The sequence below is a fragment of the Culex pipiens genome, chromosome 1 (assembly GCF_016801865.2).
Source record: "Culex pipiens pallens isolate TS chromosome 1, TS_CPP_V2, whole genome shotgun sequence".
Lineage (NCBI taxonomy): Eukaryota > Metazoa > Arthropoda > Insecta > Diptera > Culicidae > Culex > Culex pipiens.
In genome coordinates, this window is record NC_068937.1 from 113,629,580 (window position 1) to 113,761,496 (window position 131,917).

General features: G+C 36.5%; 12 protein-coding genes and 1 long non-coding RNA gene across 20 annotated transcripts in view; 7 read left to right on the forward strand and 6 right to left on the reverse strand.

The window, feature by feature from the left end:
- Positions 1–2,741: 2,741 nt before the first annotated feature.
- LOC120430265 (uncharacterized) lies at positions 2,742–3,407 on the reverse strand. Its single transcript, XR_005607579.2, has 3 exons — positions 3,252–3,407; positions 3,108–3,183; positions 2,742–3,047 (listed from the first exon to the last, which is right to left on the reverse strand). It is a non-coding gene; the product is annotated as an uncharacterized LOC120430265 (long non-coding RNA).
- Positions 3,408–14,231: 10,824 nt separating this feature from the next.
- Positions 14,232–51,008, forward strand: LOC120430272 (translin-associated protein X). 2 transcript variants are annotated; one of them, XM_039595359.2, is made up of 3 exons: positions 14,232–14,622; positions 50,145–50,888; positions 50,951–51,008. In XM_039595359.2, the coding sequence occupies exons 1-2, from the start codon at positions 14,360–14,362 to the stop codon at positions 50,881–50,883; spliced, it is 1,002 nt and encodes a 333-aa protein (XP_039451293.1). In that variant the 5' UTR covers positions 14,232–14,359; the 3' UTR covers positions 50,884–50,888; positions 50,951–51,008. The 2 variants fall into 2 exon arrangements, with proteins under 2 accessions (XP_039451293.1, XP_039451292.1); XM_039595358.2 differs by having other exon boundaries at positions 50,145–51,008.
- Positions 32,553–45,330, reverse strand: LOC120430269 (calcium permeable stress-gated cation channel 1). Of its 2 annotated transcripts, none has more exons than XM_039595356.2 (2): positions 44,966–45,330; positions 32,553–35,301 (listed from the first exon to the last, which is right to left on the reverse strand). In XM_039595356.2, the coding sequence occupies exon 2, from the start codon at positions 35,247–35,249 to the stop codon at positions 33,015–33,017; it is 2,235 nt and encodes a 744-aa protein (XP_039451290.1). In that variant the 5' UTR covers positions 35,250–35,301; positions 44,966–45,330; the 3' UTR covers positions 32,553–33,014. The 2 variants fall into 2 exon arrangements, with proteins under 2 accessions (XP_039451290.1, XP_039451291.1); XM_039595357.2 differs by lacking the exon at positions 44,966–45,330 and adding an exon at positions 38,925–39,055.
- Position 51,009: 1 nt separating the features above from the next.
- Positions 51,010–52,805, reverse strand: LOC120430275 (ADP-ribosylation factor-related protein 1). The gene is made up of 3 exons (XM_039595367.2): positions 52,603–52,805; positions 52,102–52,526; positions 51,010–51,126 (listed from the first exon to the last, which is right to left on the reverse strand). The coding sequence occupies exons 1-3, from the start codon at positions 52,693–52,695 to the stop codon at positions 51,039–51,041; spliced, it is 606 nt and encodes a 201-aa protein (XP_039451301.2). The 5' UTR covers positions 52,696–52,805; the 3' UTR covers positions 51,010–51,038.
- Positions 52,806–57,115: 4,310 nt separating this feature from the next.
- On the reverse strand, positions 57,116–58,189 carry LOC120430273 (uncharacterized). The gene is made up of 3 exons (XM_039595360.2): positions 58,008–58,189; positions 57,826–57,943; positions 57,116–57,760 (listed from the first exon to the last, which is right to left on the reverse strand). Exons 1-3 carry the CDS (start codon positions 58,101–58,103, stop codon positions 57,138–57,140), a joined length of 837 nt encoding a protein of 278 aa, XP_039451294.1. The 5' UTR covers positions 58,104–58,189; the 3' UTR covers positions 57,116–57,137.
- Positions 58,190–58,924: 735 nt separating this feature from the next.
- LOC120430274 (uncharacterized) lies at positions 58,925–66,295 on the reverse strand. 4 transcript variants are annotated; one of them, XM_039595366.2, is made up of 3 exons: positions 65,940–66,295; positions 65,018–65,349; positions 58,925–59,753 (listed from the first exon to the last, which is right to left on the reverse strand). In XM_039595366.2, exons 2-3 carry the CDS (start codon positions 65,232–65,234, stop codon positions 59,290–59,292), a joined length of 681 nt encoding a protein of 226 aa, XP_039451300.1. In that variant the 5' UTR covers positions 65,235–65,349; positions 65,940–66,295; the 3' UTR covers positions 58,925–59,289. The 4 variants fall into 4 exon arrangements, with proteins under 4 accessions (XP_039451300.1, XP_039451299.1, XP_039451297.1 ...); XM_039595365.2 differs by having other exon boundaries at positions 65,018–65,346; positions 65,940–66,294; XM_039595363.2 differs by lacking the exon at positions 65,940–66,295 and adding an exon at positions 65,556–65,933 and having other exon boundaries at positions 65,018–65,346.
- A 2,828-nt stretch (positions 66,296–69,123) lies between these two features.
- LOC120430266 (TBC1 domain family member 5) lies at positions 69,124–72,129 on the forward strand. Its single transcript, XM_039595351.2, has 6 exons — positions 69,124–69,515; positions 69,576–70,106; positions 70,163–70,213; positions 70,264–70,685; positions 70,752–70,858; positions 70,917–72,129. Exons 1-6 carry the CDS (start codon positions 69,451–69,453, stop codon positions 71,841–71,843), a joined length of 2,103 nt encoding a protein of 700 aa, XP_039451285.1. The 5' UTR covers positions 69,124–69,450; the 3' UTR covers positions 71,844–72,129.
- A 5,593-nt stretch (positions 72,130–77,722) lies between these two features.
- Positions 77,723–103,697, forward strand: LOC120430267 (acyl-CoA Delta-9 desaturase). 3 transcript variants are annotated; one of them, XM_039595354.2, is made up of 6 exons: positions 77,723–78,052; positions 91,553–91,716; positions 91,804–91,981; positions 102,352–102,688; positions 102,753–102,938; positions 102,995–103,697. In XM_039595354.2, exons 2-6 carry the CDS (start codon positions 91,570–91,572, stop codon positions 103,380–103,382), a joined length of 1,236 nt encoding a protein of 411 aa, XP_039451288.1. In that variant the 5' UTR covers positions 77,723–78,052; positions 91,553–91,569; the 3' UTR covers positions 103,383–103,697. The 3 variants fall into 3 exon arrangements, with proteins under 3 accessions (XP_039451288.1, XP_039451287.1, XP_039451286.1); XM_039595353.2 differs by lacking the exon at positions 77,723–78,052 and adding an exon at positions 91,227–91,370; XM_039595352.2 differs by lacking the exon at positions 77,723–78,052 and adding an exon at positions 91,348–91,381.
- A 3,264-nt stretch (positions 103,698–106,961) lies between these two features.
- On the reverse strand, positions 106,962–108,374 carry LOC120430268 (uncharacterized). Its single transcript, XM_039595355.2, has one exon. It carries the CDS (start codon positions 107,963–107,965, stop codon positions 106,997–106,999), a length of 969 nt encoding a protein of 322 aa, XP_039451289.1. The 5' UTR covers positions 107,966–108,374; the 3' UTR covers positions 106,962–106,996.
- Positions 108,375–116,833: 8,459 nt separating this feature from the next.
- LOC120430262 (protein apnoia) lies at positions 116,834–118,577 on the forward strand. The gene is made up of 3 exons (XM_039595347.2): positions 116,834–117,004; positions 118,007–118,140; positions 118,204–118,577. The coding sequence occupies exons 1-3, from the start codon at positions 116,899–116,901 to the stop codon at positions 118,333–118,335; spliced, it is 372 nt and encodes a 123-aa protein (XP_039451281.1). The 5' UTR covers positions 116,834–116,898; the 3' UTR covers positions 118,336–118,577.
- Positions 118,578–123,695: 5,118 nt separating this feature from the next.
- LOC120430263 (uncharacterized) lies at positions 123,696–125,190 on the forward strand. The gene is made up of 2 exons (XM_039595348.1): positions 123,696–124,536; positions 124,601–125,190. The coding sequence occupies exons 1-2, from the start codon at positions 123,816–123,818 to the stop codon at positions 124,915–124,917; spliced, it is 1,038 nt and encodes a 345-aa protein (XP_039451282.1). The 5' UTR covers positions 123,696–123,815; the 3' UTR covers positions 124,918–125,190.
- A 3,197-nt stretch (positions 125,191–128,387) lies between these two features.
- On the forward strand, positions 128,388–129,487 carry LOC120430276 (protein Wnt-8). The gene is made up of 2 exons (XM_039595368.2): positions 128,388–129,067; positions 129,131–129,487. The coding sequence occupies exons 1-2, from the start codon at positions 128,389–128,391 to the stop codon at positions 129,391–129,393; spliced, it is 942 nt and encodes a 313-aa protein (XP_039451302.2). The 5' UTR covers position 128,388; the 3' UTR covers positions 129,394–129,487.
- A 1,311-nt stretch (positions 129,488–130,798) lies between these two features.
- The window catches only part of LOC120424342 (aminopeptidase A), a 22,957-nt gene continuing 21,838 nt past the window's right edge, over positions 130,799–131,917 (forward strand). The window contains exons 1-3 of the mRNA XM_052706066.1: positions 130,799–130,953; positions 131,204–131,682; positions 131,738–131,904. Of these exons, the coding sequence (XP_052562026.1) occupies positions 130,932–130,953; positions 131,204–131,682; positions 131,738–131,904 (668 nt within the window). The 5' untranslated portion in view covers positions 130,799–130,931. The remainder of the gene's footprint in view (positions 130,954–131,203; positions 131,683–131,737; positions 131,905–131,917) is intronic.

A 131,917-nucleotide genomic window follows, 5' to 3' on the forward strand; every position in this document is an offset into this window, starting at 1 on the left:
TAAACTCAATCATAAAAAATAGAAACAGTTTGTACTCTATTATCCGACGACCTCTTCAAAATTTATAATCTCTAAATCTTCTAAATATGCGTTTCTAACCTAGAATATGACTCCAAAATATGTGTATTTTTTATGATTCAAGATGGCGGCATCTGAGAATTTAAGAATTTAAGAATTTAAGAATTTAAGAATTTAAGAATTTAAGAATTTAAGAATTTAAGAATTTAAGAATTTAAGAATTTAAGAATTTAAGAATTTAAGAATTTAAGAATTTAAGAATTTAAGAATTTAAGAATTTAAGAATTTAAGAATTTAAGAATTTAAGAATTTAAGAATTTAAGAATTTAAGAATTTAAAAATTTAAGAATTTAAGAATTTAAGAATTTAAGAATTTAAAAATTTAAGAATTTAAGAATTTAAGAATTTAAGAATTTAAGAATTTAAGAATTTAAGAATTTAAGAATTTAAGAATTTAAGAATTTAAGAATTTAAGAATTTAAGAATTTAAGAATTTAAGAATTTAAGAATTTAAGAATTTAAGAATTTAAGAATTTAAGAATTTAAGAATTTAAGAATTTAAGAATTTAAAAATTTAAGAATTTAAGAATTTAAGAATTTAAGAATTTAAGAATTTAAGAATTTAAGAATTTAAGAATTTAACAATTTAAGAATTTAAGAATTTAAGAATTTAAGAATTTAAGAATTTAAGAATTTAAGAATTTAAGAATTTAAGAATTTAAGAATTTAAGAATTTAAGAATTTAAGAATTTAAGAATTTAAGAATTTAAGAATTTAAGAATTTAAGAATTTAAGAATTTAAGAATTTAAGAATTTAAGAATTTAAGAATTTAAGAATTTAAGAATTTAAGAATTTAAGAATTTAAGAATTTAAGAATTTAAGAATTTAAGAATTTAAGAATTTAAGAATTTAAGAATTTAAGAATTTAAGAATTTAAGAATTTAAGAATTTAAGAATTTAAGAATTTAAGAATTTAAGAATTTAAGAATTTAAGAATTTAAGAATTTAAGAATTTAAGAATTTAAGAATTTAAGAATTTAAGAATTTAAGAATTTAAGAATTTAAGAATTTAAGAATTTAAGAATTTAAGAATTTAAGAATTGTGGTGTAGAGTATACCGTATAATTTTTAATAAAATTTATATAAATTTTTAATAATATAATATATGATATGTAAACAACGTAACTTATGTTTCAGCAAAAAAAAATATGGTCATCAATTATATTGTTTATATTTATTATTTGTTTGGTATAGTCTAATACCTTTTTTATGATTCCTTCATTGAAAGTTTAACAAAATACATTTAATATTTTGGTTCATATAAGAATACAAATTGGTAGCACCGTCACAGGTACAATTTATTATTTACCAATTAAATTTACCTATTATTTTAACACACATATTTAGTTTGTTCAAAAACAATTGAAATGTGTTTTTTTTTAAGTTTTTAAAAACAATTTGTTTTTATGATACAAAATGTTTGTTGGGTTATTAGCCGTGCTGTAATACTGAATTTACTGATCAACTTGTGATCAGGTTAAAATATTAACACTAAACAAATAATAAATTCGCTATACCATTACATTCACGAACTAAGCTAGAAATGGGTAACATAAAATATCGTACTAAATAAAACCAGACATTAAAAAATACCCCAAAAACCATCAATTCTAAATACACAAACGTCCCTTCAAAAAGACTACTTAAATTTAGTAATAATAATACATCAAATTTATTACAACTACTTAACAATAAAATGCTTGATTTAACCCAACTTGCAAATTTTATGTAAGCGTGTACTCACACCAACTTGCAGTTACTTTTCTACACGAAAGAGAAGAGAGAGCTTGCAGAAAAGTACGGGAACGGTTTTGCTGCAACTTCTACCTCTCTCATTGCAGAAGTTCTGCCTGAGAGAAAAGTTACTTTTGTTGCAGAAAAGTACGGGAACGCTTTGCTGCCAATTTCGTGCAGAATTGCAGAATTCTGCAGTACGGGAATAGACCTAATGATCGAGCTCGAGCTGTCACAGCCCTGCGAAGTATGTTAGCTGACATATCGGGCGGTTAGTCAAAAAAACCAGCTAGAAGTCGCCTGACAAAAAACTTTTGCTAGAAAGAGATAGGAAACCTGATGCAAACAAACGTCCAGCTGCCATGTAAACATACTTTGAATGTGTTGGTAAATTTCCGACTAGAAAGCCTTATGAGAAAAAGTACACTACCTTGATGCGACCTTTGAAACAAACCGAGCAAAATCTACAAAAATATCTGCAAGAACAGTAACTACACAGAGTGGTAAATATATAACTGTTTTATTTTATAAATTGATTTTCTAATTTCTTCAATCTTTTATGAGATTATGAAAAATGTGATTATTTAAAGCTAAAAAATAGAAAATCTTTTTAAAAATCCTTCTACACTGAAATAAAAAAAAAGTACAAAATTCCTTTATTCTAGGAATTTTGCCTCCTTTCCTTATTTAGTAATTTGGCTTCCTTCTTCGCAAGAAGTAACCAAATTCCTAAATTTGACAGCATGCTTTGCCAGCTAAATTTAACTGGTGGCGCCAACTACATTTCAATTGTTGTACTTGAAAAAAGCTCTGGATAAGCTTGAAAGCACTGAAAGCGACATCTACCGGCCGGTAAGCTAAGCTTGTGATATGTGGCATTATTTTTAACCAAAAACTTCTGATTTTAATGATTTTTTAACATAAAAGCGACAAAAAATAATAAACTTTATTTACCATATTGCTTGTTATTACATGTCAACAAATTTCAACAATAACACACTAACACAAGTTTCTCAAAAAGTTAGCAATTCGCACGAAAACGTTTCAAAAGGCCTGCCGGAACTGGAATCTGCCACAAGCGCTTAGACGTGTCCGGATTGTGGGGCTGGGACGTCGGTCGGTTTCAAGAAGCGGCCCCCGGTGTCTGGAGGTAGGTGAGCAGCCGCCGGAACCGATTTCAGCTTGCATCTTTAACGGCCCACTTGTTCAACCCGCTGTATCTTTTCAGCTCTGCCTGCGGGGAAAAATGAAAATCCTTATTTCTTTTTCCGATTAGTTTCCACAGTTTCCTTACCGCAGGTCCGGTTCCAACAGATCACCGACGTTGACCGCGCCTCTGCTCTGTCACGAAAACATCCCGGATTTGTGATCTGGAACAAATCGTGCATTTTCTATCAAAAAACACTTAAATTCAGCCTGTTTTTTTCAGACAACTTACCAGAAAACACAATACGGAACGCCCGATGACCGGTTCAACAACGGGTTCGCAAAATGGTCCATTCCGGTTAGGAATTCTGCAACAATTTGCGGACACCTTGGCTACACGTTTTGAACTGTTTTCGGGTTTGCTTGTTGTGTCAACTGAGAGCTTTCAATCGACGGGTCATTCAGAAATAACGAACATCAAAGGGTCATACAAATATTACGTATTTTGATCTTAATACAAGTTTTTTCACTAAGCAAATCAAAATGGAGATTTTGAAATGAGTATTTTCCATTTTTATAATGGACAATCAATTTAAAAAATTTCAAGAATTTAAAAATATTATAATGATAAAAACATTTCAAAGTTTTAAAAAAAATATTAATTTTGAAATTGATTATTCGATTCTAGATTCGATTTCTAAAGAAAACTACTAATTTCAAAATCATCATAAAACAGTTCAGACTCGATTACCCGAAGCCTCGATTATCCGAAGATCGATTATCCGAAGGTTTGTATGGGACTTTGGATAAGCGAATCATGAACAAAAAAAAATCCGTTTTTTCAATGTCTTATTTTTAACATCAAATTTGAGTTCTGTGCTGTGACCCCATTTTAGTCAAATTTGAATGATTGATTGCAAATTAAATAAAAAATGCATTTATTCTATACTTCATCACCGCTATTTTGTCCGCCATCTTAAATTATGGGAGTTTAGGTGTTAAGCTTGACAATCAATAAAAGACAATGAAAAACATTTTTTTTCTGATTCGGATATCCGAAGTTTCGATTATCCGAAGTGCAATTTTGCCAAGGCCTTCGGATAATCAAGTCTGGACTGTAATTTGTTTCATGGAATAGCTGAAATTTATTTGAATCAAAAGCTCCAAAATTAAAAAAAAAAACAATAATATTAAAAACTTCAAAAAATTTCAAAATGAAAAATTTAAAAAAGAACAGAAAATTTTCAAAAAAAGTTAAAAATTTAAAAATGTTTCAAAGATTCTAAAATTTTCAAAGATTTCCTAATTTAATTCATAATAATATTTTCTAGCTATTTTTGTTTATTTTAACATAATTGTATGCTTCTATGATTTAGTACCATCGCACAAATTCCTCAATTTAATTCAAAATGATATTTTCTTGTATTTTTTTCTATTTTAACATATTTCTATACTTCTATGATTTGGTGTCATCGCAAAAGTGCCCAAAATTAATTAAAAGTAATATGTTCTTGTTATTTTTGTTACTTTAAACATAATTTTATTATTCTTTGATTTAGTGCCATCGCACAATTACCCCAATCGGATTTAAAAATATGTTTAATTGATATGTTTGACTATTTTCAAATCTTTCCATGCAAGAATGATCAAGTGCCATTGCACAAGTGCCCTAAATTAATTCAAATAGAATGGACAAACATTGCATGAAAATATTATTTTGAATTCGATTGGATAATCGCGCAGATCATTGAAGCTCAGAAAAATGTTTAAAAATACAAAAATAGCAATAAAATGATATTTTAATTCCGATTGCGATGGCACTAAATCATTAAAGCATAAAAATGTGATAAAATGTTCATGAAATACGAGAAAATATTATTTTGAATTAAATTGGGACACTTGTGCGAAGGCACTGAATTATAGAAGCATAGAAATATTAGAAAATGGTTAAAAATTACAAGCAATATACTATGAATTAAAATATTTAAAACACTTAAAAATACTTTAAATAATTGATTTACTTTAAAAACTTTAAATACTTTAAATACTTTAAATACTTTACATACTTTAGAAACTCTAAATACTTTAAATATTTGAGCATGAGCATGAGCATGAGCATGAGAGACCACCCATGGTTGTCCTTCTCCGTTGCTGAACAGGACCGTAATATCCTATCAATACAACCGACCATACGCTTGAACGATCTAATGGTGTTTCCCTTATCAACAGCATGTATGAATGCGCTGAAAAGATAAAACATCAAGATCATTAAAACTAGATCTGGAGCAAATAGGTAACAGTCGTTGGCCACCAACGGCGCCCGCCATGTCAGTTTGTAGATCTCGGGGGATTGGGACGGGAATGTTAGTTAGCACAGGTTGCTACAAAGGGTGGGTTCTATACGATATCCACACCCCCACGTGTGCCGGAAAACTACTTCTACTTGGGATTTTGTTAGTGGGTAAGGGTAATGGCCAGGATTCAACATAGAGGATGATGATGCGACCCAATAATCAATAAATTTTGTTTAATGGTGTGATGTATTATGCATTCTCAAGGCAAACAGTCTGAGGATGCGGATGAGATTATTCCGGGTTATTTGGTGTTGAGTTTAGCATAAATGATTCAATCTTAGACAGCCGGCTGTGGAAAGATAAAACCAAATAAAATGCGAAAACGCGAAACCGCCCGGACCGAAATACACACACAATCGGGGGAAAAACAAAGACGGAAACGGCAACGAAAATCCGGCGTGTTGACCGCGACGCGCAACGTTCAAATTCTCCAAAGCAACTGTCAACATCGCGGAATCGTCCGGGTCGAAATACACACACAGTCGGGGGGAAAACAAAGACGGAAACGGCAACGAAAATCCGGCGTGTTGACCGCGACGCGCAACGTTCAAATTCTCCAAAGCAACTGTCAACATCGCGGAATCGTCCGGGTCGAAATACACACACAATCGGGGGAAAAACAAAGACGGAAACGGCAACGAAAATCCGGCGTGTTGACCGCGACGCGCAACGTTCAAATTCTCCAAAGCAACTGTCAACATCGCGGAATCGTCCGGGTCGAAATACACACACAATCGGGGGAAAAACAAAGACGGAAACGGCAACGAAAATCCGGCGTGTTGACCGCGACGAGCACCGTTCAAATTCTCCAAAGCAACTGTCAACATCGCGGAATCGTCCGGGTCGAAATACACACACAGTCGGGGGGAAAACAAAGACGGAAACGGCAACGAAAATCCGGCGTGTTATCCGCGACGAGCACCGTTCAAATTCTCCAAAGCAACTGTCAACATCGCGGAATCGTCCGGGTCGAAATACACACACAGTCGGGGGGGAAACAAAGACGGAAACGGCAACGAAAATCCGGCGTGTTATCCGCGACGAGCACCGTTCAAATTCTCCAAAGCAACTGTCCTCTAAATACTTTAAATATTTTAATAACTTAAATACTTTAAATAGTTTGAATACTTTAAATACTTGCAATATTTAAAAAAAATTAAAAACTTAAAATACTTAAAATATTATAAAATCTTTAAATACTTGAAATACTTAAAATACTTAAAATACTTAAAATACTTAAAATACTTAAAATACTTAAAATACTTAAAATACTTAAAATACTTAAAATACTTAAAATACTTAAAATACTTAAAATACTTAAATACTTAAAATACTTAAAATACTTAAAATACTTAAAATACTTAAAATACTTAAAATACTTAAAATACTTAAAATACTTAAAATACTTTCATTACTTTAAAATGTTTAATAACTTAAAATATTTTAAAATCTTTAAATTCTTAAAATACATAAAATACTTTAAATACTTTAAATGCATTAAATACTTTAATTACTTAAATACTTAAAATAGTTTGAATAATTTAAATACATTAAATACTTAAAATACTTAAATACTTTAAATAGTTTGAATACTTTAAATACTTTAAATACTTTAAATACTTTAAATACTTTAAATACTTTAAATACTTTAAATACTTTAAATACTTTAAATACTTTAAATACTTTAAATACTTTAAATACTTTAAATACTTTAAATACTTTAAATACTTTAAATACTTTAAATACTTTAAATACTTTAAATACTTTAAATACTTTAAATACTTTAAATACTTTAAATACTTTAAATACTTTAAATACTTTAAATACTTTAAATACTTTAAATACTTTAAATACTTTAAATACTTTAAATACTTTAAATACTTTAAATACTTTAAATACTTTAAATACTTTAAATACTTTAAATACTTAAATTAATTAAAATACTTAAAATACATAAAATGCTTAAAATACTTAAAATACTTAAAATACTTAAAATACTTAAAAGTCATAAAAAACTTTAAATACTTTGAATACTTTAAATACTTTAAAAACTTTAAATACTATTAAATACTTTAAATACTTTAAATACTTTAAATACTTTAAATACTTTAAATACTTTAAATACTTTAAATACTTTAAATACTTTAAGTACTTCAAATACTTTAAATACTTTAAATACTTGAAATTCTTTAAATACTTAAAATAATTAAAATACTTAAAATACTTTAAAAACATTAAATACTTTAAATACTTTAAATACTTTAAATACTTTAAATACTTTAAATACTTTAAATACTTTAAATACTTTAAATACTTGAAATACTTTAAAACCTAGAAATACTTTTTATACTTTTTATACTTTTATACTTTTAATACTTTTTATACTTTTTATACTTTTAATACTTTTAATACTTTGAATACTTTTTATACTTTTTATGCTTTTTATTCTTTAAATACTTTTAATACTTTTTATACTTTTTATACTTTTTTTTCTTTTTATACTTTTTTTTCTTTTTATACTTTTAATACTTTTAATACTTTTAATACTTTTAATACTTTTTATACTTTTTATACTTTTTATACTTTTTATACTTTTTATACTTTTTATACTTTTTATACTTTTTATTCTTTTTATACTTTTTATTACTTTTTTTACTTTTTATATTTTTTTTACTTTTTGTACTTTTTATACTTTTTATTTGAGCGAATTATTAAATTTTCATTATCTGAAAATATTTGTAAATGAAAAAGTTTTATTCTGGCATTTATGTGGATCGATCATCAGAATCCTGTCGAAACAAGTCAAGCTTGAGCAGCTTCTCTCGAGAACAAAAGAAAGAGGAAAGTTCAGGCTGTTAAGCTCTGAAGAATAATTCCGAGTTTCAATATCAGATGGCGCAGTTGCGCAAGAGAAGCTTTGCTGTCAGTTTAAGCTCATTTTTCCAAAGAAGTATCAGAATCAGGGATGCCAGATTTGCAGATTTCTCTGCAAATTTGAAGATTTCCGAAATTTGTTGCAGACAACTTTTTTGTTGCAGATTTTTGCAGATATTTTACCGGTGAGGTATGCAAAAAAAACTTTAATCCTTCTGTGACTGTTTCTTTGAATAAGATGAGTAACCCAACTGTACATAGCATTTTACAAATTTAGAAATAATGTTCTTAGACCTACATCAAGTTTGATTACTGTCAAAATATGCAAGTATTTTACCAACTATTCTTTTTAATCACTTAAGAATTGTCGCAAAAATATTACAAATCAGATTGTGCGCTCTACAACATGGCTTTGGTATACTCTACTGCAAGATTCCTACTCAAAGCTAGGTGTTCAAAAGGTTGAAGTTGCTTGTTTACCAAGATTTTGGCTATTGTTTAAAAAACGCTGTCCCTTATTCCACATATGAGCTCATTCTGACCACCGGAACCCCTCCCTGGTATGAAGTTTGTATGGGAGAAATCGTCAAAATGTATAGGGACCATCCACAAACCACGTGGACACTTTTTTGGAAATCTCAACCCCCCCCCCCCTCTCGTGGACAATTGTCCATCCAAAAGAAAACTTTTTTATATGGAGCGTGGACAATCGCCATACCCCCCCCCCCCTAAAGTGTCCACGTGGTTTATGGATGGTCCCATAGAGAATGGCAACTGTTTCACTTTTTTACCCGTGGAGGGCGCAATAGTTATCCGATTCTAACCATTTCTCAGATGTAGAACTTTCATTAATTTTAGAAAAACTTCCCTCAAGACACCATATTTTTAGGAACCCGTGGTAAGAATGAGCTCAAATTTGGAATATATCCATGTGTCAATCTTTGATTTCAGGGGGTAGTTCCGAAGAAGCTCGAATTTGAATTACCCTAGGAAACATAAATAAATTTTATTTGATTTCTGGCATTTTTCATATTAATTTCTTCATGTTTTGAAATAATTAAGTACTAATTAAGTATTAAGTCTACCTCTGTTTATTTTTAAAAACAAAAAAATATATGGAAGTGCGAAGTTATATAAGCTTTTCAATGTGGTTCTCAGTAGTAAAACGTTGGTCTCGGTCTTAGTTGTTGTTAGGCCGTTAAGTCATTCCGTAGGAGTTGTTCTCCTGGTATATTGTTATTATAAGATAAAAGAATAATTTTCAATGGAAATTCCTAAATAAGACATTTAATTTTAATTAAGATTCAATGATTCAAATATGATTTTCATTAGTTTTTTATTTAAGTCGCTAAAAATATTGACCAAAACACTTAACGAGTCATGCAAAAACTCAAATTTTAACCAATTCGTTCAATGCGAAAAAGTCATACAGGCTAAACTATAGCGATTATGTATACACAGATAAAAAGGTCACTTTTACTAATGAATTTGTAGCACTTTCTTCATTACTGTTTGTATTACATTACATATCTAGAATTTTTTTTCGAAAAGGTCCTATAAACATATGAAAGACAATAGCTTATAGGACCTTTTTAAAGAAAAACTCTAGATTTAAAAGAAAAAAATCTTGTATGATTTTGTCTGATGTATAGATAACTTAAGGCGTTCACATATAAAGAATGAACGACTATTACAATTTTTCTTAAAAATTTGGCAGCACAAAAATGATTTAAAAAAAATAATAAGAATTAGTTTTTAATGCAATAGATATTTAAAAAGAAATGTTTGCTCACAGAAGAATCCAATGAAGATAAACTTAAAAACAGAAAAAAAATCAAAGCGTTTCTAGTTGTCATTAGTTTTGATTATTTTTTTAAATATTTAACATGAAATGGCAAAATCGCTATAGAAGTAAAATAATTCAATTTATATACAACATAAAATCTTCATTTCATACTTTTTTCAATACCATTTCATCATCAAATCTTTTTAATTAATGGTCTATTAATGGTACACAAAAATATCAAATCTGGAGGAATTTCTTGTAATAAAGTTCAACTGTTAACAAAATAAATCCAGAATATGCTGGAAAAAAAATACATAGAAAATAAATTGTAGGTATTGGAGGATGAATTAAAGTCACAAAAAATGGAACTATAGGACTATAGGCTAGAGGCATACATAACATTAAAACATTAATTGCAATTTAAGTGCTTTTCAATTCAGTTTTGATTAAAATATACATAAAATTAAAACATGAAACTTTTAAATAAAAAAACACATTGGCAATATTAATATGAAGTTTAATATCTAACATATTTTTATTTATTTTAATATGCAACAATTGTCTCTCCATGCATTTAAATTTATGGGACCGTTTAGGGAAAGATTGAGAGAAAATATCAAACAAAAGATTAATCGATTTTGCAAGAAGATTAGAGTATGGATTCATCACTGTTCACTGCATTTTTTTTGTTTATCGAGTTTATCGAGGAGAAAAACGACAATAAAGTGTTAACTTTTACATGTTAACAAAAAAATTCATTATATTTATGATAACCAATACAGCCGAAACTCAACTGATCCAAGTTTTACTTTTATGAAGTTCTACAGATTTACTTGTGATAAGCAAATAAACAAACACAATATTTTCAAAAAAATCATTTTATCATCTTTTTTTTAAGATTTTTAAGAATTCATCTTTTTACTAACTTATTGTTACGCAATTTTCAGCATGAGTTACTTTACAAAATTTAGAGTTAGGTTTAAAGTTTTTTTTTATGTTTCTGAACATAATGTTTGAAATGCCTAAAGGGTACATATTTATAAACATTCTTACACACGTTACATTTTTCCAGATCACTTCGGATGATTTTGGGGCATAAATGAGCTCAACGACTTAAATTATTTTTAACGTGATTTGATTTTCCATAATAAGCAAATTGCGGAGGCTTAGGAGATTTTGGTGTGGACCGTATTTTACAGTTTTAAATGTTTACATTACAGATTTGTTAAACATTTAAATATCACTTGGGTTTTTATTATTCAATAATTTCCATATCTTGGCTCAAGCTAAACCAATTTTAGTTCTTTTGGGTTCGTTCGCTCAGTAATTTAACACCGAACACGATGCCTCAAAACCTAGATTCCGGTTTCCTGGCCGGAGATATTCTGGATTCTCCAGGGCCAGATTTGAGCTAGCCTGGTGATTTTTCTGATCACAAAATCATTCAAAAAATTTATTAGTGATGAACTATTGAAATATTTTACCATCGACAATATTATCTTTTTGTTAACTGTTTCATTATATTATTTTTTAATTAGGCCGTTGCAAATATTTTTTTGAAGTTTATGTCTCTCGACTCTGACCAAAGTCGGGGGGGGGGGGGAGCAAAAAATAAAAAAAAGATTAAAAATTGAATTTACGAGCCATGGTTTAAATATTTGAATAAAAAAAAGTGTTTTAAAATGCATTATACACCTGTCCAGTTGTTTTGTAATCATTAGTTTCCAAAATATCTAAGTATTGACGAAAATTTCATTTTTCGCGAAAAAAAAAAATTCATATAAATTCAAAATATTTTTAATTCAGCCCTAACATGCTAAATATGATTATCAATGCAGAAAAATGCATTTTAGATTGTTTTCAGTTGATTTATTTTCTATTTTCATTGAAATGATTTATCCCATGATTTTTTTTTGACAAATTTTGAAGGGGGCGACATAAACTTTGAAAAATATTTGCAACGGCTTTACAAGAAAATTAAAAATGTAAAACATTGATTTATTTCGTTAACCCTCTAACGCCCAGAGCTGTTTGCTTATCGTAAACAAAATTTTGGTACAATAATGCAGGAAATACTTTACTTTAACCCATAAACATCGAATTGGTGCACCCAGAGCACCATCAGGAAGATGAGCAACTTTTTTCTAAATCACAAAAATTGATCTATTGGTTCATTTGTTTGAAAATGCATCGAAATTTGTTTAAAACTACTTATTCTTTTCTGTAAGACCATATTTCTGAAGTATGAAATACAATTTCTAAAATCTCTGCACTTTCAGATTTTTTTGATTGGCTCATTCAAAACTCACAAACACTCATTTTTATCAAAATGAAGGAAGATAATAAAACCATCGGTCTAAGAACAATGTTTTGTCTTGTTTTTGAATAGTCATAACGTTTAGAAACTTTTGTTTTGATTGAAATGTTATTTTTTTTGTAATTTGGGAAAAGTGCTCCTGAATATTTAGTTGCTTATATGCTCTGGTGCACCTAACGGAAAAGGTTGAAAAACACTCGGTCCAAATTCACAATGTTATTCACACGGGTTCTTGTCCAAGGTTCAAATGATAGCAAACATTTTTTTGTTTCATAAAATGTTGCGTTTGGTCATTTTTACGGGCTTTCGGAAACAGGTATTATTTATTCCCCTGAAATTGGCCCATTTTTGTTTACATTTCACACTGTAACTTTGCCTGTGCTAAACCAAATTTGATTAAATTTGGAGAGATGTTAGCATACATTCTACATGAACAACTGCAACTGGAAGCACCATGAAAAGTTGAGTTAGTATGTTTAACTTAGTTATTGAAATTAGTTTTAAAATTATAAACAATTTTTATAAAAGTTTTTGTGATATTTTTGAACTGGATCTTTATAAATCACAAAACGTTTTTTTCGATTGAATTGTTTTAGTTTAGCATTTCCATTCCCATTTATTTTCTTTTTTATCGTGAATAGTAAACAATAAATTTTTGTATGAATGAATTATAATTCAGAGACTTATAAATATTTGAAAGAAATAATAATTTTCGTGTCAATTTAGAAAATTATCGTATATGTATTTTAACTGCGAGATGCAACAAAAACTCCTTTCCACTTATAATAAATAAAATAATTTTGAAGTTTATGTTAATAACTGACATGACCATACAAATAGTACACATTTCATGTAAAGTGGTGCAAGAAGAATAAGCCATTAAAAAAGCTATTAAAAAATTGGACTTATCTGAAAATATGCTACATGGACTTTAGAGATTCAAAAAAATATTTATAATGACGTGAAATCTGCCTAAACCGTTGAAACAATAATTTCCTTAGATACAATACTGCACGAAATAAGACTATCGCTAATTTTATTTTAACTTTTTGTTAAGTTATTCAAAAGTATCACAAAACTAAGAACCGTGCCCTAATTATTTATTTATAATTATTTTAAATGGCAGTTAATTTTTTGTAAAATTTTTGTTTTCGAAACACATTGGAAAACCCCCTGAAAAGTATTTTTATATTAGCCTAACCTTGAAATAGAAAAACACATTGAGAAGTAAAATACAAAAAGTATCTTGATAAAAATGTTTTAATTTTAAAAATCTTGACTTTTTTTTGATAAGGTCCTATAAACAAATGTAAACAATGAATGTATCCCGCTTACTCCGATGGACTTTGACATAAGGTGTGAAAGGGATACACTCAATGTTTACATTTGTTTATAGGACCTTATCAAAAAAAAGTCAAGAAATATTGTTTGTATAGTTCCTGTTTTTTTTTATCCAAAAGGGAATCTACATTTTATTACGTTTTTTTCAAATAATTGAATTTATTGCAAATAATTGTAGCTAAATAATATGTTTTCACACAGATTTAAGGACATAAAACATACATTTAACGTTGTTTAAGTTAAACATCATAATTTAGTTAAACAGAATTGTAGGATACGAATCCATGAACCTAGTTTTACGTGTATTTAAGTTTGCAGATTTTTGCAGATATTTGAAAAACAAATTTGCAGATAACTCAAAATTTCATCTGGCATCCCTGATCAGAATTCCTAAATTGGGCCAGCAAATTTAGGAATTGGGTGACTTCTCTGGCAGAAGTTGGCAAATTCCTAAATTTTAGGAATTGGATTACTTCTTTTTATTTTCAGTGTAATTACTTATTTTTGGGTAAAACTATGTATAAATTGATCCCAGAGTAGTTCCCATTGAGCGTATCGAATAATAATTCATTAACAAATTTGGCAACCCTGACTTGCTTTGTTTTTGTTTTCATTGGACTGAATCAAACCGCATTCTGCCGGAAGATTTTCGCGTCGTCTGCAACCGAGTATCGAGAGTTTCGAGTGTTTTGTCCTCCTTTTATCGTCGTTAGTTTCGTACCGTCAACATGAGTTACCATCGGGGTGGACAACGTCGGGGAAATAACTTTAACCGCGGCGGAGGCGGTAATCGTCACGGAGGCGGCGGTGGAAAACGCCACTCGGATGCCGGTCCGGTCGACGAGAATAATCCGGTGGTGTTGCAGTTCCGGGAGTACGCTCGGGAGCTGGATGAGAAGCACGACCGGTACGAACGGATTGTGAAGTGCAGCCGGGACATTACGATCGAGAGCAAGCGGATTATCTTTCTGCTGCACACGGTGGATTCCAAGTAAGTTTTGTTAACATTGAGTAAAAGAAAACTAGTTTTTTTTCGGGGTATGTACCAAAACTTCTTAGCATGGTACTCCCAACAAATATCAAAACTCGTAACGCATGGTGGTGTGTCCCCACGCTTCTGCCTCCCCAGTAGATTCAGAATTGTGTTGTTGTTTGAACACTCCGTGCTCAAACTCAACCCACTTCACCGAATCATCTCTGAGGTAAACTTTACGCAGTAGGCCTGGCCGCCTTCATGTTTGTAATGTTTCAATTATTAAGAGCGAGTCCACGAGCATACCCAACTCGCATCGACCTCACCAATCTTCCTTTTCAGGGGTTGTTTGTACATATAAAACTAGCATCTGGTCAAAATATGACCACTCTAAGTCAACGGAAAGTGGGACAAATCGGGATGCAACAAAATGCAGGGAGAAGCACCCCAATTGGTTAAATTTAAAGGGAGTTATTGGCATTTTAGTGAAAAAATAGCATAATTTTCAAACTCAATTAAAAAGGTGTTCCATCCAGATATCAACTCGGTTCGACCTGCAGCTTGTAGGGGACATCTGGGACTACCATCTGAGACTGAGAACGCTTTGGGTAAGGCAGTTTAACATATTAAATTTTTCTTTTTCTTTTAGTGATTTTTTATTATTGTAAATTTTTGCTCGGGGACCCTTAGACCAAATTTTCCGGTGATAGTTTTATCATATTCGAATTTCTGAGACAATTTCATAATAGAAACATGCATACAAATATTTGTTTTGATCCATTTAAACCCTTTAAAAAATTCAAGTTTAAAAAAATCTTCGAATCAAATTTATTGAAAATCATGTTCGTTCCCAAGAATACTAGATGTCTCCAGAAAAAGGCAGCTTCTTATTTTTTTTTTTAATATCATTTTTTTTTCTAAATAATCCTCCTACAATTATGGCGAAGACACCAAACCGATCAGAAAATTCTTTCAAAAGATATAGATTTTCTAATACTTACGTACCATTTCGTATGGACAGCTGCCAAAATTGTATGGAGTCTTGTATGACTGAATCAATGACACAAAATGGCTTCTTTGGTCATTGGGAAGGCCCTACATTTTTGAGCGAATTCATAACATATAAATACAATCCATTTCCGGTTTTGATGGAAAATTGCTCTACTGCCAAAAATCTTTTTCACAAATTATATCTCTTTTAACCTAAAAGTTTTAGGTGTATACAATTTAAAAACAAAAATGGGATTTTTGTTTGTGTTAAATTTAATCTTTTATCTGAGTAGTTTTAATTTAATGATTTTTTTTTTTATTTTAGACGAAAAATTACATTTTTCACTCAATGTTTACATTTGAGCAACTCTCTACGAAATCGGCCGATTTCGAACATTTTTATTTTTTGTATTCTGTAATTTTTGGCCTTCCCTATGACTAGGCTTAGTGATTTTTCACGCTCAAAAATTGTAAATTTCACGGGGACCCTAATTTCAAAACACCAAATTTCACGGAAATTTCGCGGATCGTGATTTTTTTTAAAATAACCCTGAAAATGTGCAGAAACTACTTTTTTGCAATTCCGTCGTGAAACTACTTACTTTTCCTGTCATTCTTGAACGACGAAATAGCCTACTTTTCTGTACCGAAAATAACAGAATCGAATAGAAACACTTTTCAAAATAAATGCTGAAAAGTTCTACTTTTCAACACTGAAATGGGTGCTGAAAAGTCGAACTTTTCAGCACTTGTTTCGAAAAGTAACACTTTTCAACAATTTTTTGATTTAAACAATTTATTGACAAAATACATGAAAATTCGACTTAAAATTTCACTGAATGGGTGTTTTTCGAAATTGCAAAAAATGTTGTATGGAACTCGTTGCAAAACTTGATTTTTTCAGCACTCGTCGTGTTTATCCAACTTGGTGAACCTCGTTGGATAAATGTACGACTCGTGCTGAAAAAATCCTCTTTTTGCAACTTGTTGCGTAAACTACTATTTATGCTTAATTATAATATTTTTTTTCAAAAAGCTAATAAAAATTCTTAACTAAATTATAACGTGACACAAAAAAAAACTTTTATTAATTAAAAAAAATCCATTGATTCATAACTGGGATGGGCTCTATAAATATTTTTAAATTAAATGTGGGACATGCGTATTCTCTGTTATTGAAAGACTTTTTTTTAATATTCGACTAATGTAGTTAAAAAGTTTGCGCTAATTTGCTTCTATTTTATCTAAAACTAAAATAAAAATCCAAAAACCAAAAATAATTTAATCTGTAACGAAATCTTCAAAATCAGAACAGCGCAAACAAAAAAAAAGTGATTTTTTTTTTAATTTCCGAGGAAACTATTCACTTAAATAATAAATATCGTGAAAATTAAACAAGACTCAGCAAAAATCTGAAATGTTTTTTAAAGATCAAAAATACTATTCATTTAATCTTTTAGAAGATTTCTAAAAATAAATCAATTTAATTTAATTAAAACTGCGCGATCTTTTAAAAACTAATCACAAAATACTTGTTAAGTCAATTTTAACAAGTTTTGGTTAAAAAAGCATTTGTAAAAATTTTAACTTTTTGGTATTAAAATAACTGCAATCAAATGATTGTTGATATCATCCTTGTGATAACTTGATGATTACTTTAATATTTTTAATTCTTTGAATGATTTTTGTTAGCATCATTTAAGTATTCGTAGTATTCACTTCTCAGTAAAAGTTGTAACAATTTTATGTTAATGTATGTTTGGCTAACAATTGTTCAAAAAAAATTTTCAATTGAAAACTAATAAAATTTACTTAAAAAGTCTTCGTTGATGAAATATTTATTATGTTGTTATTTCTAAACAATGATTTGAGAAATTGATAAATTTCACGGGATTTCACGGAAATCTTCAAATTTCACGAATTTTACGCTGTCCGCGAAATCGTGAAAATTCACTAACCCTACCTATGACCAAATAAGCTATTTTGCGTCATTGGTTCACCCATACAAGTCTCCATACAATTTTTGCTGCTGTCCATACAAAAATGGTATGTAAATATTCAAACAGCTGTAACTTTTGAGTGAATTTTCTGTTCAATTTGGTGTCTTCGGCAAAGTTTTAGGTATTGTTGAGGACTTATGAGAAAAAAATAGGTACACGGAAAAAAAATTGCAGATTTTTTAATCAACTTTTTTTTTCACGAAAACTCAATTTCCCAAAATTTTTCAAAAAATCTGTAACTTTTGAATGAATGAAACTAGCATTTTAAATGGGCGTAATATTCAATGTTTGGCCCTTTTAAAATGTTAGTCTTGATTTAAAAATTATCAAAATATTTTTTTCGAAGAGATCGGAAAATTTCACGAATGTTTCATGTATTAACATTGAAAATCGGACCATTAATTGCTGAGATATCGTCATTAGAAAATGGTGGGCTGTTTGGGTGAGACTTAGAAAACTTCAATTTGTGTTTCTTTTTCTTTAAGCCGCTGTATCTCAGCAACCAGAGGTCCAATCTTCAATGTCTCTTAGACAATTTTATAGCAAATTTTCTGAACTTTTCAAAAAAAAATATTTTTAGAAATGGTCACTCATGGACACTATTTTTAAAAATTGAAAAACTGCAAATATTTCGCTAAAATCAAAATTTCGGTGGCTAAATCTTGAAAACGGAGCCCTTTATCAAAAAATCTGTAAAGTACTTTTCGATTGGAAATTCAATTTTACATTAAAAAATTACGTCAAATTTGTTTTTGCATGAAATTTCGATTTTTTACAAATATCATTATTTTTTCAAAAAATCATAACTCGGCGGCAGATTTTTTGACCATGTTTCTCAATGGCTCAAAAGTTGCGGGTTTTTGTCCCCTCTTTTTTTTATGGAGCGTGGACAATCGCTTAACCCCCCACCCCCCTAAAGTGTCCACGTGGTTTATGGATGGTCCCATATCAAAAAATCTCGAAAATCAAAAAATACGTATTTTGGGAAATTGAGTTTTTGTGAAAAAAATGTTAATTAAAAAATCGGCAATTTTTTTTCCGTGTATCTATTTTTTTCTCAATAGTCCTCAACAATACCCACAACTTTGCCGAAGACGCCAAATTGATCAGAAAATTCATTCAAAAGTTACAGATTTTCGAAAATTTAAATACCGTTTTTGTATGGACAGCTGCCAAAATTGTATGGAGACTTGTATGGGTGAACCAATGACACAAAATAGCTTATTTGGTCATAGGGAAGGCCCCCACAAAGTTTGAGCCAAATAAAAAAACACAAATAAAATCCATTTCCGGTTTTGGTAGAGAATTGCTCATTTGTAATAGGACCCAATAATAAAAAGCCTAGAATTAGGTTTTATCAAATTGCAGGTGAAAATTTCCAAAAATAGGGTCCAAAGCCCTATGTAAATTTTGATGTACAACGATTAAAAACACACTTAAAACCATTTCTGAATACTATTTGAATGCAAAAAAAAAAGTTGCAAGACAACTTTGATCAACTATGGTTCTTTTGGAAAGAGCTGTCAAGTTGGACTTTTCTGTCAAGAAGGGCTACAAAGTTATTTTTTTTTTTAAATTCGCAATCGCAATTCGCAATTTTCAGTGTAAGAACGGGCCTTGACCGATCTTATGCACCAGGTTCCCGACGAACACGCACTGCCCTTACACCTACATCTCACCCTTGCTCTGAGTCAGTACGAGCAGCACGCTAGAACACGATTTGAGTGTTCGTGCCAGGCATGCACACCTTCTTTTCCGGTTACGCATTTTAACTCGGCCGGGGGTGGTACATTACGTAGGGTTTGATGTAAGTATAAGCGCCTAACCATTTAAAGTGTGCCTATCAACTTTTATTAAAGCAAAAACTGTTTTATTTTTTAGTTTGAATTCAAAAACTAGTTGTTATTTTGCTGTGAATTTTTTTCTCCTGAAATCTTTCCTAGTGTTGAGTCGTGTTTATATGTTGCTATTTCTTTTGTCGCGGTGTTTTGTTACAATTTTTGGTCCTAAGCATGTTATAAAAGTTTACCAAAAATACAATAGTAATATTTGTGTTAATCCTTTAACCATTCCATATATTGAGTAAGGGCTCAAACCTCACTTGTTTGAAAAAAGGGTGAAGATTGAAAACAATAGACAGTAAAAGAGAATTTATTTTATAAAAATCAAGTATCAATTGTAAGAGAATGATGATCGTATTTTAAAGAATAAAAATGAGAAGCTAGATGTATTAGATGTAAAATTAGACAATAGTTATTAAATAGAGATCAAAACAAGCTTAGATTATAGTAATGATAATTTATAGGACAGATAAAGAATTATTCAAATAAATAAATTCGCAATAAAATCAAAAAAGATTAGGCGAATGATAAATAGACTTGATATTACTAGTACATTAAGGAAAAGTATATTTTTAAGGAAAAAACAAAGTTTGTTACAGCAGTATCAATTGGTAAAAAAGAGTGGAAAAGCTTTGAGAGATAAGAGAATCAAAAGTTAGTAAAATCAAAATCAAATGATGGATATTAAATAGAAGAATCAGTGAAGAATTGAGAATCAGTAGAGCAAAATAAAAATAGGAGATAGGTGGTAGCTGATAATGAAAAGAAGAGAAACCCCGTGCGATGTTTCAGGTACATCCACCGCAGTTGACTCAACATACTGCGAATCGAAACAATACCGTCTACAATCACAAATTACTTCCCTTTCCCACATTGTCGCGCCCCTTTCTTTTAGCCGTCTCGACTCTGACCCGCGGTGGTCAAAGGTTTACGATCCGTTTCCACAGGCCACCAGCTAGGTCATCATGAAAACCAAGCCAACGTGAAGGTAAGAAAATAGGACACTCGCAAGGAACCAGAGCAGGCCCGTAGCCAGGGGGGGGGGCTACCGGGCTGTAGCCCCCCCCGAAATTTTTCCCGTATTTTTTTTATTATGTGCTATCGAAAAAAAAAAATCTTAAATCGATGATTGTGTGTTCTTTTTCATTCTCCCAGAAATAGATTGTTAGATATAGAGAATCTAGAATACATTGATCAAACTATGTCATTTTTGCGTCCATTGCCGGGCAAAAACTTTGTGGAATATATATCCAATATTTAACAATTGAGCTGCATATTTGAACATCGTTTTACTTTGGTGCAAAATCTATCCTACACTGAGACGTTGGGCTATCTTTCAAAGAAGAAAGAAGAAAAAGTGTCTAAAAGAGAGCCTAGGTCAAATAAAGTTCAGCCCAGCCTCAATTTCCCGCAGACCTTGCAATTATTTGACTTCAAAAAATCGAATCACGAAAAAAAGTGTGTTATTTTTAATTTTCGAGCTTAAGTACGGCACTTTTCTAAAGTGATTTTAAGGAAGCGGTCATAATGGCGGTGATGGAATATTGAATTTGACTGAAATGAGGTGAAAGAAGCCGAATTTGATTTTAAAATCAAGTAAATAAAAATACTTTTATTTTTTTTATTTTTTCATGTTTCATGTTTTAGCATTGAAAATCGTACCATTAGTTGCTGAGATATCGACATTAGAAAATGGTGGGTTGTTTTGGTGAGACTTAGAAAACTTCAATTTCCTGATTCTTTTTCTTAAAGCCGCATTATCTCAGCAACCAGATGTCCAATCTTCAATGTCTCTTAGACAATTTCATTGCAAATTTTCTGAACTTTTCAAAAAAAAATATTTTTGGAGATGGTCACTCATGGTCACTATTTTAAAAAAATATAATAATATAAATATAAATAATATAATATAAAATATTTCGCCAAAATCAAACTTTCGGTGGCTATATCTTGAAAACGGAGCTTTTTATCAAAAAATCTGTCAAGTACTTTTCGATTGCAAATTCAATTTTGCATTAAAAAATAATGTCAAACTTGTTTTTGCATAAAACTTCGATTTTTTCCAAAAATTACTATTTTTTCAAAAAATCATAACTCAGCGGCAGATTTTTTGACCATGTTTCTCTATAGCTCAAAAGTTGCGGATTTTTGTCCCCCAAAACATATCAAAAAATCTCGAAAATCAAAAAATACGTATTTTGGGAAATTGAGTTTTAGTGAAAAAAAGTTTATTAAAAAATCTGCAATTTTTTTCCGTGTACCTATTTTTTTATCAAAAGTCCTCAACAATACCTACAACTTTGCCGAAGACACCAAATCGATCAGAAAATTCACTCAAAAGTTACAGCTGTTTGAATATTTACGTACCATTTTTATATGGACAGCATCCAAAATTGTATGGAGACTTGTAGGGGTGAACCAATGACACAAAATAGCTTATTTGTTCATAGGAAAGGCCCCCACAAAGTTTGAGCCAAATCAAAAAATACAAAAAATAAAAATTGCCGAAACTGGCCGATTTCGCAGAGAGTTGCTCAAATGAAAAAAATCCTTAAATTAAAACTAAAAATTCCCAACATATTTTTTCTATTAGTTTGAATATTTATTGATTTTTTTTTAAATTCTTTAATTTATTATGGAGTTTATATTTGGAGTGTTTTTCAAGTGATTTTTGAATTTTCTCATTATATTTTATTTTTATACTTTTCTGTTTTCAAACTTCAAACTTTCTGATTTATTGAATTTCCAGCATCTTTAGATTTAGAATTTCAGAGTTTTAATTTTTTAATAATAAAAAATTCTAAATATATTTTTTTTAATTTCATATTTCTGCCTCTCCTGCAACTCGTCCGAAAATTCGAAGGACAAATAAAACATTTGTTTCAAATAACATCACACCATTATGTAGAAAACAAATCGAAGTGCATTTTCTTGCGTCAATAATACGGCATTTTTTGCCTCGCTGAAAATATTTTAATTTTTTCTAAAATTTCGATGTACAGTACAGAAAAAAAGTTTTCGTCACTAGCCGGATATTTTGAAAACATAGGATGCCAAACAACTGTTACAAAATGCAGCTCAAACACATTTAAAATTATAAAACCATGTTTTATAATTTAATTTTTTAATATATTTTTAATTTGCTTTTGCTCCGCCTCCTCGACCTTGGTCAGAATCGAGAGACATAAATTAAAAAAAATATTCTCAGCGGCCTAATTTTAAATTAAAAAATTTCACAATTTTACTAATTTTAGATTTAATTTCCTTTATTTCAATGTGTTTTTACTTTGTAATTTGGAATATTTGAATTTAGAAATTCTTAAATTACTGAATTTTGGAATGCTCAATTTTATTTTTGTTAAATCCTCTAAATTTGAAATTTTCTATTTTGTAAAATTTTGCGTTTTTTTTATTGTTTTTGGTTTTAGAATTACCTTATTCTAAAAATTTTGAATTCCTAAATATTTGAAATGGACTAATATTTTTATTATTGAATTCTACAATTTGTAAATTGTTGAGTTTTTCAGTTTTTTTCCCGAAAGTTAAATGATTATTGTAATGGCTTTCTCTAATTTTTAACTTCACTCTCAGTTAAAAGCAAACTCTATCCTTTAAATGTTCGACTCTGCGTTTTTAGGAAATAATGGATTTTTAATATTTTTTTAGCATATTCAACATTTTTCAAATTTTCTAATTTTCAGTCGCATTCAAATAAACAAACTCAAGTTATTTGATTTTTTTCATCAAAAAATATTGCAAACAGTTAGCGCGCGAAGAAACGTCAAACGCCACTTTTTAATTCTGTTCTCTTTCAGCTGCTTACCGCCTGACAAAATATTTTCGTGACCCTTTCGTTGTCCAATGCTTGAGCGTTTTTTTATGGAATTTTACGTTCTTTCCGCGCTCCTTACTAGCATGATAGGGCAATTTTTTTAATTTCCTTTTGAATGTTAAATATGGTTCTAGTAGCAAAATGCCAGACGTAGATTAGATTTACAGGAAAAGCCTCATTGTTTTAATCATTCTTATGTAAAGTTTTCTTGACTTTTCATTGAACCAGATTTCGTAAATAAAAAGTTTCTAAATCCTAAAATTTGTAGGATTTCGTTTCCAGTGTCACGATATTGCTTGAATATAAAAACCTATATAATTTTACATCATTTTTATTAGTCAAATCAGGGAAATGAAAAAAATATTGTTATATATTTTTTATTTTGCTAAAAAAGATTAAGAGAGCATTAGACGTTCCTAGAACCAACACAGCCATGTTTACCAACAGTTTAGTGAAACATTCATTTTTCTCCTATTTTCATGTACACTCATATTTTCTATCAAAACTCATTTCAGATTAAAATACAGTTCGGACAGCAATAAAGTTAATTGAAGATTTCAATGTGTTAATCGTGTTTATATGTATTTATATTTTTCATCGCACAATCTTATTTTAAATTTCAAGAAGCTGTGTCTCAGGAACGAGTAGACAAATCTTTAACGGTTCTTCATGGTTTGAAAACAAATTCTCATTTGAGAACTTTGCTAAATTGTTTGTACACTATTTTTAATACATTTGATAGTGTTTATTTTTTTTTAATGAATAGTGCTCTTTGAAGATTACTGTGAATTTAGGATTTTTAGTCGAAAATCGGAAAAGACATTTTTTTTTTGAAAAATAAATGTTTTTTATGAATTCATTTTGACTCTAGCATACCTATAATAATGTTTATAAGCATTTTGTGATACTCTTTGCTGGATTTTTTCAATTTGGAATTGAACTGTTTGTTCAGTCATATTAACATTCCAACGCCCAAGGCTCCAAACAAGTTGAAAAGGTAACTTCAACTCGCTGGTTTTCGGGCGTAACTCACCCAATCAAGACCATTCTTTTTTCTAGTGATTTGTTAGGATGTCTAGATGATCCTAGAACTTAGCAGAACTCAATTTGATCAAATCTGTAATTTTTGCGATCGAAAACATCGTTCCAACTTTTTTTTTCGCATGTAAAAAAAAACGCCGAAAATTCCGCGGAGGCTGTTGTTATAAAAAAGTTGGAACGATGTTTTCGATCGCAAAAATTACAGATTTGATCAAATTGAGTTCTACAAAGTTCTAGGATCATCTAGACATTCTTACAAATTTCTGGTAACAAGAATCGTCCCGATTGGTTGAGTTATGCCCGAGAACCAGCGAGTTGAAGTTACCGTTCCAACTTTTTTGGGTGGCTTGGGCGTCCGTGTAAGTTGGACATGTGTTGAACTATATTTATTCGAAGATAAAATTTTGACAGCACTCAACCATATATTATTTGCTATAAAAAAAAACTTTTAGAAATAAGGATCTGATTTAAATTTTTTTCAACGATTTGCATAATTTCATTAATACTCAAAATTCTGAAGCAATTTTTCAGCAATTTTTTTGTTTGGTTTTATCGGGAAAAATCAAACTATGATTTAAGCTTGCTTTAAATAAATGCATTTTTTCAGTAAATATTGCGGCGTTTTTTATTTAACATTTCTTATTATCTCTTTATACATTAAAATTCAGTAAAAAACGGAATTCAATATAACCAGTACTTAAACTTTATTTTAGTTGGGAGAGGATGCACTAGATTTAGAAAATAAGCAATAGCTTCAATAGCCTTAAAACAATTTAAATAAAACAGTGTTAATGATTTTTTCAAAGAAAATTTCAAGAAAAGTTATGTTATGAGTTTTATATTGTTTAAAAATCGTGCAACAATTTTTTTCAGTTCATAGTTTTTAATTATCAAATTTGCCATCAAAATATAAACACAGCTAAAAATTTCAATCTAAACGGTTTTAAATTAGATAGTAGAAATGTATTTTTTTTTATTTGGTCATAAGTTTTTCATCCAGATTTGTTGATAAACGAAATTATACATAAGTGAGATAAATTAACATTCTTCGGGCATTTTTTTTGATTAAAAATTTATTTAGGGTATATTTTAAATTTAACGATAATTTGCTAGCGGACAGTTTTTCATGAAATTCGTTTAAATTTCAACAATCCAAGAAAACGTAAGAAAATCACTTTCTTTTCAAATCCTTATATATAAACATGGTATATGAAAAAGTGGATTTTTGATGAAGCATTTTCTTCAATTTATTTTTTTTTAACATAGGATGAAGCTTTTTTAAATCTGTTTTGCATACATTATTTTACAGTTTTATAATTCGTCTCAATAATCTTACCGTTAGCCAGGTGAATTTAAACAAATGGAATTTCTGATTTACTGATTTCCATAACCTTTGAATTTTTGAACCCAAGCCCCCCCCGAACAAAAATCCTGGCTACGGCCCTGAACCAGAGCTATACTGTTCTGATCAAGATAATTCGGATGATCTAACAGAACTACGGATGTAGTTAGTTACGCTCCTTCCAGGATGTTCCTTACGTGGACGTCAACCGAAGAGCACGCAACAAGGTCAGTGCCATTGCATGCTCTTAGGTATCAATCCTTGGCCTGCAAAGTTATTTTTTTTAAATTGATTATAAAATCCTTTTTAAACTCAAAGGGTCATTGCACTCAGAAAAATAAGCTTTATCGCTGTAAACAATAATATCAGCAATCTAAGCTTCACTTTAGGACCCAATTGAAAATCTCAAAAAATTATATTTTCCTTAAATTCCATTTTCATGTAAAAATGGGTTATTTTTATTCAGAGCATTCTGGTTGCCGCCTAACTACTTAAAATTTGACTAATTTAAAAGTTGGGTTCAGTGTCACTCGAAATTCAGTGTTGCGTTCCTCACGCGCTCACGCGCTCGTGAGCGCTCACTTTTCGCTCATTCGTGAGGAGGAGCGCAGCGTGAGCTAGCTCACGTTTGCCCGCGCTCACGTTTGCTCCGATTTTTTCAGCTCGCGTTTGCCCCACGCTCGCGCTCGCGCTCATATTTCGCTCACGGAGCGCTCATTTTGGAAGTATCGCTTATCGTTTTACGTTTTTGATAGAGTATTTTTTTTCAATTTTAATTGGATTTTTGCTTAGGGATTAGCAGGGCAATGGAAACATCACTTAGTGATTTTTTTTGATTAATTGGAATAGCTTATTTTCATTAACTATGTTTTGAATAAAAGGTTGGATTTGCAAGGGTCAAATCTTTTTGCAGACCTACAGTCAGAGTTGAAAGTATAAATATTTTCCAATGAACAGGCTTTATTTTATTGAGATAAGCGGAGACAGGTATGGAAGGATAGGTTTGGGCCACCTAATTAAAAGGGCGTTTAACTTTGAGACTATCCGTAAACCGCGTGGATAATTTCCCATACAAAAAAAAATATGGAACGTGGACAATTGCCAACCCTCTCCTTTTAAATGGTTTATGAATGCTCCCCTTACTTACTCACAAAACAATGAATTGATTGAAGAGGATTTCTGTTTTGGTAAGTTCGATTCAATGTTATGTGCTTGGTTGATTAACAAATAACATTAAACCACAGACAAACAGACGGGACACTCGAGTGCCGAACCATCGTCCTTCAAAAAGGGCTATTTCAAATGCAATTTTGTTTCGGCATCCACTCACCCGGCACTGATGGCGCTGCTGTCGTGACAGCTCGCCCGTCTTTTCTCAGTGTGTGTTGCGTGTTTTTTGTTGTTTTTAAGTTGAGCGTGAGCACGTGTGAGGCAGCAAATGAAAACAAAAAAATATTATGAAATTCAGAAACTCCAACGGTGATCCACTATCCAGACTTTGCGGGTCAAATTTGGAGAAGTTTCGGCCAGAGTCAGATGAGCGTCTGACTAGTTTTTTTTTTTGCCTGCTTTACTGCCTGCCGAAGTCGAGGCTGCTGCTGAGGCGCCCGCTTCTGCGGAGGAAGCCGGATCCTGTGGTGGAGTCATCTCCTTCGGATCAACCTGCTTATCTTTCGTGGACTGCTGCTCAGATTGCTGCTGCTGGTCGTCCTTTTGGCATTTTGACGATGTTGTGTCGATCGTGAGCGCCACTCTTCGCGACTTTTTTCGTCTCATTCGGCCCTTTTGGTTTTGTTGGCTGGCAACATAATTGCGCCGTGGACACGTTCCCCGCAGATGTTTCCAAACGCCCATCGTGGGGATCAATTCCGTTAGTTTTGAATTGGATTTTCCTATTCCGGCGGCCACTACTGGTGTTTTCGTGACCGGGATATCTTGTGGATGATTGTGTTTTCGGTGGAGGAATCTTAGACGAAACATGCAAGCAATGGGGAGGACCAGTGGTATGGTCTCTGTCATTGTGTTTGTCTTGCATCGCTGCAGGTGCTGCCGCATGATTTGCCTCATGAGGTTCTGCCATTGGAAACGGAACCGACCCACCGTCATTTTCGGCCGTCGATCTTGATTTATTTATTTTGATTTTGTTACTGATGGTCAGCAACAACAAAAATATTTTGAATCAGCTGTTAATGTTTACAATCGTTAAGGCTTGATTGTCTCACGCATACACTGACATGACACATGACAGTAATGGGTTTGTATTGGTGTGTTTGGGCTGCGCTTCGGCATAAGCTCACCAGGCAGCGCTGGCGTCGCCGTGATTTGGTGGTTTGATGAGGGACGATGGATTTCAAAAATAATTTGTATGGAGAGTCACGTCTGTTTGTCTGTGATTAAACTATTTTATGTACCTAAACACTTTTTTGACTACCTTTCCAGAGTGCGGGTCAGAATAAGCTATTATTTAAAATAAAAAATAAATCGTTAAATCGTTCAATGATTGGAAATGGCTGATCATTTTTATAAAGCTAGTCTTCCTCTGAACAAACAATCTAGTAAATTTAGTAAAGTTGTTGAATAAGTTCTATTTTATCAAATAAGTTTTAAAATGATGTGGGTTGACTGTAACTCTTTCATAGTTTTTTTTTTTAAACTCAATATAAAACTAAATTTGTCAATAAATTCAATGTTTTATACGTATCAAGCAACACAATTCAATAGTTCCAATGTGAATTTGTATACATACAGTGCATCTCTTGAATGGTTCCATTAACCTTTCGGAAGTCTTGTCTTTTGGCCTCCCTTATAAACATCCTTACAAACGATGCACAAAGTATACAAACGCGACCGCCGAAAGTTTAAGAATTAGTAGGGTCTTTGTTTACAAGTCCGAGTTTTGCTTTATGTTGCGTAAAATACAGTGAATTTAATCTTATTTTAAAATGTGGTGCTGTCGTCGATGTCTCTTATAAGTTCTTTGTGTTAAAATGTATTTAAAAATTCATTTAAAGCTTATAATCAGTCACAGTTCGTCGCTTTTTAGTTTGACTTTGTCGAACCAACAGGGTACTAACTAAAAAAGTTTCAAATGAAAAAGAGACCAACCAACGGGTGATGAGTGTAGTTTTTAGAGAAAAGTAAATCAACCGCTGTATTTTTTTTTTTATTATTTAATTGTCATTTTTTTATTGAATAGTCATTAGAGGAAAGTGAACCAATCATGTTTCAGAACGCTGACTCCAGCAATTCTCGATTCAAACGGATTATCATTAGATTGTCAACGGTCTCGCTGGACATATTACTCCTTGACGCAGTAAGCTCGTGTACTAATCCAGAAAAAGCTCTTTCTACTGGCACTGAGGTTGGCGCTGCACAAAGGGCAACTTTAGAAATTTCATACAGTAATGGTTTTTTATTCCTCGACACTGTAGAACATCTGAATCAACCAGCTGTCTAGGCTTAGTACACAGGCCATGAAGGTCTTGTTGAAGTTTTGCCTCAGTAACAGGAGGAGCAGTTGATTCTTGCTGACAATCTTCAAGAATGAATTTGTCCATATCTGACAAATTCGGTTGGTCTAAGACCCTCTCGTTGTTCGAGTCATGAGCTTTGTTGAGCTGCATTATTCTCCAAGTTGCGAGCAAGTGATCCTGTGGGTACATTATTGTTTTTAACTCATTTGATTAAAATTTTGTATATGTTTACTTACGATTGCTTGTTGCTTTTGTGCCGTTGTAAAGTACGGCGTATTTAAAAAATTAAAGCGTGGATCCATAAATAATCCGGCGACAAATGCATTGTTTTCAAATAGCTTGTCCTTACGCTCTTTGAGAGCTACTAGTAATGCGGCAGCAACTCGGTTTTCTTTGGCGATCGAATTTAGAGCGCGGCGAGTTTCGATCCAATAATAGTTAAACATATCTCCGACAGTTAACTGGGGTTTCTGGAGGTTCTTCAAAAGTACCGTAATAGGTTTGAATGCTTCAGAATAATTTTTTGCGAAATCGATTAAATTTCTGTCCACAATAAAAGAACGATCTACGGCGTGCAGCTCTGGTTCTAGTTCTAGCAAGCAAATTACAGATTCTAACATAGTAGCCGTCGTGCCCCACCTTGTGTCGCAATCCAACACCGGCAATGGGATCGAATTAAGTTTGAAGATTGGGCGAAACACGACCGCTTTGGTTTTTCGAACTAATGCTCGAATTAGTTTAAGTTCTGCTTCGCAATTGAGCCGTTTAACTGCATCCTTTATGGCTAGATTGACGGTGTGCGCAGAGCACCGCATGACTTGTAAACAGCTATTAGGAATTGGCTGATTGATCAGATTTTCATCGATTTCTGCCTCCTTTTCTCCTAAAAGATTGTTTTATTTTGTTATTTTTTTATTGAACTTTAAATGAAACTTTCTAACTTACCATAACCGGCAAGCATTATATCGGCTTCCTCAATCTCGCCGTTGTTAGATATATTCAAATCTTGAATGAGCTTGCGTAACTGATCTTTTTGATGATCTGTTAGAAGTTCCCCAGCGTTTACTATATTGTTCGCGTTGTCAATGCCAAGTGTGTATATTTGAAAAATGTCACGATCGTATACAGCGAGAACTAGGCTAATTTCGTCAGCGATATTGATCGCAGTATGACGATTTGTCAATGGAACCATTCCAAGTACACGATGAATCATTTTACCGTTGTCGATAAACTGAGCTGTGACTCCAAGTATACTATGCCCGAACCGGCTGGCCAGGTCTGCTGATATCGTAAACATTCGTCCTCTTAGCTCAGATGATATCGTTCCACGAATAAAAGAAGCTGCCTCGTCGATCCAGTCGACAACATTAGATCTGTTTGCAGTTACACTGGCTTGAACTTGTGAACCCAACTGCATTCTACGAAATCCAGAGCCTTCGAAGAAGCGAAACGAAACTCCGTCAAGAGCCATCATCTCTACTCATGAAAGTTTGTACTCTTCATTCCGGCTTCTTTTTCTTGATGAAATGGCTTCGGAAACACGCTTCTGGGCAGAGGGTGCCTTGTTCGCCTTTTTAGAATCAGTATCTGGGATTTTGTATTTGTCCGCAAGCTCTTTATGTATTCCTGTACAGACAAACAAAACTTAACTATTATAATATTACTCCAAGAGTAAGATTAAAGAACAAACTTACTTATGATATGCCGTTCCTTGTTATACTTTTTGTTGCCCAATAAAACTTTTTTGCACATTTTGCACTGCGCGTTTTTATTATTCACAACGATGAAAAAGGTGTTCACGTTGAATAAGGGTTTAGGATCATTAAAAGATGTCGTCATTTTATAATACCACAATATGATAACTAATGCAAGAAAATAAGGAGGATGTACTGCTATGTCAACTGTGCCAATTCTATAACTCAAATCAAGCACTTAGAACGGTGGTTCCCAAGCTATAGCTGATTAGTTTCCAAGTAATATTTACAATCTTAAAAGTATTTGTTTCAATCTTTTCTGGAAATTTTCTTTATAAGAAGCAATATACTTAAATTAAATATTATCGATAAATATCCTTCTTTGCCTTTGCAGAATATACACATTTAGTTTTTTGAATTTCTTATTCGAAAAATGTTCATATTTAAATAAAACGTAAATTTCGATTCGCCGACCAAATCCATTATATACGATCGGTGCCTTCGTAAACCTTTCAAGTTTTTATCTTTAAACATACTTTACAAACTTATTGATGTCCACAAATCGATGGCCGTGTGATCTATTGTCTTTTGTTCTTCTGTTTGTTTTTGCGAAAAAGTTCCAGTTAAAAAAATAAATGTAATTTTTTTATTCAATATTTTGTTAATTAGTGTATAACACTACTTTTGGATTTAAATTAATTTCGAAGCAAAATCCATAATTTAGCTATCACCATAAAACATTTTGGAACCACTGTTTATAGATCTGTTTGCTGCAATAAAATCGGCGTGTTCGAGATGGTCCAACAATTGTCTTAAGCAAGCTACGTCGATGCTGTCAAGAAGAGCCGAACAAAAAGGTACTGTTAACTGGCGTGATATTGATAACACGGGGTAACTTAACTGAGTTTGCAACAACCGCCAAACTCAAAGTTCGGTATTATAAATACTAAATTGCTATTTTTTGGCATATTTTGCGAGTGAGCATCAATTGCTAATTTGTTAATCTACAACATTAAAAAAATATCATTTTATATCATGCAGCAAACGTAGTGGCCAACTTTCTTTCAAGATAACCCCGGGCTTTCAATGTCACCTTAATTTACGATAGACGGATTACTTTTGTTTGTTTGACCACTTCCTTATTTGTTTTCGCTGCCTGAAACTTCATTTCAAACGCGTAGCTGCAACAACACGAAAAACAACTACCTACTTTTGCTCACTAGCTCACGTGAGCGCAAAATGCTCCGGTGAGCGTGAGCGAGCACGAGCTACCTGATAAAAACTCACGCTCCAGCTGGAGCGAGCGCACCTTCCGTGAGCGCTCGCTCATTCGCAACCCTGCTCGAAATTTAAAATTATTTTTCCCGTACCAACTTCCGACTTTTCTTCCGAAAAATAATAATAAATAAAACAGCGTTTTAGTTGCTTGCCAAAAATATATATTGATTTGCTTATTCAATTATCATAGTTTTCCAAAGGATAAAACATCTCTCAAGATGCGATCTCTCGCAGCCCCTTAAATTTTGTGTAAGTTTTTTTTATTAATAGCAATTTTCTTCACAGCAGCATGTTTTCCTACCTTCGTTTGAGTGAGGCGCACTTTCTCTCATTATTTTGTAATTAGTGATTACTTATTAGTATTTCTAGTAGGGAATTTGAGTTTTCTATGTTGTTACAATATTCGTTACACCTGAGCTTCATCAGCATCAGAGGGTTCTCACACTTTTCTTTTAGGGTTAATGTTACGTGTTTTAAGAAAAGGATTTTTGTTTTGCTAAATAATACAGGGTGTCGTTTAATCTACATTGCTAAGCTTCCTATCTGCCAGGTGTGTTATTAATTACGGAAATTAACACGTGAATGTGTGGTATTTTTTTTATTCAGAAATATACAGCTTTATTCCACTACGAACCTTTGGAAATCTCCTATTGTTTATAATACCATCCTTCTCTTGCCCTTGAAGACTCGATCCACCCAATTAACACAGCTAATTGCTTTCTTTTGGTGATGCACTCGCTAAATGTTACGTAAAATTAGGACGAATAATTTAAACTTGTCGCGTCGTAGCCGCTACATGATAAAAATTGTTTAATCATAGTATAAAAAAAAACAAAATAGAAAATCACATTGTTCGACACAACAAAAACGGGCGCGCTCAGAATGTAAAAAAAACAGAGAGAGAGAGAGTTGAAGAAGCTTACGCCGTGACACTCCGGCCGGCATCGTTCATCACAATGTCCATGGTGGTGTCGGAGCCGTAGCTCAGATGGGACGGACTGTCGGACACGATCCGCCGGTTGATGAGCACGTCGGCCACGTAGATCGGGGCGGCCCCCTCGGTCTCTACGATGCTCAGCGGCTTCGTGGTGCACTTTTTGATGGGGGACATGAAGGTGAACATGACGAGCGTTACGACGAGGGCCGTAATGAGGACCACCGCGCGGACGTTGAGTCTTCCCTCGCGGACACCGGCCAGGGCGGCCATAATCGAGAGCAGCAGGATGACGGAGAACTTGGTCATAGTGACGGCGGTGCTGTGGATCTTGCCGCCGCTGCCCTGGCTTATCATGTTGGACGGTGCGAACGCGAAGAACAGGTTGTGTTTGTCTACAAAATGCTTCAGCAGGATGTATGTCATCGCGAAGGGCATGATGAGCGGACAGGCCAGACTGTAGACGGTGCTCATGGTGAAGACCATCACCATCCAGGCGTAGTGGATTCCGAACGGGAACGTGATCAGGATCGACTTGCGAATGTGGGGCGTTTCGGCGCGTGACTTGGCCGTCGCCAGCTTCCAGATGTAGCAGATGAGGTCGGGGAATCGGATCAGCTCCAGCGCGGTACCGATGAACGCCGCCGTGATGATGTAATTGACGAAGAAGGCTCCCTTGTCCGGCAGAAAGATGCACTGCCATCGGTACGTTTCGTTGTTGTTCTTGATGGTCCACTCGAGGAACGCCTCGGCGCTGGTGAGTCCGAGCGAGGGCAGAATCAAGATCATAAACAGCAAATAGCCGAACGTTTTGGTCATGATGACGTAGTTCTGGCGCGATCGTGTCCAGTGGGACAGCCACGTGTCCGAGTACGCCACGATCACGGGCATCAGCGCCGACAGGGACCACAGCAGCAGCGTTGGCAGGAACTCCGACACCAGCGGACTAATCTTGCTGATCTGGGACGTGGTGTTCTTGGTTAGCGAAAAGGTATCCAACATGTTGACGATAATCACCGGCGTCGTGAGGAAAAACAGGAACAAAAACAGCACCAAATTGACGGTGATCCACTTGCAGTACCACTGGGCCGTGTCCACGCTCAGGTGTTCCCAGAAAATATCGGACGGAGCGGGTGCGAACGACAGGTCCCAGTCGCGGTACGTGCCCGGCTTAAAGTGCAGAATCACGTGCTGTGCCTCGTGGGCCGAATTCAGCGTGATAAAGGCAATGCCCAGCGGTTCGTTCAACGCCGATGCTCGCAGCCGCGAAACTTGACCCGCAAGTCGCGCTTCCTCGTCCTTGTAGTACTCCAGTGCGTCCACAGTTTCACAGCTCCAGCACGAAAGCTTAGCCTGCAGCGGTTCCCGGTCCCGGTTCCGGTGCACCTCGCAGTAAATCCGCGCATCCACGATCCGCTCGTACTCCTCGGCGGCCTTGATCAAACTGTTGATATTGTACGCCAGCTGGATGTCGTCGATGCCCACGTCCGGAAACAGCTGCTGCACGTACGTCCGGATCGCATTCTTGTCGCAATCCGGCTGGGCCACATTCGTAGCCATCACCGTCCGCGTCGGGGCCGTCTTGAACGCGTTCCTCCCCGAGGCCCTCCTCATTATCAGCACCACCATCGGCACGTAAGCAATCGCAAAGAACACGTGCACCCACATCACTCCCCCGTCCGGCTCCAGGTTCGAAATGGTCGTGTGTCCAAACGAATTCCTGTCCCCGATCAACTCCCCGGAAAAATTGATCGGCAAAATGATCACAATCGAAATAAACGTCATGATCGACATCACCAGCATCAGATGCCGCTGAAACGACAGATAGTGGACCGCGTCCGGACCGCTGTGCGTCAGAATCTGCTCCCTCGTAAGCCTCCAGGTGGCCAAAATCCACGAAAAGAACCCACGGTCGATGCTCAAACTGGCGTCGCTCGACTCCGCCCCCAGCTGCCCTCCCACATTCCCGTGGGCGTAAAACAGCTGCGTCCAGCGTTTATTTTCCCCATGACTGTTAACCAGCGCCAACCGGCCGTAATCCCAGGCCTGCTGCCGGAGCAACGTAAACAGCATGATCAGAAAGAACCACGAAATCACGTTCAGCAGCAGCGTCTCCGGGATGCCTTCGTACAGATTTAGCAGCAGTTTGGTTTTGTTGACCACGTTGCACGTGTCCCGGTCTGGGACCAGCAGCCCGGCGAAGGTGTCGTTCATGTCCATGGTGTGGAAGTTGGGACAGCTGCTACACGGAGATCATACGAGGTGGAGTGTCCTGTAAGCATAAGAAGGGAAGAGAAAACAAAGTTGAATTAAATTTTATAAGATCCCAATTATAAGCTTGAGTTGTTGTGATAGAACCTGTCGCTCTTGATTTGAAATTTGAATTAGATTCAACCTGCAATATTTGTGCTTTTTGGTTCTTGCCATTGTTGAACCCCTCGAGGATTTTATGATTTTTCAAACTACTCATCAGATTTAATTCAATTGTAGGGAAAATTCTCGTACGTTTGACAGGTTAAGCACTCGCTCCTAACTCCATCCAATTTGCTGATTTTCACTATTTAAACAACTAATTTTGCAAAACTTTTGATAGAAACTTGCTTGCTCACTTCTTATTGAGCTATTTATCACTCGATTTCAGCTGAAAACGCTTTTAATGAGCTGTAATTGAATGTCAAAGTGAGCAATTCTCTACCAAAACCGGAAATGGATTTTATTTGTATTTTTTGATTTGGCTCAAACTTTGTGGGGGCCATCCCTATGACCAAATAAGCTCTTTTGTGTCATTGGTTCACCCATACAAGTCTCCATACAATTTTGGCTGCTGTCCATACAAAAATGGTATGTAAATATTCAAACAGCTGTAACTTTTGAGTGAATTTACTGATCCATTTGGTGTCTTCGGCAAAGTTGTAGGTATTGTTGAGGACTTTTGAGAAAAAATAGGTACACGGAAAAAAAAAATGCAGATTTTTTAATCAACTTTTTTTTTCACGAAAACTCAATTTCCCAAAATACGTATTTTTTGATTTTCGAGATTTTTTTATATGTTTTAGGGGACAAAAATCCGCAACTTTTGAGCCATAGAGAAACATGGTCAAAAATCTGCCGCCGAGTTATGAATTTTTGAAAAAAATGTGATTTTTGGAAAAAATCGAAGTTTTATGCAAAAACAAGTTTGACATTATTTTTTAATGCAAAATTGAATATGCAATCGAAAAGTTTGTTATTTGCAGTTGTACGATTTTTAAAAATAGTGACCATGAGTGACCATTTCTAAAAATATAAGCTTAGAAAATTTGCTATAAAATTGTCTAAGAGACATTGAAGATTGGACCTCGGGTTGCTGAGATAGAGCCGCTTTAAGAAAAAAATAATGTCAAACTTGTTTTTGCAGATTTTTTGACCATGTTTCTCTATAGCTCAAAAGTTGCGGATTTTTATCCCCTAAAACATATCAAAAAATCTCGAAAATCAAAAAATACTTATTTTGGGAAATTGAGTTTTAGTGAAAAAAAAGTTGATTAAAAAACCTGCAATTTTTTTTCGGTGTGCCTATTTTTTCTCAAAGGTTCTCAACAATACCCACAACTTTGCCCAAGATACCAAATTGATCAGAAAATTCACTCAAAAGTTACAGCTGTTTGAATATTTACATACCATTTTTGTATGGACAGCAGCCAAAATTGTATGGAGACTTGTATGGGTGAACCAATGACGCAAAATAGCTTATTTGGTCATAGGGAAGGCCCCCACAAAGTTTGAGTCAAATAAAAAAAAAACAAAAAAAAAATGGTCGGAATCGGCCGATTTCGTAGAGAGTTGCTCAAGTGCTGATATGGTAACATTAGAGGCACGATAGAATTAGATGCTTTTCCCCTAGTTCGTGTTTCAATACAGTCCAGCCTCGATCATCTGATGGATTGTATGGGACCTTAGATAATCGAATCATGAACAAATTTAAACCCAATTTTAATTTTTGCTTTTTGGGTGTTTTAAGAACCGCCTTGAGTCAGGGGTAGTCAAAAAAACACAAAAAGCAAAAAATTAAAATTTGTTTTATAGGACCTTTTCAAAAAAACTCTGGAAATGCATGTTTTAAATATTTCATCACCGCCATTTTGGCCATCATCTTTTAAAATACGTCACGCAGTTTGGGGGTGTGGGGAGTCGATGTCTGTGATACATTCCATTTTTTTTTTAAATGTGTATGGAAGTTTTGTTAGGAGGGGCGGTGGGGGGCAAAAATAAAAATAACATTTTTTGCGTTACGTAATAAAAGAACGCTCCCTAAGGGTTTCATAATGAGGCTCGACAATCAAAAATAAGACAAAGAATTAAAAATCCGTTATTAGATTATCCGAAATATTTTCTTCCGAGTAAAACAATCGGATAATCGAGTCTGGATTGGACAGCGATTGTCTAGTTGACAAAATAGTTAAATTTAGGTAAATTTGATTAAAATTAGTTGAATTTGCTTGAATTTACTTAATTGTTGTTAATTTTAGTAAAATTTTGTTTTTGGATAAATTTAGCAAAATTTTAAAAAAATGAGTAAAATTTAAATAAATTTAATTAAATTTAGTAAAATTTTAATAAATTTAGTCAAATTATTTATTTTTGAATTTAGTTAAATGTTGGTACACAGAAAAAAATGATGGTAATATTCATCAGGAAATGGTGACAGATTTTGTGTCAAAAAAAAAATGATTAATTTTACCCCAGAAAATGATGAATTTTCATCAGTTTTTGATGAATATTAATCAGGTTCAAATTTTTACATATTTTTTATGTAATATTACTCAAAAAAAAGAGGTAATATTCAACCTACCAAATTTTAACATTCCAAAATTCAATTTTTTTTTCTGTGTAATTTTAGTAAAATTTTGTTTGTGGATAAATTTAACATAATTTAAAAAAAAAATAGTAAAATTTTAATGATTTGAGTTAAATTTGGTGAAATTTTATTAAATTTAGTTAAATTAGGTAAATTTTGTTACATTTAGTTAAACTTGGTGAAACTTATTTAAATTTAACTAAATTTAGTTGAATTTAGCTGAATTTAGTTAAATTTAGTTAAATTTAGTTGACATTAGTCTAGGAGGGGGGGTCTGAGATTTCTGAAAAAGTGTTCACGAGGCTTATGGATGGTACCTTATTTGCATTGAGAAAATTATGAAACATAGAGAATGTTAAAATAATTTTAATAACCAACATTTTCATGATTACATCAAATTAACTTTTCTTAATTTAAAAAATTTGAAGAAACCTTTTTTTAAGGTGCTTTGAACACTTCGCTATTACAATGGGTTGATTTTTATTGCTCTTAAAGTTCTGAAAATCACTGAAAAATATCTACGGCACATCCTGAAATGAAGCTTGTAACTTCGAGAGAACCAGATAACAGAAATAATCCGTGAAAAATAAATATATCTCATGCAACAAATTTTTATGGAAAACTTATTCCACAAAATGTTTGATAATCCAGAAAAAAATTAATTGAGTTATGTTCTGTGATAGAGCAAAATATTTTCGCGGATTTTTATTTATTTTTTATTTTCTGATAACAAGCTGCGCTTGTGTGGCATCGTGTCCCATTCGAGATAACAGTAATTTTTGTGAGTGCGATATCAGAAAAAGTTAACTCATTTTTAACACAAACTTTCTACACCAAACAAATCTTCGGGATCGGTTTTCCACAAGTTTTCCCTTGCTAATTCGTCGACTGCAATGATGATGGAACCTGGGCCAATTCCAAACATTGATCCATTAGAGGAAACACCGATAAATAATGCAAACCAAGCAGCATATCGTATTCCCTCGTGGCACCGCACAACCTAAATCACAACCCTTTGGCTAGTCTGAGGAATTTTATTCACACAAATCATCACTCACAGCGTTCAATCGTCGTCACCCTATTGTTTCCGGGTCAAGGTTCAACCGCAAACAAAAACATATCCCTCACGCAATAAAAATCGCACCACTTCCGCTCGATCCAAAACTTCAAATTTCTTCGCGTTTCAAATTTCGAGAGCCAAATTGATAACGCGCGAAAGCGCTGCAGCCGACTCGTGTATCGCGCACAGGTGGGAGACCGCGATGATGACTCACAATCTTCTTTTCTTTGCCTCTTTTACTACAAACAGCCAACGTTGGCAGTCGATGACGTCACCGTGTGTTGGAATTGTGAGTGGTTTTTTTGGAGCCAAGAGTACTTAGCGCTAAAATTTGAACTTAGTTAACACCTTCATAACACTACAAACTAAAAGATCAGAACAAAAACTAAACTTTCCTTTCACTCAAGTGAGATCGTATTGTTTGATGGCGAAAGGTCGTCACCGTATTTGTCCTCGTCTTGTCTTGTTGTCCAGACTTTGCCGCCATACAAATACTTGGTAAAATTATGTGCGCCATCGGCATCAGAGCCGCGACGGACATGCCTGCTTGATTTGATTTACCTCAAATTGAATTGAGTCTAATCTCGCGTTTACTGTATACACACACACACACGCGCAGCATTACAAAGAGTTGAGTTGTAGGACATACTGTTCTGATTAGAGTGTTTTTTTGTGTGTTTTAAATCTTATTTTTGCTTGAAAATTTACAAAAAAAGAGCACTTGTTCAACTTCGGCATCTCTTGGAAAGACTTTTTTCGTCTATTGCCACAACGGTGTGCCTTCCGAGCTGCAATGCTTCGAAAATGACTTTACGTTACGTGAATTGTTAAGACGGCCTAGTCAAAACTAAACATGATTGTTAGATTCAGTCGATTTGGATTCCAAATTTTGCATTTTTTTTTCGAATTTGAAGTCAGTCAATTTGACTTTTTGGATATACCTCTGATGTTCATTACTACAAGTTGCACAAGTGTACAAAAATAGTTTTTATACCGAATATGATAAACAGTAAGCCCAATGCACAGTGGTTCAGATCGCAAAATTAAGTGGAAAATGGATTTTCCGAAAAATGGTGCAGTTCTGGTGTCTTCAGAAGAGTTGTTGCAAATAGGAAGGGGCAAGTTTTTACTTGGTTGAAAATAAAGGTTGTTCTCGATTAGGGTGTTTTCGAAAATTTTACTTTTCAGAAATATTTTATGGTTTTTTTTGTCTTCTTAAAACGTTGTTAGGATTGCAAGTCCAAGCAACTTTGTCGAAGCCAGCAAAATTTTATCGCGCTATCTACGCCTTCTACGACAAAATTTAGAGAAAGCACAAGGGGAAAACCACTCTGCTCATTGCCCTCGAGTAGGCTGTGCCCTAAAGTTGCCCAAACGTGCCCGAAGGTGCCCGATTGAGCCGAGGTCAAGAAATAAACAGGACGGTACATAGCAACCGTATTCCAATGTTTGTTTATGAGAGTTTCAATCCTGTCAGTTTTCAGTCTACGGTTTTGCAGAGAGGATATTAATTTCCCCCTTTTAGTCTACTGGAACGATCCTAGTATTGCACAGTTTTATAATTTGATGTTGGTAAGAAGCATTTTATGAACTATAGAATGACAATTGATCAGATACTTTGCCCTTTTAGGAAAAAAAGAATGAAAACAATACCTATGGAAAATTTTCTTATCCCAGTCCGAACTGACGAAACTCAACGTCTCAAGGAAGTTGGATATGCCACTAAGGACGGGTCCCATCCAGCTCACCCTGTTGACAAATATCTCAGTGATGACCCGAAGCTGGTTCAAGAGCTGTTCCGCGTGGCCGAAAAGCACGCCCTGTTTATCATCTCATTGATTTTTTACCATTAATAAAAAAACTCGTTTCCATGAAACATAAAAAAATGAAGTTTTGCTTGAAACAAAGGGTTCCAATAATGTAATCTTTTAATTTTCACTAAATCGAAATGAAAACTTGGTGCAATCAATTTGATCAGTTTGATGCGTTTGAATGCACATAAATCGAAGATCTTCTAATTCAAAATTTTAAGTCGATATGTCAACAAATGCTAAACAATGAAACAATTCTAAGCGACAATTGAAATACATTACAAAATATTGGCAAATTCAAAAATGAAGGTCTCTCAAAGCCGAGATTGAAAATTTTCAAATTTGGTTTCAACAGAACTAATTATCCTAAACGTCATGGATTGAAAAATAACTATTCTTTGGTATCAACATAGTTTATGAACTGAATGTTCAAATTTATAATAAATTAAGATTTTTCACTGCTGATGAGTCAATGTTGTCATTTTACACGATCTACACAACGCCAACAAAAAAAATCACGACAAAGTTATTTTTTTTAGCTGCAAAATCAATTTTATTAAACAATAATTGACAATCGAACTTGCAACCTGAAATAAATGTTTGTGAAAATTTGAATAGTTCGGGACGGAATCCTGATTACTTTAATATTTTGAATTTACTTATCCAATTGTTAAATTAGAGAATTGTCAGAGTGAAAGGTGCCCGAGCTCGTGCCTGAAGGTGCCCGAGACGTGCCCGATGGTGCCTGAGACGTGCCCGATGGTGCCTGAGACGTGCCCGATGGTGCCCAGGGCTCTTTGATGAGAGTGGTTTTCCCCTTGAGAAAGCATCTAAAAAAACTTCAGTGTTAAGTTTTAGAAAAAAAATATGATTTTCGAGGCACATTTACTGCCGTTTTACGCATAATTGTCCCATGTTCAAAATAAGGCAACTGAGAAAAACGCGAATGAAATTTTTCGACCATGTTTTGTGTTTCTACGCATAATTGTCCCGTATACTGCCGTTCTACGCATAATTGTCCCATGTTCAAAAAAGTGCAACAGAGAAAAACGCGATTGAAATTTTTGGATCGATTTCTGTATTTCTACGCATAATTGTCCCGTGGGTTCTTATTCGTCCTATGTGTCTCCAATCGCCCCAGATAGTAGGTTATCACTCTTATTTATGATCCTCTTGCTATACAGTATGTAAACAAGACTCAATGCTTCGTATAACTAATGATTCCGTGAAAGAAAATACTTGGGGGACAATTATGCGTAGAAGTGTAACGATGGGACAAACAGTTTCGTGTAGACTTGTAGACCTGTGTAGTGACTGCCAAAAATGTAATGAAAATTACATGAACGAAAAATTAATGCAAAATTGTCATAGCCAGAAAAGGGTCCTCATCTTGCCAATACAAAATCAAAATGTTTCGAGGAAGTTAAAAATTTAAATTTATTCAAAAACATTTGAGAACTTGTCTTGTCTTGAGCTTGTCCACACGGGGGAGGGAGCGGATCTATTTCTGAGGAAAAAGTGTCCACATGGTTTATGCACGGAGAAAAATCAGTTCCCGAAATCGTGAACAAGCGTTAAGGGGTTACATACATGTAAATCGACAAAAAATCAGAGGTTGGTGTGAGCACACACTTAATTTTATTTAAAATCTGTTTTCAGGGCATTAAAATATACATTTTCATCTATTTTCAAAACAAATTTGAAGACATTTGGTTGTATCATTGCCAGCTATTTGAAGTTAGCTGTTTCAAAAAACGGGTGCCACGATATCTTAACACTGCCTTGACCAAATCGGCTCAAAATTTTGGTGAAGCCTCGTTAAACTGCTCCTGTGTGCATGACGAAGGCCGATTTTCAAAAAACTTATTTAAAAAAAAAGATAAAAATATTTTTGTGTTTTTCATATTAAAAATCGTCCGTTTTTGATTGTTGTATTTTTTTTAAAAAGCAGCATTTCAAAATCGGGCTTCGTCATGCACACGGGATATGTCTTGAGAGTCTTCACCCCGAATTTCAGCCAATTTGGTCCATCCCATCTCGAGATATCGTGGCACCCGTAAATCAACTTGGTGTTTCGAGAAAAACGCTCAGAAAGTTTGACAGTCCGCTTTGCGCACGGCAAAATGTTGAGCTTAAAATCGTCTCTAACCCAGTTTAATCATGTAATATCTTCATGAAACTTTCAGGAGTGATTAAAAATCATCTTTTTTGTGGATTCAATAAATTTTCTGTAATATGAAATTTGGTGATTTTCTACATGTATGTAACCCCTTAAGGAAATTCGGAACCACGAACAAAGTGTTCAAATTGCATGGTACGTTTTTTTTAAAAAACGTTTGTCACTTAACAAAACAAACATTTTTGAAAATAGTGTAAATAAGTCGAAATAAGACACTATTTTTACAAATAAGCGTCAAAACAATTAAAAAATCATCTAATGTTGCATTAAACGTGATTTGTGAAGCTACCAGGAGTGAAATAATCCATATAGCTCAAATTTCACAACTTTTGATTGTTTTTATTAGGCAGGAAAAGGGTGGTCCATTCTGCCCCCAAGTGGACTCTAAACGATTTGAAGGTTCTGTTGTTGTTTGATTACCTTTGTTATAGCTCCTGATACATTATAAACATTGAACAAACTTTTTCAAACAATCTAACTTTCGAGAAAGCTTATTTAAGAACCTCGAAATAAACAACATACATTTGCGTGGTTTTTCAATGGATTTACATTCGAAAAATACAATGAATTCAAACGTCGTTTTCGGTATGGTGATGTTGTTTGACGTCTTTTATAAGACCCTTGCCTTACAGTTGGTCTAAATCCATTCTAATGCCCAACACCAAGGGTGGCTCATTCTGCCCCCATGGTCCATTCTGCCCTCACTGCCCCTATAATGACAGTTAAATAGTTTGTTTTTTTTTTTGCAATTTTGTTGTGAAACTAAAACTTTTCCTGTCATTCTCGAGTGACGAAACGGCCCCCTTTTCTCTGCCAAAAAAATGAAACTAGAACAAAACTGGCATCCAGGAAACGAGAAAAATAAGCAAAAACAATTACCAACAGTCCTGGCTAACGATACCATCTTGAGTAATTGTAACAAGTTTTTAGACCAGAAATAATGTCTACATGTTATCAAATTATCTAGTAGGTATTTTTTGTTCAATGATAAAATGGCTAGCTGTTTAGAAACAAGTGTGTACAATTTAAATAGAAGAGTACTGATTTGGAAATAAATAATTGCTATTCCCCAATCTACAAGGAAGTAACATATTTTTTTATTTCCTTTTACTTAAAACAATTAATTGAACAAGACGTCACAAAGCCACACAGCGAGACCATGTTTTTTTTTCAATTTTTATATTTGAATCATCGAACCGGTTCTACTTTATACCACAACAAACGATGATGTGATGCAAGACACCGCTGAAGCCTTCCAAGTTGATAAGGATTCCCTCCGCGTAAGACAAGAAACCTCAATAAAGAACGCGCGTTCGTTCCACCGACTTGGTTTAATCTAAGCAACGAATTTATAATTTTTCTTCTTTTCACGACATTGCCGATTTTGATTATCATCCTCTTGCTCGGAATAGGTTTACTGTTTGATTACATTTTTGCGAAAACCTCTCTTCATCGATCCGCGCTAGCTGCAGCGACGTCATTGTCTATTACGACTGCATAAAATATAACATAAAAGCATTGCCTGCACACAAATACACGTGTGCAGCGCAGTGAGGATAGATGTAATATACCTCACCTCCCCCCCTCGAAGTGTCCACGCGCCAAGTTTAAGGGGGGTTGTTGGCACCCCCTACAACAAAAACAACATTGGAGTTTTTTTTTTGGTTGAGCGGCTTCAAAAAAACCACCGACCGACTCGGAGATTCGAGGTAAAATCGAATCAAACGTGATAAACTCTTCCAAAAATTGAAGAGGTGAGGCGGGCCAATTTTCTGCCGACTCGACGCGAAAGAAAAAGTGTTGTCCGAAGCACACACACACGATGAATTGGCCGAAAAAATATCGTGCGGAATATGCTCTACAAAAGCAGTACTTTGAACCTTAACAATCTCTCTAAGTGGTTGAAGAATGTACTAACTTGGAGAGACACTCAAGGAAGTATGCATCACTAAACCTTCAAAAGCTGATAATCCTAACAAATTTCCCTCCGTGCCGCGGTGCAAAACGACGACAATGCTATTCCGTCATAACTTCCCATCCGGAACCTACCTCCTTGGTTGTACTGCCTGCTTCGCTAAGCCGCTCTTATAGTGTGGTCCCTCCCCCAGGGGGACAATCCGTGTCCACAACTCCAGTAGCACCACCAGCACCAGCAATTATTGCGAAATTTTTCCAAAACCAAGCAGATCTCACTCTTTCTATTTTGCTTTGTGTGTCACGACGACGACAGTCTGCAAAAATAGCAACAACAACAACCAACCGCGAGCGCGTTCCGTGGACACCGAACCGTACCGTCGAAGCGATTGTAATGTTTTGATCGTGCGAATAACTGGAGTTGGAATGTTTTGCCCGGAGAGCGCCTGCTGTGCAGCTGTGCAAGTTTCGATGGGTGAGGTGACGTTCAGACTGGCACTGACAGACTTTTTTTTGTTGGGTGGAAATGTCAGAGGAGAATGGTTTGGTGGTGTGTGTGATGGGGTGGTACAGGGATTGGTCAATTTTATGAACTTTTGCTGCATTTATGCTTTTTTTTGCATTTTTTTTTAATTTTGTTTATGAGTTTGATTTCTTAATTTTTATTGTATTTTTCATAGAAATGCGTAGCAGATTTTACTTGATACATCCGGCCAATTGCCCGAACAATCGCAATAATCCAGTAGCTTAGGATCATGTCATAGAGTACTCTGTGATCATGTCATCTTAGGAAGTGTCAAGTTTGGCGGAAAATGATTGTTAGTTGCAGTGAATGGCCCTTGAAAACTAGAAGATTTAAAAAAAAGCTCCTTTTCTGAAGAGTTCATGTTTTTGGTGAGAGCTTGCCCTGATATACAGTGTAAACTCACAGGATATCGTTTCAATAAAATTACAATTACAATTACAATTATTATCTTCAAAAGATTCCTTATTTTGACGTTTCATTTTATTAATGTAGTGTAGTGTGTTGAGAGATGAGTCTTATTTTCTAATTTATGGTTTTCAGCGCTTTTCTACCAGTTTGTGAGGGGAAACTGAGCTTAATTTGCTCTTCATCCGCATTTACTATTTTATATCCTGATTTTTTGTTCTTCCTTTGCTCTTCCTACCGTCTGTCTCCTTTATGTCCTTGTGATGGAAATTTTCGTTACGTCCGCATTCATCTTTATTCACATTTTTCATTTTGCCTCAGTGAGGTGTGTGTGTGTGTGTGTGTGTGTGTGTGTGTGTGTGTGTGTGTGTGTGTGTGTGTGTGTGTGCAACCAACCAAACGGAACCACGCGGTCGCTTCTTACAAATTGAGTTGTTTCCATATATTTTAGATTTCCATTCTATACATGCAAATAACTCGCATAGGCATTTGGTGGGTGTTAGCTCTGCCGAGCTTCGGTGACCCATTTCTACGTAGGCTAGCCGTACGCGAGGTACCTCAGCTTGAACCGACAAGCCCCGCTCTAAAGAACGTTTGCATCAATCGGATACAAACGTTATTAAGAACTTCCGATTTCTTATCTGTGGACAAGAAATCAGCGCGTATTTAGTAAGCATATTTTTTATATATATGTTTGTTTTGGATGGATGTCTTGATTGGTGTGAGCGAATGTTAGAATATTAGTGAGAGGGTTTTTTTTGTTTTATAAAAGGAACGGGCTCACCGAATAATGATATCTTCAAGACCAGCTTCATTTAAATTTCTGGAGTTGCCCGATTTGTTGTTAAACTTGCGAACCGCTGAACCTCCATCGATAAACTTGAAACAGCCAACCTTATCCCGATTTGTAGCTGTGATTGATGACGTTTCCAACGGGCCCATCCATTGTCCGGAAGTGTAGTGTACCGGATGAAGATCGTCATCTGCTGATAAGTTGCTGCTGCTGGATAATCCTGACCGTGATGATTTCCCCCGTTGGAATCCGGGAATCAGCTTTGATTTCTGCAACAGGCTCGAGCTGACACCATACTCCTTTTTCGAAAATCCAGAAGGTTGTGCTCCTAATTTTCTGCTGGAAATCACTTTGCCTTGACCGTTTTACTTTGACCACCAACTTTTCCACCGGATATCACCATAATTTCAATTTTTGGAAGAAAATTCACCGATTCTTTGAATACGAGAAAAAACGTGGAGTGAAATTTACAAACGTCAACACGCGCGCACGGCTTGCTTCGATCTCCCTTTGCCTTCCTCACTGAGGTAAGGCTATAATCCTGCTCTTAAAATGAACTTTTCGCATAAAGCTCGTAGACCCACCTTCACGTATACATAACGACTCAAAGTCAAACACTGATCAAATGTATGTCTGTCTGTGTGTACCAAAATTGTCGTTTTCTTAACACTTGGTGAACCGATTTAGGCAAAACCGGTTGCATTCAACTAGGTTATATGGTCCGATAGATCGAGCTAAGTGAAATTGAATAACTCCATCACTAAGTGAATTCCCGCCACAATGTAATGAATTAAAAGGCACGTGCCTTATATTACATGAATAAATAAACAAATAATAATAATAATAAAAAAAAATCAATTTCGATAAGTAGTTCAATTTTTGATTTTTGGGTATAGCGATTGTCCACGAGGGGGGGGGGGGGGGTAACAGAATCCCAAAAAAGTGTCCACGTGGTTTATGGATGGTCCCTACAAATGTGTTTTCGCATATATCCGGATCAGGAGTGTAGCCAGAATTTTGGGTTGGGGGGGGGGGGGTCTGGAAGAAGAAATTTTCTTCTTTTTTTCTTCTTCCCTCTCTCCGAAAATTTCGGGGGGGGGGGGCCACCCCCCTGGCTACGGGCCTCATCCGGATGTTAGATAAATGGCTAGGAATCATATCAAATATCATCATGTTATATATCGTTTGATAGGTAATCAAAATACTTTTAAAACGAGTCCAAAAGATCTAAGATATGGCAACCCTGCCTCAAGTTATAACCACTTAGGTAATGTTTATGTACTTTTTTGAAGCCGCAACTGACTAATCTGTATGATAGATATGCCCGGCGGATCCATCTTCTGATTTATCATTGAATAGGTAATTAAAAATAATTTTCAAGCGAGTCCAAATGACCGAAGATCTGGCAACCCTGTCTCAAGTAATGACCAATTAAATGATATTTATGTCCATTTTTGAAGCCAGATCTCACTTATCTTTACCAAAACTATGTTCGGATCCACCAAAATTGCATGAAGACTTGTAGGGGCAATCCAAATATGCAAAAATGAGCTTCGGTCATAGGGAAGGCTCCCAAATTTTTTAAGTAAAATATTTAATACATAGGTAAAATCCTTTTCTGGTTTTCGAAGAGGATTTCTTATAAGTTATAGGCAAAAAGACAAACATTTTTTTTAGTAAAATGATCGGTAAAACGGCTCCGAGCAGTTCCGAGCAAATCTTTTGACTGGCTTTTACACAGCAAAACCTGTTCTTTCAAACCCATTAAGAATTTAAGGGGTTCGAATTTTGCGCATATTTGCGCCTTTTTTTTAGTACCGTTGTTTCCAAAATTACCATATTTGCAATGTTTTTTACCATAATTTATAAAATAAGACATCAAAACTTGTTGAGATTTGGCAGAAACTTCTAAAGTGCTGTAACTTTTTACCCCTTTAATGTTCTGCAAAGTTGTTCAGAGACCCTCTTGTAAAACGTTAGATTTCAGCGCCACCTATGCGGTGAAGTTCGGAACTCAAAATTGATGCCAAAAGATGCGCACCTTTAATACGAGCAACTTTGTCGAAGACACCAACATTCCCAAAAATATTCCCGAGAAGTTATTCATTTATTGCGTAAAATTTCGATTACTCTCCTCTGTGCGGTGGGTGGGCCGAAAAATCGGGGGTTTTTTAGCTATTTTAACCAGTTTCAATAATATTTGGAATTTCGTGTATTTTCAATGTAAAGTACCACATTTTTCTTTTTTATTGAATTTTTAACACATGCGCCACATTACTACTTCAGATTTTTGCCTTCCTCACCTTACTGAGGAAAGGCTATAAAATCACTCGGAAAATGAAATTTTTAATTAGACCTCCTAGACCTACCTTCATTTGTACATATCGACTCAGAATCACCAGGTGAGCAAATGTCTGTGTGTTTGGCTGTACTGCCCATAATTGAAAATTCGGCTATTATGCCAAATCAAGTATTCCGAGAAAAACGCGTTTTAGTGTTTGTCACCAAATCTCCGTCAAGGCAGTTTCCCATAAGAGTGGCATATTAGCCGTTTGGTTTTTCGCATCGGCAGCCAAATCTAAACACTATTTTAGTGAAATTAAAGTTGCAGAAGATGCGTTGGAACATCCTCTACCACCTGGTGCTAATATCTCGTTTTTGCCAAAAGTGGATATTAGCCGTTTTTTCAATGGTGGGCAGTGTATGTAGACATGTGTACCAAATCAGTGTCACTGGAATATCTCGTCACAGGCTCAACCGATTTTGGCCGGAATGGTTTTAATCGATCCGTCTTAACGTCCCCAAAGTTGCTATTAAAATTCATGCAGTTTAATCATGTATTTAAAAATTTATGTTAAAAAAACTGTTTCATATTAAATAAAAATTATGGTAAAAAGGGTGGTTTTTTCATGAAACCCTCACATTTTATATATTTTTAGAAAGCATATGAGAAGACCTTTTAGGTGGAGTAAGAGTTTTCAAGATCTGACTTACCTATCTTAAATTACAAGCAGTTTAAAAAATGGTCTGAATTTACATAACCTCAAATGGGTCCTTGTAGAGGGATGCCATTTTCTTGAAAGGCGGTGTCTGTATAATCTTGACAAAAAGTCTGTAGGTAGTCTGTTTTTTAACTCATCACTTATTTTTATTAGGACCTCTTAGGTGCTGCGAACGTTAGGGGAGATCCATAAACATGTGGACACTTTAGGGGGGTTGGAATCACTATAAATGAGAGGAAGGCACCAACCACCTAAAGGTGGATTAAGTAACGTTTTGGATTTCTTTTTGATGACCAAAAATGCCATCTTTTGTAAGAATCGACGCAAATGTAAATGGAGTGGGGCCAAACATAGGCTAGCTAATTATGAAAGTTATATTTTATTTATTTTCGATTAATTTCAAGTTTCTAAAGCTATCGCCGGAGAGTGCTTAAATTACGGTGAATAGAGTTTTATCTAGAAACTCGCAATGTATTTTAAATAGGGGATCATCCACAAACCACGTTGACACCTAAGAATGGTTAAAATAAAGAATGCAATAAGTTTTCACTAACTCATACACCACGCTTCACCTTCTCTCTCTTGTAGGAAAAACAACCAGGCTCAGGTGTGCGAGGAAGCGAAGAATCGCCTCCATACGCTGTGCCGCACGCACTTTGCCACGATCGCCAAGGAGCTGCACGGGCTGGATCCGTACCAGTTCACGCGCGCTTACACGGCTGGCATGCAGGAGTTTATCGAGGCGTACACCTTCTACGAGTACGCCCAGTCCCAGAACATTTCCCACTGGAAGGGCCTGCAGGAGAGGCTCCGTTACAAGATTCCCGAGCCGAAGAAGGGCGCTCCGGTTGCTCCGGCTGGCGAAAAGGTCGAGGAAGAGCAGCCTGATGCTGAAGCTGGTGGGGAAACGATGGAGACGGATGATCCTCCAGTGGAACTAGCTTCACCGCAGAAGGAGATCGAGATCAGCTGTCTACTTTCGCCGATGGACTTCGTTCTCGGCGTGGGCGATTTAAGCGGTGAAATCATGCGCAAGTGCATCAACTCGCTGGGATCGGGCGACGTCGAGAGTTGCTTCGAGCACTGCCGGTTCATGCAGGAGCTGTACAAGGGCTTCGTGTCCGTTGGGAATCCGCGCAGTCGTGACTTTAACCAGAAGTTGTTTACGCTTCGCCAGAGTCTGCTCAAGAGCGAGAACGTGTGCTACAACGTGAAGGTCCGCGGCGGAGAGGCGGCCAAGTGGGGCAGCACTGACGACGGCGGTGCGGCTTCGTTCGGAGGTATGGCCAGGGAGAACCAGGACGAGGATGAGGGAGTTTTCTTCTAGAGAAGGTAGAGTGGATTTTGTGATTTTTCAGAAAAGAACATTCATTTATTGAGGACTGTTAATTAAGGTTCTCGCCCCCACATATGGAAATGGAATAAATTAGAGGCATTCTAAAACAGAACAAACACAGGAAGTATGGGTCCGTTGCAAAGTCATCAGGTGTCTTCCGTTTTGGGTGGTCGGGTGAACGAGTTGCGTTTGATCGATTCCACGAGCCATTTGATGCCTTCGTCTACGCCTTCGCTGTAATGATTAGACACAACACGTGTTTAGCTTTGATGGAAAATTTGAGAAAGCCATGCAATAACCAATACTGTTTATTTCAATTTAAAAACTTTACAGTTCAATGTGTTGAGCTTCCAAAGTTTGGATGTAAATTTATAAAATATTATTCAAATATTTTAAAGCACAACAATATAAAAAAAAACACTCGTTGCTGAAATCGAACAACTACTGTCCATCGCAAGGGTATTAAGGGGTTACATACATGTAGAAAATCACAAAATTTCATATTACAGAAAATTTATTGAATCCACTAAAATGATGATTTTTAATCACTCCTGAAACTTTCATGAAGATATTACATGATTAAACTGAGTTAGAGACGATTTTCAGCTCAACATTTTGCCGTGCGCAAAGCGGACTGTCAAACTTTCTGAGCGTTTTTCTCGAAACACCGAGTTGATTTACGGGTGCCACGATATCTCGAGATGGGATGGGCCAAATTGGCTGAAAATCGGGGTGAAGACTCTCAAGAACTATCCCGTGTGCATGACGAAGCCCAATTTTGAAATTTTGCTTTTTAAAAAAATACAAAAATCAAAAACTGACGATTTTTTATATGAAAAACACAAAAATATTTTTATCTTTTTTTAAAATAAGTTTTTTGAAAATCGGCCTTCGTCATGCACACAGGACCGATTTAAAGAGTCTTCACCAAAATTTTGAGCCGATTTGGTCAAGGCAGGGTTGAGATATCGTGGCACCCGTTTTTTGAAACTGCTAACTTCAAATAGCTATATCTCGGCAATGATACAACCAAATGTCTTCAAAATTGTTTTGATAATAGATGAAAATGTATATTTTAATTCCCTGAAAACAGATTTTAAATAAAATTAAGTTTGTGCTCACACCAGCCTCAGACTTTTCTGTCGATTTACATGTATGTAACCCCTTAAAAAGACTCATAGCTTTTAGAGTTGAAACTCAGTAACTCACCCCGTCAGCGCCGAAACCGGCATCACCAAACAGTCGCGCCGCCCAATCAAATGGCCCGCCTCCTGGAACACTGGCTTGATCTCCCGCACGCCCATACAATCAGGCAAGTCCTGCTTGTTGGCCAGCACCAGCAGCGGCACCCCGGACAGGTACTCGTTCGCGATCATTCGGTCAAACACCTCCTTCGTCTCGTGCATCCGCTCGCGGTCGTTCGAGTCCACCACGTAAATCACGGCGTGCGATTCCGAGTAATACTTGTCCCACAGCGATTGCAGCTCCTGCTGGCCACCCAAGTCCCAAAAGCTCATCCGAATGCCGTGCAGGTCAATCTGGCCAATGTTCAGTCCGACTGTGGTGGTTATCTTGCTCGGGTTCATGCCGCGGTAGTTCTTTGTGAATTTGGTCTTGGCCGCCTCCAGGTAGGTCTGTAAAACAGCAAGAATTAGTCACGCCCGGACGGTTCCAGAGCCGTCGTAGTGAAGTGCCACGCAAGATACCTACCGTTTTGCCTGCATTGTCCAGCCCTAGAATGAGTATGCAATATTCGTCCTTTTGTGTGAGATATTTGTAGAAACCGCTGAGCAGTGTGTACATTTTTGTTACGACCTGAAACTTTACAAATTTTTACATTAAAAAATTACACCACTTGCTGTGTGGTCTGATGGTGATTTTTGCTGCAAACTCGGCGGAGAAAATATTTTGTTTTGGTCTTGAAATGTCAAAGCTTGAAAACAAACGAAACGTCACACAACGGTGTTGAAATTGACCAGCAGTTTTATTTCAGTGCGTTGTAGGACATTTGGGGTGGAATGGAAAACACAATTTTTTCAAGTGGTTTTTGGTGTTTTTTGTTTTCATTTCCAGAATTTTTTTTTTAAAAGGACCAATAAACTATTGCCTTTCATATGTTTATAGGACCTAATAAAAAAAAAAACTCTGGATTTAAATGTTGTAAATCTATTTTTCTATCACTACTTAAGGGGTTACAACATGTACACTAGGGTGTTTCAGCCGAACAAAAAAGTTCTCAGATTACGGCAAACAGAGGTTCCCCTTGTAGAGGATACCCATAGGGACTCTCATGCCAAATATCAGCCCATTTGGTTGAGAATTGGCCTGTCCCCAGCGAGTTGAAATTTACATGGAAATTCCTATGGGATTTTTGTGTTTTTCGTTCAATCGTTCCTACAGGTCTGGGGACAACATGGATTCACTCGGAATAAAGACAGGTGTGTAGGGGATGGTCCAATGAACACATTCCAGAAGGAATTTGGGTTGTCCATTCTGTCCCCAAGGTGCGCATTGGATCGACGTCCGGTGTCTCCAAAACCAACGATTCAACCTTCAAAAGCATCGCATTTCCTTAGTATGCTATGACGGCTAGGTAAAAAACCACGACGCCTAATATCAGACGGTGAACACGTGGAGAGGCATCGATTGCATTATTATTACAAAATCATCATGCATTCGCATTCGCATTCGCATTCGCATGGAGATGGTGATCTTAGCGGGTTGCAGACTGGATTTCGTCATGTATGTGTGATAATTGTCCAGCCCAGGTTGCTTAGAAATTGATTAGAGGGAATTAAAACCAATTCTACCAGAACAGGACAGGTAGCACCATGAAAGCCATCCATTGCCGGCCGCTCCCATCTCCACCATTCACCGGGAGAGGAATAAGGATTTGGAGCACGGGAAGTGTTGATGCTGAACTTACTTAGAAAAAGGTAGCGAAACCGCAGGCTCTTTTTCCCAACCTTATTGTGGAACTCGATCAAACTGATCATTTGATCAAATTTAATTGAATTTAAACAACAAGGATGCGTAAATGTCGCGTGGAGTTGGTTGTTGTGATGGGTAAAGGTCTGGGATTCGCCCTAAGCAAGCAATACGACCATTGGCATAAATGGAGTTAACTGTTAGATTTTTATTCTCAAGGCAAGCAATCGGATGCTGCTGTTGAGAAAATTCCCGTTTAGATTAAGTAAAGTTTATTATTTTAACAGGATTGAAAATTTATTCTCAAAGCAAACAGTCGGATGCTGCTGCTGAGAAAGTGTTATTATTATTTCAGTGTATTTTATATTTTAATCCCGACGCGAATATTTGTTTGAGATCTAATCTTAGACAGCCGGCTGTGGAAAGATAAGATCCATGCGCCCAAATTTCATTTATTCCAATACGATTCATTTTTACGTGTACGGAAGCGATGAAGTTATGAATACAAAACATAAAAATTAAATAAAATTTAAGTCGTCAATAAGAAGAATGCGCAAACATTATATTCAATAAACGTGACGCGTGTCGTGTTAAGTATTTTAACAATAATAATTGATCAATTCTACTAACTCTTATTTGCAATTGCAGTGAGTGAAAGAACAAGCATTTCGGTTAAACGACCTACAAAATATATCAGATTCGAGTGAGATACGCGTCCTTTTGTATATCAATTGCAGATTTTTTCCTGAGTTTGTAAAAATTTGAACTATTGTATAACACAATCACACCATTCCTCATACATTAATAAATTATTTTTAAAACTAATTTTGTTTTTGCTAAAGCTTTCCATTTGCGTTACATAATTTCAGCATTGGAATTTAACTAAATCACCTGATTTTAAAAATCATGATCATTTATTTTACCTGTCCACATTAAAGTAAAATGTTGTATGCAAGTTTTGAACCAAGCCAACCTTGCCACAACGAAAAAAAAAAACCATCATCCAATCAAGTGACAGTAAAGGTTCAACCAAGCACACTCTCTCACTCTCATATTCGCATTCATATTACACATAAAAACCAACACCAACACAAAATCAGAACGAGCTCACCGAGTTCCTGATGCGCCGTCCAAATCCATTGCCTTCGAGGTGCTAGTAGGTTGCGCCGTTGGAGGGACGAGCACCCACACCCCAGCCAGCAACGCAGCACGGCATTGTCGAAGAAGCCGGCCAATGACGTCACTTGAATGACAGCCACGTCACCGCACCGCAACATGGAACAGCACCTAAAACCTCGCGTTTCTCCCAGCACACACACACACCTTCAGTATGCAAAACACTCTCCTCCTCACCCACGACTATGTGCGGCATCAACACTCTCCCACACACAATCCCTCTCACCCTCTCCCTCGCACATACGCAACGGCAACGATCCGTCATCGTTACTACTGTATTCCTGTGAGCACCGTGCACCAACTCTCTCCACGAACACAACCGCCTTGCACAAACCGGAACACAAATCGCGGAAAATCTTCAAAATAGATCGAGAAGGAACACTACATCACTCCTTGCTACCCCAACCATCTTCTGTCACAATGCACATGTTACACACACAAAACAACATTCTGGCAGCTCCAACACCACCGAATCTATTATTACAAAATCATCATGCTACGTTATTTAGTAGAGTTGAAATCCTTACAGGAACATCATTAATTATAATTTTATTACTTTAAAGAATGTTTCTGAGCCAAAACTTTAGTGTATGCTCTGCCACGTGTTCACCGTCTGATATGGGGCGTCGTGGTTTTCACCTAGCCGTCATAGCATACTAAGGAAATGCGATGCTTTTGAAGGTTGAATCGTTGGTTTTGGAGACACCGGACGTCGATCCAATGCGCACCTTGGGGACAGAATGGACAACCCAAATTCCTTCTGGAATGTGTTCATTGGACCATCCCCTACACACCTGTCTTTATTCCGAGTGAATCCATGTTGTCCCCAGACCTGTAGGAACGATTGAACGAAAAACACAAAAATCTCATAGGAATTTCCATATAAATTTCAACTCGCTGGGGACAGGCCAATTCTCAACCAAATGGGCTGATATTTGGCATGAGAGTCCCTATGGGTATCCTCTACAAGGGGAACCTCTGTTTGCCGTAATCTGAGAACTTTTTTGTTTTGCTGAAACACCCTAATGTACACCCTTACCAAAAATCATGATTTTTTGAGTTCCAAATCCCACTTTTCATACGATTTTTTCAGTTAAACCCATATAACCATTTTTATGGTTGTAGTACCTGAACTCAAAAAATCGTATGAAAAGTGGGATTTGGAATCAAAAAATCATGATTTTTGGTAAGGGTGTAGAAAATCTGAAAATACAGTGGACTCTCTCGTTGTCGATATTGAAGGGACCGTCGGGAGCGGGAGTTATCAAATTATAGAACGAAAAATCAAAGCAATCTATTTGAAGGGACTAAAAAATGTATTGACAACTGGAGCAATATTGATACATATCGAGAAGATCGACAGCCAGAGAGTCCACTGTTTAATCGGCCTTTGTCATGCATATGGGGCTTAACGATTTTTTTTTATCAAAATGTTCAGTCGATTTGGTCAAAGCAGTATTGAGATATCTTGGCACTCGTTTTTTGAAAGGCCTTTTTCTTAGCCTTTCACTTCGGATAATCGAATCACGAAAAAATGTTTTTTTCGCTGTTCTGCGACAAAATTTTACCCAAACCCCTCGGACAACGCTAAGACGAGAAAAGACGAGACGACAACGAGAACGAAGACATCAGCCTGTGGAGAACCCAGGAATTTATGTGTAGTTTTTCTTTCTATTGTATTTTTAAACAAACAATGACACCGGAGGTAGCAGTTTAAAAAGGCGTAAGCCTTACGCTGCTGAATAAAATAAACAAAAAAACAAACAAACAAATTTAAATAGCCTATTGAATTTCAGAATGCATTTCATTTTTTTTTATCTCCGCCATTTTGGCCGTCATCTTTGATTAAAAAATACTAAATCATTTTAGCGTAGTTTAGAGGTCATATTTGAGCTTGAAAATCAATTATCCGTAGTGGTTTTTTTTCCAAGGCCTCCCAGTAATCGAGTCTGGACTGTAGGAGTCATGTTGTCGACCGAAAGAAAAATATATTTTTTTTTAAATCCTATTTTTTGTTCTGCTGTTTGTAGAGTTATTTTTGAACTCGCTTTTCCCAAAGAGTTTTGAAGATCCATGCAAAGGGAAATTTCGAATAATTCAGATTAAAAGCAAATTTCAATCAGTTGGCCCTTATTTTTGTTTTAATACATACAAATGGTAAGATCGGACTTGTCCACGTTGATCGTGGTGGGCGGCGGTTCCCGATTGATCTCGTACTGCCTCCAAAGCAACAGCCCAATGTTACTTCCGTGCAGCAGCAGGGGCAAAAACAGTATCCAGTAGCTGGCCCCCAGTGCGGCCATTCCCGCCGAGTTGTACGGCGCCTCTGGGGTCAGGGTGTCCGTAATGCCGACGTTAATACTGAGGTATGTTCCGAACAGCGTGCCCCAGAGGATCATTACGAGCAGGGTTGCTCCGATGACGACTCCGTTCCAGATGTACAGGCCAAACACGCTGAAGACGGGTTCCACCGGGTTGAACAGTACGTTTATGATGGAAAAACTAGCGGACGCGCCGGCGAAGGCCGTCGCCAAGCCGAGGAAAATTACGGTGGTTAGCCAGAGGCCGGCGTTGATGAACTCTTCCCGGGGGATTGCTCGACCGGTTGGGTATGTGGTGGTGTCAACTGTTGCGAGACGTCCCGTGGCCAGGGGGCATTCCTCTGGCTTCTCTCCGGCCATCATGGCGAGGAGTTCGGATTCGCGCAGGGCTTCCTCCTTTTGGCAGCTGTAGGCACAAACATTATGCTCGTACAGGCAGATAACTGGGGAAATGTTGCTGGTGATATCATTTTGCGATAAGAACTGTGCAAATTTGCCCGATACTTACGCGTTAGATCGTAGAAAACGGGCGTCGCGAGGACATTCCTGGTGAGAGATCCCGCAAACAGTCCGTACTGAATTTCACTGTTCTTGTAGGCAGTTTGTTCGGACGCCTGGGCGGTAACCTGTTGAATGCGATCGAATCAATACCGGAAGCTCTGAATTCGTTGAATCATTCAAATCACTCACCCAATAAGGAGTGCAGAACGAGACGATCAACGCGGCCAACGACAGGCAGGACAGCACAAACGTTGCGAAAAGAATATTCCATTTCGTTTTGGCCATGGTTCTGGTTTTCTCCTACACCATTGTAAACGTTAGTTTCAGGTATTCCGTTCTCCCGGAAGGTCGCATCAATACTGATGATATCTTTGCCTTTTTCGATTTGACTCATTCATGGCCGTTTGAATAGCCCTCCAAGTGCGATAAGGGGGCCAGTAGGTATTGTACCTACAGATGCATCGCGCTGAAGTGGAGAACGACATTGCCTATCACAGTGATAAGATTAGTCACGACGCACGGGAATTGACTGGGGTACCTGTCGTAGTGGTTTTATGCTTTGACTTGATTGTATTAAAGTGAACATGACTTAATAATAAATAAATAAATTTAAATAACTTACACTTTAACCTCACTTATGTCAATGGTTGTATCGCTTGCTTAGAGCGAATCCCAGACCTTTACCTTTCACAACTACCAACTCCACGCGATGCTTACGCAGCTCTGTTGTTTAAATTCAATCAAATTTGATCAAACGATCAGTTTGATCGAGTTCCACAATAGGGTTGGGAAAAAGAGCCTGCGGTTTCACTACCTTTTTCTAAGTAAGTTCAGCATCAACACTTCCCGTGCTCCTAATCCTTATTCCTGCTCCGGTGAATGGTGGAGATGGGAGCGGCCGGCAATGGATGGCTTTCATGGTGCTGGCTGTCCTGTCCTGGTAGAATTGGTCTTAATTCCTTTTTATCAATTTCTAAGCAACCTGGGCTGGATAATCATCACACATACATGACGAAATCCAGTCTGCAACCCGCTAAGATCACCATCACCATGCGAGTGCGAATGCGAATAAATAAATTTAAATATATTGACAGAAGGAAATCAAATATGGTTTTGTTTAAAAGAAATAGCGTTTATTTCGTTTTCAAGTAGCTAGAGTGTAAATTCTTCTTTGAACAAAGAATTAGTTCAATTTATGACAAGCAATTTTCCGCAAATTGTTCTTTTCCTAATCCTAATCGATAAGTTTAATTTCTTCGTTAAAAATATACTTCTTTTTCATATCTTTAGTTCCAACGTATGGCTAACTTAGGTTATTTTCCGCAACGAGATTCACTGATTAAAAATAAAAATCTTTAAAAGCTCTAGCGCTAAAATAAAAACTGTAAAATTGGACCGTAAAAGTTCCATTTGAGTTGGTGTATGGTATTCTTTCGTTTGAGGTGATGTCTCACTCCCCTCCTCCTCCTCCTCAATAAAGCATAATGGCGCCTTGTGTCTTCTCGTCCGTCGGAACGTCCAGCACCTGGGTCCGTTCGCGTTTCTCCATTCGCGTGGCCACGGTCAGCAGAATCAGATTGATCACAACCACCACAAATCCGGCCACCACAAAGTAAAAGCTCGTCCCGAGTGACGCTAACCCGACGCTGTACCAGTTGTTCTTCCGATCGTCGACGACCAGCACGTTGTGCTGCAGGTATTGCACGAACTGGACGAGCCAGCAGGCAAACGACACCACCTGCGAGATTCCGGACAGAAAGTTGCTCACGAACAGCACCATCAGCGTGCCGGTTTTCTTCGAGGCGGACGACGACTTGAGGACCGAAGCGATGGCACCGATAGCACCGCCGAGGGCACCCAGGCCCGCTCCGATGGCCGTGCCCAGCCACAGCCAGTAGCTCATCACGTCCGGTTCGTCGCGGATGACGGCGAGGACTGTTGAGGGAGGTGAAAAGAGATTAGTTGAACTTAGTTTTGAATTTAAAAAATGTTTCAATATATATTCACGGAATGGGGATCAACAGACAAATCAGCAGGGACATTTTTATGGTTTGATTTAGCTGATATTTGCGATCAGAAAAGCTGATTCAGATAATTTTAATCAACGCCATCTAGTACGCTTTATTTACATTGTTTACGTTTCAAAATCTGTGCAAAACTTTCACAAAATTCCTCCAAAGATACTGCTGACTCAGCAAACAATTCCATCCAATCAGTTGATTTTTCTGCAAACAACTTTGCAGAACAAGCAACTTCCAAGAAAATAAATAAATAAAATACTGATCTAGCAAAATAAACTGCTGGACCAAGTGATTGTTTGCCAAAACCAGCATAGAAATTATTTTCTTGATTTTAGAACCTGGCAGGTTTTCTCGATTTTGCAAAACAAAAAACTGGTTCTAGTGATAACGGAAATCTAGCAAAACAATGCAAAAGACCGTAGTTGGTTTTTAAAGAATGTTTTCAAATTCCCGACTTTTCCAGAACCTCAAATAATAGGAATTTCTTCGCTTAGGCCCTAAGCCTTAGGGCCAATACGCACCTCTAAAGAAAAAGGGCCAAGAAATGAAGAACGAAAGAGAGGAAACGATTTATTGGGACTTTCCTTCACCCTCTCTGATTTGCTTGCGTTGCCGCTGCTGCCCATATGAAATGTTTCATGACTGGTTTAATACCAAGTGCGTATACCGCTTTATGAATGAATTCTAACCATGAAAAAACTCTCTATTAAAAAATTAATACCAAAATTAACTTATTAATTTGGCCTCATAGACCCACATTCACGTATACATATCGACTCAGAATCAAATTCTGAGCAAATGTCTGTGTGGGGTGTTAACTGATGTGGACAAACAATTGACGCTCGATTATCTCCGGACTCGCTGAACGGATTTGAACCGTTATGGTCTAATTCGATTCGTCTTAACGTCTTTCCATCTATTCAAAATCAGGATGTTTAGTTAAGTACTTCAAAAGTTACACAAAATAATTATTTTGACTAAGTTCCCGAAGATTGTAAAAAGGGTGGTTTTCGTAAGAATTCAAATAATTTCAAAATATCTACGAATTCGTTAAATAAGGGTGTTTACCAAGTTCCCTTTTAATTTTGTAAATTCTGATAACTTATTTGTTGAATCAATGTGGATTTATCGAAATGTCAGTATTTTAAAGTTTTTTTTTTCATTTAAAAAACCAGTTAGTTTAGACTCCATTACTAGTTTCATGCAAAATATTTGAAGAGGCAAAGTCTTTGAATATATTTTTAATAAATTGAACCAAATGGATAGACATTATTTTGTTGCAATTAAAATATTTTTGTAAAATTTTCTAAACGTAAAAAAGTTTTTCCATTTGGGATTTTATTCGATTTTTAAGTTATCCGATAACTAATAATCATGCTTTATCTTACAAAAAAGTTTAAGAGAATCAAATATTTGGTAAAAAATTAGAACCTCATGAATTTAGTTCCACATTTAAAAATATTTACCATAACAAAAAAAAAATGCCAAACTCAATGTGGAATAGTTTTTCAAATATTCGACGTGAAAAATATTAAACAGAATCTTAACTTTACGTTGGCCATAATCGTTGAATTAAGCTCGATTATCATATTGGTTTTTCATTATCTTTGCTGTCGTTTAAAGATTGATATTACCTTTTGTTTGATAAACTTAGTAAAACATAAATAAAAATCTATTGATTCATAAAATATATGAAAATCTGTGTCAAATGCATTCCATCATAATCATCCCATATTTATTAGGATTTTTTCATGTCTTATATAGCCATTTCATTCTAAAATAAATTGAAATAGTGAAAAACTTAAAAAAATAAAGTCAGATGCTGAAAACGGCATAGGCTGAGAAAAAAAAATCAAATTGGTGCGCTAGTTTTGGCTAAATTTATCGCAATTTGGCAGTGGAACCCATTTCTGTGTGGTAATTTAAACATATTTTTGAATGCTAAAAAAATCAACCTAATAAACTGTGAACGGAAAATTGTCCAAATAATGAATCTTTTTTTTAACGGAACTTATATAATCATGAATTTTCCTAATTTGCAACATTTTGTATTGTGTTTGAACATTCGTGCTCAAACCGCTCAAGCGATATCGATTTTGAAGAATCGTCTTTTTGGTTAACTTTACGCAGTTGGCCTGGCCATTGATGTTTGCAATGTTATGCAATGGCGCACTGGATACGAAAGTCACCCATTTTATGGTAGTCCGAATTTTTTTTATTTGTCTCACACGGAGAGACCGTGCCCAGAAATTTTAACAATTAAAATTGTTGATTTTACTTTCGTAAATTTTAACAAAAACGTACTTGTTACTGCCAATTTTCAGTTAAAATAACCAAAATTCAATATTAATTTAATAACCCGTTTGTTGAAAATGCTAAAGGCAAAAAGCTAACAGATTTCCCGAACTCGAATGAACGTGCTCGACTGTTAGCTTTGGTTTTAGGAAAATCAAAAATTTTGTTGGTTGAATATAATTTACATTTGGTTGAATATTTTAAAGATGAACTTGGGTTTGTTTACGTCTGTCATTTGAAGTCAGGATTCGAACGAGAGCGGTCGATTTGTTGAGTTTGTGTCGTTAATTATAAAGTGAGAGAATGTGATAGGTGAAAATTACACTATTTAGCTAATGTTGAAGTGGCAAATCAAAGTGTTGCAACTGGGGAGGTGGAATTGGTGAGTAGGTTTGTTGATGATTTCTTTGCAGGTGAAGAGCAAGAGGACGATCTTCGCCATGAGGACCTCTAATGCGAGTGTGTTGAACACGTTATAAGAATGTTTGATGGAAAGAGAGGGCAATAGAAGGGAAAGGCGGCCGACTCTTCACGATTGAGCAGCCCGGGCAAATTTAACAAAATGTTGGTTAATCCAAGTAAGTATAGGTTTATTTTTGCACAATAATTTATGTAATGTGATTCTTATTAGAAAACTGAATCATTAAAAAGCTTCGTGCTTACGACGGATAAAATCTTAATGAACCATTCTTTTTTCAGAATCATCAATTATAAAATACATAAAAACACATGACAACATAAAAAAGAGATGAAGTAAAATATAAAAAAAAATAAAAATAAATAAAATAAATAAAAAAAAGATAATTATTATCTTGAATGTTTTGTTGCAATACGTCTGCTCAATAAACTGGTAAGTAAAACTCTAAATATGTTTTTCAGGAATCGGAATACGTTGAATAAATTGAATCAAATGCAATAAAGTTTGTTGCCAAAAGTAATTGTTAAATTAATGCAAGCTTGATAAGTAGCATTATTGACATTTCTTCTTTCCTCAATATAATTACATTTATTTACGTTCCTTTTTTCAGTTTATAGCCGAAATTAAGAATTGTGTATTAAATTACTAATATATTTCACATGTCTATTTGCAGCAAAAGGTTCACTTTAGTGAAAATTCTGTGTCCAACCACAAGAAAAATAACTAAACCTGAGACCATTGTAGATGATGATGACTTATTGGATGATTGCACAGTGATGCTAAGTGAAATTGTATACAACATAATAAAAATATAAGCTTAAAATTTGGTGAAAATTTTGCTCGGTTTCTATTTTTAAGGAAATCACGAGAACTTAAACATCTTTTTTAAATATGTTTACCAAAAAAAGTAATTTGCTTTTTTATTTTTTTTTTTAGTTTAATGCAACGTAACATGTTTTCTAACAACAGTTAAAAAAGTTTAGTTTTGATGCTTTTTAACAGTAATTTAACAACTTCATGCAAAAAAAAAACAAATGTGTACAAAACGTTAAATTTTTGGGCAGAATAAATGCGAATATAAAAACAATCAGCATTAATTTGTGGGGCATTATTACAAAATTTACTGCAAATCTAATAAAAATATTGCTAACAACTGCTAGTTATTGACTACATGTACAAATATTTTTCTGTATTCAAGTAAGACATTAGTTAAAATATAGCTAGAAATTCGGCCCAGCCTGTATCGTTGGATAATTAAAGAAAATATATATCAACACTTGCATAAATTATGTCTAATTAAGAAATGTTTTGTTATAAACCACTAATAATTTGCTGCATGCAAAAATATTTCGGTTGATACAACGAAAAAAAATAGTTGAAAAATAGTTGAAAAATATTTCACAGCCAGTTTTTAACAGAATATTCCACAATGTTTCAGCTGAAAACAAGAAATTTTTAGTTAATTTTCTGAAAAAAATATTCTAGCAGTCGACTGCTAGAATTTTTTTCGGACATTTAACCAACAAAAATGGCAATTGCAACTATTTTTTTATTTAATTTTAGTTACTGGTGGTCAGCAATTTCGGGTTAACAAAATCAACAATCGATTGTTGAAAAAAAGCTGTGTAAAAAATTAACTCATACTTTTAGTTAAATTAACCAAGATTTTCTTGGATTTGCCCCGGCCGGTCTCTCCGTGCAGAGACACGGAAAAAACGTATTTCCAATGGACTGTGTAGTTGATTCCTGTCGATGAGAACATTCAAAATTTGAATTCACTGGCTATGGCTCTAATTTTTTGCAATTAACCTGCCTTGAACCAAAGTCTGCAATAACCAATCTGTGCCGCCCCCATAACCTACGCAACTGCCAGTACTTAAGCAGCAGCAGCACTTTAGACCACTTTCTATCGCTTTGCCTCGAACGTCCTTGCCGGTCCATAAACAACACAAAAAGTCTTGAGCACTTCACTGCCGTTCTACGCATAATTGTCCCATGTCAGTTTTGGACGATTTTGACTTTATGACATTTTTAAGTTTAGTTTGATGTGTACTTTAAGAAAAACACATAAAATCTGGTACTTTGTTCGGAAACTCATTAAAAACAACACCAAGTCTGTTTGTCCCATCGTTAAACTTCTACGCATAATTGTCCCACCAAGTATTTTCTTATACGGAATCGTTAGTTTTACTAAGCATTATGTCTTGTTTACCTGTTGTATAGCAAGAGAATCACAAATAAGGGTGATAAACTGCTAACTGGGGCGATTAGGGACACATAGGGCGTATAGGAACCTACGGGACAATTATGCGTAGAAACACAGAAATCGGTCGAAAAATTTCAATCGCGTTTTTCTCAGTTGCAGTTTTTTGAACATGGGACAATTATGCGTAGAACGGCAGTTCAACCCGCGATCCCAAGTGCACTATTCTACTCTTTTCGCTATACATGACTCACAAACTCACCGTCAATGTCGTGCTGCCGCCAGCCGTACGCCACGTTCAGGTGCTTCTGGCCACTGAACAGCCCAAAGTGGACGCGGCCCTGCGATTCCGTCGAGTTGTACCGCCGCGCCCCCGACTGGACCCAGTTGTCGGTGGTGAGGGCGGCCACCAGCAGGCCCACGATCAGGCAGCTGCCGAAGAACGTGGCAAACACGATCCCGCGCGTCTTCAGACTCATCTTGGTGATCGGCGGGAATAGTTCCGGTTCAGCTTCAAAGTTCCAACTGGGGTCGATCGTTCCGGGTTGCTGCAGCGACACCTGCCGTCCTAGCCTGGGGCATTATCCCAACCTGCTGGTGACAATAAAAATAACGCGGGGAGAAAGCACGCACGCGATGCGTTTTTTAGTCACTCGACAGGGCTATAAAATACGACATTTGATTGTTGTATGCTGCGAGATGAAACCGTACGATCGGAATTCGAGCTTGTTGGACGAGTCTTTTTGGTGAAGAGAAGATGATCAGCGAGAAAGACTGTGTCGATCGACCAGGTGACTAACCTCTGCACACGAAAGCGAAATGTTTGGCAGCAAAAAACACACAAATGTTTGCTTGTTTCCTTCACTTTGCAGAATTCGCACGGATCACCTGCACATGCAGCTCGATCGTTCGCGTCTGCTGCACCAAGAACTGCTTACGTGATCGGTTCTGGAAGGTGGCTTTTGTTTGGCAGTATCGACACTATCCAGTCTGGTGTGACACAGTTTAGGTCGGTCACTCGCGCGCTACCAATACAACTACCCCTTTTTCCCTGCGATGACCACCACCGACTACGACTACGTCTCCAAGCAAGAACTTTCCAACGCGACGCGATCGTACAAGACTCATGGAATGTTCATGTCACAATCACTCATATGCTTCCTTCTACGGCCGCTGCTGCCTACCTCCGTGCCGCACCCTCACAGCGATGATCTTCTGGGCAGATCTACCAGCAAGATCCGCAAGCAACGATCGCGATCGCGCCGAAAATTATGCACACAGGTAATAATTTTTTGTTGATCTTGCCTAATCGCCTATTGATAATGGTCCAATTTCCGCGAGCTATCGGGAATTTCACTTTTTACCGAGGCCCGTGGCCGCCGCCGCAGAGATCAACGCACACTCTCACGCTCCGAACCGTAATGGTTTGGTCGGTGGCCTGGGTTACTTGAACTGCTCGGTTGTGTTCAACTCACAAAAAAGAAGAAAAATGTGCAGAAAAACACACACTCGCGGTGAGGGTGTATTCGTGCGAGGTGCTACCGCCGTGGATCGCGCGCGGGGTTTAACCTTAAGAGCGCGGACCCTTTGGCATTTAGCGGCCTTTTGCGCTCGAGAGCGTGAAACAATGCCAATTTAACGTTTTTTGGAATGTGGAGAGATATTGAAATCGTGACATGACTGTAATTGAACTCTTTTGATTTCAGGTGAAATAGCAGATAAGCAATGTATGAAAAACATTTATTTTGATTGGTTTAAATTGTAAACTCATTTAAACTATTTATTTGATATTTCGAAAAACCATGTGAAAAAGTCACAATTTAAAAAATCACACAAAAAAGTTAAACTTTACACATTTCGGGTGGATCGACGATCACCCACCTGAGACGGGGAATGATCACCTGCCACCAACACACATAGAGGAGTATGAATGTTTTTTGTTTGGTGATGGAAGCACTCATGAGAGATCGGTACAGCAAGTACAGTGACTTCGCTGTAGTTGGATTTTGTCAGTTTTCGGTTCGTGGACTCGCTCTTGATTGTGATCACAAACGTTATTTTTAAAATGGTTTTACATTACAAATTATAAAGAAATAAAGAAAAGGTTGACATTACAAATTATAAAGAAATAAAGAGAACGTTGAGGAGGTTATGTTACAGACATGACCAATATTTATAAAAATGAATAATAATAAACTTAACTTTTGGAAAGGTCCAAAAATTGATATTTTTTTCTCATTTCATTATTTAGACCAAATTCTAAAATATCTGAAATATTTTTTAAAAAGATCAGAAAATTTTGAAAAAGTTTTAATTTTTAACATTGAGATAGTTTCCGAGATATCGTTAGTTGAAAATTACAAGCTTACTAGGTGACACTTGGAGGAATTCGTTTTCATCGATTCGAATTTTGAAGCTGTGTCTCAAAAACTAATTACTCGATTTTCAAAGTTTTGGTGAGAAAATTCCCTTAGGGGAATGTTTGTTTCAGAGATGCTTTTTTTTCAAGATTTTTTTTTCATTAAAAAACCTTAATAAAACAAAAATGTATGACTAAAGGTAGCTATAACATGAAAATTGTACATTTCATCAAATAAATTGTGAAGTACTTTTGGAATGCAAATTCGACTTTGGTTAGAAACATTATTGAAAAAAAATTCACGATTTTCGACATTTTCAAGAAAAATCACTATTTTTCCAAAAATCATATTGGAAGATCACCAGATTTTGCATCATTACGCATTATGGCTTTGTGAGTCCCTAAAACATATTTTTTTTTTGAAAATTTAATACTACGTATTTTGGGAGTCCAACTTTTAGTCATAAAAAGATAAATAAAATATGTGATTTTTTTCCGTGTACCGTGTAAAGTCCTAATCATAACGTACAACTTTGGCGAAGACACCTAATTGATCAGAAAATCTCTTTTCAAGATACAGCTATTCATACATTCACATACTCAATTTTTAACATTGAAAATCGGACCAATAGTTTCCGAGATATCGTCAGTTGAAAATTACAGGCTAATTAGGTGACACTTGTAGAGAACTAGGTACTTTTCTGGAAAACATCTGAACACAAAAATAGGGTTATTGTTGGTTTCATATTTAATAATTTTGCGATCAATAAAATAATTTTATGAAAAAAGATAATTTTATTTAAGACAGAAAATTACTTTAATTTTAATCGCAGTCAACATTTTTTTAACCATCTTAATTATAACTCAAATTATGTTTTTTTTTGTAACTAGAAACATAAACAAATTTTTATTTTGCGCACTTCCTTTTACGTGTAAAACATTAAAAAAATACAAAAATTGAAATAACAAGCCATAATCTCAACATTTTCCTAGTAACAGTTCAATAGAGCGAATCTGCGTTTGTAAACAAGCAGTCTATCCCTTTTGCTCATCTGACAGTTCACGTCAAGTACGGATTTGAATGAAAAAAGGGTTTTAAAAATTCATTTTACACAAGTTCAGTTGTTTTGGGGAAGACAAAAACTTTTATAAATATTTGTACCAGCCTTACTGAATTCTCGAAAAGAGCACTAAGTTTTATAGATTTTCAGTTTGGAAAAAATGGATTGAAAACCGATAAAAAACGGCTCGGTTTCCCACCAATGCATGTATCCTGAGAAATAATATAATATCTGTACCAAAGAATTTTGATACTCAGATCAGATAAGAAAAATAAAATAGAAAAATTGTAATTTGATTTAAAAAATACTTTCTCGAAAAGTTATTATTGTTTCGAGAGATAATCGGGATTTTATAAATCAAAACATGGAATAAAAGCTTTTTTTGCAAATTTTTAAAAAGTTGTAAAAAAAAGTTAAACTTTATGAAAAACATGTTTTAAAAAAAATCATTGTAAATATTATAACATTTTGCTGCATTTTTCAATATTTCATCACTGCCATTTTGAACACCATATTAGATTTCAAATTACAATTCACTTGAGAACATTTTTGGGGTCATATCCGAGCTCAATGGCCCAAAACAAGACAACGAAATAAGCGTGGTTCTTGGCGTGGTTCGATTATTCGAAGTGAAATTTTTCCGAAAATTTCGGATTATCAAGTGTGGACTGTATAACAAAATATTGTGGCCAGACCCACTGCGTTGCATTAATAGCAGAGAGGATTCTTTGAAATCCATGATTACTAGTTTACTGGTCCGTTTCAGCAGTGGATGGGCGATGTTTACATAAATGTTGTTAAATTTTCTATTTTCGGATGAGCTCAACCACAGAACGTCTCTGCGCGGGGTAGTAAAAGTCTGTCGATTTTCTGTACCTAACATTTTTGTTTCTTAAGCTCTCCACCGTTTGACAATCAGCTGATTCGTCACTCTTCTATCCCGGACTTCTTGTTATGATTTTGTTTATTTACCGTTCAGCAGACAGAAACGATACAGACGGCACCGACCAGAGAGAAGGATCTTTTTTGTGTGCGAGACTGCGAGTTCAATAGCTTTCACTTTTCTGTTTCCCCATACCGGTTTCGTTCTAATCAGTGAATCTGAAACATTCCGAAAAAAAAGAACGGCAATTGTTGATAGCTGTCTGCGTCTCTCGGTGTCTGCACCATGTTCCGTCGATAAGAATGCCGCTGATAATGGGTGCAAACATTTAGCATAGATTTTGGGTTAGTTGAGTTTCGGGGGGTTCTGTCTGGTTTGGTGTTTTGATCAGGATGGAGCAGCTAGAGGTCGAGGGTTCCAGCTCGTGTCGCGGGTTGTCCGGTGTGGACAAGTATGAGTAAGTGTCGGATATAGGTCGTTTGTGTTGAGTTCTGATCTAACGAGAGATTGCTTTTAGGTTGGACTGGCGGAACATTCTGACGATCGCGAACGATCGTACCCTGTACGATCTGCGTCATATGGCGGTTCGTGGTGATTTGAGGGCTTCCCCGTTCCGGAGTTTGTGCTGGGCAGTGTTTTTGGATGCGTTGAAGCCGCCATCGTCGGAGTGGGTTAAACAGAGGGAAGCTCATCGGGAAGACTATCTCCAGTTGAAGGATCGTTACATGCTGAATCCGCATCTGAATACAGACGGCAGCGACGATCCGTTGTCACAGTCTAGCGAGAGCCTTTGGAATCAGCACTTTTGTGATCAGGAACTGTGCGCTGTGATAAAGCAGGACGTGGTGCGGACCTTCCCAGGGGTTGACTTTTTCCGAAAGGCGCCAATTCAGGCCATGATGACGAACATATTGTTTTGCTACGCGAGGCGATATCCGACGATGTGCTACCGGCAAGGGATGCACGAAATATTGGCGCCGTTGATTTTTGTGATTCATAGTGACCAGCAAGCGATGGCGCACATTCAGGAGCTGGATCCGACGGTGGAGTGAGTAGGGCTGTAGTTTGCATGAGGGCTTTAATAACTAAAGCTTGTTTTTTTAGCCCTAATCTCGTTACAATATTGAACCCTTCACATCTAGAGGAAGATTCCTTGTAAGTATTTAGTATATGATTCTTTGACGTTAGACTAATCTTCCCACTAGTTCAATCTTCTCGCAAATCATGGACCGCATTGCGTCCTTTTACCGCATAACGGACCTCGTCCCGACGGCCACCGGTTACTTTCCGGCCGTGGCAGCGACAACCACGCCTGCCACGCCACCACCAGAGCTTACCGGAACGACGGTTCCCGTCAAGCGGAAACCCGAAATCGAGGTGGTTGAGCAGCTAAACTACATCAAGGACAAAATCCTGATCAAGGAGGATCTGCACCTGCACAACCACCTGCTTAAGCTGGACATTCCGCTGGCGATCTTTGGCATCCGGTGGCTGCGGTTGCTGTTTGGGCGCGAGTTTGCCCTGCAAGATCTGCTGCTGCTGTGGGACGCCATCTTTGGCGAGGGCGAGCAGCTGAGCTTGGTGAATTATATCGTGGTGGCGATGCTGATTCGGATACGGGATAAGTGTGAGTGTTTTTGGTTTTGGGGAGTTGTGGATCATAAATCATCTTATGAATTGTCCTATCTTTTAGTGATCTACAGTGACTACACCACGTGTTTGACCTATTTGATGCGTTACCCAACGAATGTGGACATTTCGCTTATAATCAAGCACGCGCTACACATGAAAGCACCCAAGGTAACTCCAAAAAATGTTCATAAAGCTAAATTCGGCATTAAATTCCCAAAATCTTCAGATTTACGAACGCCCTGCAGGCGCCATGATTTACGTGTCCTCTCCGTCGACAAGGCGACCACTGCCACAGCCTGTGATGCGTTCCAAGAACATTGAGATGGACTACCTAAAGTACTCGACGCTGCCAAACGTGCACCAGAAGCGCCAACAGGTCCAGGAACATCCACTGCAGGCGCCGCGATCTTCAACCGACGAACGTCACCGTACCTCTTCTCTACCTCGAAACGTTGGCGGTAGTTCGGTGAGGAAAGCCTCAGCGTACGAGCTGCGACAGAAGGCAGCCATCGCTGCAAAGAGAGCCGCCGCCGCGTCCAACGTTCACGGTGAGGTCATGCGGGACTCGAGCATCAGCGACGGCTACCTGGAAGACGATCCCGAGCTGCTAAAAATCGAACTGCAAGATGCGTACAACATCATGTCCGTTAGTCGGGCCAAGCTTCTGCAATATCTCGCGGTTGTGCGACGCCACGTACGGCCAGGGAACCCCACGGGAGAGTTGCAACAGTCGCTCGAAGGCATCGAAGAGATCTGCTCGCTGCTGAAGCCCCGCTACGACACCGTCTTCCGAACACCGGTGCCGATCGACGCCGCCACGGAAGCCAACGAAGATCACAGCCGATCCGCAACAGGCCCCGCTCCTCCCTCGACCGCCGCGCCTCAGCGTACCCAAACGCCCCCAACCAGCCTTAACCTGCAGCGATCGTACAACTACGACCTGGACTGTCGCCGGAACAGCGCCGCTTCAATCTCGCAGTATGAAATTCCCGAGGATCTTTACAGCGGGATCGCGACGAAAAAGCTCGCCAACCGGAAGGAGGTCGAGATGCACGTGTTCCAGCAGGACTTTAATGACAGGCAGCGGCGCGTCGACGACAAGGAGATGCCCGCGGTGAATCCGTTGCGAGAGGAACGCCGCAACTCGGACTGACGACGTCTAAACCAACTAGTATTGCCTAAAAAGCGCTATTGTTAACACTTTTCTATTGCGTGAGCGGAGGGGGGTTGGGAAGTGTCCTTATTAGTGTCCCGCGAGCGCGCACCATCTCAAGAATGACATCAATAATTTATGCGAACAAAAAACTCTTTACATTCGTGCTTTAATTATGTTTATTCGAACATATATCTTTATCTGGTTACAGTCGAAATTGTAGTGAAACAGTTGATCAAAATGTTTTTTAACGCTTCAATAAAAACACACACGACTTGTGTTCTGCTGAATTTAAATCCGTTGATTTTTCCTTAGGCGAAAGAAAACCTGTACCAGAGTGATTGTCATGATCGTCATTACGAAGCGACCGTCAGTGAACCCACACGAAGGTGAAACGAACGAATCTGCAAGCAGCTCCCACTCATACACATTCTCTTGTTTTATTTCTCTCTCTCTCAATCTTGCTGGTTGTGCGGTGCTCAGTGTTGACAGCAATTATTTGAACGTGCTGTGACGAATGACAAAATCAAGCGAAATGTTAAAAATTTGTTTAGTAAATAAATAAAATAAATAAATTATTCGCTCTACAGAGATTCCTAATCGAAACTAGGTGTCCGAAGGTTTGATTGTTGAGGCAATTGCAAACCTCTTTTTACACCTAAGCTTCCATCCGTCCCGGGATTCGAACTGACGACCTTTGGATGGTGAGTCCAACTGCCTACTAGAGACTCCACCGAGACAGGACCCAGGGAGCCACTCCTACACCTGGACTGAGCTAACGACCTAACCTCTAGGTTAGACTGGGGCCAACATTTACTTCCCCGGCCGACAGAAGGAGTGATCAGACAAATCTCGTTTCGAAAAATGCCACCGGGACTTCACCACGGGTCCCGGTTTTTTTTTGTTTAGTCATTGTAAATTTGTTTACAAACTCACATTGACCCAATTACACTGTTTTACTTTAAATTATGGTATAATAAAGTCACCAAATCACAATTGGATCTGAAAGTCCAATGACCCTGTGAGTGACTGTCCGTTTGTTTCGTGGGTGCACGAACGAAAGCAGAATGTCAAAGTAATGCGGACATTGTGAAAACGAGTAAAGAGCTCAGTCACAATTCGTTAAAAATTTCGAATGATCACAAATTTTGCTTGTTACAGTTTTGCCTTTACCAACTCATTGAGAAAACTCGAGTTAGAGGAACAGCATCTTACTCCATCGTGCCTTTAATGTTGGCATTTCAGCATTTTGACGTGCAATTACAGCTAAAGCGTCCAATATCCCGGAAAGCGGAAAATTTTCAATAAATTTCCCGGGATTACGGTTTTACAGTTTCAAATATGATATGGTTCATTAGGGTGGAATCGACTTTTATGGGAAAATTGAAAATGATAAAAATCCAATCAGCAAAATATTTTTTGTCTGGGTGAGTTGTTAAGGTCACCCAAAGCTATACTGCTACGGTTGAGTTTCATAAAAATAAAACGAAAAATAAATAATAATAGTATCCCTTGGGGGCTAAACCAATCGCTCCCAAATTTTGGGAGGTTGGGGACTCAAAAAATGTGTTGCTGAAGAAATCAATTTTCGATTCCACCCTTATGGTTCATGCTTTCAGCATAGTTTTCTGCTTAATAAATGACTTTGGTTAAAAGTGTTTTCAATACACAAAAAGATGTTTAAAATTAAACGATAAATTAATATCGTTCATGGTAAATTAATACGTAAAAACACAATGTTGCCCTTAACGGGAAGGGGTCAATACCTTTTATTCAAGGGGTATAACTTATAGCTTATCAAAAATGTTATAGATTATGTTCATTCCATAATATCGTTCTTCAGCGATTCCACGTCAAACCAGCAGAATTCAAATCAAAAGTGCTCCGAATTGGCACAACAAATAACAAAGTTTTATTCCCATTTTCGAATGCTTTAGACATAAAGATTATCTGAAATAATTATTGACATAAAGTTCAAGAAGAGCTGATAAGTTCAATGAAAACAGTATATTGAAGCGAATTATATCAAGTTAAGTTCTTTTTTTCGGGAAACTTTAAATATTTTTTTACGGGAAATTCCGGGAAGTTTCGATCAACAGTTTTACAAATAAGTTGATAAAATAGTGAAAATCAGCAAATTTGGATGGAGTTAGGAGCGAGCACTTAGTTACTGTCAAATTTAAAACACTTATAGAAACTAATTATTGAACATCGAACGAGTCCACCCACAGCATCACAGCTTGGATGGTACCTCGAAGGGTCGTAAAATTAATTATATTCAGCCTGAAAATAACCATGGTGTTTCCATCGTTCCTTGACCGACCATGGATGTTTTTTCACTAGAAACCGAATAGATGATTGAGCACAAGGGTATACTAAGACCAAATGGATAGATTTTCCCGTAAAAAAGCATCTTGTATATTCGTTCATAACTGCACGTCATCGGGGAAAAAAACGGTCATCGACGTGTTTAGAAACCTTGTCGAAGGCATTGATTCCTCATCGTGTTTGATTTACACCTCAGGACAAAAACTACCCTCTTCCAGACAATATTTACAACTTTGCTATTTGAGGACGCGCTGCTGTGGCTGGGAAATGCAGCCGATGACTGTTGCTACAAATCAACTAAAAGGTTTATATTCGAGCGATCGTTTTATTAGCCGTAAGGTGTCAGTGCAAATATCGGGTAAATTTTTTAAAGCGTTGACGATCAACAAACTTGGGTTTAACTCGAAAGGGAAATTCTGAGGTATCTCCTGAATTAGCACCTTTAATGTGATTCTGTATGACTCTGCTAAGCCAATTACTAGTTAAACCAATAATACTTAAACTTGTGACGTTGAAACACTGTAGAAATGCCATCAATTTGGGACCGGAAGAAAAGTTTTACAAAAAGAGATTGTCAATAACCTGCAAGTATATTTCACAACGGGGTAAAGATTATAAAGGTGCAAACGCTCTTTTCTTCAAAGAAAAATCTTTTTTCCTCGTATAAGAGCTTTAAGGCTAATTTGCCAAATGGGCAACCATTAAAGATCAGACGACATGTTTATTGTTCCTCCCTTCCCATTTGATAAACTCTGTGCGTGTGGCCACGTGCACAAAATTGCCCTCTAATGTGTTGTTTTGCTTGAGCGATACTTGCAACGAATTCTGGAACTTACTATTTCTTATGTTAACTGACTTCAAACAGTGTTTAGCTTCATTTATTTTAAATGAGAAAAATGTAAAACAGTTTTTTTCGATGTCAGGAGTGACTTGGCGACAAACTTTAAATCGCACCACTCAGCACTTGTCACTTAACTGTAACAAAAAAAATCTGATGTGCTATGATTAGAGGGTGACGATTCTCGAGATTTTCAATTTCCCGGGAATCGAGAGTTGTATTTTGCTATTTCCCGGGAATTCCCGGGACCCGGGAGTTTTTTTTTAAACTATGCAATAGTGCCAATAATTTAACAGAAATGTAATATATTTGTTCAGTAACATGTTATGTTATAAACTAATTCAGTTACAATTAATTCAAACTTATTCAATGAAACGTTAATTTAAGTAGCCTCGTTTTATAGTTCACAGTTCTACATTTTGATATATTTTTCTGAATTCTGAAGCTTTTTGCATGAACTTGTTATTAGATTTTTAAAAATTTAAAATTAGCTAATATATAATTTCCCAGTATCTTTATTTTTGCAATTTTATAAATAACGACTCAAAAAAACAATTTAAAATTGTTTTTCCTTCTTGGGTCAACTGTAAATATTAAATGAAGAAATATTAACAGTTATTAGGAAAACCAGAATTTTAACAATTGGCGGACCTAAACATTAGAAAGAGATGCAGAGTTATTTTTCCAAAATGTTATTTAATATTGAGGTTGATGCTAAACCCAATACTACTATTGACATCAAAAAGGAAATTACCTTGATACAGCGAAATTAACTTACTTAGAATAAAAAAAAAAACAAAATTATAAGGTTTGCTATGCTCGAGAGATGATATAGAAAATGAATTTATTTTAAAAATGCTTTTCCTTCTTAGAAATAATAAATTGAAATAATATTTAAAAAAAACTTCAGTTTTTCATTTCTGGGGTGTACCTGCAAAGTATGCTTCAATGTAACTTTTGTTTACACTCAATTATAGTTATTGGAATTTTTTGACAAGTAAAAATTTACACTTTCTAAATAAGAAGATTATAAAAGCATTGGTTTATTCGAATTTAAATATCGATCATTGAACACTCAATGTTCTGGACAATTTCGATCTTTTCAAATGGTTTTCTGATTAGTTTATATAATTTGGCTTTCATATTTATAAGAATAAAATTTCCCGGGAGTCTCGACCAAATTTCCCGGGAATCGAGATGTCCAAAAATGATCGATTTCCCGGGAATTTTTTTCCCGGGAATTCCCGCTCGTCACCCTCTAGCTATGATGATGAATGAAATGTTTTGAAATGAAAAGATATGACTGTTAAATGATTGTTTATAAATAAATCATATCAAAACATGCTTTAAAAAGATTGTTATATTAGTAACTTTATTTGTGTTTCATTTGTCAGGTGTAATTTTGAGACACTGAGAGAAAACTTGGAATTGATAAAATGAAAATCTCGTATCATTGGCATTTTAAGGATTCGAAAAAAAAAATGATAAAAAAGATGATATAAAAATCGAGCAAAATTTTTTTCCGTGAACCTATTTTTTCTGAATACACCAAATCGATCAGAAAATTCTTTCAAAAGTTAAAGATTTTCAAATATTTACGTACCATTTTTGTATAAACAACTGCCAAAATTGTATGGAGATTTGTATGGGTGAACCAATATAATGGTTATTGGTCATACGGAAGGCCCCAACAAAGTTTTAGCCCAATTAAAAAAAACAAAAATCTACAAAATCGACCGATTTCATAGAGAATGGCTCATATTCAATGTTTTTTAGATAGGTTATTTTTCACCTTTTTGAAACATATATTTTTTTTTGAAGTGGGAAGTCATGGGCTCTGTTATTTTAATCGAAAAATTGTTTGTTTTCTCAAATTCGATCTTAAAGTGTCTAAACATGGCACTCTTTATTTTTCTTAAATTTCTTATGGAATTTGATATTGATTGATAGCTCTTTTTTAACTATGAGAATTAGACCTAAGATTTTTTTTAAGTTTCACTGCCATTGTCATACGCATTGTTGTCCTCGGCGAAATTTTGTCGTTTTGAGTAAGGCCCAAGAAAATACAATTTAAAGTATTGTTTCGATTCGAACCCTTTAAAAAAAATGGGTGGTTTTCGATTGAAAACCGAATTTTTATCATAAAATTATGAAACAAAGTGTTGTGGTTTACTTTTTTCGTTTTCTATTATTAATCCGTATTTAAAAAAAAATCATCAATCGATGGCAAATTTATGCCCATTTTCACAAATTAAAAAAAAAATGCTTATTTGAGTTTTGGATAACATATCTCCAAACCACTTTTTTCTCAAATTATAACTTTCTTCAAACAATTTAGATCAGCTTGCAGATTTTCATTAAAAATTTAGTAAACCCCACCGATCAAGCAATAATTTAATCACGAAAATAAAACAAAAACACCATGCGTTAAAGTCTCTAATTCTCCAGGATCCGATCCCTCGCATTGAACACCAAAGTAGAATCAAACGAAAGTGAGCGAGCTTTCAAGCTTTCTGGCATCGCAGCAATCAAGAGAGCGCGCACCGCGCCGCCGTGAGAGAATCGGAAAAGCCACTCGTGCGTCGTGCGCCGAAAGCTTTTATGCTGTCCGGCCTGCTCGGATAATGAATGAGGAGCGTGCGCGCGCGCCGGCCGAACAAATTGCGCGAGAAAAGCGAAAATTTTTATAAAAGAGGCCCGCTCGGAGCGAAATTCGTTTATTCCGGTTGACGATTTCGTGGCGTTCGGGACCCCCTGGAACTTTATTTCGGTGGACAATTGATGGTCCGAGTGTTTTTTTTTTCTGATGGATAAAATTGTGGTGGATTAGTTTTGAAACGTGGTGAAGTGCAAAAGGATTTTATCAAGTTCAAAGTGAAGATCAGGAAAAAAAGGACATTTCAGTGGATTTTAAGCGCCTATCAGTGTCTAGTGGGGCTAAATTTTGAACTTGTTGTCCGAATTAGACGAAACAAAAAATCAAGTGCCAGTGACGATTCAGCGAAACGTGTCACGAGGTGTGATTGAACTTTCAAATTAGCCGGTAAGTTAATGTGTCGAACAATTTGTGTGTGGTTTGCAATTTCGAAATTTCTACTGAATTAAATTAGGGCATTGTGGCGCGTCGTTTTTGAAGTTAAGATATTTTGTAATTTAATAGATTTATTTTAATTTCACCTGTGCTATGTCCCACTTTAAACCAACCTGTCCAACGCGTTGACGGTGGAGTCAAGAGTTTCGTCGCTCAGCAAAAAGTGGTCGTCGACTATTTTTTGACGATTTTGCAATTTTTAACCCGATGGAACTCACTAGAAGAACGCCGTTAAATCGCTGTTGTTGTTATTTGGAACATTTGAACTTCATCAGCGGTTTGAGTGCCATCAAAGTTGGCCCCTATTCTCGGTACCAATCGTCGACCGTAGTAGCCGATGTCTTGTGAGGTGTTTTCTAGGAGAAAGAGTCAAGTGGGAAGAATGTTGGGACTGAATTCTTTCAAAGTCAAATTATTTCCGAAACAAACCCTGGCTTTGACAACGAGTTGTTGGGTTGAACTGGGTTTGAAATTACATTTGGAAAAGGGCGAAGTCAGCACTCCAGCAGTCACGTTGTTTGTGTGTGGTTTGGGCTTGAGCTGTTTACATAATTGGGGGACATTATTTGGTAGAATTTAGTTAAACAGTTTGCGGCATCAATTCGTTGATGATTGGACAATTTGCGGTGTGGAGAATGTTGAAGAGAGGGTAAGATTTTAATAAATTGTCTAAAATTATTGACCGTGATATCGATTGTTAGCTCTTTTGAACTGTGAGTGTTTGACTGATGCATGGCAGTAAATTGTAAAACGCATTTTTGTCTTCTGTAAAATTTTGTCATTTTGAGTAAGGCTCATGCAAATTAAATTTCAAGAGTTTTATGATTCAAGAAACTGTTAGGTTGAAAATAAAGCAAGTGTTTTAAATGTTCTTTTCTAAATATGTTTGTATAATTTGTACATAAAACTGAGTATCACTTGTTTGAAATTTGCATTCTGCAATCTACAAAATAAGACTAGCTTGGCTTGTCAAAATGCGTGATATTACTTGTTTCGACATAAGTATTGTGTTTTGCTCTCTGTTAAAACTAATATTTTTGAAAGTTTGTGACCTCATTAACCACATGAAAAAAATGAAATTTGCATTGTCACTTAGGCTGTTGCAAATATTTATTAAGTCATAAAGCCCTCTCCTCTTTCAAATTAAGTCCGAAAAATCAGGAGGCAAAAACTTTTTTTTTCAGATACCGGTTTCTCTCTCTATTGAAGGGACTGTCGAGAGCGGAAGGTATCAAATTATAGAACGAAAAATCAAAGCATGCTATTTGAAGGGACTGAAATTCATTAAATTTGTAACTATATATATTTTTTCAAATAGTTGCGTCATCATTGAATACCCTAAGATATTTTTCATTCAAATTCATTGTGTTTTGATTAAAAATTAATCAATCTATCCTCCGCAAACTGTAGACGACAAAGAATATTAAAAAAATAGATTGTTGCCAAAATCGAGAAAAAAAATGTTGCCAAGTGTTGCCAAAATTGGAGGTAGACTAAATCGGGTGCTAACTGAAAACAATCTAAAATGCATTGTTTGCAATTCCCCTGTGAAACTGTCAACTTTTCCTGTCCTTCTGGAAAAACGAAACAGCCTACTTTTCACTGCTCGTTTAAATATATAGAATTTACATAAAATGAGTTTTTGAAGTATCGCTGCATAAGCCCTCATATGACACCGATAATATCTCAGTATCCATCAGAGACCATCAATATTAAGCGCAATTTGCATTAAGCGTTTACACTGGTCTACTTCACTCCTTTCCCTTCTTAAGTGTCCACGTGGTTTATAAATGCCCCCATTGTCCGATTGGCAATACCAAAAACGATAATCTTATGAAATTTTCTGATCGGAATTTTTTTGAATCGCATAACTTTGTTGTATTTAACGCTTACAGAACTAGATAATTACACTTAATTTATTCGATGTTTATTTTCCAAAATTAGATTTAGTAAAAACATTTTTTAAATATTTATGATATGTTTTCCAATCATATTCTCGAAATTTGCCCGTATTTTCTCAACATATTACTCTAATAATCTAAACTAGGTTACTGTAATGTTTTATTCCATTTTTTTGTTTGCTGTTTTACAAAGATAATTGTTTGTTTTTTCATGAAATTTAAATGCTTGCTTATAAATTTATAGCTAAATTGAGGTAAAATTACATCATAAAAGAGGTAATATTCAACCATCCAAAGGTGTTATACCTTCCAAATTTACACATTTTTTCCTATGCGGTCGAATACGTTTGAAACTGTGAATAATCAAAGTAGCTCATAAAACTCTATAACAGGGGTGGCCAACCTTCTGGCCCTGCGGGCCAGTTCTGATTTTTCTGAAGCAGTGGCGGGCCGGAACTAATATTTGATAAAAGTCACTAGCGTGCACAGGGTGGGGCAACTGCCCCACCATCCTCAGAAATTTGTTTTAAATTTGGTCAGGGGATGTCCACAAATGACTTATTTTTCAAAACGTCCATATTATTGCCCCACCTTCCTCAAAGAGCTGGGCACGCTAGTGATAAAAGTTGATAAAGTAAACAGATTTTTTTTATTTTTTTTAAGTTTGGGTTCTATTAAAGTAAATAAATAAAATATTCATAAAAAAATCGAATTTCAATGTTCGTTGCAATTTCTTAAGTTTAATTTCCTCAACACTAAAATGTAAAACAAAATCAATGAGGCATGATAAAATTTATTCAAACAAAATTTGGATTCTAATATCTTTTACAAAAAAAAAACTTTTTGCGTTGTTGTACACCTTTATTCAAATATTAAAAAAATAATTAAAATGATTTTCAACACACACAAAATTTCAAAAGTGTAAAAAAATATTTATTAAATTATTTTCAATTCGTTATTCTTCAAAATTCAAAGTTTATGAAAAAATATAATTTTTACTCCCTAATTTCTTGACTCAATTTGAGATTTTTTTAAAATATTTGCAGCTATCTATTTTCAGTATGAATAATTCGCTTTTTTAAGGTTTTTTTTTAAAGTTTATTACTGAAAAGTTGTTCTGGAAAAATACACTATTTTAATTTAAATTTATTGTCTTTTTGTACATTTTTCGACAACATAAATTTTTCATAAATTTCATAATTTCACGAAATGGATAATTCTAGAGTAAATTTTCAAAACAACCTATCCCTCATGGGTTTCCTATGCAGATAGGACCTTTTGAAAATTTAATCGAGAATTTTGTTTTCTTGCACCATTTTTCAATTTTAAAATATCAATATTGAAATTAGGCCGATGCAAATATTTTTCAAAGTTTTTGTCCCTCGGCTCTGGCCGGGGTCGAGGGGAGGAGGGGGCAAAAAAATAAAAAAATATAATAATTGAAATAACAAGCCATAGTCTTAACCAAGTCTCAACATTTGAATGCAAAAAGTTTTTTAAAATGCATTTTACAATAGTTCATTTGTTTTGCAATCATTCGTTTTTAAAAAAAAGTAAGATTTGACGAAAACAAAAAAAAAACTTCTTGCGATACTAAACATCGAAAATTTTCAAAAATTCAAAAGATGTTTAAAACAACTCAAACATGCTAAAAATGATTTTAAACGCAGAGGAATGCATTTTAAATCAATTTCAGCTGATTGCACTCAAAATTCTATTGAAATTGAAATTGAAAAAAAGTTTTTTGAAAGAATTTTTTTTTCGCCCCCTGATTTTTCGAGCCAACTTTGATGTGGGGGGAGCCAAAAACTTGTAATAAAATTTGTACCAGACTTATAAGAATTAAATTCAAACATTAAGAATGTTGTCATAACATGTTAAAATTTGATCTCAAGCTTATTTTTCTTAATTCAGTTAATCAATTTATTTATTTAATATTTTATGAACCTCCTTAAGGGCCGGTCATAGAACTATTTTGAAAAGCTGTCCCGGGCCAGATGAAATGGCTTCATGGGCCGGACGTTGGGCAGGCCTGCTCTATAAAAATCGAATTGAAATACAGCTTTGCCAGAAAAAGGATCGTTTTGAATTCAACTTTCCCTTGCTATCGTAAGTTTGTTTGTCAAAAGGGTATCAGGTTTAATAAGCACTATTTCATTCATGTTATGTTTAAGGTTTTGTCATATTATGTTTTATTTTTAGTGAAAAACATGTTTACCAATTAAAACCTTGCCATCCATAAGTAACTAAACGTGCTTCCGTGGGATTATCAGCTAATTCATCGGCATTTGTATCATCGTCGTAACATTAGCATTAGATTCCATTGCCATCGCTGGCATCAGCTGGGCTCCCGTGTTACTCCCTTATTGCTAGAACGTGACCGGTTACAGCCGGTTTGAAAGTTGAATTTTCCTCCTCTACTTCACCCCAAACCCACCGCTCAATTCCTGAACTCAAGGCAACCTCTAGTTCTACTGGATTGGCAAACTACTCACCTACTGTATGCTGTAAATCTAAACACACAACTTGAAGCAATTCCGTCCAGTAGAAAGTGAAATGTCAGTATGCAAATGGTACCTTCCCTCAATGTCAAGTGCAACTGTACCGACTGACTGACCGGCTTAACCCGCGCGCGGGCATGCCCACAACTAACTGACGCGTAGGGCATCGGTTAAAGGTGTACAACTCTAACACGAGGGACGTGCTTGCAGTGACGGAGTTACACTTGCATTCATAAACATATGCTTTGATCAGAGATTTTCAGATCATTTACTTTGGAATTCTCTGAGAAAAAAAAACAGGATAAATATCAAAATTGTAAATTTTCAGGATTTCATAAATTTTAGCAAAGTTGCAAAAGTTATAAATTTCCTCTCAGAAACATTTAATCTGTGTTCCCTCTCAATCTTAATCTCATGAACAGTATCGTTCGCAAGAACCGACTCATGAAACCCACCACCTGAGAGGGGCTCTCTGAGGTGTGCTACTAGCTTGGCGCGTAATGCGTTTGCTAACTGCACACAACTCCCCCTCCCCATCATTAGAGCAGCCCTCGCGGCAAAGTCAAGTTCAAGTTCTCGGTGAATGCATCAGTGTGCGCTTAGAAGTTGTCACGGTCCTTGAGGGGAAAAACGTGCGCACGAGAGCAACTTTTTAAGCTTGTTGCATGGCACCGGTGTTAACCCTTAATGGAAGTATGTTTAATGACTGGTTATGATGTAACAAAACTTAAATAATTTTACTTGAAAACATATGTTTCCAAGAAATGTGATTTCTAGAAAGTCAGCATATATTAAATTACTTTAAGGTTGTTGCTAATATTTCTTGAAGTTTATGTCCTTCGACTCTAACCAAAGTCGAAGGGCCATGGTTACAGCATTTGAATGAAAAAAGTGTTTTAAAATGCATTCTAAACATGTTCAGTTGTTTTGCAATCATCAGTTTTCAAAATATAAAAGTATTAAGAAAACTTTTTTTCATGAAAAAAGAAAACTTTTTGCGGTACTGTGCATCGGAAATTCACAAAAAATCAAATACTTTTTTAGATGATTATCAACGCAGGGAAATGCATTTTCAAGTTGATTAGATTTCTTTTTTCATTAAAATTTTAAAGTTGTTTAAAAAAAACACTTTTACAAATATTCGCAACAGCCTCAAACAATTTAATCATGAAAATCATCAAAATGAAGTAAAAAACAAAAATGTTAAAACATTTCCTTAAAAAATGCCTTTTCACCAAAATAAAACTACTTTTATTACACAGTAAAAAATCATGGTAATGTTATATCTGGGTACATTTTTATGTATTTTTTTGTCACTTTTCAGTCTTAATTGTGGCAATAATACATCATTAAAGAGGTAACTTTCCAAAAATTTTTTTTACTGTGTAGAATGAAAATGTAAACTTTGGAGTAACGTATGGAAAAAATATTATGTAAAGATTGATATTCAATAAAATGATTTAGAAATGTTTAGGAATGTATATTGCTTTTTGTTCACAGTAATTTTGTTTTATTTGTTTGAGGTTTTTTTTTATTTTTTAATTTTCATTAATATTGCTAACTTCATTGTCAAACCATATATATTTTTAGAAAGGCGGATTTATTCTTCAGTTTTTTTGGTCAAAAATAAAACTCTGCTAACCTGTACTTTTTTCTTTAAAAAGTTCATAAATCAAATCAGAATGATTTCAAAAACAAATTAAATTTTAATTTGGATTCGTAAAAAGTAAATGTTTTAATAGAACACCTCAAGATTATTTTTTCGTAAATTCATTGATATTTTTTTTTGCAGTATCATAACTGTATTAAAGCGTTAAACATTATGTTATAGTTACCCTTTGTTATTTATTATTTTGAGAAATCGAGCTTGAAATTTATCTTTTTAGAATTTAACATTCCAACGCCCAAGGCTAAAAAAAAGTTGGAACGGTAACTTCAACTCAATGGTTCTCGGGCATAACTCAACCAATCAAGATGATTCTTCTTTCCAGTGATTTGTTAGGATGTCTAGATGATTCTAGAACTTTACAGAACTTAATTTGATCAAATCTGTAATTTTTGCGGTCAAAAACATCGTTCCAACTTTTTTTTTCGCGTGTAAAAAAAAATTCTTCAAAAATTCCGCGGAGGCAGTCTTTTTAAAAAAGGTGGAACGATGTTTTCGGTCGCAGAAATTACAGATTTGTTCAAATCAAGTTCTGAAAATTTTTAGGATCATCTAGACATTCTTACAAATCACTGGAAACAAGAATCGTCCCGTTTGGTTGAGTAATGCCCGAGAACCAGCGAGTTGAAGTTACCGTTCCACCTTTTTTGGGAGGCTTGGGCGTCCGTGTAAGTGCGTTGGGCGTTCCAGTGTTAATAAGAAAAAAACACAAACACATACTTTTCAAATTTATATCCTTCGATTTTAGCCATACCAAAAACATGAATTTTCAAGCCATAGAGTCAACATTAAAAAAAAAAATCCTGTCATAACGGTGACTATACACTTCACAGTAAAAAGTTGTGTAAATTTGGAAGGTGTAATTTTAGAAGAATATAACCTCTTTTATGATGTAATTTTATCTCAATTTAGACTGAAAATGTGACATTACACCAGAAAAGTGGTAAAATTACACATTTCAGAGGTAAAATTAAAAAAATGACATAAAAGATGTAATATTACCATGTTATTTTTACTGTGTAATAGTGGTTTGTGATGTAAATAATTTTTAATATCTGAGTTTTAGAGAAATTTGTTATTGCATAAAAATCGTGCACGGAACTGTCACCATATTTAACATATACCTACACACATTATATTACATTTTTTCTAAGGTTTTTAGCTTCGAAAAACAACGTAGTTAAATCGATTTGAGTTGGGTTCTGAAGTACTGATTTTTAACGTTATTTATGAGTTTGTGTGTTTTTTTTAAATGGCCACAAAAGTTGGATTTTTTGCAGTGATGAACAAACAAATCTGGAGTTTTTTTTTTATATTTTGCTTTTTAAGTGTTTTTAGCACCCCTGAGACAATTTCAAAAACACTCGAAAAGCCAAAGATGAAAATTTTGTTTATCGGACTTTTTTTTAGAAAAAAATAGTCTAGAAATGAAGTGTAACGTTTTTTCAGCTTTCAACTTTTAAGATATAAAAAAGATTTTTTTTTATGTTTCACCAAATATCTAAAGACATTCAAGCATTTTGTGATAATTTTGACATACAAGTTTTGATATTTTGCCCAGAATTTTGATTGAAAATTAGACAAACTATATCCAACAATATTTTCAAAAGAATTTTAGTTTTTTTAAACTTTTTTTTTATTGAATATCCTGAAAATTCAAAAGTTGCACTGTTTTAACTCGATAGAAAAAAGATTAATTAGGATATTTGGTATTTCACCATTTTTTCGAAAAGAAGTGGGATTGAGTTGTAGAAGTTAATTAAATGGTCCAAACAATGATAAATGTTCTCTCTCAAGGCACTTAACGAACTCCACTAGAGCCCGAAGAAATGAAAATCAACTTCCATGTACCCAATTACGTTTGAACCGAACCGAGAGTTGGACTTATTAATGGCCACATTCATTATCAACCAGCCGGACAAGAAGCCCAAGAGTAGTTGTTATCCTTTGACCCTGCGCTAAAGTACAAGATCGCATCGCGATGCTCCGGTTGTTTCCCAGAGGGCAAACCATTTATCTCCGGCAAAACCGACCGAGACGTGCCATAAATGGTGTCCTCCAACGTTCATAAACCATAACTAAATATTTGGTCGCTAGGGTTGACCATAAAACACTGCACATAGAGACTTGCATTCATCTTGCTCTCTAATTCAAGTGCAAATAGGTTGTAAACAGAAGCGGTCACGGCAGGCCTTGGCGGAGGTGTCAAAAGCTCGGCTTGGTCATGAAGATTTGCGTGAATTTCTTTGACCCGCTGCCGGCGATGTGGTGGAACTCTCTCCAAGGACTTAGCGCGGTAAACCTGTTCCCTCAACTATAGTAGTAGGCCTTGCACTGTGGGGGTAGCGCTGCAAGCTGAACAACGCCCAAGTCAGAGTGCACACAATCCTGCTGCCCTTACGGGGTGGACAGCACAGCTTGTTCAATGGTCAAAGTGCATGGCATGCTGAGCTGCTGCCCGTCTCGTCGACGTCGGTAATTTCAAAATTTCACTCTTTTTGTGCAGTCTCTTCGTGCAAGTCTTTCTTCGCTTGACGCGCGGCCGCGGTCGTGTTCTGGCTGTGGACGCCCTTTTACGATCGTGATGCTCTCTTGTCGCAGAATAAATTGTCTTAAAATAAACTTCGTTTTGAGTTGACGATTGCGACAGGAGAGCCTGGCCTCGACGTAGTTCTCTACAACCTGACAGACAGGATCTGCCACCGAAGGTCTCGATGACCTACAAATAACATCGGAGCGCCCTGCTAAAGTTGGCGTGAACGAATCCAAGCTTTGACGTCAACGCGGGTTTTTGAAAAACAATGGCCCGGGCTAGATCTGCGCTGTCACCCGCAACCCATTCGCACCGGTTTAACGATCGGCTCTTTCCGGCGAACCGTGGGCCACCGATCAACGCCTGCTACGTGACCAGAGTGACGCACTGGATTTTAATAAAACCGCGGGTAAATAATCGAAGAGTTACCAATATCGCCGAACATTCAGCAGGTCGTTGATGGGCGCACGTGACCATCAAACACTGACGTCTGAGTCGCAAGTTTCGTGAAAATGGATGGTCAATCACACCCCCGAATACCGGATGGGCTACTCTGACGCAAAACCATAACTTCTGAAGGAGTCCCGGACTTTGGATCCAGAATTTTGAGGGGTCGTGGCTCGAGTCACGTAGGCTGGACGGTTGGGAAAAAATGTGCATTTCTGGTCGGTCGTCCGAACACGTATCGGGAATCTACAACCTGCTCGATGGACACGAGTTTTGCTGCAATTGAGCTCTAAGCGATTGGAGTATTATGCTAAGTGCGTTTTGATAATAGGTCTAAAATTAAATTATCAGATAGTGTTTACGAGCTTTTCATAAGATGCATTTGAAATCACTTTACCTGGAATGTTTTGAAACTAAATGTCAGAACATTAAGCCTCCGCGGTTTAGAGGTAAAGCGATGGATTTTCATGCGAAGGGCTTCGGCTCAAATCTAGTCGCAAGCCAATAAAGTGTTGCATTAAATCTTGTCAACGTTTCAACCACTAAACAGAAGGTGAAAACGCTTTGCATTTCTCGCAAATATTTGCCAAGGAAGAGCCTGCCAAGAAGTTCATCCTCAGCATACCGCTGAAGAGGAGGATTACTTAACAACAACACAAGCCCGCGCATGCCGAGAGGTCATAAACCTGTCCGAAACCGGGCCACTGTGCATCGGAGAACCTGGCATTAAGTAATGCATGCGATTTAACAAAAGCATCGTAGAGGAGAAAGTGTTGTCGACCACATTCGCAAGTGTCATCGCAGTTGGCTGTTGTGCGGTGCAGAACCAGTTTTGGGCCGTTTTCCCTTTAAACCGCGCGCGCCCCTTGAACCGTCAACATCATCGGGCAGGTCATCGCAAATTATTATCTTGTTCCTTCCTACTTTATGGGTATTGTTTTGGGGACCGAAAAATTTCACTTTTAATTCAAGTTTCGAACAAGTTAATTGGAAGGATGCTGCGCGCGCGGTTAAATATCGTAAACATCGCCAACTACGATTGTTAGGGCATCTCCACCGCAGGGACCTAATTGCGTTGCAAAGCTAATTTGGCACCCGCGTCAAGCCCACCGCGGTACTTGTGCGAGAGCTAATTTAGCTTCGAGTTCATCCGTGTTCATTCGAATCTAAACAAAACTCAGGTTTGCCCCGGGATCTAACGGGAGCAAATCATCTGACGGATGGTTTTTTTCAAGCAAAACAATGTAATTGGGTCAATGTGAGTTTGTAAAGGTCAGTAAATGTTTACATTAGGAGAGATGCTTGACTTTTCGATTTCAATTCTTCGAGTTTGGAGATATTTCCCTCCTGTGCTGCAAGTTTACGCATGAAAAATGACTTTTGGCAATCTGGGATGTAAGTTAGTTTGTTTATGTCGCGTTGGGGCAGTGTTTGATTCATTCTAGATAACTTTTTCAAAACAACCAATGCCCCATGCCCCCATGCGAGAAGCGAGAATTTGTCGCATGGTCGATCTTCTGCCGGACATTTGAAAAGGTCTTTTGTGTTACGTAAAAACCTAAATTCAAGCATTTTGAATGAACCAATGAGGATTGTAAACCTTCGGTGACGTGAGCAGGATCGACTGTGTGTTTGCAAATCCGGATTTTCCCAATGACATTGTTTTGCTTAAATTATAATTAAAATGGGATTCAATACAGCACACAGAGTTAAAAACGTTGCATTTTTTTCTGACAAAACAGAATTTTAATAAACTATTGCCGAAACCAAAACCAAACCACATTCTTCAATTAAGTGCGTTTGGGTCACCTAAACCAACAACAATGTTCATCTCACTTTGCGGCCAGCTATTGTTTTATCGTTTAAGTTTTATTAGAAGGTACCTGTTGTCTCTGATTTTGCAAAACAGTTCCAAATCTCAAAGTCAAAGTGAAATAAATAGCATTTTCCTGAGATTAAAAATGTTGCATGAGAATATTGGTCGGCTTAAAAAAAAATTATCCAAACACTATCTATTCATGGAATGATGATTTCTTTACATTCATGTCAAACAATCACAAATTTCAAAGCAAGATATTAAAAAGTAAATCAGAAAGGACTGAAAATGATAAAGACAAGGTTTGATTTTTTCATGAATTGTTATAAATATTTTTACATAAAGCATTTTTTTTACATAAAAACAATAGTAAAAAAGCAAACTTGAAATTACGAGCAGTTTATCCAACAATTTTGGATTGTATTGAACACATTCACCAGTCATTTAACAATCACACATTTTCAAAAATCTTTTACTACATAACGCAAAAAATGATTTTTAGACCCCATCCCTCTCGTAACAAAATTCCTAAACAAGTTTTCAAGTTTTCAATTGCGTATGTCCATGAACGTTTTCACAAAAAAAAGGATTTCATAGAGCGTTTTGATGAATTGTTATTTTAGAAACTGGGATGATTTTGATAGTGATTACGTCAAATTCACTTTTGGTATGGTTTCTTCGAATGTCTAATTTGAAAAATTCGTAATATAGAGAAGAATAAATAAAAATACAAATTTACTGTAAAACTTGTGGTACTGAAAATTCTAATAAATTTGAAGGTATTTTTGAATTCTGTTTCAATGACAATTTGAATAATTTTAAAAGTATTTTTTTTAAATTCTGATAATGCAGTCTGTTTTCCAATTCGAACTCATTTTCATTGAGAAAAACATAAAATTTTCAAAGTAATAAAATAATGCTATTTATCTAATTATAGTTTACTAACTTTTAAAACTTTTCAAAATTTGTCGAAAACTACTTCATAAGGTACTTTGAACACTTATCTACCAAGGTCAACATGGTTTCATACCATTCCGTTTGTATTTTATTCGTATTTTTAATTTTACAATAAAATCATAAACCTATCATAGTCACCCGGCTATCAATGTCATCCAGTTTTAATGTATGTACAACTATTCAAAATATTTTTAAATGAAATGAAAAAAAAAATAAAGTAAGAAAAACGTAGGTATTCGGAACTTTTCCTTACTCCTCCACTGACGTTAGCAAGATACTAGTTTTCTCTTTGTTTACAAATTTACTTTGGCCCAATAACATTGTTTCGCTTGGTATTTATTTGAATTTTAAAAAATAATTAAAAATGTTAACTTATATGAAATGTATGTAGTTCAATTGTTTTTATTAAACAAACAATACAAAGAAATATTTTTTCCCACAATTTTTATAATTTAATTTTAAGTCGTTTTGACCCAAACTCCTGATATCTTTAATATTCAATCAAATTTGATATTCAAATTAAATGCATCTTCACTAGCATCTTCATTTATTTATTGAAACTTAAATTTTATTTCTTTTGGATTTTCTTGTTGAAATGCACCTTTTTGCAACTATGCCATTTTTGAAGACAAAAACAACAACCAAAACAAATACAAATAATTCAACAATTCGCTGGAAAAATTAGCCACCCGCAGCTCGGGGACTTCTCGAGCACCTATCTTGGCTACTCGACGGATCCCCGATGAACTTTTTCTTTGCTGAATGAATTCGAAGGCTAATTTAGCTTTAGCTTTGCTACCCGCGGTGCGAAAGTTGGGGTGCAAACATGTCGGGAGCAAATCGGATGAACTCTTTTAAAATTTTGAAAATGACATTTTATTGATATACGCAATCAATTTGGACATATAATGCAATTAGAAGCATGTTCTATTATGCTAAAATATAGTTTCGTTGATTTTGATCAACAAAATGGCTAGAATTTGAAAATGTATAAATTAGATCCCCGCGGTGGGCTTGATTCAGTAGCCAAATTAGCTCCCAGCGGTGCGGAAACGTGCATAAGGTACGGAGCAAAGCTAAAACTGGGGATCCAACCGATAGGTTTGCCACGCAATTAGATCTCTGCGGTGGAGATGCCCTTATTGTCGCATTCACAACGTCTCATTTACCGGCTTCCTTGATTTATCATCAATTCATTAAAATTTCTTTCGCGAAGGTGCTAACTGTCAATGTCCCACCGCGGTTAGGCCTTTGTCTTTCGCGAAAAGACCCTAAGATGGTCACCGCACGAAGATCACGATTGTTTGCAAATAGTAAAGAGCAATCAATTGTCATCACGTAGCGTTCCGGTCGCCGCCAAGACCAGAAGATTCTTTGGCCTTTCGGGGACAAATTCTTGGAAATAACTCGGATTTGGCTTGGGGAATCACAGAATGATGGGATGCGCAAGTACTGTCAAAGTACTTACTAACTGATTGGTATTCAACGGTTGGGAAGAGCTTTGAGAAACGTTGTAACTTTGCATATCTTTTGAAACGAGGTTTTGTTGTCGGCCTATTTGGACAGGGAATAAAGATGTAAATTTTGTCTGATCCAAAAGTGGCTAATGATGTCAAAATTTTATTTTACAGATCTTCTCCGTTCCAAGATGGCTCCCAACGTCCTTGGGAATACCCTGCTGTTAGCAGAGGCATGCATAGAGCAGGAGGACCCAAACAACAACAGCCAGATCAAAGCGAACAAATCGATCCTGAACGTCCGAACAGCCACAGCGGATTCCGCGGCACGTGTCCAGGTTGGTGTCACCCGTCTCATTAGTCGCAAATTGTCGCCTCGCTGGCAACCGTTGCCTATACGTCACGTGTCTTTCTCTCCTCCCCAGGCCGATGAACCCCAGAAGACTGAACAGAAGCAGTCCGCGTCCTCCTTCAGCAGCAGTTCCGCGTACCGGACGGTTCTGGTCTGGCGCAACATTATCGCCTTTGTCTATCTGCATGCCGGGTTCCTGTACGGCGTCTACCTGTCCTTCACGTCGGCCAAAGGCAGCACCACCCTGCTCGGTAAGTGTCAAAGTGCGCTGTCAGAGACAGTGTTGCCGATTCATCGATTGCGTTGCCAGTTGCGCGGTTTGGCTCCGGAATAAATTTAGGTCATTTATGGAAAGATTTTCTTTTTTTGTGCAAACTGCGATTCCGTCAAGTCACCGGCCGGCAATTCATCCGGCACATGTCTCATTAGATTTCAACGCACGCACATCGTAAGAATTCTATCTGCCCGTTGAGAAAGAAATCGAAAATTGAGCCGCACGTTGGCAAGCTATCCATGGAGACATGCGAGGGGGACAATCATCGACAATTGGAAGGCACGGACGTCAGCGCATCGAACCATGTCTAGCCTGAGGCCTGCTTTGAATATTTTTGGACATGCAAATTTGCAATCAAACTGTTAATTCTGCCGAGAAGTCGTCGCGTACTGCGGTGCGACAGAGGAGCAGCAGCTGTGGAAAATGTGATTGGTCAGAGTAGGCTGAAAGGGATTTAACATTTTTGAGATGGATTGAACTGGATTGTCATTTTCCTAGAATTTGTTTCATCAATAATTAAACAAATATTTAAATCATGCCCATTTCTCATAAAAAAAACCCAAAATGCCCTTTGGAACAAATAAAGAAAACCTAAACACGTCCTATTTTAAGTAAGTTGTTTCAACTGGACATGCATACTAATCATCACACTCAGTAACCATATTTCAAGTCAAAAACCGCGTACGATGACGCATAAATAGGAAATTTCAAGCAAACAACCGCGTCAACTCACGCACCTGAGCAAACCAAAGTTCCGGACATGACATAATGTGTTGCCACGGGCAACATTTGATTTCATTCCGAAACGTCAAACGTTGCAAAAGCCTTTCCTCGCCAACATTTTTTTTTTATCTATACAAACAAAAGGGCCAATGCATGTGCACTTTTTTGCTACTTGAGACCTTTCCGTTCCGCGAGTGCAATTTCCTCCAACAAAAACACCCCTGTTTGGACTAACTTTCCTTCTCCGGCAAGTTCATGGACATTGCATTGCATTGTTGTTTGATCGGGCGGCTCTCTACTCCTTCGCAACGCGGATGCTGTGCTGTGCGGTGAGAGTGAGAGTTTTCTCCGAGCTGACAAATGTTGATGCATTTGTTCGTCAAACGGACAGCCGTGACAGATGGCTGATGACCTTTCACTGGGCATTGTCGATTAATCGACTGTCAGGTGTGCCAGTGCATGCCACCCCTAGGAAAATGGCGAAAGTTTGCATTTGACAAATTAATATTTTTCGAATTTACACGCTGTTAAAAGTGCTCGAAAAGGCAAATCGTGCCTTTTTGTCTAGCTTTCGTACAATGTTTGTAAGGAAATCTGGCAAGACTAAAGAATACATAAACTCAGTTCATTAGCACGTACACTAATATGAAACTCATCTCTTAAGAACTGTTATTACTTTTCCGACGCAAACAATCGGTGCAAAAAACATTTCTCATAACCTTGGTTAAGAGTGAGCTAAGTCTTCCGTCTAATTGAGGTTTAATTTTTTTTAATCTTTCTACCTTACTCGCCAAATTATGTCTAAGTGCCCATTAAAAATTCACCCCGGTGACGTGTTTGAAACAAATTAACAGGAACACTGACTTTATGGAGCGATATATCAATTTTAGCATTTCCAGCGTGACCTTGCACGTTGCTTGAAATCGAGATAATTTTGTTCGGTTTTGCCTTCATGATTTCAGATTATACACGGAGAGACCGGCCGGGGCAAATCTAAGAAAATCTTGGTTAATTTAACTAAAAGTATGGGTTAATTTTTTACACAGCTTTTTTTCAACAATCGATTGTTGATTTTGTTAACCCGAAATTGCTGACCACCAGTACCGTAAACTGGGGTCAATCGGGACACATGGGGCGAATTGGGACAGCATTTTTAACCATGTTGGAGCACAATATTTTGATTTTTCTAGTTGGTTTCGGTTAGAACAGATTCAGGCCAACAAAATGTGTACATCCATTTCCAAATCTAAAAGCTTTAAGTGCTCTAAAAACTGCTGTCCCTATTCAGACTGTTGTCCCGATTCACCCCAGATTACGGTAACTAAAATTAACTAAAAAAAAAGTTGGACTTGCCATTTTTGTTGGTGGACTGCTAGAATATTTTTTTCAGAAAAATAACTAAAAATTTCTTGTTTTCAGCTGAAATATTGTGGAATATTCTGTTAAAAACTGGCTGGGACATAGTTTTCAACTATTTTTCAACAATTTTTTTTCGTTGTATCAACCGAAATATTTGCATGCTGCAAATTATTAGTGGTTTATAACAAAACATTTCTTAATTAGACATAATTTATGTAAGACTGTCTGCAGCGCGAAGTTTTATAATTGTTTCAAATTGCGAGCAGTTTTAAATTTTTAGAACTGGCGGAAATGAAACTAGAACACGGTGCTCGCAACGCGCTGATCTAAATGTTGTTTCAAAAAAATGCTTTTAATTGTGTGCGTATGATTATCAACACAGCATCATAGTGTGTGTGTAAGAATACGTGGATATCTCTATATATCTGATTTTTTTTGAAACTGAGTACTATTCCAGTTCCAAATCGTCTCACGTTTGAAAAAAACTCGTCGAGCAGTTTTATTCCGTTTTCAAAATACTGCTCGAAAAATAAAACTGCAACTCAGTTCTATTTGAAAAATGAAACAGCTAGAACAAAGTAGAGCCGCGTTGCAACCAGTCTAAGTGTTGATATATATTTTCTTTAATTATCTAACGATGTAGGCTGGGCCGAATTTCTAGCTTTATTTTAACTAATGTCTTACTTGAATACAGAAAAATATTTGTACATGTAGTCATTAATAAGCTGTTGTTAGCAATATTTTTATTGAATTTGCAGTAAATTTTGTAATAATGCCTCACTAATTAATGCTGAGTGTTTTTATTTTCGCATTTATTTTGCCTAAAAATTTAACGTTTTGTACTTATTTGTTTTTTTTATTAAGTTGTTAAATTACTGTTAAAAAGCATCAAAACAAAACTTTTTTTTAACTGTTGTTATAAAACATGTAAAGTTTGACTAATGTTTTAAAAAATTACGTTGCATTAATTTAAAAAATAAAAATAAAAAAGCATATTACAAATTTATCGTGAATTCCTTAAAAATAGAAACCGAGCAAAATTTTCACCAAGTCTTAAGCTTATATTTTTATTATGTTGGATAAAATTAAGTGTTGTATTCACTTACCATCACTGTGAAATCATCCGATAAGTCATCATCATCTACAACGGTCTCAGGTTTAGTTATTTTTCTTGTGGTGGGACACAGAATTTTCACCAAAGTGAACCTTTTGCTGCAAAAAGACATGTGAAATTTATTAGTAATTAAATACAAAATTCTTAATTTCGGCTATAAACTGAAAAAAGGAACGTAAATAAATGTAAATGACGCGGGTTCGATTCCCGCCTTATCCACTGAGCTTCTATCGGATGGTGAAGTAAAACGTCGGTCCCGGTTTCTCCTGTCTCGTCAGAGGCGCTGGAGCAGAAATCCCACGTTAGAGGAAGGCCATGCCCCGGGGGGCGTAGTGCCAATAGTTTCGTTTTTTTTTTTTTTTTTTTTTTTTAAATAAATGTAATTATAATAAGGAAAGAAGAAATATCAATAATGCTACTTACCAAGCTTGCATTAATTTAACAATTACTTTTGGCAACACACTTTCACTGCATTTGATTCAATTTATTCAACGTACTCCGATTCCTAAAAAAAATATTTCGAGTTTAACTTACCAGTTTATTGAGCAGTCGTATTGCAACAAAACTTTCAAGATAATAATTATCTTCTTTTGTATATTTTACATATTTTTTTTTGATATTTTACTTCATCTCTATTTTTTATGTTGTCATGTGTACGTATTTCTATGTATTTTATAATTGATGATTCTGACGTCGTTAGCACGATGCTTTTAAATGATTCAGTTTTCTAATGAGAATCACATTAGATAAATTATTGTGCAATAATAAATCCATACTTACTTGGATTAACCAACATTTTGTTAAATTTGCCCGGGCTGCTCTATCCATGAAGAGTTGGCTCGCATCTCCCTTCTACTGCCCTCTCTTTCCATCAAACATTCTTATAACGTGTCCAACTCACTCGCATTAGAGGTTCTCATGGCGAAGGTCGTCCTCTTGCTCTTGATAGTTTATCACCTGCAAAGAAATCATCAACAAACCAACTCACCAATTCCACCTCCCCAGTTGAAACACTTTGATTTGCCACTTTAACATATGCCAAATAGTGTAATTTTCTCCTTTCACATTTTCTTACTTCATAATTAATAACACAAACTCAACAAATCGACCGCTCTTGTTTGAATCCTGACTTTAAATGACAGACGTAAACAAACCTAAGTTCATCTTTAAAATATTCAACCAATTGTTAATTATATTCAACCAACAAAATTCTTGATTTTTCTAAAACCAAAGCTAACAGTCGAGCACGTTCATTCGAGTTCGGGAAATCTGTTAGCTTTTTGCCTTTAGCATTTTCAACAAACGGGTTATTAAATTAATACTGAATTTTGGTTATTTTAACTGAAAATTGGCAGTAACAAGTACGTTTTTGTTAAAATTAACGAAAGTAAAATCAACAATTTTAATTGTTAAAATTTCTGGGCACGGTCTCTCCGTGTATGATCGATTCTTCAGCTCCTTTTCAAAAAAATTCCAATTCCTGCATAGCTTCCCCTGAAATGAAAATGTAGCGTGACGGGACAACACCGTAAAACTGGACTTATAAAAGGCACACCAAGACAATCGCTACAGTTTTGCCATTTTAAACTTTTGCTCTTCTGAACATGATCACAAATTGAATAACGAATCTTTTGCTCCTTGAACTGAACAAATTGGTTGACATTTGAGTTTTAGCCAGCGATTTTTTATTGGGTGACGGGAAAACGAAAGGAGCAGATTTATGAAAAAATCCTCTCCCATTAAAAGGATTGCAGACTTTATTTGGTCAATATTTTTGGTGTTTGAGGTTAGAACACGCATCTAAAGCACATTGCAATTATTGATTCAAAATAAAAATTACATCTTTCATTTAAAAAATCACATTGAAAATTGAAAAAAGTTATATTTTGTTGTAGCTTCGCTAAGAATCGGTCATATGTGTATTTCTAGAGATCTTTTTCAAAACAACCAACGCGCAATGGGTTTTTTTATGTACATAGAACCTTTTGAAAAAGTAACCGAGATTAACTTACGGATACCTTACTGACCAAAACTGCATAGTTTTTCTATCATCATCAGGGGTGACATTGTGTCTGGGGTGAGATTGGGTCATACAAAAATCCTGAAATTTGTATGACCCAATCTCACCCCCCAGACCCAATGTCATCCCTGATGGCGGTACGTGAAATATGAGTTATTCGGGCAGAATTGCTTCTTTTATCTTAATTCGTAATGTGTTTTCCGGTTGCTCTTTGACGTTTAAAAAAAAATATTTGCGGTGGTGTTCAGTGGATCAGATTGCGAAATAAATCGCCGCTAATAACTTTGCGGCGTAAAAATCTATAAATATGGTGTCTTCGGGAAAGGTGCTCTAAATTTAATGAAGGTTTGACATCTGAGAAATGGTGAGGTTCAAAATTGAAATTGCAAGCCACAGTTACACTCTCAACATTTGAATGAAAAAATGTGTTTTTAAATGCTTAATACAGCTGTCCAGTTGTTTTGAAATCATAAATCAAAGTTTCCAAAATAACTAAGTAACCTTCTTTCCCTTATCTAACTGCATTACGTAATGAAAGAACGCTCCCTTATTCCATACATTTTGACGTTTTTTTCCACAGGAGCATTTCTCTTCCAAAACCGAAAATGGATTTTGTTTGTATTTTTTTTATTTGGCTCAAACTTTGTGTGGGCCTTCCCTATGACCAAATAAGCTATTTTGTGTCATTGGTTCACCCATACAAGTCTACATGTAATTTTGGCAGCGGTCCATACAAAAATGGTACGTAAATATTCGAAAGTCTGTAACTTTTGAAGGAATTTTCTGATCAATTTGGTGTCTTGGGCAAAGTAGCAGGAATTGTTGAGGACTATTCAGAAAAAAGTAGGCACATGGGAAATTTTTCTTGCCGATGTTTCATTTTCTGTATTTTTTGATTTTTGAAATTTTTCGATATGTTTTAGGGGACAAAAACCAACTTTTGAGCCATAGAGAAGTATTGGCAAAAAATTTGCCGCCGAGTTATAATTTTTTTTAAATGGTGATTTTTGAAAAAAAAAATAATTTCATGCATAAATTTTAATTGAACTGATTTTTTATGTAAAATTTGCAATAGAAAAGTACTTGCAGTTTTTTTGATAAAGGGCCCTGTTTTCAAGATGTAGCCACCGAAAGTGTGATTTAAGCGAAAAATTAGCTGTTTTTCGATTTTTAAATATAGCAACCATCAAGTAAAAAGTACTGTTTATTTTAAGTTCGGAAAATGTACAAAAAATTTTGTCTTAGAGACGATTAAAGTTGGTCCTCTGGTTGCTGAGATACAGCGGCTTGAAGAAAAAAAAAACTGGAAAAATCTAAGTTTTACCCAAACAACCCTCCATTTTCTAATGTTCTATTGTGCAACTAATGGTCCGGTTTTCAATATTAAAAAAATGAAACATTCGTGAAATTTTAAATCTCTTTGAAAACAATATTTTGAAAAAAATCAATCAAAACTAACAAAAGGGCGTAATATTGAATTTTTGGCCCTCTTTAAATGTTAGTCTTGATTCAAAAAAAAAAAAAAATGAAAATATTGTAGACGAAGACGTACAATTTTGGTATGGACAGCTGCCAAAATAGTATTGAGACTTGTATGGGTGAACGAATGACTCAAAATAGCTTCTTTGGTCGTAGGGAAGGCCCCCACTAAGTTTGAGCCGAATAATAAAAAAATCAAAAAATTAAAATTGTCGCAATCGGCCGATTTTTTAGAGAATTGCTCACATAAACATCAAGAACTAAGAAGAAGACGTGTCCGTGGTCAGATCGAGCTGAAATAAAGTTTGAATTATGAGTCAATCTCGTTTCATAAATTGAGCAATTTAAATTTGTTTAAATTGTGAGAATAGACAAATATGATGAAATTAGGACTAGTAGTTCGATTGTGTCTTGCAATAGACAATGTTTTAATTTACTCTTTTACTGCCGGGTTCTATCTTTGGCGCAGTTTCAATTAAATGTTTAGATGATTTATTCAGCTTGAGATAACTATCTTTTTAACGCACAAGGTTATTTCACACATACTAATTTTCAAGTCGTAAACTTCACAAAAATACCATTGAGTTGCTTGAATGTGAATTGCGTTCTTACTTAGTTTGTAATGCCGATATTTCTTGGTAAACCGTTGGCAATCCACAACGTAGAAGAACTTCGCGCATTTTAATTTGGGTGAGGTAACCCTTTCGTTCGAGAGAATTTGCAAATTAAAGTATTTCGCAACCGAATGTAATTTATGTTTTGAAAATTAAGTATTCCACTAGAATCCCATTTTTACTATCCATGATTTTAACTGTCCGATTTTCTTCAATCTTTCAAATCACCCATAAACGGCACATCATTAACGGCCATCATAAGCCAATTGCCTGTATGCTTAGGCTCGTTAAGTTTAATTTTGTTCAGGCGTCTGTCGCCAATTTCCGCACATTATTCCTGGGGGCTTGCAGGTCGCGTCACGCGACAGCTGCGTCTGCGAAATTTCTAGAAGAAACGGTTGAAACCTGGATGGAATTAAAATTAGTTTTTTTTCTGTCCTCTCATCCCGAATTGTCCCAAATTCGGGATTGGTATTCCAGGGATCGATGGACACTTTCGGCACCTTTTTTTTAGAACATTGCGGACGTCACAGTTTGAATGAAGAAATTGTTGTCAAGGCGGACTTTTTTGTTCGATGAATGTGCCATTCGATCACGTTCACGTGAGCTTGGCTTTTGTTGGTATTCTAGCGGGCAGACTTGGGCCAGCAGGAATCAGTTATTGGATCATTATTCAAATAAGTATGATCGATCAGTGGCTAACCGGCAATGCCATCGAGTTTATGGAGAGTACATCCCGTGCACGGGAATGGCCCGCATTATCAGATCTCGGGATATTATATTCAAATTATGCCGAAAAAAGACAGTGAACAGTGTGTCGGGTGTGTGAAAGGTGCAAAGCACACATTCTATTCGTGTTTAGAGTTCAAAGAAATTGTTTGACGTAAGAAGAATTAGCTAGGAAAATTATTGTTTTGTGTAAAATGCTAATTTATGCTGAAAAGCTTTTAATAACGTAATTTTTTGGATTTTGTTTGCTTTTTACAAATAGTGCTTGTATTTTTTATTGCGTGTACATGAAAAAAAATGATTTTACTTCGAAGATTTCATAGGGGTCGGACCTAAACTAGTATATTTTGAAACTATGAACGTGTTGCTTTTTATTATCAATTTAATACAGGGCCAGGGCAGCAAATTACCAAGAATGTTAAAGCCCCAGAAATAAAAAAAATTACAACAAAACTCAGGAAAACTGGGAAAAAGTTGGGAATTCGGCTGACAAACAGACAAACTTTTTTAAAAGTTTAGTTAAAATTTAACAAATTCCTCGTAAATGAATTCATTAGTTTTTTTTCTATAAGAACAATATTTAAATTATTCTAAAAGAATAATTCGGAAAAAAAACTATGTTTGACTTTATGTAAACAAAAGGTTTGATCGTGCTTATAAAGGATCATCAGTGCAGGTATATGTTATTTAAATTGTGTTCAGTTGATTGCTCGTCCATTTAATTGAAATTTTTAAGTTTTTTGAAAAAAATATCGTTTTGGTGTAATTAGTTTGAGTATTTATTTCCTATCAAATGCTTAAAATACCTAATATTTTAGAAAGTTTGAAAATTTAATTGTAAAGTATCAATTAAAACTGTATTGGAAATGGTTATCAAATCAAAAATAACGTTTTGTAAAACAAGTTTTAATACCTAACATTAAACTTATAGTTTTAATACCAAAAATTGATTTGTTCTGTAAAATGAAAACATCAAAAATTGTTTATTTTGCACAATTTCGTTTGACGTGAAAAATTAAAAAAATTAAAAGAATGTATCCCATCGATACCTATAATTTTACCGAAGATTCTAAATTGATAAAAAATCATTTCAAGATGAACAACTATTTTTTAAGTTTTTATAGAACTTTCACATGGAAAGCTGACAATGTAGATGTAGATTTGTATAAATGAATTAATGATGCAAAAAGCTTTGTAGGTCAAAGAAAAAGTACTCACATAATTTCATCCAACCGAAAAAACTTTTGAAGAGTATTTGCATAAATGTTGTAAACTATGAATGTTTGTAAATCTTTTCTACCAAATTTTATATTTTAAAAGTCAATTCATACTTTCCAGTAATAATTTTCACAATTTTAAACAAATTAAAACAAAACGAAAAGTTGGAAAAAATTAAGGCATGGAGATGAAAAATCTCGAGCTTATTGGAGATTAGTATTGTGGATTGAAAATCGATCAAAAACTAAACTTGCGATAATTTGAAAGTTACCATGAGAATTGAAAATTATACACAAAATTCAGTACCAAATGTATGCATGAAAAAAAATGTATTGTATCAGTACATTGATAGTAATCTGAATCTAGTAAAAAATTTAAACTAATGTCAGATTAAGAAACATAGTTATTTGATGTAAAAACTTTCCGGGAAAATTCCTTTAAGTCTCGGGAGAAAACCTGGTAAAATCAGGGAATTTGAAAATTGAAATATGTTGGCCACCCTGATAATTTTACATTAGAAAATTATTTTTTTAATGTGAGCTCCTAGTAAAGTGTTAATTTGAAACAAGAAAAATACATATGAATAAGATCAGTTCAGTTAGAAAAAAAGTTGATTCTTATGATGCAACATTAGGAATAATGTTCGTTCGAATTAATATTGAACAGTTTTCTACGTACAGCGCACATTGTACATATTGATGTCAAGTTCAGCGTCCAACGAAAATGAATCATAGCAAGCCAGCTTGAAATTAGGCCAAGATCGACCAACGCGATCGTTATTCTATCCATATTCTAGCTCACGGCATGTCCTGCTTTTCCAGCTTCTTTAGATTGCGTCACTCGAACAGTTTGCTTGCTTTATTGTTAAACGAGCAAAAACTGAACACTCTGTTAAGTAAAGCTTCTTAATGTATAGTGTACTTTAAAGTGTTAATAAACCTTGCTGACGAGATTGCTGTGACAAACATTATTATGCTATCGGGATTAATTACCGTCCTAATTGTTAACGACTCTTGTTAAGAACCATTTTATCGCTTCATTGTACCTGATGAGTAACGCCACGTGTCTCTCTTCCTCTCTCTTTTTTGCAGCTCTGGCGCTCGGCATGTTTGGCGCGTTCGGAATCACGGCCGGAGCGCACCGGCTGTGGTCACATCGCGCGTACAAGGCCAAGTGGCCGCTGCGGGTGCTGCTGATGCTGTCGCAGACGCTGGCCTTCCAGAACAGCATCTACGAGTGGGTCCGGGACCACCGGGTGCACCATAAGTTCACCGACACGGACGCCGACCCGCACAACGCCCGCCGCGGTTTCTTCTTCTCGCACATTGGCTGGCTGATGGTGAAGAAGCACCCGGACGTGAAGCAGAAGGGCCAAACCGTGGACATGAGCGATTTGGAGCAGGACCAGGTCGTGATGTTCCAGAAGAAGTGAGTTGGGACGCGGGGAGAGGCTCGATTTGAGGTTAGGTTAACGAAACACGCTTCCTTTTAGATACTACTTCTTCCTGATGCCGATGTTCTGCTTCGTGATCCCGACCTACATGGCCTGTTACCTGCTGGACGAATCCCTGACCAACTCGTGGTACGTCGTGGCCATCTTCCGCTACGTGGCATCGCTGAACGGCACGTGGCTGGTCAACAGTTGGGCCCATATCTGGGGAACGAAGCCGTACGACAAGTAAGCACGATCTTCGACCGTCAGAATCACATTCAAAACTAACCCCCATCTTGCAGGAACATCTCGCCCACCAACAGCACTTTTGTGGGAATCGCGGCCGTTGGCGAGGGCTGGCACAACTACCACCACGTGTTCCCGTGGGACTACAAGACGTCCGAGCTGGGCGTGTACAGCACGAACCTGACGACGGCCGTGATTGACTTTTTCGCGTGGATCGGCTGGGCGTACGACCTGAAGTCCGTGTCGGACGATTTGATCAAGAAGCGCGTGCTGAGGACTGGGGACGGATCGCACCAGTACAGCGAGGAGCAGCTGCGCGAAAAGATGGTCGACTATATCAACAATCTGGACCACGAAAACGAGAACGTCGTGTGGGGCTGGGACGACGTGGACATGAAGGATGCCGATCGGAAGGACGCAACCGTTAGCAACAAGATCGATTGAGGACGCTTTGTGGTGGTGTTTGGATTCGCTCCCTAGTTTGATAGATTTCCTGCGTAAGGTTCAAAGTGAAATGTCCTTCTTGTCCTGCATTCTTTTTTTTTGTTTGTTCTCTGCGTAAAGTTCCAGTAGATTGTTGTTTAGTGATTGGACAACCCCAGGCAGCACGTGGAACACAAGTAGCTCAAGCTTTTATTTATTTGAAATGATAGTTATACCTTTTTGCGTAGCGCAAGAACTTTTATAACTGAGAGAATGAGAAACACACGAATGGGTGTAGTAGTTTATAGGAAGTAATTAAATAAAGAATAATAAAAAAACAAACAGTATTTTCTTTCGCGAATAAATATCCAACACCTTTTCACAACGTTTTTCTTCGAAATAAAATTGTTCGCCACAAATAATGGCCTTGGCGTTCTCTTTTGAAAGATTCCTACTCGAAACCACCCCTACTACCCGGGATTTGAACTTAAGACCTTTGGATTGTGAGTCCAGTAAGAGAATAGTAACGGCGTAACGCACGCAAGAAATGTCAAAATCGCGTGGTGCTACCAACATTAAAAAAAAGTGTAGTTGTCATACCGTGCACACCATTTTTTTATGTGAAACAGAAACAATATTTTTTTTTAACAGAAACCACTCACTCATCGCTTATTCCAACCCGCTAGCATTCATGAGCGAATGAGTCTCGCAAGCAGCCAGCGAGTGGCCCGAACTGTTCACTCAGCGGACAAATACATCGTGAAAATATTTGCCTAAAGTTGTTCTAAATTGAATGAAGGTTCCACATCTGAGAAGTAATAAAGATTGGACGACTATTTCGCCTTTCACAGGTAAAAAACTGAAACAGTTGCTTTTCTCCATACATTTTGACGATTTTTCCCATACAAACTTCAAGCGATTAGAGGGAGGGGTTTCCGTGGTCAGAATGAGCTCAAATTTGGAATTTAGCCTAGTGATGGGTCAATCTTTGATTTCAGGGGGTAGCCCCGAGAAAGCCCGGACTTGGACCTTGGCTTCATCCATAAAGTACGTCATGCTAAAATCAGCCAAAATTACAAAAAATACAAACTTTAAAATAAAAAATGTTGCTCTAATAGTTCTAATAATAATTCGAATAGTACATTAAATTTACTATAAAATGCCATCCGTCCTTTTTTTTACATTATGGAAGTAGGAATGATCAGAAGTGAACATTGTAGATTCGGGGTGGTTGGTTCTGATTGTTTTGGAGACAATAACGTTACCACCTCTGCTGATGTACGCTTCTTGGCCCGTTAATCGTACGTTGGTAGCAGTGTGTAGAGAGCTTTTACTTTCGCGTTTAATTTTTAATTCGCTTCTTTCAATTCCACGAAATACCTCTGCCGAAGACTGATTGCGCCTTACAGTATGCTCTCTAAATCGAGCAGTTTAGCTGCGAAACTAAGATCGAGCAGAAATCTAGCAAATACCTCAAATTCGTTGAGTAAACATGACTACCCTTGACTAGGGAATGGAGAACCGGATTCGAGTGGTTTAAATGACAGTAACTGAACTGTTCTCCCATAAGGAATATATTGTAGAATAAACAGAATCTCACCCCCCAGACCCAAAGTCACCCCTGAAGACGGTACTCTAAAAGGATTGCATTGCGCCTGGAGTTGATTTAGAGCAAACAAATATTTTTGCTAATTAGTAGACACTTCTACTGCTCATGTTCGCATAGATGTATCATAGATAAAACAACAAGCTGAGAAAAAGACAATGCAAGTTTGTTCCAAACATATGGCAAAGTGTTAAGATTTCGCTGGATACCCTCAAGATTTCTAGATCAATGTACTGGATATTTGTGGTTTTTCCAAGAGAGCCCACGATTTTGAACCAAACTGCATCAATAACTCAATAGTGATGAAAATGCATATGGGACTAGAGGGTGACGAGCGGGAATTCCCGGGAAATCGATCATTTTTGGACATCTCGATTCCCGGGAAATTTGGTCGAGACTCCCGGGAAATTTTATTCTTATAAATATGAAAGCCAAATTATATAAACTAATCAGAAAACCATTTGAAAAGATCGAAATTGTCCAGAACATTGAGTGTTCAATGATCGATATTTAAATTCGAATAAACCAATGCTTTTATAATCTTCTTATTTAGAAAGTGTAAATTTTAACTTGTCAAAAAATTCCAATAACTATAATTGAGTGTAAACAAAAGTTACATTGAAGCATACTTTGCAGGTACACCCCAGAAATGAAAAACTCAAGTTTTTTTTAAATATTATTTCAATTTATTATTTCTAAGAAGGAAAAGCATTTTTAAAATAAATTCATTTTCTATATCATCTCTCGAGCATAGCTAACCTTATAATTTTGTTTTTTTTTTTTATTCTAAGTAAGTTAATTTCGCTGTATCAAGGTAATTTCCTTTTTGATGTCAATAGTAGTATTGGGTTTAGCATCAACCTCAATATTAAATAACATTTTGGAAAAATAACTCTGCATCTCTTTCTAATGTTTAGGTCCGCCAATTGTTAAAATTCTGGTTTTCCTAATAACTGTTAATATTTCTTCATTTAATATTTACAGTTGACCCAAGAAGGAAAAAACAATTTTAAATTGTTTTTTTGAGTCGTTATTTATAAAATTGCAAAAATAAAGATACTGGGAAATTATATATTAGCTAATTTTAAATTTTTAAAAATCTAATAACAAGTTCATGCAAAAAGCTTCAGAATTCAGAAAAATATATCAAAATGTAGAACTGTGAACTATAAAACGAGGCTACTTAAATTAACGTTTCATTGAATAAGTTTGAATTAATTGTAACTGAATTAGTTTATAACATAACATGTTACTGAACAAATATATTACATTTCTGTTAAATTATTGGCACTATTGCATAGTTTAAAAAAAAACTCCCGGGTCCCGGGAATTCCCGGGAAATAGCAAAATACAACTCTCGATTCCCGGGAAATTGAAAATCTCGAGAATCGTCACCCTCTATATGGGACCGATGCGATCAGGGGCAGTCCAAGGCCTGACTAAAAACGTTACTTTAATGTAATCTATTCATAACAAATCGCATAATGCCAAATTATGAATTTTTAAGTCAAAAAAATACTATTCAAAATTATTAATAATTTTGAATGCTGGGACTTTTCGCCTGTTTAAATTATTTTTTTTTTCAAGTTTGGAAATTGAATTTAAATATATAACCTTAAAATTGCCCTATAAACAATTTGAAGCGGACATAACAATGTTTTGGGGGAGCTTTTGGATCTATAGAATTGAATTTTGGTTGAAATTTCGTACAATGCGGAAATACGTCATCATAAATCAGAACTTTTGATGAATAAACATCAAAAACGTGGGGATTTTTGAACACCTGAACAAAACGTAAGTAAGACAAAAGGCCAAAATTTAAGATAGAAAGTAAAAAACGATAGCCAAAAAGGATAATTGTGATAATTGAAACAATAAATTGTCCTACACGAAAACGCTCTAAAAATTTGGTTTAATGTGCTTCAACGTACATAGAAAAATAAATACTTAAAAATAAAATAAATTAATCTACCAGCTACGTGATTCCCCTCTAATCCACCACCACCACCTCCACACCACATACGACTTCCTAGTTATTGTACCCGGCGTTAAAGTACACCGTCTGCTTTTCCTCCTGCTCCTGGGCGTGCTGCCGGGCCAGATACATGACGGCCGCGGCCAACGCCGCGTGATTCACAAAACTGGTGAAAAAGGTCGCAAACTTGAGCACCGGAATCATCATCGGCATCACGCTGGCCAGCAGCATCGTGGGCAGCAGCACGATGGGGACGCCCAGCTGAAGCAGATGCTTGGTGGCTTTCCGTTTGTCCCGATTTTCGTGCTTACCGTCACGGTCACGATCCTTGTCGTTTCGACGACGACCGCGTCCCTCTTCGGCGGGGACCGCGCTGGGGGTGGTGGTGAGTTGGTTTCGGATGGAGAATTCTAGGGTGTTGCCTTCGGTAGGGGTGATTCGGAGGCCGAACCCGGGCAAGAACTTGAGGTCGAAATGACGTTCGTTGAAGAGAAGGGCGAGACCAACGTTGATCCGTCGATCGACCTCGGAAGAGTTGAGCTTCAGCAGACGATCCTCGAAGAGCTTGTTGTCTGGCTGTTGGTACGAGGGTAGCAGGATCTGCTGAACGTCGTAGGTGATGTTTCCGCTGGTGTGGAAGTCATACTTGCGGGACTCCATGTTTTGGAGCAGGTACAGCTTGCTGCACTCCACTAGGGATACCTTGGCCATACAGTTGAGCACTCGCAATGGCAGGGACTTTTCGTAAGCCGGAAGTGGCTCGGACGGAGAGTCTGTCGATGGTTCCAACGTGGTAATTTCGTTCTCAACCTCACCCAATGTGGTCACCTCCAACTGTTTCTTGTGCGTCTGGTGGTGATGATCGTGTCCTCGATCGTGGAAGTGGTGAAACAGAAATCTGCTCGAACTGCTCGAACCGCTTATTTTGCTGTGAAAGGTCTTTCGGAGCTCGCTCCAAGATGGCGACACCGACAGCAACAGCAAAACCGCTAGCCAAAGCATCGATCGAGTTTGAACGATCATCTTCGAGCACTTCTTGGGGGGAAATTCAAGCAACGGATTTTCACAAACGACACTTTTTCCTCGAATAAACACAGACTGGGACTAGGACGAGGAGGCTGTTGCCTTCAGCAGCGCCGGGTTAAGACTGACGGTTCGTGTGACTCAGCTGTTGGCTGGCTGGCTGGCTACACGCGATTCCGGTCATCTGCGCGTCTAGTCTAGTCTAACCAGCTCTGAGTCGGGGTGTGTTCTACTAAATAAAATCCGTGTGGACCTGCAGCAGCGCGTGCCACCAGAGAGAGAAAAGTGGGAAAGCGAACCGTTTTGCGAGTTTTTCCCGCTAGTTCATTATTTTTATGTGGTTTGATATGTTTCAATTTTTCCCGCTCTTTTCGCGCTGGCACTGCCGCTAATGTGCGGTTAAGGGAAATGATGGATGCACCTGATTGATAAAAAGGAAAGTAGAAATTGGATTAATCGACAGGTGGTGAGGAGACAATTGCCACCGATGGATGGTCTGCGTGGGAAAGTGGGGGGACAGTTTTTTTCTACAAATTATGTTTGTTTTAACGTGCTATCAACGATTTTATTTTATTTCAAATGGATTATAAGATGGGTAGTTCTCTACCAACTCACACGAAATCGGGAAAAGTTGCCCCAACCCCTCTTCGATTTGCGTGAAACTTTGTCCTAAGGGGTAACTTTTGTCCCTGATCACGAATCCGAGGTCCGTTTTTTGATATCTCGTGACGGAGGGGCGGTACGACCCCTTCCATTTTTGAACATGCGAAAAAAGAGGTGTTTTTGAATAATTTGCAGCCTGAAACGGTGATGAGATAGAAATTTGGTGTCAAAGGGAGTTTTATATAAAATTAGACGCCCGATTTGATGGCGTACTCAGAATTCCGAAAAAACGTATTTTTCATCGAAAAAAACACTAAAAAAGTTTTAAAAATTCTCCCATTTTCCGTTACTCGACTGTAAAAAAATTTGGAACATGTCATTTTATGGGAAATTTAATGTACTTTTCGAATCTACATTGACCCAGAAGGGTAATTTTTTCATTTAGAACAAAATTTGTCATTTTAAAATTTCGTGTTTTTTCTAACTTTGCAGGGTTATTTTTTAGAGTGTATAAATGTTCTACAAAGTTGTAGAGCAGACAATAACAAAAAAATTTGATATGTAGACATAAGGGGTTTGCTTATAAACATCACGAGTTATCGCGATTTTACGAAAAAAAGTTTTGAAAGAGTTACTTTTTTGCGTTTCTCTTTGTTTCGTCGTCCGTGTCTGTCGCGGGTGACCATGAACGGCCATGATCGATGACGACCAACTTTTTCAAAACTTTTTTTTTCGTAAAATCGCGATAACTCGTGATGTTTATAAGCAAACCCCTTATGTCTATATATCATTTTTTTTGTAATTGTCTGCTCTACAACTTTGTAGAACATTGTTACACTCTAAAAAATAACCCTGCAAAGTTAGAAAATACACAAAATTTTGAAATGAAAAATTTTGTTCTAAATGAAAAAATGACCTTTCTGGGTCAATGTAGATTCGATAAGTATATTAAATTTCCCATAAAATGACATGTTCCAAAAAAATTTACAGTCGAGTAACAAAAAATGGGAGAATTTTTAAAACTTTTTTAGTGTTTTTTTCGATGAAAAATACGTTTTTTTCGGAATTCTGAGTACGCCATCAAATCGGGCGTCTAATTTTACATAAAAGTCCCTTTGACACCAAATTTCTATCTCATCACCGTTTCAGGTTGCAAATTATTGAAAAACACCTCTTTTTTCGCATGTTCAAAAATGGAAGGGGTCGTACCGCCCCTCCGTCACGAGATATCAAAAAACGGACCTCGTATTCGTGATCAGGGACAAAAGTTACCCCTTAGGACAAAGTTTCACGCAAATCGAAGAGGGGTTGGGGCAACTGCTGTGTGAGTTGGCGGAGAATTACCCAGATATTAGGAAATAAAGTGCTTATGTTAGTTGTTTTCCATTTTTTTATTTGCAACGATGAGTCATAAGTTTTGATTAATTGAATTCAATAATTATAAACTTTTAATTCTAAAAAAATCATTTTTGTTATTTTTTATTATGAATATAATATATGGCATTTGCAAATATTTGTCAAAGTTTATACCAGGGGTGACCAAAGTATGACTCGCGAGAAGATTTTTGCGGGCCCATGACTTGGATGCAGGGATGGAATAATCGCAAAAAAATCAATTTCGCTGGCGAACTTTCTTCACCAGCGAAAGAGAGAGGAGGCAAATCACGCAAAAGAAAATCGCTCCCGAACTTCTCCAAGAAAATCAATCTGCTGATGATTTTTTGTGAATTTCCTTGTCAGCACCACTTAAAAGTGTTTATTTCACTTTGTTTACACACATTTCCCATCTACAAAATGTGACAGGTCATTTTTCGGCATGTGACGTTACACTTGCAAGTGTAGTAGTGAAAAAGATGTTCCACCGAATAATCAAGATGATGATTTTTTTAGATTCTTTTTACCGATCTTTCGCGCGCGAAAGAGGAGAGCCAAGCTCCCTTCGGATTTTTTCTCTTGATGAACGTCCAATGATTTTCTTTTGATGATGATTATTCCATCGCTGCTTGGATGATTTTGTCAAATGGCTCCTTGAACTATCTGTAAAGTGATTATTATATGATCTATGCTTAAAAATTTCATTAATATAAAAGAAATAATTATTGAATATTTTTTCATAAGGATTTCTCATTATTTGCAGTTTATTGAATAACTAAATAATGCCATCACATACATTTTTCAATATCAATGTCTCTTCTATCAAAACGTGTTTTTAAGATTTTCGTTCATTTTCATTATATTTATAAATTATGATTTTCTTCAGCTATAATGTTTTCTCTAATATTTTAATGACGAACATGTCCAAAAAATACCTGAAATTTCTAAAAAAGAGATAGATGTAATTTAAAGTGTTACAGATTTAAATATCGCGATTTTTTTTTTTATAATTATTTTCCACATTGGACAAGCAAGTTCATGTGAGCCTCAAATTTGGCCCGTTATCCAAATACTTTGGGCACCCCCCTGGTTTATACAGTCTTGACTCGATTATCAGAAATCGTCAAAAAAGTTTAACTATAAATAATCGAATCACAAAATTATTGTTAAAGTATCCAAATTTTCAAAAAAGCCAAAAGGAAGTATGAACTTTGGGATACCCAGAAACACGCGTAATTTGATTTTTTTTTTCAAAAATACTAAGATAGGATTTTCCCCGGTCGGCCTGGGTTTGATCCCAGAAGGTCCCGGTCGCAAATTTTGAGACGAGATTTGTCTGATCACGCCTTCCGTCGGACAGGGAAGTAAATGTTGGTCCCGGTCTAACCTAGAGGTTAGGTCGTTAGCTCAGTCCAGGTGTAGTAGTCGTCTCCCTGAGTCCTGCCTCGGTGGAGTCGCTGGTAGGCAGTTGGACTCACCATCCAAAGTCGTCAGTTCGAATCTCGGGATGGATGAAAGCTAATGGTTTGCAATTGCCTCAACAATCAAGCCTTCGGACATCTAGTTTCGAGTAGGAATCTCGTAATCGAGAACGCCAAGACAATCCTGTAGAGCGAATAATTTGATTTGATTTTCCCAAAAGTTTAATGGAGAAATAGGGTGTTTTCAGCTGATATTCAAAAACATCATATTTTCAAAAAAAAGTATCAGATTGGTCGCCCTTTATAATGATCTAATGTTTTCTGCAAATGTAGCTTCGGCAAATGTAGTAAAGTAGTAGTAAATCATTCCCTGTTCCTGATGAGGGTCTCGTGGCGCAGGGGTAGCGGCTTCGGCTACCGATCCCGATGATGCTATGAGACGCGGGTTCGATTCCCGCCTTATCCACTGAGCTTCTATCGGATGGTGAAGTAAAAACGTCGGTCCCGGTTTCTCCTGTCTCGTCAGAGGCGCTGGAGCAGAAATCCCACGTTAGAGGAAGGCCATGCCCCGGGGGGCGTAGTGCCAATAGTTTCGTTTTTCGTTTTTTTTTCCTGATGGGAACACCCGTGAAGAGTATCGGGGCCGGCATTTACAAAGCGGATTCAGTGACAGTTTTATAAATCAACTTAATGTTAACATGTTAAGGTTAATGTTAACATTCCAGAAGGGAAAAGATCACCAGTTGTGTTGGTCCGAGCCGGGATTCGAACTCCGATCTACCGCTTACGAGGCGGAAGCGTTACCACTGGGCTACGTGGCTCGGTCTATAGGTAATAATTCAAAACCACCCATGCATTTAACCTAATCAAACAACCAAGATGATCACAATAGACAAATTATATACAAATCGTTCAGAGATAACCATCTCCGACAGTGAAATATTTGCAACATCACGTGTCGAATGCAAATGCCAAATTCAACGCCCATTTTTGGGTCATTGTGTCCGCAAACAAAATGCACTACCCCTCGTCGAAATTGCGCACATAAATTCAAATTTTATTACCGTTTCATCAGGATGCCTGAAAACAATTGCCGCGGCCGTTCCCCAAAAATGGTTCCTTTTGGGGATGCCAGTAATTACTTTCTATCACTTCATTCCGGTGTCCAATGGCAACGTTGATATTTGAAGACAAAACAAAAACTGACCTTCCCTTTCGTCACGGCTGTTGCAATTCCGGATGGTATTGCGCCAATTGAAATTGTTGCACCAGTATTCGCCCTCTCCAACTAAAGTGAAACTCTTGTGACTGGTCTTGTGAAGATCCTGTTTGAAACCAGATTGATCTGGTTGATGCACTCTACCCCTCCTCTTCCCTTTGTGAAGTGAAAACTAGGTCTCGTCCAGAACTTGCAATTTCACCTAGTGGTCCATAAATGTCGATTTTCCTTTCCGCGTGTCTATCGTCGGCGACGTCGAATGTGCTCAGCGAACCGGTTAAACGATGATCTCAACCTTGGAAATGCCATTTAAGACGTGCGATCACGCGTTTCTTGCTGCTCAGGTAGCGTCAACATAAGCATGTTTATGTTCACCGTATGATGAAGAAGAAGAATGGGTGAAATGTGATTATTAACAATCTTTTGATGCAGTCTGCTCGGTTTAGATCCGTTTGTAATATAAGGTAGTTGTGTTTCTGATTTGCAATGTAATGTCAATTTGACAAAACATTTTTTTAACATTAAACATTAAACATTAAACATTAAACATTAAACATTAAACATTAAACATTAAACATTAAACATTAAACATTAAACATTAAACATTAAACATTAAACATTAAACATTAAACATTAAACATTAAACATTAAACATTAAACATTAAACATTAAACATTAAACATTAAACATTAAACATTAAACATTAAACATTAAACATTAAACATTAAACATTAAACATTAAACATTAAACATTAAACATTAAACATTAAACATTAAACATTAAACATTAAACATTAAACATTAAACATTAAACATTAAACATTAAACATTAAACATTAAACATTAAACATTAAACATTAAACATTAAACATTAAACATTAAACATTAAACATTAAACATTAAACATTAAACATTAAACATTAAACATTAAACATTAAACATTAAACATTAAACATTAAACATTAAACATTAAACATTAAACATTAAACATTAAACATTAAACATTAAACATTAAACATTAAACATTAAACATTAAACATTAAACATTAAACATTAAACATTAAACATTAAACATTAAACATTAAACATTAAACATTAAACATTAAACATTAAACATTAAACATTAAACATTAAACATTAAACATTAAACATTAAACATTAAACATTAAACATTAAACATTAAACATTAAACATTAAACATTAAACATTAAACATTAAACATTAAACATTAAACATTAAACATTAAACATTAAACATTAAACATTAAACATTAAACATTAAACATTAAACATTAAACATTAAACATTAAACATTAAACATTAAACATTAAACATTAAACATTAAACATTAAACATTTGATTTTGAACATCAAAATATAACAAATTAAACATGATTTCAACTGGTTTTTTCGATATTTATTCGTCGGTTCGATTTTAATTCATGAGCCAATTTTCTCCACATTAGCAACCCATCCATCTTAGGAAAATGCATCGAGTTTTCCTCAGCTATCCATCTTGCTTGACCACTACTCTGATCAACCTTCCTTCATCCAAGCGTTTGGTTTTATGTCGTAGATTTTCTCTTCCCATCCCTTCTTAAGGTTATTCAGTATAGTGGAAAACCAACAATTGTGATATCAAATCAAAAACGTTACTTAATCCACCCTTAGGTGGTTGGTGCCTTCCTCACATTCGTTGGAAATGTCATTTAATTACCTATTCAAAGATAGGTCGCATGATATATTTGGACAACGTTTTCATCAAAATATCTGAGATCTGGCCTCCAAAAAATGTGTAAATAACACTTAAGTGCTTATAACTTTTGATAGGGTTGTCAGATCTTCAATGTATTGGTCGCGTTGGAAAGGTCTTTTAAATACCTTTCTAAAAATGTGTTACATGCCAGGTTTTTTTTTTTTACAAAAACCACCATTTTTAAAATCTTCCGGACTTTTGTTAAAATCGTCATTTTAGCATAACTTTTGAAGTACTTAACTAAATAGCGACTTATGGGACCCCAAGACGGATCGAATGACGCCAAAACGGACAAAATCGGTTCAGCCAATGTCAAGATAATCGAGTGACAATTTTTTGATCAACATCCCACCACCTACACAGACATTTGCTCAGAATTTGATTCTGAGTCGATAGGTATACATGGGGGTCTAGGAGGTCTAATTGAGAAGTTCAGTTTCCGAGTGATTTTATAGCCTTTCCTCAGTGAGGAAGGCAAAACGGTACTCTTTTGTAATTCAATTTTTGAAAACCTTAACAAATAGTTGATTATTTTAAATAATAATTGAAAAAATTGGTACACCCAAAGTTAAAGAACGAGGGGATAGTCCTCACGAAAAGAAACGTGATGAAAGTACTATTCTGCGTGAGTAAAGTCCTCTCGCGTGTTCATTCGTTCATTGAAACAGTTCATCCTATTGAGTGGCTTATATGGACAAATGACCGCCACTTAGTCACCGAACCATGGTAGCCCATACGGCAAAGGCACGGTTCAATAAGCCGAAGGTCTTGGGTTCGAGTCTCGGTACAGGGTACTTTTTTTTTTTGATAGATGAACTTTTTTGGAAAATGAACCCATGAGTAAAGTACTCTCGGTAATTTCGGGATTTATCCTCTCCGTCCGCACACAGTGCCATTTTACTACCGAACCGTGCTCTTTATCCTCTCGTAAGCCAATGCCCAGTTCTGGGTGTAGTATAAATATTTCCAAAATCAATTGATTAGATGTTTTGAAAATAAGGCTAAAATTCTAAATCAACTTGTTTTTTACGTGATTGTTTAATCAAATTTGTGGATAAATGTAAATAATATTCAAACACAAAATACAAAAAAAAAAAAACTTTTGTTTAAGCACATGTTTGTCTTTATTGCATAGGACATAACTTTGTCCTTATGTCTGAATAAGCCATTTTGTATCATTAGTTTCTTACCCCCTGCGATTGGAAACCTTGGGTCAGATTTTCAATGTTAAAAAAATAAACTTGTGTGCAATTTTAACAACTCCATGAAAAACATACTGTCTAATTTTTAATCCATATTATTTGGCCCTATAGAAATGTAAGTCGTGGTTTAAAAAATCTGAAAATATCATTTTCCAAAAAGTTGAAAAAAAATTCACACAAGTTTCACTTTTAGCATTACAAATCTGATCAATGGTTTCCAAGATATCATTGATTAAATGTTGAGAGTCAATTGAGTAGAGCTTAGAAATACTCATTTTTGGTATTTTCCATTCTCAGCAACCAAAGGTTGATTCAACAATGTCCAAATTGTAGAGAATATTCTCAGCTTTTTAAATATATTTTTTCATAGATGGACAAAGATGGACACTTCGGGAAGTCGCGTGTTTTGGTCTTTCTTACAAGTGCCCTTACAAAGTGTGTACAAAGTACACGTATGCGACCTCCGGTGGGTTAGTTGTCGAATAACTTAAATTTAAAAATGGCTAAAACTCTAATACATCTAACGAGGTTTTTTTGTGTGCATTTTCGATACTTTCCATTTTTTTTAAATCATAACTTGAAAATTGGCCCGTTTTGTCTACTAATACATGTAAAACAATGAAAAAATCGAAGGCGGTAAGCTTGGCGGTAAGTCAAAATACTTTACAACTATGCAGAAGACATCGAGATACAGATTTTCGAATCTTTCCATACCACTTTCTATCGACAGCCCCTTCAAATTTGAATGGAGACTTGTATGAAGAAACTAGTATTACAAAAAGGATTAGTTGGACATAAGGAATCGATGGAAAGAGTTCCATAAAAATAAAAAATGCAATGAAAAATCGATTTGTGAAATTCTAGAGAATTGCTAAAATATCCAATATCAATTTTGGTTCAGAGCAATGAAGCAATAATAATCCTAGTAATAATTAAACTATCGTAATCGATGTGTAATATGAATGAAATGGAAAGTGATTTATGAAGTTCCAACAAAAAATGCAACCCATACTCGTAGCCATTCGGTTTAGTCACCTTGGCAAAGTGAAATTACTTCCATGTCCAAAAGTGATTCTAAGTGTATACTTTTGGCCCAACTGTCGCCCGTCGCTGCTTTGGGCCATCGCCGAACGTTGATGGGGCCGTTTTGATCAAATCGTGCCCGCGTTGGAAAGTGTCAATCGTGGCCACGTCGAAGGGGGGTGGGCCGCCGACAGAGCCAAGGGGAATCATTTTTGGACAAACAATAGTTAGTTTAAAAGACTCGCGGGCCAAATTTCGGGTCGCAGTCGAGCGTTGGTCGTTTCAGCGTTAATTTGAAATTGTTTTAAAAGTCAGAGCTTAAGTTGTTGGTTCAGCAATGTCCTCCCGCGTAGAACAAGTCCTGGTGGCGGGTGCCATTCTGTGCTGCCTGATGGCCTCCATGGCCTGGGCCGCTGAGGAGGAGGAACAGCAAGAAGTTGCAGGTCAGTTGGCAGCTCGGTGGAGTGGAACACCGTCGCATAAAGTGATTTGCGGTTATCTCCGTGAAGTTCACTAGTGTAATGGGAAATTAATCGGATTATCAGAGCAAACACAACAAATAGTGTGAGGGGGAAAAAGTGGAACGTAGTGAAAATTAATGACTGTATTGTTGTTTGCTGTTCGATTGACTTTGTGTGGTTGTGACAAATAACTTCAAAGGTTGATCATGTGTGGAAAGTTAAGTGAAATATAAAATTGGCCTGAGGTGAACCAAGTAGCTGACGGAATGTGATTTTGTGGTTATCTCTGAGAATGGTGATTGAAGATTTGTGGCCAAAGAATTGAGGAAACAAAGGACTGGCTGTTTATCAGAAGAAAAAAAGATATGCCAAACCATAAACAATCCATCGGATTTTCATAGATTCGAATTGTTTGTGAGGCTTTATCTCAGAAACTAATTGTCTTATTTTCAATGTCTCAAAGAGAAGGTTGTAGGAAATAGTATCATCTTTTTAAAAGTATAACCCAAAAGTGACAATTAATCAAAAAGGGTGCACTTTATCAAAAATCAGTTTAGTACTTTACGATTGCAAATTTCATTTTGCTCCAATCGACAGAATAGCATTTTAGTGAATTCCCTGTCAATAATAAAAGAGTAAATTTCGCTTATAAATGGTATGAAATCATCTTAAGCAACCATGCGCACCCACCATTTATGCTGAATTTTACAATTTTCTTATTGGCAGGAAATTTACTAAATTCAATTCTGTCGATTGGAACCCAAATTTATCAAACCTTGACGGAACTGAACCGTTTACTGACATCAACTTCAAAAAAGTCTCGTTTTCTCATTTGCAATCAATTTAGATTAGTTCATACCACAAAACATATCAACTACCATGCAACTCCACCGAATGAAGCTTTAGAATTAATTTGGATGGAGGTGCTTGGTTTGGAAATTCCACAAAACGTCTGTTTCAATTATTTTTTTTCTTGATTTCCAGAGGGCCGAACCTTCGGTCACCACTTCCTAAAACGGCTCAGCTTCGCCACCGTTCCCGCAGCGTTCGTCATTGGAGTCATTACGACGCTGCTGTCGGCGTTAACGATCGTCTCGATGAAGGGATTGGGTGTTGGGGTAGGATCATTAGGAAACGTTTCAAATTTCTATAAAACTTAAAATATTGTGTTATTTCAATAGGTCATCCTTCTAGTGCTTGCCGTTTCGCAAATTCTAGCAAGAAGCTTCCCAACGGCCCTCCCACCACCTCCGATCACCTATGCCGCCCCCGCTCCGGGACCCCTGCCCTTGGTGTACCACCGGGACTGGTAGAACCCACCAGGGGGCACCTACTAATCTAACGATAAGTTAATTTATTATCTATTTATTATAATTTATCCCCTCCCCCACGCAAAAAAGCGACGATCACGATCGCGTTGATCGCGGACGTCAGCTGGGTGACGCCAACCCACGTGACTCACGCCGCCCGACATTCCCTGGATGGTCCAGGGTTCACGAATAAACAAACAGTACCGGACAAATAAATCTCACTTTCGACTCATTAACGATGCAAATCACGTGACCCCCGAAAAAGGGTGGAAAAATTCTTTCATTGTTGTTCCTGGTTCCGAAAAGGCCCCCCCCCTCAACGCCCACATGGCGGCGTATGGTCACGTTTCTGTCTCGAGCTGTCAACTGTCACGATCGTTGGCCGGACCCTATACGAAAAGGGAGAGTTTCGTCCAACGACTTTCCGTCGATTCAATGTAGAGCAACCAGAGGGAGGCGATTATTGGTCATGGCCATCTACGATCCGAGTTCGCGACGGTTCGATGAGGATCCAATTATATTGGACGATTGATTGGGTTACTTTGACGGAAAAGTGCGTCGTCGTTGACGATGATGTCGTTCTGTCGCCTTCGGGGGAAAAGTGGCCAAAGAATGCCGCACGGCAGGTTCCGCGGAACCGGTCCGGGATACGGTCCATGAAAGGGAACTTGATGTGGATCTGGAGCAGGCCATCATCGTCTGTCAATCTGATAAGAAAACGAGAAGTATTGAATGAACTCGACTTAAGTAGGAACAAGCTAAGCATTTCCATGTAATTTTACGTGAAATTCACTTACAAAAATCACGCGACTCAAGGTCAACGCCGTGCGCGTCAAAACATCCGCCAAAAAGGGCAAATTTCACTTTGTTTTGAATGAAGTTGATAGTGCGAAGGTAAGTGGCACTGATTACCGCACGTAGCACGTTACTTTGGCGGTGGAGTATTTCGTGGCATTAGATTAGCATCAAAATAATAACAAATTTCGTACGTGTGAAATTACTGCCACAGACGATTTTGTGGCGCTCAACCTGGGTGTGTAGCTGTTCAGTGGGTTTATGTTTTTGCTTCTAGTGCAGAAAAAGAGACTTTTGAAGAGACGAAAGTAGACAGAAAAAAACTTGGGATGAATGGGAAATTGAATCATAGTTTCGTTTATTCAATAGTTAGAAGAAATTATTTAATTTCTAAGTCTAATCTTTGTGTTTCTTTTTGACTTAATTTCCACTAATTTATTATGGGGGTCCTTAACCCCTCTTCGAAATCTGATGTCCATTTTTTTATATCTCATGACGGTGGGGTGGTTCAACCCCTTTCATTTCAGGATTTTTATTGTGACACGTTTGGACGTTAAGATTCCAAGATATCAGCCATCAAAAATTTGTGTGAAATGTGTTACACTTAAACATAATCATTTTTATGAGACACTAGATGGATTAGATAATACCTCCTCGAAGTATATATTTTGTTCAGCATTCGATTTAGCACTCAATTTTTATTTAAAAAAATATTAAAAAAGAGAGCAGCTTATTCAACAAAAAAGTTGAGCTTGATTTTTATCTTTTTCTTCAAAATTTCCGAGTTACCTACATAAAAGAATCGTTAAGGGCGGGTAAATTGCTTTTTTTGTCTTCCTCACCTTACTGAGGAAAGGCTATAAAATCACTTGAAAAACGAAATTCTTAATTTGACCTCCTAGACCTTCACGTATACCTATCGAATCAGAATCAAATTCTGAACAAATGTCTGTGTGTGTGTTTGGATATTGATAAAAAAATTGCACTGGATTATCTCGGCACTGGCTGAACCGATTTGGACCGTTTTGGTCACATTCGATCCGTCTTGGGGTCCCATAAGTCGCTATTGAAAATTATAAAGTTTAGTTAAGTACTTCAAAAGTTATTCTAAAAAAATAAACGATTTTAACAAAAGTCCGGAAGATTGTAAAAAGGTTGGTTTTTGTAAGAAACCCCGTCATGTTATACATTTTTAGAAAGGTAATCAAAATACATTTTCCAACGAGTTCAATAGATGGCAGATGTGACAATCCTATCACAACCCAAGTAACAATTTTAGTTTTATTGTAGTTTTGGAGAAGTTATGTAGAATTCCTGAGAAAATGTATGCGAGATGCCTTTTAGTCCCACATGCTGTGTTAAATAAGTGTTAAATCAGCAATAAAGCTAAAATGGACTACTTTAGGAGGTTAGCCAGAGTAAAAATTAAGAGTATCATAAGACATTATAATTTTATTGTGTACCTAATAAATACTTTATAAAGCTCTTCAATGCTCGAATAAAACTTTCTAGTTTGGAAAAGATTTTTGTACCAACCCGTAGGAACTCCTGAAAGTTATAACAAAGCATGAAACATTTATGAATGTTCTCTCAAAGAGAACCAAAAGCCTGTGCAAAAAGGGAACAGCATGCTGATTTACTTGATTAAAGACAAATATTCTTATCCGAAATGGAATTCTAAAAGGCTTATGGTAGTTGATAATTCATCTGATAATAATTGTATAAATATATTTAAGCACTTGCATTTTTTCAGTGAAATGTACCGTAACAGTAGTGCCAAAAAAAATGACCGAACATTTTTTCAAGATAGCTCGAAAAAATGGAACGCGCCTTTAAAATTATCACAAAAAGACTAAACTTTTATCGAAAAAAAAAACCTTTTCGCCGGATGTTGCTCCAAAATTCAACATGGCTACGATTTTTAGCACCTCGATTTTTTTGGCAATATGGCGAAAATTTATAAATATTGATAATCTTTTTCAAGTCTATTTTAAATTCAATGCTTCTGCGAAGACTCTTTCCCAAAACTCGCTAGGAATAACTTGATTTAAAAAGGATTTATTAGGGTTTAAAACAGGCTCACAATGCTTTATCGTGGTCTTAACCAAGAATAAATTGCACACGGCTGGGAACGTAGCGCATGCGGGCTTCATCAACTGCAAATAGATCGACTTGGACATGGACAACGGATTTGAATTTGGCAATAATTCAATAAAAAACAACACATTTTTGTTAGTTTGCATGGGGTTTATTTATTATATAATAACTAAAAAAGCACAACCTGTTGCTATTGCAATCTTTAACTCCACCACAATATAGACTGCACACCACAAACAATGATATTTTGAAACGATTATCACTCTCTTTTCAAATTAAACATAGGGGAAATTCTCGTATGTTTGGCAGGTTAAGCTTAGCTCCTAACTCCATCCAATTAGCTGATTTTCACTATTCAAACAACTAATTTTGCAAAACTTTGAATAGAAACTTGCTTGCTCACTTCTTATTGAGGTATTTATCACTCGAGTTCAGTTGAAAACGCTGTTAATTAGCTTTAATTGAATGTCAAAGTTCTGACCTGCCAACATTAGAGGCACGCTGGAATTAGATACTGTTCCCCTATTAGTGAACACCGCTGCAATCAGCACAAGCAAAACTGTAAATGACAGCGCGTAGCAATACAGATAATAAAATCTTGATAGTTTTGAACAAGGTAACTCTAAGGATGAAAAGTTTTATCAACTACTTTTCGAAAACCATATGTATTTAAAGAAGTTCTAATCAAGACTGAAAGGCTTTGATAAAAGAGGCAGGACGAAGAACACTAAAACGAAAACAGTTTGATAAAATGCCTCATTTTATAACGATACATTGCAAAATACATGATGTATATCCACTTTGGCACAACAATGGTAATGCACAGCACCAGTACATGCATAAATTGCAAAGTAAACGAATTTCTGGTTCGGTGAAATGTTCCGATTTCTCACAATTCTATCACCATTCAAACACAATAAAAAACCACCAATTCAAAAATATTTTATTATTATCAACACAGAGTTATTAAGTCATTTGTAATTTTAAAACTTTAACCGAAAATTCACTAGTAATTATTCCCAGAAGCGCTTTTAAAAAAATCAGCTCGCCTCTTGATGTATTTCACTGCGTTGTTCACGTACAACTGAATATGTCAAAGTGAAAGTACAAATCTAGCAAGTTTGATAAAATGCTTACGGAAGACTTAACAGATTTAAAGCACAATTTGTTAAGTTAATCAAGCAGCATCATGAATTCTTCAGGCTTACTTAAAGTGTAAATTAAAACTTCTAAACAAAATTCTTTATGATATCTTAAAGAATTCTTTAAAATATGTTTAAGTTTATGGAATGGTAAAACCGTTTGGATTTGGTGAAAGATGAAACAAAACTTTATTGCATTTGATAAAACTATTATAAAAATGCTTAAGAATCAAAGACATTTGTCTTGCTACTTGGGAAGTTATAAGCACTTAAGTGTTATTTATGGACTTTTTAGAAGCCGGATCTCAGATAATTCGATGAAAACGTTGTCCAGATCTATCATGCGACCTATTGTTGGATAGGTAATCAAAAGACATTTTCAACGAGTTCAAAAGATTGCAGATCTGACAACCCTGTCAAAGGTTATAAGCACGTAAGTGCCCTGAATTATGAAGATCTGACCAACCAATCTAATCTCTAAATGTGAGGAAAGCACCACCATCTAAGGGTGGATTAAGTAACGTTTTTTTCTGTTAAATTCGCAAGATATTCAATTTTAATGCTAAGAGTTTCCTGGCAGTGGCAGTGCGTGGCCGAATGGTTACGCTGTCCGCTTTGTAAGCGGATGATTCTGGGTTCGATTCCCATCTGCTCCACCCTTCCATCGGATGAGGAAGTAAAATGTCGGTCCCGGCCTTGGTTGTTAGGCCGTTAAGTCATTCCAGGTGTAGGAGTCGTCTCCATGCCATAAGTACAAACAACACACCAAACCAAGCCTACTCCGGTGGAATCGCTGGCGGCGGTTGGACTCGCAATCCAAAGGTCGTCAGTTCAAACACTGGGGTGGAAGGTTCCTTAGAGTAGAAAGAGGTTTGGGTGCCCTCCCCATTCAAGCCTTCGGACTCCTAGGTTCGAGCAGAAACTTGCAATAGAGACCACAAAAGACCCGGGGGTCGTTAATGTGGATGGTTTGTTTTTTTTTGTTTTTGCTAAGAGTTTCCTGACAACATAAAATTATACAAATTTTCCCAAACATGCTCACGCCAGCTCATTCCACAGAAATATTCTACCCGTTGACGCGATTTACCCGGAGACTTCAATGCTTTCCCTGTTTGCAGCAAACAGAACCAGCTGCACCACGATGACGGATTAATTGAATTTACAAAATGCGTTTTCCAAACCACTTCCAGTCAGTATGGCTGGGAATCAATCCCCCGAGATGCGATGCACCAAACCAAGTCAAGTGAAGCACAAAACAACAACACAACCACTCTCTCAAGTTGCAAGTGCAAGAGTTTTCCTTTAACAAAATAAAATTGTACGCGCGTGCAACGGTTCTTCTCATTCCGCGCTAGACCTGCTGCAGCGTTGGTGCATCACAATTCAGTCCGTCGTCAACGGTCGAACGGTTACGACGAGTCTTGGTCTTTGCAGTAAGAGTTGCTAGAAATGGCGCGCAATTCCGGACGCGTTCTACGGGTCGTCGGTGTAGTGTTGACGCTGATGGTCGTTTGTGTACGATGTGAAATGCGCAAATCCTGGAAGGTGAAGAGTACGACAGCAGCGGATGAGGAGCTGCCGAGTCCCGTTCTGGTGAAGCAATCTCGGATGGAACAGGAAGTGGAGGCTGCAGATCCTGGTCCGAACTTGGTAGAATCTCGGACGGAACAGGTTGAGCAGGAGACATCTCCAGCAAGTAGTTCAACGACTGCGGCAAGTCAGAGCCAGACAACGGCCAAGAGTCGTCTTCGGAGTACATACGTGGCGAATCGGACAGCGGCGTTGTTTAACTCACTTCGGGAGAGCGTCAAGGCGGCACCGTTCCTGGAGGACCACGTGCCGGACATACAAATCGACGACTTCTCCGCGGACGATACGGAAGAGGATGATTTCGGTGGTGAAGAACGCGACGACCACGATGCCAAAGCTAAGAAAAGCGACGAGGATCCTTACGCCGAAGGGTACGACATGATCGAGACCATCCTGGAGGAGGTTAAAAGCATCGCGAGTGGGGAAAAGCCTGCCGAGAAACCGGAAGCGACCGCCGAAGAACCAGCCGAGAAGGTCAAGCAGTATGACTTTGGACCGGTGCTGAACATGACCATAGACGAGCCGAACAACATCGTGAACGTGAAGCTCAACGAGAAGGTGTTGAAGGATATCTTCACGGGTAAGTCAACGCTCAATGTACCTTAATCCCCTTAAACAACAGGTCAAATCTCCCCCTCTTTAAGGTCGTGGTAGCGGCGGTGGCTTTGGAGGTGGCAACAAGAAGATGTGGAAGTACGCGATGCCCCTGTTCATCCTGCCCTTCCTGATTCAGTCGGCGGTTGTGCCGTTTATGCTGATGACGGTGAAGTTGTTCCTGTTCAAGTCTTTCCTGGCGGGTAAGTTGGCGATCCTGTTGCTGTTGCTGGGGGCGTTCAAGAACTTTACCCAGAAGAAGGAAAAGGACGTGTACATCAAGGATCTGCCTGAGCGGCGGTACGAGCCATACAACGAGTGGCCCTATCCGTACCACTCCGAAGGGGGGAGGCCAAGCTGGGCTTAGTGGGGGAGGCGTCCGGTGAGGACGTTTCAGGGTGGTGGTGTCCTGGGGAGAAAGCCGTTCTCGCGGTTGAACAATCCAAATCAATCTGTTTGTATGAATTAAATGTTTGCCGTAGAGTGTAGTAAGTTATTGTTATTTTTTAATTTATTGATTTATTTAGTATTATTAGTTTTGAGCTAAGTCACAAAATCACCGTTTCACGTGTTACATTAATGCATAGAACCATTCTCGTAAAGGTTTCATTTGTTGTTAATAAAAATGTCACTGCATTGATGAATTGAACTTTTATTACCAAGAGATATCACTTCAGGGTTTCATTAACCACTAAATTCCTACTTAGAGATAATCAGCTGTGAATTGTAATTCATAACCACATAAAACTGATCGAAACAAAACGTTCCTAAATCCACCTTTAGGTGGTTGGTGCCTTCTTTACATTCATGTACCATTCACTATTAATATGTTTAACAAATCAATCTTCATTACTTATTTCTTTTGATAGGGTTGTCAGATCTTCAATCTTTTGAACTCGTTTTAAAGGTCTTCTATAAAGCTTTCTAAAATGTATAACATAAAGGGTTTCCTCACGAATACCACCCTATTTACAATCTTCCGGACTTTAGTGAAAATTGTTTTTTAAGTTGAACTTTTGAAGTACACAATTTTCAATAGAGACTTATGCGACCTCAAGACAAATTGAATGAGGCGTAAACAATCAAAATCGGATCAGTCAGGGCCGAGATAATCGAATGACAATTCTTCGATTAACATCCCTACACCCACACACACTCACAGACATTTGCTTAGAATTTGAATCTTAGTCGATATGTATTCGTGAAGGTGGGTCTAGGCAGTCGAATTTAGAAGTTCGTTTTTTGATTGATTTTATAGCCTTTCCTTAGTTTAAAGTGAGGAAGGCAAAAATGAAACATTAAAAATCAAATCATTTTAACCCTCTACTGCCCAATTTTTTTTCGAAAATTTATATTTTTCCCGTGTTTAGGAGGTCATTTTGAGCAACTTTTGTTCTACGAAAAACTTTGCTTCTCTTGTTTTATGTTTTTCTTGTTTCATTTTTAGTATTTTAATTTGCATTTACCTTGTTTAGTTTATGTTTGTTTTTGGTAGTATTTGGCCTACTCTACCACCTCCTATCATTACATTTTGCCTATCTAATTTTTTCATGTTTTTACAGTAACTTTTTCAATTTTTTGCATGTTTTTCACATTTTCTGCTATAAAATGGAAACATTATCATTTAAATTGTAAATAAATGCGTAGAGGCATAGTCTGGGGCACTAGAAAAATTACTGCATACTTCTTTTTACTTAAAATATAGGAAATGTTAGTAAAAAACACAGCCAAAGTTGACCCCTAAAAAAATTACATTTTTAAAAACATTGGCAAAGTCACAAAAAACAAGTCAAATTTCAAACCCTAAAATTTTCCAAAATTTTAAAAGTTCTTCTTTCCAATGCATTTTGAAGATCAAAAATTGGTTGAAAAATGGATTTTTGGCGATTTTTGAAATCGAAGCCCGTCTAGAGGCGGGGTTGGGTTGTAGAGGGTTAAGACAAAATATTTTATTGTTAGGTTTCAATTCAAATACATTTAATTTAGCTAACAATTTTAATTTGCCTAACAATTGTTTTTAAAGAGCAAATCGACGATTTCGAAAAAAATTTGGAGAGAGTCTCAGAGATATTTTTTTTACATTTAATTTAGCATCAAATAAAAAAACCAAATTTCAAGTCCAAACTATCAATAGAACCAAAGACGACCACTTCGCAACCATTGACGACCGTAAAAACCGATTCTACCGGAGGAATTGGTCCATTGATCTCCATTACAACACTCATCATGACTATTTGTGGCACGATGAACGTCACACCAGACTGGAGGGTCCTTATCGCAACAATCATGCCAGTACTACAACAAATATGGAATCAAATCATAATACAATATCCCTTGTTAGGTTTATTTATATCTAGTTAGTTCACTCATATTTTTTTTTTATCTTTTTTTAATTGATATACGGCTCCGTACAGCTTCTGCGGCTGAGCCTTACTAAATAAATGAAATAATAAAAAAAAGTCCAAACAAAAACTGGATATAATGATTGAAACGGCCTAATTTTTGTTCGTTCTTCATGAATAAAAAGTATTCTAAATCAAAACAAAGCTAGTACAAATTTTATTTAAAGTTTTGTGAGTTCAAATTTGTTATGGAAATTTAATTGCAATCAACTGAAATCAATATGACATATATTCCCTTTTGTTTAAAATCATGTTGTTAGGATATTTGGGTTAATTTAAAAATCTTTGGAATTTTTGTGAATTTTCGATGTTAAAAACCGCAAGTTATTTTTTTGCGAAACAACTTTTTTTTTAAACTTATTATTGCATATCAACTGTACTGACCCTGATCGCATAAATGTCCCATATGCATTTTCATCGATTTCGAGTTATTGATGCAGTTTGGTTCAAAATTGTGTGCTATTTCAAAAGAGCACATAACATCCAGTACTTTGTTCTAGAAATCAGGAGGAAATCCAGTTTTTTCGCGAAAACTTAACACGTAGCCTTATATGTGGGACAAACTTCAAATGCGTTTTTCTCAGATTGCTGTTTTTTCATATGGGACATTTATGTGAACATGGGCAGTGTATGGGTGTAAAATGCATTTTGCAATAGTTATTTTCATAGACATGTTGAAGTTCTGGCTTGTGATTTAAATTATTATAATTGTTCGTATTTTTTGCCCCCCTTCCGGCCTCGGCCAAAGTCGAGGAACAAAAAAATGGAAAAATATTAGCTTCAGCCTAATTTGATAGTAATTTTATACATTTTTTGTCTGTTTTCCTCCTCAAACTTTGGCAAAATAGAGCAACAAAATCTAAATTGATCCAGTAATTCTTTGGATGAGTTAACTGTCAAAAAAGATGTTACTGCTAATTAACAAAAAAAAATATTTTTTTTTGTAAAAACTTATTTCAAAAGAATAATATTTAATTTTATGCAAAACTCAACGACAACGGCGCTGTGATGAGATCGAAAACTCATTTAACTAGATTATTTCCACTCACAATAACTCCAAACAAAGAGCATCCAATCATCTCCATTGTTGGCCGTCGTGAACAAACAAAACGTGCATGCAACCGTCTCCAACTCTCGCAAAACTGTCATTGGGAAATGGTCCATCCAGCAGCCAAAAAGGACAGCCCGCCCCGTTCTAATGACGAACCAAGTAATGGAGTAATAACGCTCCTCATCAGGCTCATTCGTCGTAACGCTCCAAGGACAGTTCATAGAGAGAGACTGCCTGCCTGCAGATAAGGGTTCGCGTTCCGTTCCGGTTGTCTTTTGCAGGATTGGGGAGAGGTGGTCGTTAATTGGAACGATTATCGCTTTGATGAAATGTAAATTTTTCTGGGGGAAATTGCTCAGAATTTTCGAAAGCGGAAATCAGTCGAATGCTGGATTTTGCAGTGGTCACACGGTGGTCGGTTCTCGAGAGGATGAAAATTTTCTTCGCTGTAGTACTGGCTGGGTTGGTAACGTTGGTTCACGGGATGGACAGTTCGGCGTCGGCGTTGGTATCGGAGAGCATCGAGTTGGCCTTGACCAGCTGTCGCAGCCAGTTTCGCTGGGAACGCTGGAACTGCCCGACGATACAGTTCCTGACGAAACGTAATGCGGCGGGCTCCTTGGATCGGGAAGCGGCCTTCGTGCGGGCGATTAGCACGGCCTCCTTGATCTACACGTATGCAAGAAACTGCTCACGTGGGACCAGCTACGGAAGTTGCGGTTGCAACGACATGTCTCAAAACTGGGAACGATGCAGCGTTCAGCAGCAGCTCCAGCAGGATCCTCGCGAGCTAAGCTGGAAGCTGGACGCTAAAGGGTACGGAAATGCCCACAATCGTAGGGCCGGTTGGTTGGCGGTGCAGAATGCCGTTCGGAAGAACTGCCGGTGCCACGGAGTGTCCGGATCGTGTGCCATGCGCACGTGTTGGAGCACGATGAACTCGTTCGGACTGATCGCGACCGGGGTGAAGCAGATGTACGCCGAAGGTGTGCGGCTTTTTGTGGACAATTCGGGCAGGTTGAACAGTCGGAAAATACGACCGGATCAGCTCGCTTTTACTCACGGTGGGATGCAAACATTACCTCATCGAAAAAAAAAAAAGTTATAAAATATCACTCTGATTCCAGTTTCTCCGGACTACTGCCAGCGGGACATTTTGTCCGGATGGCCCGGAATGGTCAATCGGCCGTGCTCAATGGCACGGGGAGAAAATGTTTCCGAGGACGAGAGGAAATCGTGTCGAAAGTTATGCCGGCAGTGCGGGCTAAAAGTTCGGCCCCATACCAAGATGGAGACCCGGAAGTGTAACTGTCGGTTCACCTGGTGTTGCCGCGTGGTTTGCGATAGCTGTGTGGAGCTAGTTGAAGAATATCGGTGTCAGTTAAATTAAAAGGGTTTTAAAGTAGCAAAGTGCATAAATTCAATAAAATTTTATCGAATCTTAACATATTTTTTAAAAGTTTTCAAGGCAAGGCAAGGCAAAAGACCCCTTTTTCCTTTAAACCACATTCATCGATGAACTACAAATTCGATTTCAGAGTACACGTAAGTAATAAACGCCTTTAAGTAGACAACGCTCTAACTTCTTTTGCTGCTCGATAAAAATGAAATCCGTAGAAACCAACAGTATGAATACTTTCAGTTGCTGACTGCTCAATAGTTAGTCCTCCGTGGGTGCATTGCTTCAACATAGTGCAAGTAGCGATTTTTCTGTGGTTCAATTAGGTTCTCAAATTATGCTGACATTAATGTTCACAACGATACAACTTATTTTTCTGAGTTCTATGACCCTTTGTACGACCACAAAGGGTTTAAAATTAATTTTTAAATCAATTAAATCAAAAAACACTTCGCCGTCCTTGGCAGGTCTTTCCAAGGGGACCACTGCATTAAAATATAAAAAGTGATATGAAATTGTTTTCAAGCGTGTTTTTTACAGTTGTACATAGAAAATTAGCAGGACTTTAGGACCCTATTCTAGAGTTTTATTTGAAAAAGTCCTATAAACATAGGGAATCCCACAGCTTATAGGAACTGTTCTTTAAAAAAATACTCTGGAATTCCTATAATGTTGATCGATTCATGTTTTGATTTTATAAATAAGGTTGACCATGCATAGATTTCCACAACTACCATACTCGAGAAACGTTGTCTTTAATGAACTAGTTCCAAAAATCAGTGACGGTTGGGTGAGGAATTAAAAGGCAACAAATTTGTTTAAAAAAAGGTGCAGATGGTTATGTTACACATGACCAATATGACAAATGATACCCATATTGCCTAAAGCGGTATATGCACTTCGGAAGGAACCGGTCCAGAAAAAAATCAAATGGGCAGCAGCGGCAGCTAAAGCAAGTCAGAGAGGGTGAAGAAAAGCCCCAAGAAATCGTTCGCTCTCCTTTGTTCTGCAGTTCGTGAAGCTGTTTATTGACCCCTTTCCTTCTGATCTGCGTACTAGCCTTAAACATGAATGGTTCGGTAAATTCAATTCTTTAATGACAACGCGATCAAATTTAGTGCTTGGATTATGATCAACGGCAATCAATTCTTATCTCGCGCAAAAAAATCAATGAAAACACTATTTGAACAGCTTAACGTTTCTATACCTGAAGTTCATCTACGATTGATGTTCGGTTCGGTGGAAGATTATTCGTTATCAAAGAGACTCGTTCCGATAGCTCTGCAACAAACACTCAGACAGGTATGTAATTGCGATTGAATCCCACGGGCGCTATACCATTTGGTCGCCGTAATCTTCCTGACGGAGCTATATTTCACACTTTATTGATACCGAGTCCAGCCAATCGAAACCGAAAATTAGCCCTGGAATTGTTCGCAGAAAGTTCAGTATTGCAGCTCGTTCCGAGCTGGACAGTTCGTTCTCAAGTGACGTGGTTTGTAATAGCTGGATTGTGAGTTTTCTTCAAAATGATACTGCGAAAAGTTGTGGGTGAGTAGTTTAGATTTAATTTTGAACTTATGTTTTATATTGTGTTGTGGATATTGTAATTGAATTGGAATATACTATAATTTGTTGATCTTGATTTAAAATTATACGAATCATCAAAATTTGTAAGCTTAATTGTCAGTTGAATGCTCCTCGGACAAATTCAGCCAATTTATCAGCACCCACTATCAGTGCCCCTGACAATAAAACAATAACGTGACCATCATCTGATGGCTCCCCAATCCCTCCGCAGATGTCATCAGGGACAACCTGGTGGTGACGTTCCTCAGCGTGGCGCTGTTTGCCTTCGTCGTCTCGACGATAGCGCTGGCCGTCGAGAATTCCGATAAGCGAGAAGAAATCATCCATCTTCGAGCGGAGTTAAACCATCGTGCGGAAGCCACCACGACCGTTTCTCCCCAGGAGTATTCAACGACCACGGAAGTAGACGTCCCAACGACAACTCCTTCGATGGAAACCTCACCGGCTACGACGACCCAGGCGCCAACGACAACTGAGGCTCCGTTGGTTGATTACCGGCTGCCGACTCACAACATCCCAAAGCATTACGATCTGTGGTTGTACCCAAAGCTTGATGAAGGAACCTTCGAAGGAAGGGTCATTATCGACGTTGAAACTGTAGCCGCAACCAACAAAATTGTTCTTCATCGGTATCTGCTGGACATTACCGATGTGAAGATCAACCCGATTGATCAGGTCGTCGGATATGGTGTACGTAAAAACAACTCCAGCTTATTACAAATCGGCTAAACTCATATCTTCACAGGGCTTCACCTTCGATAACGAAAAAGATTTCCTGATCATCAGTACGCTTAGCGATTTACAACCTGGCAAACAAACCAAAGTGACAATCGAGTTTAAGGGTCAGATGGACAACAAGATCGTCGGACTGTACTCGAGCAGTTACCTGAACGAAGAAACTAAAGAAAGAATGTGAGTATCCTGG

What these genes read in the sequence shown, in the direction of transcription:
- LOC120430272 (XM_039595358.2), top strand. Translation starts at nt 14,360, where the DNA reads ATGAGTTACCATCGGGGTGGACAACGTCGGGGAAATAACTTTAACCGC. An exon ending in CTGCACACGGTGGATTCCAA is followed by an intron (nt 14,623 to 50,144) that starts GTAAGTTTTGTT and finishes TCTCTCTTGTAG; the next exon opens with GAAAAACAACCAGGCTCAGG.
- LOC120430269 (XM_039595356.2), bottom strand. Translation starts at nt 35,249, where the DNA reads ATGGACATGAACGACACCTTCGCCGGGCTGCTGGTCCCAGACCGGGAC.
- LOC120430275 (XM_039595367.2), bottom strand. Translation starts at nt 52,695, where the DNA reads ATGTACACACTGCTCAGCGGTTTCTACAAATATCTCACACAAAAGGAC. An exon ending in TGGACAATGCAGGCAAAACG is followed by an intron (nt 52,527 to 52,602) that starts GTAGGTATCTTG and finishes GCTGTTTTACAG; the next exon opens with ACCTACCTGGAGGCGGCCAA. An exon ending in CCGGTTTCGGCGCTGACGGG is followed by an intron (nt 51,127 to 52,101) that starts GTGAGTTACTGA and finishes TAATCATTACAG; the next exon opens with CGAAGGCGTAGACGAAGGCA.
- LOC120430273 (XM_039595360.2), bottom strand. Translation starts at nt 58,103, where the DNA reads ATGGCCAAAACGAAATGGAATATTCTTTTCGCAACGTTTGTGCTGTCC. An exon ending in CGTTCTGCACTCCTTATTGG is followed by an intron (nt 57,944 to 58,007) that starts GTGAGTGATTTG and finishes CGCATTCAACAG; the next exon opens with GTTACCGCCCAGGCGTCCGA. An exon ending in CGTTTTCTACGATCTAACGC is followed by an intron (nt 57,761 to 57,825) that starts GTAAGTATCGGG and finishes ACATTTCCCCAG; the next exon opens with TTATCTGCCTGTACGAGCAT.
- LOC120430274 (XM_039595366.2), bottom strand. Translation starts at nt 65,234, where the DNA reads ATGAGTCTGAAGACGCGCGGGATCGTGTTTGCCACGTTCTTCGGCAGC. An exon ending in GCGGCAGCACGACATTGACG is followed by an intron (nt 59,754 to 65,017) that starts GTGAGTTTGTGA and finishes CTCCCTCAACAG; the next exon opens with TCCTCGCCGTCATCCGCGAC.
- LOC120430266 (XM_039595351.2), top strand. Translation starts at nt 69,451, where the DNA reads ATGGAGCAGCTAGAGGTCGAGGGTTCCAGCTCGTGTCGCGGGTTGTCC. An exon ending in GAGCTGGATCCGACGGTGGA is followed by an intron (nt 70,107 to 70,162) that starts GTGAGTAGGGCT and finishes TTGTTTTTTTAG; the next exon opens with CCCTAATCTCGTTACAATAT. An exon ending in GATTCGGATACGGGATAAGT is followed by an intron (nt 70,686 to 70,751) that starts GTGAGTGTTTTT and finishes CCTATCTTTTAG; the next exon opens with TGATCTACAGTGACTACACC.
- LOC120430267 (XM_039595352.2), top strand. An exon ending in ATTCCGCGGCACGTGTCCAG is followed by an intron (nt 91,717 to 91,803) that starts GTTGGTGTCACC and finishes TCTCCTCCCCAG; the next exon opens with GCCGATGAACCCCAGAAGAC. An exon ending in AGGCAGCACCACCCTGCTCG is followed by an intron (nt 91,982 to 102,351) that starts GTAAGTGTCAAA and finishes TCTTTTTTGCAG; the next exon opens with CTCTGGCGCTCGGCATGTTT.
- LOC120430268 (XM_039595355.2), bottom strand. Translation starts at nt 107,965, where the DNA reads ATGATCGTTCAAACTCGATCGATGCTTTGGCTAGCGGTTTTGCTGTTG.
- LOC120430262 (XM_039595347.2), top strand. Translation starts at nt 116,899, where the DNA reads ATGTCCTCCCGCGTAGAACAAGTCCTGGTGGCGGGTGCCATTCTGTGC. An exon ending in GGAACAGCAAGAAGTTGCAG is followed by an intron (nt 117,005 to 118,006) that starts GTCAGTTGGCAG and finishes CTTGATTTCCAG; the next exon opens with AGGGCCGAACCTTCGGTCAC. An exon ending in TGAAGGGATTGGGTGTTGGG is followed by an intron (nt 118,141 to 118,203) that starts GTAGGATCATTA and finishes TTATTTCAATAG; the next exon opens with GTCATCCTTCTAGTGCTTGC.
- LOC120430263 (XM_039595348.1), top strand. Translation starts at nt 123,816, where the DNA reads ATGGCGCGCAATTCCGGACGCGTTCTACGGGTCGTCGGTGTAGTGTTG. An exon ending in GTTGAAGGATATCTTCACGG is followed by an intron (nt 124,537 to 124,600) that starts GTAAGTCAACGC and finishes CCCCTCTTTAAG; the next exon opens with GTCGTGGTAGCGGCGGTGGC.
- LOC120430276 (XM_039595368.2), top strand. Translation starts at nt 128,389, where the DNA reads ATGCTGGATTTTGCAGTGGTCACACGGTGGTCGGTTCTCGAGAGGATG. An exon ending in TCAGCTCGCTTTTACTCACG is followed by an intron (nt 129,068 to 129,130) that starts GTGGGATGCAAA and finishes CTCTGATTCCAG; the next exon opens with TTTCTCCGGACTACTGCCAG.